Genomic DNA, 132,462 nt, shown 5'->3' on the forward strand with positions numbered 1-132,462 from the left:
AAAATACCAGTGCGTAGACCCACAGATAGCGGCATGCATGGCAGAAGTTAGGAGGCTGGAGCGGCACTTCGACGGCCTGGAGCTGCGGCATATACCTCACAGCGACAACACCGTGGCCGATGACCTCTCCCGCCTGGCCTCCGCCCGGGCGCTCATCCCAGCTGGAACCTTTGAAGAAAGGCTCACACGGCCATCCGTCTTATCTACCGACCAGGATGAAGGGGAACCCTCGAGCTCAGTCAGGGGGACCCAGGCCGCACCTTCAGTGGGAGGTCCCATCAAGGTGCCATCACCCGGCGAGCGTGTTGCGCTTGCCGGTAGTCCTCAAGAATCCTTATGGATTGACGAGATCAAAGGGTACTTAAAAGAAAACATCCTTCCCGAGGACGATGCCTTTGCAGAGAGGATTGCACGGCAGTCCAAACGCTATGCCATTGTGGATGGGGATCTCTACCGGCGCGGCACGGACGGTGTCCTCCAGAAATGCATCACCCGGGAAGAAGGCAGTGAGCTCCTCAATTAGATTCACGAGGGCGAGTACGGTGGCCATGCATCGTTCCGCACGCTAGTCAGGAAGGCCTTCCGACAAGGTTTCTACTGGCCAACAGCCCTCCAGGACGCTTCAGAGCTGGTTCGGCACTGCAAGGCGTGCCAGTTCCACGCAAAGCAGATTCACCAACCAGCTCAGGCTCTTCATACCATCCCCCTGTCTTGGCCCTTCGTGGTCTGGGGGCTGGACATCTTGGGTCCATTCCCCCAAGCAGTCGGGGGCTATGAGTACCTGTACGTCACCATCGATAAGTTCACCAAGTGGCCGAAGGCGGTCCCAGTGATCAAGGCCACCAAGAACACGGCGGTCCAATTCATCCGCGGCATCACAAGTCGCTTTGGTGTCCCGAACAGGATCATCACCGACAATGGCACCTAGTTCACAAGTGCCCTGTTCGGAGAATATTGCGAGGACCTCGGGATCAAGCTTTGCTTTGCCTCTGTTGCTCATCCCCGTAGCAACGGGCAAGTTGAGTGTGCAAATGCCGAGATACTAAAGGAGCTCAAAAGCCGGACCTACGACGTGCTCGCAAAGCATGGGAAAGGGTGGATCGATGAGCTCCCCGCTGTGTTATGGGCCAACCGGACCACGCTAAGCCGGGCCACTGGGGAGACGCCTTTCTTCCTCGTCTACAGCACCGAGGCTGTCCTCCCCTCTAAGCTTACGCTCGGCTCGCCTCGGGTGAATGCATACTCAGAGGGTGAACAAGAACAGCGAAGACGCGACGACGTAGAGTACTTGGACGAGCGTCAGCGATGAGCCGCCGTTTGAGCTGCCAGATATCAGCAGAGCCTGAGGCGCTACCATCAGCATCGTGTCCAGGCCTGGTCACTCAAGGTTGGGGATTTGGTTCTCCGATGTGCTCAGACGCGCGAAGGAAAGAACAAGCTCTCCCCCATGTGGGAAGGCCCCTTCATCGTGACCGGTGCTCAGCGGCAAGGCTCATTTCGATTGGCCACAGAGGACGCGCAGCCTCTCCCGAATGCTTGGAACATCGAGCACCTTCATAAATTTTATCCATAGGTAAGCGTGTTTGTGCTCGGGCCAACCAGGCCAGGGGCCTTCCCCCTGCACAAATTGGCTAGGGGCTGATACCAACCACGTAAGCTAGCACTTGCTATTTATTTTCGTCACTTCTGTATGAATCATTAATATATGCCTATGTTGCTCTTATTCCGAGTTTTCCTCTAGAATCCATATGTTAATCTACTTGGTGAGATGCTCGACTTGTGCGCGAATAATACACTCTCTCTCATTTTCCTGCTGATAAAAACGGATGCTGGTCGGTATGCAGCACAGGCAGCGATCGCTGATCTAAGTCTGTTGTGGTAGGCTGTGGTGCCCGGCTGCTGTGACAATACCCCAAGCACTACCGAGCCTCTGGGGTTCTCGGGTAATCCTACCACTCGAACATGAGTGGTCGGGACCGCTTAGTCCCTGGGGGCGGGCTGTCGGTGCCCGTCCTGGTTAGTCCCGGCCCGAGCACCACCGAACCATGGGACCTCTTGGTCGTATATCTATCTGTACAACTTGCCGGTCCGGGCATTCGAGAGGTCGCAGGTCAAAAACGAGAGCAAGCTATAATGAGTACCACACCGACAGAGCGCACCAAGCAAAGAAACCTTGCCTATTTTAAGCTTACAGATAAATGCTCGAGAACCAAGCAACCCGAGCACAAGGGCATCAGTGCCAAGGGCGCTGCCGAGCCTCTAGGGTCCTCGGGTAATCCTACCGCTCGGACATGAGTGGTCGGGACCGTCTAGCCCCTAGCTCCATTGCCGGGTTTGCAGTGCTCGGGTGCTAAAAGGACGACCTGGGGGCTAAAGCGCTCTGCACAAGGGAATCCATGTTCCCAAGCGCCCCGAGCACTGGGGCATCTACCTTTTCCTGGCCTGGTCAGCCGGAAGGCTGACACCGACTCGGTGAGTCACTGAAGTCATGTGAATTTCCGTTCTTACATGCGTAATAAACTATTATTCCCGAGTTATCCTAAGGACCCTCTTGTTCTAATCTGTTTGGCAAGGCAATCCCCTCGTGCGCAAAACCCTGCTCTCGCATTTGCTTTTTCGGAACGACAAAAACAAACGGTAGTCGGTGTACCACATAGGCAGCGATCGCTGAACTAAGTCCTTTATGGTGGGCTGTGGTGCCTGGCTAGCATGGCAGTACCCCGAGCGCTACTGAGACTCTGGGGTTCTCGGGTAGTCCTACCACTCGAGCATGAGTGGTCGGGACCACCTAGTCCCCGGAGTCGGGCTGTCGGTGCTCAACCTGGTCAGTCCTACCCCAGGCACCACCGAACTGTGGGGACTCTTGGTTGTATTTCCTCCTGCGCGTGTCTCCGGTCTATTTGTTTGAGAGGTTGTGAGACGAAAGGCGTTCATGAGTCATGGTGGGTACCGTGCTAGGTGGACTTGCTTCCCGAGCAAAAGAGTTTTTGTGTCTATCTGTGTCTATTTGACTCAGCAGCCGCGTACTCACAAGCGCCCGGGGGCTGCGCGCCCCGAGCACGAGATCCTACGCGCGGGCTCGAGGGCTGGATTCTCGGGTGGTCCAACTGCTCGAGCGCGAGTGGTTGGGGCAGCTTTGTTCTCGGGGGTAAACTGTCGGTGCTCGGCCTGGTTAGTGCCTCTCGGGACATCAGTACAAACAAATTCAAGGAAGAAGAAGTACAAAACGGAGTTCCATTCCAAGGACAACTTCTAATACACTGAAAGGAGCCAATCAGCACGGAATCACTCCCATAATTACAACTTTCAAAAAGAAGAGAAAACTCCTAACTTATTACAGGCTAAGGAGGAGGTCACGCATCATCGCCACTATCACTACCCGGGCTCGGCTCCCGCACAAAAAATTCCGCCACATTGGTGGCGACGTCGCGGACGGCTGCCCGGGCGGCAGCCTCCTCTGCCTAAACCATGCCCTGCCGGGCTAGCTCTAGCCAAAAGGCGGGGTCTCGGCTGCAATAGCAGGCGGGAACGTGCTCGGCCACACCCTGGGCCAACGCACGCCCCTCCCGGGTCATCAACTCCTAGACAGCGGCAGGGAGAGCCTCGAGGCGTCGGGCAATCTTCGAGAACCCAAGGGCGAGAGGGCCTAGCGTTTCAAGCCCCTGGGAACCCATAGACACGGACCCGAGGCCAGCCGCATCCACAGAGGAACGCGCCTGCCGAAGGACGTCCTGTATCATCGCCTTAACATTCGTCCACTCTTCGTGGACGGCATCAAGATCCTCCACTACTTTCTTCAGCCGAGCTTCAAGACTTTTGCTGCTGGCGGTGCTGGTAGGGACGTCCTTCGTGGCCCGTGCTTCTTGGAGTTGGGCGGCCACCTAGGTGCGGGCCTCCTCCAGTTGCTCGGCCCGGGCCTCGAAGGCCTGCCCTCGGGCAATTAAGCTTGCCTCCTAGTTGGCAACGTTCTCCTCCCGGACAGCAAGTGCTGACAACGCCAGATCGGCATCCATCTCATGCAGTGCAACCTGCTCCTCCCGGCGGAGAACGTCGGCGTGGCCACGCTCGAGATCATTGGCTTGGCGGCAGACCGCAACATTTCCTCCCCCTTGCCGACCGCCTCCTCCCGTGAGGCAACCTCCTGCTCCCGCAGGGCAAGCCGCTCCTCGTGAGTGGCCAGCTCCCCGGTGCACTTCCTCGATGCTTGGTCGCGCTCCGCCGCAAGCCACCCCAGGCGATCGGCCTCCTCAAGTGCCTCCCGCTCCACAGCCAGCTCCTGCATGGACCTTTCGTAGGCCATGCGAGCTGTGGCCACGCGCGTCTCCAGGAGTTTGCGGGCCTCCTCCAGCCGCCCCTTCCAACAACGAGGGCGGCGCGCTCCATTTCGAGCTCAGCCCTCTCCACCGCAATGGCCGCCTAGAGCCACCCGATGACCTCCCGGGCGCTCCCTAGCACCTCGGGGAGAGGTTCCAGGGCCTGGCCAGGGGATGGCCGAGAGCTGGGTCCCCTCCGAGCCCTTTCATCAGAGGTGCTTAGGGACCTCGACGGTGGCTGCGCCAGCGCCACCCTTGACATGACAGCCTCCCCCGAAGCCGGTTGCTCCTCCCCAGTTGGAGGGCTCGGGGCAGAGCCAGCCTGGGCTCTCGACTCAGGGACAGGGGGAGGCCTCGGTTGCACAGGAGACGTTCGACCTCCTGCAGAGTACTTGGGTGGCCTGGAACGGAAACAGGTTAATCCCCAGCCAAGACACGGGCAAAACGAGCTCGAGGAAGAAAAGGGAGCTTACATGGTTTTTGGCCCACGGTACCGCCATCGGGGCTGCGGGATCAGGAATTCCGGGGCCTACGGCATGGGCTCCAGCCTTCTCCTCTTCGGGGGTGGGCTCTGGACCCCGAGCCATTGTGAGCTGGTCCCAGCATCTGCCCCGGAACCTACTCCCGAGGCCTGGCCAATTCGGCCGCAGGCTGTCGTGCCGCCAGCCATCGGCTGGGGTTCTCAGCGCGAGGATGGCAGAGGTGACGGTGACGAAGAGAATGAGGACGGTTGGGGGATAAACACCCAAGGGTGCATCCACTTGTCGCCCCGGCTCGGTGGTCTGCCATCGTCAGCGGCAGCACCCCGCCCTCTGTTGTCGTCCACCCCAGGAATGTGCAGTGTCCTGGGGTCTCGGCGCCCCGTGCGGTCAATCGACCCCTGGGCGTCAAAGGCCAGCATCGACTCTTGCAGAGCCACCCAGCCCGGGTCTAAGCAAAGCGCCAGGTCTTCGTGTGGCAGAACCGCACGGGCAAGGTCTTCGACGCCGGTCACCACCTTGAGCAGCGCCGCTAGGGCCCCCTCGTTGAGGTTCCTGTCCTCACTTACGCATGTCCTTGTCACATCACGAGGCCCGGTGTACATCCAGGTGGGGCGGGCGCGTTGCCTCAGGGGGGCCAACTGGCAGCGCAGGAAGTCGGCGACCACCATGAGCGAGGTAAGCCCTGCCCGGCGCAGGTCTTCGATGCGATTCAGTACCGGGCGCAGGCAGGCATCCTACACGAGGGTGGACTCCCAGACCCATTTGTTGGGCTCCATCGGCGATCGGGGTAGTGAAAGGCGGTCGTGGGGGCTGACATCGACGTAGACCCAGTCCCGGCACTAGTCGTCCCACTTGCCGCGCAACACCTGTGGGATGTAGGCGTCGCTGAATCCCTCTCGCAGGTGAAAATTGCAGCAGCCCACGACCTCCACATCGTCCGACCCCTTCTTCCCGGCCGCTCGGAGGATGAAGAAATGCCGGAAGAGCGCCACCGATGGTGGCACCCTATGAACATCTTGCAAAGGTGGGCGAAGACCGCCAGGATCACCACCGAATTCGGGCTTAGGTGGGCTAGCTGGATGCCGTAAGTGTCCAGCACTTGCATGAAGAACGCCAAAAACGGCAACACCAAACTGGCAGCGACGAAGGAGGCAAAGATTACGATTTGCCAGGGCCCACGCAGGGCGAGCGGATGGGTGGCCGACATCACCACTGATGCTCCCCACTGGCCAGCGGGGACCATAAGCTTCCGCACCTTCTCCGTGCCCTCCTCGTTCAGGAGGCGAGATTTCAGCAGAATGCCGCCGATGTTCGACGCTTCCCGACGGCTGCCTCCTGCCCTTGGCATTTTCAGAGGTGGGATGTGCGCTGGAGGTGGCTGGAGTCAGGGTGCACTGAGGGCTGAAGAGAAGGCTCCCAGTGCTCAAGAATGACAAAGGCAAGAAATGGCAACTGCAAGAATTGCGATTGAGGAAGGTAACGATCTGTTGCCCCTCACCTTTTCTATCACTGGGAGTTCGAACGCCTTATTCCTCGGTGCAATAAGTGCGGCATGTCTGCCTTGATCCACGCGGAAGCCTAGGGCATCTCCCGCCTCATCATCACCTTCCTCGAAAGTCGGAAGGGCACGTGCCTTTTCGGCTCCTCCTTGGATTATACCAAAAGCTTGGGCCTAAAAATTGCAAGGCCTGTAAAGACTTTTGCACCGGGTGACAGAAAGCCACATGGAACTAGTGCTGTGATCAGCCTCGATGAAATCGGGCCCCACCCGCAGTCTCTAGACCATCGCCTGCCGATGGGCCCGGGGGCTGCTGTCGGTAATATGGGATCCGGGAGTTCCCGAGTCCCAAGACTAGGACAACGCAGTGCCACATGGCACCTTCCCTCGGGGACCACCTCCCCGAGGGCCCAAGGGAAGACAAGTTCGGGAGGGGCTGCTCGGGGCCAAGAATAGTTGGTCCCCGAGTACCCAGAGTTCCCCGAGGACCCGAGAAGAGTCAGGTCCAGGAGGGGGCTCTCGGGGCCAAGAACAGTTGGTCCCAGAGTACCCAAAGTTCCCCGAGGACCCGAGAAGAGCCAGATCCGGGAGGAGGTGCTCGGGGCTAAGAACAGTTGGTTCTCGAGTACCCAGAGTTCCCCGAAGACCCGAGAAGAACCAAGTTCGGGAGTGGGCGCTCGGGGCCAAGAGCAGTTGGTCCTCGAGTACCCAGAGTGCCCCGAGGACCCGAGAAGAGCCAGACCTGGGGTAGGCGCTCGGAGCCAAGAGCAGTTGGTCCCCGAGTACCCAGAGTTCCCCAAGGACCCGAGGAGCCCCATGCCGATGGACCCCGCAGGGACTCCACGATGAGCTATCGATCGGTGAGAGGCCCGATGCTACATTTAAGGAGGAGCGTGGACAGTCACATCCAACCACTCTCCCACACACCTATCGTACTGAATACGTCAGCCCCTACCACCGCCTGGCAGGAAGGCATGGGCACAATTAATGCGGAGGGTCCCATCGCATGTCCCCTCGCGGGGCCCAGAAAGAAAGACGGTTTGATGATATCTTCGATGGGCTTGAGGCTTATCGCCTATCGCCCTTTTGCATCATACCGTGTCAGACCTACTCTGACCAGACGGGCATGAGAGAGTACTCAGAGACTGACCGGTGGGCACCCCTACGCCTGCTAAAGTTGGGACGTGAAGACCGATGGGACCATTCGAGGGGCGCATTTTCAACCCTCTGTAACATCAACTGTAGACCCATGATGGTTGCTTTTCATTTATTATTTACGGGAAATTGTGCCCTCGTTCTGGGCACTCCCTGGAGGGCCTCCCCCCGGCAGATAAAAGAGGGGGAGCTCTTCGTAGAAGGGGACGAAAAAAAGGAAGCTCAAGACTTCACACAGCCAATAGAACAGCAACACCTTGTAACATAGAGAAAAACGAGAGTGCTAGAGATCCAGAGAAAGGCATTCGGAGAGCATTCATAATATACTAGACACACAGGAATATGGTATTACGCCTCCGTACGGCCTGAACTGTCTAAATCCTTGGAGCATTCATTACTACTAGCTAACGACGATTCATCCCGCCTAAGTCCTACATGCATTAACCCCATATACGAGGTAGATCCAGGACCAGCCTCCGGCCGAATCTCAAAGTGGGTCCCTCAGGATCTCCGCTTACGGTGTTCATCCACCAACAGTCACTTATCTGACATAACTACCAACCAAAAAAGAAAACCTAACATTACTGTGATGACACATAAAATATTACATAAAACTACATCTACAATTTTGCAAAATTCTTTTAAACATGGTCCAACATGTAATCTATAATACAATAAAATATCCACAGGTCGCTACATCAAACATCTCTGAATCCTACATCTACTACCTCAGTTATACAAACACTATGTCTAAATCCTACATCTAATACGTAACATATGTCTAAATATTACATCTAATTACTAAAGTATATGTAGAAATATGATCTAATTACTAAACTATGTCTAACCCTAATTCTAAACCTAGATTGATATTCTAACATAAGTCTAATGACTATCCTACTGGGTTTGTAAAAACTAAAATTAAAAAACATAAATATGTCCTCTAACAGGGCTTCGCCTCTAATTTCTCCAACCTCCCCTCCCTCTCCTCCTCTCCTCCCTCTCATCCCCCCTCTCTCTCGGCTAGATTGGAATGGCGCGTTGTCTCACCCGAACAATAGGCGACACCTTTTGGGTTGGCCGCTCCGTGGAACATCTCACCTATTCAGCAGTCGAGAGTAAAATTTCACTCATTAAACAAATGAGACCTTATATCACGAGACCTACAAAATGTCACCCGTTTAGGCCAAGTCAGCAGACCGCCAATCTTAGACAGGAGCTACCGAGTATTGAGCTCTTCTTGGTGACTGGGCAAAGTTAGGATTTTACGATTTGGGACGTCGGGTGTCCGATGTCGGGCGTTCGGCTTGTAGCCTTGAGCTGTCGGATGTCGGGCTTGGATGCTAGGCGGTTGGGCCAGCAGAGAACATGAAATATAGTTAATTTTTTTGCAAAAAAAATGAGTGTACATCTATACAGTCATGACCTCATATGGGCCCGCACTGGGCTGGAGAACAGAACTTCCCTACTGTGTCAGTTTGTACGCACACATAGACTCCTATGTATAGGTAGGCATTCTCTAAGTTTTTTATTTTTATATTTTTTCTATTAAATATTTAAATAAATAGACTCCAGATGATAAAATTTATAGAAATAGATGTCTACCGAAGGATACCACGGTGCCACTGCCACCCCTTACCGCCCTCCCAAAGGGCGAGTAGGGCCTCCACCACCTTAACCGCCCTCTCAGAGGGTGGGCAGGCTTACCACCCTATGACAGGGCGGGTAGCCCCTGCTTAGCTTTGGTGAAATTTGTTTTTTTTAGTTTAACGTTTATATAGCTCAATTTGAAAAATAATACACATTTATTCGGTGAAAAATATTTAAAATTGATATGTTGGAAATTTTAGATTGAAACGGTCAAAAAGTGGCCAATACAACATCATGGAGTAGTGATATTTGGAAATTGTGGATCGTTGTAAATTTGTCGATATTTGTTTATGTATTTGATGTAAAATTATATCAATAATTTATTAGTGAGGTTTTGTTGGGAGGATACAAAATCTAATTTTGTGAACAATTAAATATGTGAAGCACTCGTAGCATATTACCCGACACGGAGGATACAAACGGCGACAAACATTACATAGGACATACGGTGACAAACATTACATGGGACCCTAACTATGAAGACACGACGAGTGGTGGCATGTACAGTACGCCTAAAAACCTAACTAATAGCATGCCGTTGCTAATCCTAACATGCCTTAGGGAGTGAAAATATGCTGGGTTACATTAGATGCTCTCTACTGAGTGCACCTAGGATATTTGCCCTTTCTCAGGGCATCGGGGCCAGCCGCCATAGCGCCACGGGCCCTCTCCCACTTCTTGCCCTCTCAGCTTCGCGGGCTTGAGCTGCGGTATGGTGTTGCCTTCATCATGCGCTCCTCTTCCTGCCACTTCAGTCGAAGTTCCTCCTGTTGTTGCTCGTAGTCTCGTCGTGCATACGCTTCCCTCCTCCACCACATGCTCATATCGACCCACCGCTTCTGATATTCATTTTGCTCAATATCGAGCTATTCAATAAAGTCACAGATAGGTGGAGGAAACTGGACAAATAAAATAAGTTGTGAGATTAGTAAAACAGTGCGTGAAATCGGGAACAAAATGTGGAAAGTGCCACATGAATGATCTATGTCGCTATACTGGTGGGTACTCATAGGATCCATGTTGAGGCTTGTCGTATTGGTAGTTGGCATATATGAAGAAGCGTAGGCCATAGGTGTAGGAGATGTCCTTGGACTCGCGAAGCCTACAAAGGTCGTCATAGAAGCATATCGGTGGTTCGACCCCCTGGAGGATGAAAATCCCCTTATGTTTCTTGGGTGGCTTTGGTGCAGCTGAGGAAGACATTGCAGTTGAGAGAGCTGAGAAATGAGTGGTGTATCTATGAATGAAGGTGGTGTTATTTATGGTGGCTGAGAGCAAGTGCAAGGACTGATTGTATGGGCTTGGCGGGGTCTAGAGCATTGGATTCCCAGTTCAAGAATGGAAAATTTGTGGCATTGATGCTGGGCAGAGATTCCATGTGTCAAGATACATGTGTTGTCATTTAATTTATGGTTAAAGCTCTCCCGTATGGTCACTTCTTGTCTACAGCCTGTCTCGGGACAGAGGTGTTGTCATTTCATGGTTAAAGTTGAGTCGTTTGGTCACTTCTTATCTACAGATTACATCAGGACAGAGGTGTTGTCATTTCATGGTTAAAGCTGAATCGTGTGGTCACTTCGTGTCTAAAGCTAGACTCCCGACAGAGGTGTTGAGTGGTCACTTTGTGTATAAGTAGCTTAGTAAGAAATGCTTTTCTAGCTCTATCATGAATGGTTCATACAAAGCCAAGGACGATAGAAAGTAGTGTGTGGTCACGTTGGATTAAGAAATGCAACTAACGTGCAGTCATATTGTAATAAGAAATGCAGTTATGACATGGTAAGTAAACCATAGAGAGTAGACACGTCCGAATATGTAAGAATAGTTCGCTAATCGAAGCTGCATCATGAAACAGACATGTAAGTTACAAAAGCAAAGGCACAATCCTACCGCTGTCTCCCCCGCTGTCGTCGGCTGGTCTCACCATCATGGTCCCGGAGCCGATGCCGCTGGTTCACCCTCACGTGGCCCCTAGAGTAGGTCAGGGCGTAGGATGGACCAACCTGCCTAGTAGGCCTAGTAGGGATCAAAGGTGTCGTGGTCTCCTCCTGTGTGTGTTGTGTTCGAAGTGGAGCATTGGATAGCTGGGACTGCAAGACGACGTCGTAGTCCGATGTGGCCCTGAAGAAGTCCTTCATGAGGTCGAACGAGGGGTCTGGCCCAGGCTCATCCTCCTGACTCGGGTATGACAACTGCAAAGGTTCCACCATCATCCATGTGTACTGGCTTGAGGGACCTACGAACAGCTGAATTTATTAGATACGGAAAATGTGCAAATGAAAGTATTTGTATAAAATGCAATATTATACATGTATGGTATACAGGTGCAGCAATAGATGGCCAGGCGTGCATGCCGTAGTAGGGGCGAACGTTAGAGGTGCAATCGGTCGAGGTGAAGCTAAAGACAGCCCAGCTTCATCACCGTAGTAACCTGCGAATATATTAGATATACTATTGAATATATTGAATACGACAATATAGTGTCACTCATTACCTGAGAGGCCTGCAAGCACTGAGGGCCTTGGCACTAGGCTTGGTCTAGGTGGCAGCGTCGAGACGTGTGTAGGTGCACCTAATATTTGTTTGAAATTAATACATCAGTAACAAAAGAATATTTCTAACCATCGTGCGTATGAAATATCCATACCTATTGTGTTTAGGCATGTAGGGCGTGGTCCAGGAGGCCGTGTGGGTGCCGGTCCCGGTGGACGGCATTGCACAGCAGACCTCCTAGATGACTCTGCGTGGACCCCACTCGACCCAGCAGGAGCACCAACGACGTCTGCGGTGGGTTGGCAAGAGGTAAGCTTCAGGGCCCTCGCGGTCTTGTTGAAAACCCGCTTGGCAAATCTCGCTACATCCACCACAGTTAGTTGCACCCCTTGCCTGAGGCGGTCCATGGTTCCAACCGCGTCCCTTTGGATATCATAAATGATATTGGCCTGTTGAAACAAACAAGAAATGAGAATTTTAGTTTATAGTTATTCTAATGGGATTATATGATAAATAAATAAGATGTTAATTACACATACCGCTAATGCAGCATCCTCGTCCCAATGGCCTGGATAGGCCTCCGTAGTCAACGCGAAGTGGTGCCAGACAGTCTCTGGGGTGTAGGTGACCTGTGTACATGTACGCAGGACGTACCACCGTTGGTACTCCTTGAAGCTCAGCTCGTCGAAAGGAAGAGCCTCCTCCACGACATCCTCAAGGGCATGGGACCACGCTGAGATGTACGGCGCCAAGCGATCTTCCCAGAGGTTGCCACCCGGCTATCCCTTTCGTGTATACCTGCAAGTCAACCACATTAAATAGACTGTTAATGAGATGAATGCTATGGATTATTTACTTAATTTTAGTTACCTGTGGACGTGGCCTGGAACCGTGCGAACGTTGACGAGGGGGAAAGCCAGGAAGCTTCCGAACTGCCTCATGATGTGGTGGGGTGAGTACTCCTCGACGTAGATGTCAAAGACAAGTGGCTTCTTCATAAGCTAGTACTCCTCATCGCGGCTACACAACGGAGACAGACTGAAAGGCGCACGGGCTTGGATGAACAAGTAGTTGTAGGGGGTCCAGACCACGTCGTCTAGACGAAGACGGTCGAACTGCGACCTAAAAAGCTCGTACGTGCTATGGGCCTGCTCATGCGCCCAATGCGGATGTGGAGAAACATAGTAAGAATCCAAAACTAAAACATGTGATAAGTAAAGCATTAATATATTTCGTACGTACTCGGCGTCGACACCACAGCGAGGCCATGGTGGGCCCGTCCTCCTCGGGCTCGTCGTACCATTCCTCAGGGTATAGGGACTGGTCCATAATAGACCGACCTATCGCAAACCGCTCGTAAGACCACAGCTACAGTAGTGGTGGGCACCCAACAAATGTGGCTAGTGGATCCTTCTTCATGCACGCGTCGCACAAGGCCCGATATGTCGCAGCAAGGACAGCAGAGGCCCAGCTCAACTATGGGACACCATCAGGCTCCACATCTGCGATCCACCTCGCATACGGAACAAGGGTCCCTGACACCAGATGACCTTGGCCACTGGTGAACATAACCTAGCCAAACAACCAAAGCATATGCCTCCAAGTTCCTCGAGATCGAGTACAAGCCGGCCTCCGGGTGCATGTATGTAGGCTATAAGTAATGCAAATGATGATGAGTAAAATATCTTAAAAATTGTAAAGTAATTGGGAAGATAAATTGGAAGGTACCTAAAACTGTAGGATCCACTACTTCATGGGCCCTCACCAGTCTACTAAACAGGGGTGAACCGCTGATGCATGACATTCATCCAGTCTGCATCCATGTCGATGACTCCAACAACAGCTCTGGCACAAGATAAGCCTAACAGGTAGGCTACGTCCTACAACGTAAGAGTTATCTCGCTGCAGGGGAGGTGGAAAGTATGAGTCTCAGGCCTCCATCGGTTAACCAGTGCAGCGATCAGCAAGCGGCCGAAATAGAATCATCTCGCCGCTACCTCAGGGTTCTCTATCGCTCAGGCCTCCACCAAACGACACAGCGGTAGGAATTCAGATGCTGCCAACCTGCACCATTAGGAATATAAAGTGAATGTGGGGCATGTAATAAATAAATAAATTGGCACATACATAGTTAATTAGTGACATACCGGTGCTTTCAATGATCATCGATCGTAAGTAGCTTCCCAGGGTCACGTGGTCGAAAAACCCTAGCTCCGTCTGGTGAACGGCAGACAAGAAGCTGCGGTACTTCTTGTCCACTGCAAGGTCAAGAAGCTCGAGGGTCGATGGGTGCATCATATCTGCATTGAGACCAAATATACAAGAATATATTACAACATGTAGACAAGAATAATATATATTGAAACCAAATATACATTGCAACTAAATATACATGAATAATATAAATAGTCTGTTACATGAATATATACACATAGTTACGTGAATAGCATATACTTCCTCCGATTGCAAATGTAGGTCATTTTAAACTTATGCACAAAGATTAAGAAAGTAGATCAAATGACCTTGTTTCCCCTTATTTATTCTGCATTGGAAAAGATAACTCATTCATTTGTAAGAGTGATAACATTTACTAAACAAGGGCAAGAAGAGAACAAAAGAGAAAAAAGTGCATAGAAGTTTGAGAATGACTTATATTTAGAGAATAGTTGAGGAGGCTAAAACGACCTACATTTGCAATCAGAGGGAGTAACATACACGTACACAAAGTTACATGAATATATTACAATATGTAGGTACACAATCAGGTACAAATGTAATGTCCAAATGTATCGTAACTAACTAAGGCGAATACCTTACAAATATAACATCGAGATACACTAAATACATTCACACTTAACCGCCATCATGACCCCACCTACACAACAGGTACATTTTTCGGACAGTACTTGTATGTGCGACCTGTTTAATTGCACTTGCTACATCGCTTCACCCTTGGACCCACCTCGAATTCATCCATATCATTTCGAATCTGCCGAGTTTGTCGATGTCCCGGTGTATTCTTCATCCTCTCGAAGTTTGGCATATAGATTCATAAGGGACCTGAATTACTTGTAAATGTATCAACAATGTTGTAGCCATACAGCTCATGGTTCCATATGTTCAGTATCTAATCCTTCATAAAGTACTTAGAAACATATTACCTGGGAAGCATATTGTGCTCCTCATATGCAGCTATGACATGTGTACACGGTCTGTGTAGCAATTGTAGCTTCTGTCATGTACAGATGTATCTTCCAATTCTAAGCACGCACTCTTGCACATGTTGTTCACATCTGCCACCCCTATGACCCTTATCATAGCACAGGGCACTGAACTTGTGCTCCGCAGTTCCCTCCTGATTGGCGCGGTGCATATGTGCATTCTTTGTGGCCTTCTCCATGTACTCACATAGCATCAATCCATACAGAATACAATTATCTTCCATTACCTTCGAAGCAACTGCATAGTGATCAATAAAATATCTATAAGTCTCATGCATAATACCTTCTACAATTCCAACAAGTGGGAGGGATCTCATACCCCGCATGACTCAGTTGTAGACCTCAGCAAAATTAGTTGTCATTATCCCATACCTTGCCTCACCAATGTCATACATCAAAGCCCATTTTTCTTTTGGCTCATTTTGTATCTATTGCGAAAAGTTCCTGATAGCTGACCCCAACCTCCTTACTATCTGAGGATTATTTGTTGGAAGAGGTCCAAGAGCAATCGGTTCATCACTTGTGGCTTCTAGCGCTGCTGTCTGCTTCATGGTTAGTTTGTCTAGTCTTGCCCGTAGGGCATTGAACTTTCTCTGTTGGTTCTAGCTGCATAATTTCTTAAAAAGCTTCATCAAGTCCTTGTTTTTGAATTGTCTATAAAAGTTTGCACCCATATGCCTCATGCACCACCTGCTCTTCAAGTCGGACCACTTTGTTGTAACACACCGTCGGACACTCTTATATTGCATATCCAGTAAAGCCTACAACAACCCGCATATCTATCATGAATCAAACAAACATCTGGCCAGTCCAAAACAATAGCATGCTTCACCCTCTCAAGAAACCAATACCAGCTATCCCCATTCTCACTCTCCACGAAGGCAAACCCCAGTGGCAGGACTTGGTTGTTCCTGTCAAGCCCAACTACAGATAATATTTGTCCTTTATACTTCCCAGCGAGACATCCTGTCCAAGCAAATGATGGGTCAATAGTGCATAAATGCTTTGATGGTTTCCGCAAATGCAAAGAAAGCACGTTGCAATACTCACTTCCCGCTATAGTTCACATCAGTCGAGGGTAATGCTTGATGTCATAGTAACTTCCAGGGTTTCTTGCACATATTGCGGCTAATTAACGCAGTAGATTGTGATATGAATCTTCATATCTCCCAAACCTCATCTCAATAGCCTTTTGTTTCGCCCTCCATGTCTTGGTGTAGTTTATTGTATAGTGGTACCTTTCCTCAATAGCACGGATTATTGATCGTGGCTCATACGTCAGGTTGTCCACAATCTCTGTATACATAACATTGGCAACAAAAGCATATGACAGATTCTTGTGGGAGAACTCTATTTCCTCAATGTGACAATTATGCTCCCTGACTATAGAGCACTCCCGGTAGTCAACCCACTTCCCCCTGAATGTGTGCACCCGCCAAGGACAATCAGGCACCAAACACTTAACGTCGTACTCCCTTTTACTCGACTTCACAACCTTGAACTACCTCCGAAGAGACAGTGACCAGAATTTAACTGCATCAATAACAGCCTCCTTACTAGGGTACATAGCACCCTGGGACACCTCATTCTCATGATATTCCCACGGTGTCCAATGAGGCTCACTGATCACTAGCTTTGAAAATTTCTGATTCCTCCACTCTGCAGGAACAGGAATATTTCCCTCATCATCGGATGAATCCTCATCGGTAATGGGTTCCTCCAGCTCTTGATCCTCCATCTCCATCTCTTCAATTATGCTAGTGATTTGCTCCCCCTCATCGGCTACACCTCTCGGTTGCATCTCACGCACATCCCTAACATCTTGCTTGTCCCCGATATTTACCGAATCTGATTCATCTACCACTATCTCACTTGTTACCGCTACTGCTTCCGCAGAGTTTATCTCTGTTGGATCCTTCTGGTACGGCTCAGCTAACAAAAAGAGGGATACACGGTCACATGATATATCTACATACTACCTCCAAGTAGATGTTGCATTGATCAGGACGAGCTCCTCAAAGTACCCTTGATTAACATGGCTTAGCACAGCTCTCAACTTAAGATCATGTTGCTGGAGATCCAGTTGAAAATGGCGCATTAGCCACTTGCACACGGCCACTATGGTCCTCTCATTGGCTCTACTAAGTCCCTTAATGACATGCTGAAACCTAGAGAGATCTACACCGCTAGGATCATAACTAATTTGACCATCACCATAATATATCTGAAAATATAATTTATCTGATATCCCTAGAAACATCCGAGAATATATCCAATGTTAATACCGGAAAACTATATTTCTGATTATCAAAACTCTAACAAAATTAACAACACCGATGATCGCATAACAATAGGTTTATTTAATATTGCCCCTAAGCTAACTAACCAAATTAAACTAATTAACCCTCCATATATTTAATAAAATTTCTAATTAGCTATAATTATTACTTACATCATTATTCTATAAAATCTAGATATTTGAAACTATCATACTCTAAATACTACTATGTATCTGATGGCTATCCTATCATGTCGTAATTAATATTTACAATATACTACAAAATACAGTATATTCTACATTTCTAAACCCTAGGTCGTATCTAATATAGCTATTGCTATACCGCTAAACCCTAGATCTAGTGGTACTTTAAATACTAATAGAAACATAAGTATAAAAAAATTACCGGAAAGCGAGATCCAAAATCCGCAAATCAAAAAAAAATAGGGCTTCGCCGCGCCTCCCTTTCCTCTCCTCTCCTCTCCTCTCCTCTCCTCTTACTTTCTTTTTTCCAGATTAAAATAAGTATTTTCCATCAATTTTACCGTTTATGTAGGGGTGGAGAGGAGAGGAGGGGGCGGTAAGGATGGCGGACACGGGGGAGGTCCCTACCCCTCCCCCCCCTCTGAGAGGGCGGTAAGGGGTGACAGTGCTGCCGTGGCATCCTTACCGCCCTCTGAAAGGGCTGCAGGGCGGTAGACACCTATTTATGTAAATCTTGCCATCAAGAGTCTATTTATTTAAATATTTAATAGAAAAAATATAAAAAAAACACGGCATTCTCGCATGGAGTTAAAAGCCAAACCCCTCCTATCACAAGTCATCCAGGCAGAGGTAGCTACCACAGCAGTGTCACCAGAGCCAGGCAGCGCCGCAGCTAGCAGCCATTGATTTGTAGGCATCTTTCCCTCCCTAGAGAGTAGAGACGCGGTGGATCTGAATGCATGGTAGTCCAAACTAAAAATAAAAGAAAAAAATGCTGAAGTCATCAAAAGAAGAAGAAACTTCGTCTATCATCGTAGCTAATGGTTGAACCTTAACCATCTCTCCCTCCTCATCATGCATCTCCCTTCGGTGTTTGCAAGGCACCCCACAATCCTAGATTGTAAAGCCATCCGCGGTCTCCTTATCGATCCGATAATTCAAGATTATTGTCACTTGTTAATTATGGACCAGAACTACGTGATCTATGTACCCATGTCCAATATGAAGGTTCAATGAAACTAAGTAGAGACCCGAACTGGCTGGTGTTGAAGATGAGAACACAAGGTGAGAATTGTCTTGTGTTGATGATGATGAATGATTGATGGTAATATTGATTTGGAGTTTTTAGTTTGCATAGTATGTTTCAAATGTGCTTGATTATGTTTTTGGCTAACCGGAGGTGGTGATAAAGAGGTAATTGAGGATGACAGAGAAACATGTTTCTTAACTCATGATGTGTAGGTATACAAATACGACATGGCGGACAACAGCAAGATGGTGAAGGGCAAGCAGGCTTAGTGCTGATGGACCATGTATGGTGAAGGGAAAGCTGAGTCTTGGTGCCGACGGACCATGTGAGGCCGAGTGAAGCCATGGACTATCTGCATCGCTCACATGGAGGACGCAAGAAGACATGATGTGAAGAGAAGCTGATCAAATCTTCAAGCCATATATCCATGATTCTTGCTAGATCTTAATTCAATTCCTCAGTTGTTTAGCAAATTCGTGGTGCTTTTATCTCCCTCCTAATCTCTTGTTCTTAAAGTTTTGGTGAATTTATCATTTTTCTCTTTTGGCTACGATTTCAGGTGAATTTTTTGGGACAAAAGGTTTCTAGGATTTGTGTGAGAACATCTAGGGTAATTTCAAATCAATTCCCTCACACGAGCACCTTGAATTTGATTTTTCTCAAAAATTTCCCTTTTGTGTTCTTGGTCAAATCTACGAAATCGAGGGTGAAATCTTGATCTTTTTGAAGAGATCTTTTGGGAAAACATTCACCATGTACATGTGAAGCTATGGCTAAAATTTTGTTAGATTTGGACCATGTTTGATTGGATTTCAAGTTTGGATTCCAGGTTCTCGAAGTGCAGTTTCCTTCTAGAAATTTGCACACATTGGAACATCCGATCTTCTAATCGTAACTTCCAGTGAATACTTTTTCCCAGCGATGTTCTTTCGATTCTAAAAATTTGAACTCATCGGAACTTCTGATCAGAAAATCAGAACTTCCGATTAATTCAGCATTTCCATCCCGAGGCTTCAAGTTTCGTGATTTTTAGATATTCCGATTGATCAGAACTTCCGGTGTTGAAATCAAAACTTCCGATTAAATCAATGGCTATTTCCCGAGGCTTCGAGTTTCGTGATTTTCGGATATTCCGATCGACCGGAACTTCCGATAAATAGTAACATCAGAACTTTTGATGAACAGTCTCAGAACTTTTGATAAACAGTCTCAGAACTTTTGATGAACAGTGTTTTTAGCAATGAATTCCTCCTCCCCATCGGAACTTTCGGTGATCAGTGTGAACATAGTTTTATGGTTTTTCTGTTGTACTTTGTGTTGCGCTTTGTTATAATTTGTTGTTGAGATACCTTAGGTGCCAATTGGACATAGGCATTCTTCTTATTGAAGAATTTTAAGTATTCCTATTCACCCCTCTTATTGTCATTCCGGTCCTTAACTTTTTCCCAGCATTTCAAACCGGCGCTTAGGCAAAAAAATCTGAAGGATGCACCTGCTGATAAGGTTTTGAATGCTGACTGGCCTAGAGCAGTAAGTAGCTTAGGCTCCAGGCCCAGAGAAAACAGAGGTCCCATTGCTTTTGGTGCACGCTTGGTTGGTGTTGCAGGTTTTTATTGCAACCCATAAATAAGTACTCTCTCTCCATTTAAAAATAGTAGACGAATTTTATTTTAAAGAAGTCAAATTTGTATATTTTGACTAATAGTTAATCAAATTATAAGAATATTTCATGTATAAAAATTATATAATTAGATTCATAATTCAAAATAATTTCACACTATATATGTTTTCTAGTTATAAATGATATATTTGAAGAGAAAAATTTAAGCAAAATCCAACTTAAAAAACTGCGAAGAAAATACCCATACTAATGGAGGGGGTAGCACCTAACTTTGCATGGGAACTCCAACACTTTGACCGTCACATTGTTTTTCTTTTTTTTTTCTTTTCTTTTTTTGAAGTGGCACATGTATGTTTTAAAAAAGCGAAACCAGTATCAGCACTCAGCACCACAGAGATCCCTCACTGAGAAAACACCTCAGCCAGTGAAAGAAGTGAAGTCTCACGCTCCCACTTCAAAGGGAGAGGACAGGAAGAAGCACACAAAGGGAGGCCAGCGAGCAAGGCACCAGGGAGGAAGAAGACAAGCTGTGTGTGCGCACTATTACTATTGCTTTCCCAGTCGCGTCACGCGTGTGTGCGCGCGGCTAGAAGCAGACAAGCTGCGGGAGGGAGCAAAAGGAGCATGGCTTCTTGCAGCAGCTTCTACTTTGTTCCCTTTCTCCTCTTGATGTTCTTGCTCTCTTCTCCACCTGTTAATGTTTCTGCTGCTGCATTGGCGTCCAACTCCGAGCCAAGCAGCAGGAGTGGTGCTGCCGGTAATGCCACTGCAAGGTTGAGGCCAGGGAAGGAGGTGCTCAAGTACAAGAGGATCAGGGCTCTCCTCAAGAAGCTCAACAAGCCCTCTGTCAAGACCATTCGGGTCACTTGCTGATAACCTGAAACTGGTTTCATTTCCTTTTCGATCTCCCTTTGTAGCTCTTGATTTAATTTGCTTGTTTGTTTCTTTTTGCAGAGCCCGGATGGCGATTTCATAGACTGTGTTCCTTCTCACCTCCAGCCAGCGTTTGACCACCCAAAGCTCAAGGACCAAAAGCCTCTGGTAGCACTATTGTTCTTTCTTCTCCCATTTGCTTGATTATTTTTGCATGTTATGTTAACCCGATTTCGATGTTCGATCATCCAGGATCCACCGGAGAGGCCCAAGAACTACAACTTCACCATTGCCGAAGGCGGCGGCGGCACAGTTGGAGAGGTGGTGGTCCAGGCATGGCATGCCACCGGCGAGGCGTGCCCGGAAGGAACGGTGGCCATGCGACGGACGACGGAGGAGGATATGCTCAGGGCCAGCTCCCTCAGAAGGTACGGCAGGAAGCCGGCGCGCCGGGGTGTTCGCCATGATTCCACCAGCAGCGGCCATGAGGTTTGTTGGTCCTACAAAACCACCGATTCTCTGTTATCACAGCAAAGTGTTTTTTACAGACCGTATATATGCCATTGTAAAGAAAATAATTACTGACATCCTCACAAAAAAGAACAAATCACTGACATAGCACTAAGAAAAGAGTACATGTCTTACGTTTTACAATGGCACGTATATTTTTCAATACTGTAAAATATGCATAAATTGGATTGCTCAAGGAAGAGGAGAGGAGGCATACATGGGAGCAAACATCAATAATGTTTAACACAATTCGGAATCCTCATCTTATCAAATTGCTCCATAAAAAAATTGGAACGAAAGAAAATAGAAGTTTCTACTGCAGGGATTAATTAGTAACCTGAAGTGCCAAAATACGAAAAATTACAAAAGGGAAGCCCGAGCCCGTGCACTTGGAATAAGATAGCACAGCAGTTGCTGCTTGCATGAATCTACAGAAGCTTCAGTTGAGAAAAATCCAGATGAGAAATTTTATTTTGCTACTAGGATCAATAGCTGATTTTGTTCTTTTCTGTAGGCCAAACTTTTTAAAGATCCACTGGCATCTTACAAGTTTTTAGGTGTCCTCTTCATGACTACACAACCTGGCCAGTGAAATATATATAAATTTCAGTCAGTCGTCAGGACAGTTGTTAGACTCCTGTCTACTGGTAGTACAGTTTTAAGTGGTAGCATGTGCAAGCTCATCTCGGTTTCAGAGTTGTTTATTTGCTGAATCACGAACACAGTTTCCATATTGATTGGCGGTGATTTAAGTAAGATCTCTGCATCTTAGGTTTCGATGCTTGCTGCAAAATCAATGACAGAGTTCTCGAACATGTAGCGGTAATTAAACAGATAGGCCAAATGGTTCCAAAGAACCATGCGTTTGCATGACATTAAGTACTCGATTCTCTGTGCAGCTAGTGAAGCTTCGATTTGGCCTCTTTAGGGCAAGAGGGCTAGCTATATATTTGACTTTGTTGCTTTCTGTAGATAAGATCCTAAACTTTGATGGGTGTGCCAAGACCAAATTTGCTCTGCTTTTTTCTTTTTGTCTCGCTTTAGAGAACATCCTATTATGCAAATTTTGTAAGCAAAATGTTCATGTTCATCTATGCCAGGGATTGCTATTGTTTCTGTTTCGTTTGATATTCCTTATAACATATTCTCTTTGCGACATTTCGACAATACTATCCGATTTACACTACTAGGAAGATTTTGGCCCTCGCATCGTCTCGCAGAAGCGGCATGGGGTGACTCCACCGCCCGCCAGCAACACCACGTCGCCAGCCTTAGCTGGCCGCCATCACGATGGTGGTGACGGCCTCACCCTCCTCCTCCCCTTCCCCCTGCCACTTCCCTCTCCTTCCTCCCTATCTCTTCTTCCCCTTCCCTCCTCTCCCTAGATCTGGATCGGTGAGGGCGCCTCCATCGGTGTGGTGTCGGGGGTGGCGTGGCGTGACTAAGGCACCCACGCACAATCAGCCGAGGGCGGCACGGCGGCGTGCCTGTGCATGCCGACAAGGAGCATCAGAGCCTGGTGAGGCCCACATGTATTGGTCACCGATGGTGGCATTCGACGAGGTCCACGCATGTCGGCAACAGGTGGCGGCAACCCATGACGGGGCTTGCAAGTGTCGGCATGGGGCGGCACCGGCGCGCGTCATCCAATGGTGCGACGTCGCGGGATCTAGGCTCTACGTCATGCGGCGGTGTGGTTGCACGACATCTGTGCCTGGTGGCAATGGTTGCAGGGTTGTTACGGACCTACCACCGAGGGCCTCTCCATCGTCCAGCTACTGTTGTCATGTGTGTTGCTGTTGCCGCTGCCTGATGCCTCCTGCCATGTCACTCCTTGTTGTTGCTGCTCTTGGTGGGGTGTGTTGCTAGGCCAATGGCTACTTTGGTTGTGGCCTGATGCTCTTGTGGCAGATGTTGAGCTCGTGTGGTTGTTGTGCCGATGCTGAGTTCTGTGGTTGTCGATGCCGTCTTATTGCTTGTGCTGTTGGTGACGGTTGTTGCTGCTTGCTGCCAATGTCTACGGGTGTTTGCCGTCGTGCTTCTATTGGTGTCCAATGTTGCTTGGTTGCCATTTGCCCCGTTGTTGTCCCGATGTTGTTATTGTGGCAGCCATTTGGCCAATGGCTCCTCCCTTTTGTTGATCTATCTTCTTCCCCTAGTTTTGGTGCGTGGAGAGCTCTATGGCTGGTGGTGGCCCAGCGGGCAACACGCGTGTGGCAACGAGGCGATGCTCGTTCGTGCTGTGTGTTGGGTTTTAGGGCTCCGGGCGAAAACCTAACCTGACTTTCTGCCAGTGCTAACGATGGCGACGCATTTGGCGCCACTTTCCTCTCTTGAGCCGTCGTCATGGTGCATCCCCCTACCTAGAGGATTTTCTAGGTGAAAACCCAGGTTCAGAATTCTGGGTGGGCGACAGCGGCGTCTTCGATGTCGCATCCTCCTTGGAGGCGTTGTCTTGGAGATCCTTCCGCATGTTTGGGCAGTCGACGGCTTAGGTCTGGCGTTTGGTCATTTCTCTCAGATGGTCGGCTGACGCGCTTGGAAGGGGCGTACTGAGTGGAGTCTAAGCTGCTGCGTTGATGGGTCTGATGGAGCTCGGCAACGATTACACGAGGCATGGCCTTTCCTAGTTGCGTCAATGGTTGTTGTGAGTGCCAGCGTGACGAAGGCGAGGCAGCGATTGTGGTTCATTGTGGGAAGTCAGAGCTGCTACGTTGAGAGCGAGTTTGGCAACGATGACCTACGATGGGCTTTTCTTGAGTTGTGGTTGTATGGTGGGCGAGCCATTTAGTTGTCTTCGTCGTCTTGTTGTTAAGCGGTTTTGTTACGGTTCTCCCTTCTTTTAACTGCGCAGTTGTTTGTTTTTTGGATCTGACTTCCCTCGTAAATTAGGTTGATTCTCTTCTTTTAATATAAAATTGGCAGAGCTTATACCGTCATTTAAAAAAAAACATATTCTCTTTGCTGGAAGTTACCATTACATAACGAATTTAGTTGAAAAATAGTGCAACTCCAGAGTTGTAAAAGATTCCCATCTTAAAAATCGGGTTGGAAGTACATCGATTGAATTCACCAAGGAGCCTAATCTCCGGCTAAGAGATGCCTAAAGGACACACTACAACAGCAAACCCCCATGTGGCTTGGGAATAAGCACACAAAAATAATTTTACATCTGCAGAAGCTTCATTAAACTAATCCAGATGAGCGAATTAGCGCTTCTTGAAGCATGAGCTGTTTGACTTGACCATTAGATTAAATTGGTTGCTTTGTTTTATATCTCGTACGTAGCTTTAATTGGCCACGAGTACTCTTCTTAAGCAGAAGACTGTACTGCCAACTAAACTAGTCAAATAATCTAACTGGAACTCTGGCTGGATACAAGTTGATATGTTTTTTACTTGGTTGCAGCATGCAGTTGGGTATGTAAACTCTGAGCAGTACTATGGGGCCAAAGCCAGTGTAAATGTGTGGTCACCAAGGATTGGAGACCCATCCGAGTTCAGCCTGTCACAGATCTGGGTCATCTCTGGCTCTTTCGGCAATGATCTCAACACCATCGAAGCTGGATGGCAGGTACATTTTTTTGGCAAATAAAAAGAGAGTTATATTAGTTACTTAAAGGTGAGGTACAATTCTAAGCTACCTAGAGCTCGACACAGGCAAGGACACGTTCCCGCCAAACAGCACTATGACGCAAATGTTTCGCTAGCTGGGCGAGCTCGTGCACCACATTGTTCTACTCTCTCCTTATATGATGAAACACCACCTCACGTATCTTCTTCGCTGCCTCCAGTCCCTCTTGAATCGTGAAGTTAGATCGTTGTATTTTTGGCTTGGACAGATAATGAACAATCGTCATGCTATCTGACTCCAGGATTACTCTTGTCGGAGTCCACTTCGCTGCTAAGGTGTGCCCATCATAGTAGGCCATGGCCTCAACCTCCTCCACACTGTTGGCGTCAAAGAAGGCCCACCAAGATGATAATAGTGTCTTTCCTGTATGGTCTCTGATTATGACGTCAGTGCCTCCTTCTCTAGACGATTCCATGAAAGTGCCATCAACAGAAATCTTATCCATCCCTCTTCTGGTGCTTGCCAGGGATCCTTCGTTTGGTGTACATCATTCAGCTGAGTTGAAGAACCACCACACACCACCAGTTTGCCTTTACAGTCTACATGGCCCTTATGCCTGGTTGCGCACAAGGACTCCCAAAAAGCCTCTAGGAACTTGACAGAACCAGTGATAGAAATTCGCCTATTTGAGTGCACGATCTCATTTCGAACAAACCAGACACACCATAGCAATAGCAGGAGCCGAGCCCCTGAGTCCTCATCACATGAACTGATCACATTGAGGAGCCATTGAGGGACAGTGTAGGCTAGCATATCCTCGGCAGGAATATCCTAGATAGCTCGAACCACCCCTCTTAGGTTGGCTGCGTGATCACACTTCATAATTGCATGGTAGTCATTCTCCTCTTCTGTACCACATATGTCACAAGTACTGATAGTCTCCAAATTCCTCCATTTCTTGTTCGCTTTGGAAGCTAAGCCCCCATGGATCAGCTTCCAAGCAAAAGGTTTAACTTTTGGCGGTACCAGGAGCGTCTACAACTTCTTCCAGATAGGGCGTGACCCATCTGGCCGGCTGCTAGACGCAATACCTCCTTTGTCGAGATCTTGCAGCTCAATACCAAACCGATAGGCGCTGCGAACAGAGAAGCAACCTGACCTTTCATAGTTCATACCATGAAGTCATCACAAGGGTGCCGAGACACTCGAATCTTCAAAATTTTAGCCACATCATGTTAATGGAAGAAACAGTTCAGTACCTCCTCATTCCACGACTTTGAATCCTCATCTAGTAATTGGGAAACCCATTTCAACCTAGGCTTCGTGGGTTTAAGATGAACCGGCCTAGGAATCCATACATGTCTCCATATCTTTACCTTCTTTCCATCCCTAATACGCCAAATGGTGCCCTTTTTCATCAGCTCTAGGCAGAACGTAATAGCTCGCCACATTGGAGATACTTGTGCTGGGAAAGCCGTATCAAGGAGGTCCCCATTTGGGAAGTACTTTGCCTTCAACAGACGAGTGCCCAAACTGTTTGGGAACTCGATTAGCCTTCATGCTTGTCGAGCGAGCAAGCCTTGATTGAACACATGGAAATCTCAAAAACCTAGACCACCACAATCTTTACTCCTTGTGAATTCCTGCCAGGCAATCCAGTGAGTCTTGCGCACTCCACTCGCTGCTCCCCACGAGAAGTTACGAACGCCTCGTGCTAACTCTTCGCATAGGGATTGGGAGAGCTGAAAAATGCTCATAATATACATTGGTATGGCTTACGCGTCTGACTTAATCAGCACTTCCTTTGCTGCAGTAGACAGGGACCTCTCCGAAAAAGCTGACATTCTTGCCAAAACGCTTCCGCAGTGGCTGAAAACTCTCCTTTTTCTGCCTTCCCTCCGGTGTAGGTAAACCCAAATATTTGGGTTCAAACTCCGCGTTCTCCACCCCAAGAATAACCCTTATCTGTTCCTGCCGATCATGATCAAGCTCCTCCCTAGTAAGTAAGGAGCATCTGACCGGGCTCAGTAGCTGACCCGTTCCTTTCTCAAAACATTGTAAAACCTGCTTAATTCGGCTGGCTTGTTCAATATTGGCTCTGAAAAACAGCAATGCATCGTCTGCAAAAGGAAGGTGAGAGACACCTGGAGAATTCCTAGTTATTTTCAGCTCTTGTATGTTCTCGTTCTGTATCTCCTTCTGCTAGATTGCATGTATGCACTCAAAGGCGATGAGAGCATTGTCTGTGATCATCCTCCCTGGAATGAATGCACTTTGGTTCGGTGAGATCAGATCATGTAGTAGAGGGCGAAGGCTCTTTTTTCTTTGGAATGAGAACCACCGCCATGTCATTGATTCCATCAGGCATCACACCTTCCCGGAAAAATTCTTTTACCCCTTGGATCACATCCTCCCGCATGATACCTCAGTTACGCTGAAAAAAGCGAGCCGGAAAACCGTCCAGTCCGGGAGCCTTGAGGGGACCAATCTGAAACAGCGCATCACTAATTTCTTCATCTGAAAACTCCCTGTATAACTGAAGATTCATGTCCTCCGTAACCTTCCCGGGTATACAGCTACTTGAAAAAACCCGTGCGAGGTCAGCTAACTTCTTTTGATCATCGCACCAATGTCCGTCATCGTCTCGTAACTTTGTAATTTTATTCTTATTTGCTCTCAAAAAAAAGCACATAATTTTTTTTTCTGATTTTCTAGATAAGCCCTGAGCTGTATGGAGATAGTAACCCAAGATTCTTCACCTATTGGACAGTAAGTGTGCTTACAAACAAACAAAAAAGTACAGCATTGACTTTCCTTTTCGCTATGGGATCCTAATTAATTGTACATTGTGTAGACTGACGCTTATCAAGAGACCGGGTGTTACAACCACAACTGCCGCGGATTCGTGCAGACGACTAACAAGATCGCGATCGGGGCGGCTATCACCCCAGAATCGGTGTACAACGGCAGGCAGTTCGATATTACTCTGATGATATGGAAGGTAATAAATCAATTCACATTTCAAAGCTACACTGGTCTAAATATTCATAATGTAAACAACTAAACATGTCATCAATCAGTGAGTCATCAAATTGTTCATGAATTGTGAAATAAAGTTGAAACATACAGGGATGAAAACCACCACTTTTTATCAGTGTCCATGGCTCCATGCTGCTATTCCCTGACAGCAATTATACATGGTTTCCAGGATCCGAAGCACGGGCACTGGTGGCTGGAGCTGGGCCAGGGCCTGGTCGTCGGCTACTGGCCGTCCTACCTGTTCACCCACCTGGCGCGCCACTCGAACATGGTGCAGTTTGGCGGCGAGGTCGTTAACACCCAGCCGTCGGGGTCGCACACGGCGACGCAGATGGGCAGCGGCCACTTCCCTAGCGAGGGTTTCGACCGCGCCGCCTACTTCCGCAACCTCCAGGTGGTAGACTGGGACAACAACCTCATCCCGGCGGCCAACCTGAAAATCCTCGCCGACCACACCGGGTGTTACGACATCCAGGGAGGGTCCAACGCCGAATGGGGCAGCTACTTCTACTATGGAGGGCCAGGGAGGAATGTGAAATGCCCCTGAGATGAATTTGGATCTAGTTTTGCTTTTGCTGTTTTTCTTTTTGTTTGTTTGTTTGCTGTTCATTTCTGTTCAGTGTTTTCTGATATTGGTTGGTTTTAGAGTTTAGCGAAGAAGGCATCGGAACGGTTGAGACTTGAGAGGAATTTATTTGAGAAGTGCCTTCTGTTAGAGCAAGAGATTATTTTATCCAGCAAGTACATCAAGAGTTTTTTATAAGAAAGAGATTTAAGTTTGGAGATAAAGTTCGAGAGAAAGGAACACTATAAATATATTAATAGTAAAAATATAGACTGGACTAGGGGAGTATCACAGGAAGACCTATGATTGTATTCTTTCGTGATGTGTTGAGTGTACCCCTTTACGACCTTCTTTTTCTAGGTGATCATAACTCCTTATTTATAAAGTAGTACGTAGCTTAGTATACAAGTTATCATGATATATAAATATATAGAACATAACCGAATTATTAGACCTTATCCTGAAAAACTATCTTTTATCATACATAGAAGATAAATATCTACCGTGGTAATTATTTTGATGCTTGCCCCTGAGGGGTGAACCGGTTGCCAATCACGGCCCGGCACCGCTCTGCTGGGGGTGTCAAGACGACTTGCATCGTGTTGGGGGTGTCAGGATAAGCGCCACTTGCACCGGCATTTATCGCCCGTCACCTCGTGTCAAGTAGGCAGCAAATGGGGGTGTCATTTCTTCTCTGATATTATTTCCAGAGGTCGATCACGTCTTTAGGCTTCAAAAGGCCGCATAGGCACCGGAGGGGCGGCCCGAAAGGGTCCACAGCCTCCGGGGATAAGGCCTCTTGTTGAGTTCAGAGGTTGAAGGCTCTGGGGGTACTTGCTGTAGCTTCGAGTCTTCAGAAGGCCACGTACGAGCCAGAGAGGTAGCCCAAAGGGGTTCGCAGCCCCCAGGGATAAGGCCTCCTGCCGAGTCCAAAGGCCGAACGGTCTAGAGGGACCTTTGATAGTGATCGCCAACCATTATCCTCAGGCTGTTCTATTTTCCCCCCACACCTGCCGTTTTATGCATCCAATTTACATGATGCCCATTCCATTCTTTAAGTACATGTCATTTTACCTTCCATATTTTTGGTCCCGGACAAATGTTATTGTATGATTTCGAGCTGTCGATTAACAATTATTCTTTCTTATACTGTTATACATCATTCGATATGGTATCTAAAGTATTATTTTTCTAGGGAAACGTATAGTATTACTTGAAAGGGAGTCGTCAAAATATTTAAATGTCTTTTCTGATAGCAAGTATATTGGTTTAGTCCAAAGGAGTCACCAATGTAGGTTTCAATCTCATTCATTCCAAGCTTTTCCGTTGGTTATCAAACAAATTGTCTAGAAAGGTATAATAAGATGTATTCATAGTGAAGGGGTTCAAGACATGGAGAAAAGTTAATGATAGAAAGAACTGTGCATACTAAACTCACGGAGGAAAGGATTGTAAAGTTGCTCAAAATTATTACTTCATTAGATGTTAAAATAATTTAAAGAATCGGTCATTTCATATTAAACATGTGGTGGAAAGCAATCAAAGGAAGAAACCTAGCCAAATAGGCTACGGTTCAAAACATTAATTGATGCAATCCATTGGTTAGCATTCAAATCTTGCCTCTTCCACAAAATATCTTCTTTAGGTCATGGTACATCTTTTTCTCGCCAAGGTGTACCATGTATGGTGTGCGATATGCCTCTCGAAGTATATCCTCTTTGACCTGGGATTTTTGTGGCACACAATCGTGACCATGAAATCGTACCGCTTCGAAAACATCCAATGTGAAATTTCCCGCTTTCCCTTCTCCAATACATGTTTTCACCTCTTGTGACAACTGATTATGTTGTTGTGCTTGCAACATATGCTCCAGTATGGCGAACTCAACAATGAAATGTGTCTCTGCTCTTATCACTCTAGCATAGCAATAGGAAATACCCTTCCATTCAAATTCCGTTATCAAACAACTTAAGATAGGGGGGAACATTCTTGCGGCTCAAAGCATCAGCCACCACATTAGTCTTGCCTGGCGTGCATTGGATATTGAGGTCATAGTCTTTGATCAACTCTAACCATCTTCTCTGCCTTAAATTGAGATTCTTCTGAGTGAAGATGTACTTCAAACTCTTATGGTTGGTGAAGATGTCGCTAGACTCTCCGTTCAGGTAATATCTCTATATTTTCAAAGCAAACACTATGGCAGCAAGTTCTAGGTCATGTATAGGGTAGTTCTCTTCGTGTTTCTTCAATTGTTTCGATGCATAGGCAATTACCTTTCCATCCTGCATAAGGACGCATCCAAGTCCTACTCAGAAAGCACCAGAATAAACAGTGAAATGTCTACCAGGCTCTGGAAGGGTAAGGATGGGAGCGGTCGCTAATCTCTCCTTCAATACTTGAAACTACATTCACATCTCTCAGTCCACTTAAACTTCACATTCTTTTTAGTGAGTGTCGTCATAGGCTAAGCAATGATTGACAAATCCTTTGCAAAACGTCGGTAATAACCTGCCATGCCCAGGAAACTACTCACCTCCTTGATATTAGTCGGCCTTTCCCATTGTACCAATGTAGAAACTTTGCTTGGATTGACTGAGATACCTTGCTAATTGATAACATGTCCTAAAAAACTGACCTCTGAAAGCCAGATCTCACACTTCTTTAGCTTAGCAAAGAATTTATCGTCTCACAAGGTCTTGAGCATTTTCCTCATGTGTTGCTCATGCTCTTCTTCAGTCTTGGAGAAAACGAGGATGTCATCAATGAACACTACCACAAAATCCTTAAATTGCTATAGCATGTTGTTCATTGTCTCCATGAAATAAGCATGCACATTAGTGAGTCCGAAGGATATAACTCTAAACTCATAGTGTCCATACATCATGGCAAACGTTGTTTTCTCAATATCCTCTTCCCGCACTGGAATCTGGTTATACCCTGATTGTAAATGAATCTTAGAAAACACCTTGGCTCCTTTCCACCGGTCAAACAACTAATCAATGCAGGGCAAAGAGTATTTGTTCTTGATGGTTACCGTGTTCAAGCCATGGTAGTCCACACACATGCGCCAGCTTTTATCCTTTTTCTTGGTAACAAAACAGGCGCTCACCAAGGCGACACACTACACTGAATCAGCTTCTTAGCCCACAGATCATCCAGTTGTTTCCTTAACTCATCTTGAAAAGGACGAGCCAACTGGTATGGTGCTATTGAATAGGGTGAGTACTAGGTATAAGATCAATACGGAACATCACTTCGCGCTTGGACGGCATTCTTGGTAGCTCAGCAAGGAACACATCAGGATAGTCTCAGACCACAGATATCTCTCCAATCTCTAAGGCTAGGTCTGGCTTCTTAGTTAAAACCCAAAGAAATCCAGACTTCATGTAACGCTGACCCAGAAATAGGCTCGACAATACAGATAAGGAATCTGATGGGTTCTTGCCTAAAAGATTATCATCTCTCTTGATGGTGCTTCTAAGATAACAGTCTTCCAGAAACAAGATATCACGGCCTGGTATAGTTGTAACCTATCCATGCCAAGAATGACATCAAACACTGGTAAGGGAATTACCACTAGGTTAACTATAAAGTCATCACCTTCTATGGATATCACACAACCCGGACATACCACCGATCTACAGACGAGACCTCTCAGAGAGCTAACTTGAATATACTAAGGAATTTTTCAACCAGATATATTAGCTCTTCTAATAAAGTCAAGTGAAACGAACGAAAAGGTAGCTCCATAATCGAACAAAACTAATGCATCATGTGAATCAACAGTAATGACACCTGAGACCACATCTAGACGACCAAGAGAAGAGATGGTAGGCATGGTGTAGATTATGGTGGGAATCAAAGAAGTAGCACCTTCTCCAATATGTTGTGGTTGTGGAGCAGTAGAGGGCGCAGACAACTGGAGCGGGGCAAGTGGTGCAGGAAGCTACGGCATATGCCAATAGTAGGCTGGAGGTAGAGGCGGGTACTGATGAGGGGGTTGTGGATATGGTATTGGGGAAGCGGCCATCATCTGGACTGACCCTCGAGCATTAGTAGAAGGAATTGAGCTTTGAAGAGAATTGGCAATAGAAGATCCCACCGAGGAAGAGCTAGATCGTTGCCACTTGATGATAGAATTTGGGTTCCTCTTGCACACTACTCTAATGTGTCCCTCCCTGCCGGATAAACGACACGTCCCGGAAAACCACACTCTAAGGAATAATAGGGTTTTCCACACTTGAAGCAAATCAGACCCTGTCTTAGACCCGGACGCATATACGAGGTTCCTGAAGGACATGGTGCCGAGAAAGACTAGGTTCCTAACTACTTGGACCTGGATGATTGAGATTGTTAGGATTGTTGATTTGGCATCAACTTCTTGAAAAGAGGTCGCTGAGGAGACTCTCCTCCCTCCTGGGGACCCCTCTTGTAGTCGCCCGTTGGGGCACTCATACTCCCAGTATGTCTCTGTTGCTCTGCAGTAAGCTGAATCTCCAACTCCAGTCCTCTAGCCTCCTCAATTGTAGTCAAATAAGTACTGGGTGGATTTCTCCCCATCACTTCTCGATAGCAGGCATTAAGTCCTCTAAAGAACTTCCTTGCCTTCTCATGCTCATCACATGCCACAATAGGCATGACATGAACAATATTGCTAAACTCCCGCTCATATTCATCCATTGTCTTGCTCCCTTATTGGATGTGGTTCATTCCATCCTATTTTTTGAATGATAATGGATAGTATTTTGCCATAAATTGCTGTAGAAAGACCTCCCAAGTGATGTCACCCCGAGTAGGTGTCCATGTTGTAAGTACTCCATCCTACCAGATGTCTACCAGACCAGACAGCTGGTGTGGTATGAACTCAACCTTCTCCTCAGGCGTCATCTGATAACCATTCACAACCTTCTCCATCTTGCACAGCCAATCCGTAGCGTCTGTCAGTGTTTTCGACCCATTGAAGGTGTCCAATCGCATGGAGATCCATCTTTGGTACGTCATCCTCTGAATTGCTGGGACCAATAGGCCAGTGCCAGCGACTGTAACTCCAGCAACAGAGTGATCCGCAAGCACCTCCCTTTCCTGATTTTATCCCACCACCTATTTCGATTCCCTATCTTAGCCAGTACGATGACTAGCATTGCGGCCACCATTGCGACCCCCCACGGGCATCATGGGCACTTCCACGAGCCCTTCTCCTCGGACGCATAGCTCTAATCAACCTAACGTTAACAAGAGCACGATCAACATAAAGTTATCATATCGAGTAAAATACAAGAGAAACAAAATTATGATCAGAAACGTAAATGCAATGCATGCTCATGTAAACATATCTTACTGTGTATAGTGTGTCGAGTTTTAATTTGTTCAGCCTATGTCAAGTTTTAGTAACAATTAGCCTAAGTTAACCATTCACTACTTCTCAACCTATTATTGACTCTGATACCAACTGAACATCCTGGATTTCTACAAACCTGGATGCTACCAACTCTCGTCTAAAAACCTAATCAGTTCAAAAAATATTAGAAATTTTGGTAGAGTTTCCTCTGCAACTGTCGTTTCCTTGCACTGGCAAAAATAAACATACACTATAGACATAATATTCATAAGCGGAAAGTAAGCATAACAGTCTAAAACTAGAACCCGATATAACTCATAGACTCGATACAACTTGTGGACCCGATACATTTGACCAAAACAACCACAAGCTGCATAATTGACCTAGTTAACCAAGTATGGCGCTTAAGTGTTATGGAGACAACTATCAAGTGTTTTGTTTCAAGTGTGATCGTTGCCACTATGTGATGATGTTTCCCCTTTCCGGACATGCCACGATCAAAGGGTACCTAAAAACTAAATGAAACATAATAGTGAGTAAAAAATACTCAGCAAGTATAGTGTGAAACCAGAAAAACAGACACATCAATAGTGTCGATGAAGAATGATAAATAGTGAGGATTTTCCTTGTCTTTGAATACAACAATGAACCAAAAGTTTCCGTTTGAAACGGACAATCTTGAATACATCATTGGCGTTTACCGGTAAAACCGAGCAAGTGGAGCCAGCACGTACTCACAAGAACAGATCGAATATAAGAATCAAATTGCACATCCGATTTCCTCGGAACATAAATGGAACTTAAAGAAAATAATTGAAACTTGATCACAATCGTGAACTTGAATCATATGAACACAAGAAATATGAATGCTATCGAGAGAATCAATAAAACATCTGTCGAGCACAATCATGGTATAAAACAGGTTCATCATGCACTTACCTTAATCGTGGCGATAATCCGATATCACACCAATGGCACAAGAACTCTCCAAACCTAAAGAATAAAACAACACTCAAAAGCTATTCCAGTACAATAGCGAGACTACTAGATGAATACCGCTGCTAATTCCTTGACCCAAAGTCTGTAGAAACATCTAAAACCCTGTTCTGCACTGTTTTGGACATATCTTTTAAACCACTACACCAAACATGGCAAATAAATACATCGAAGTATCTAGAACTTTAATCTTGTGTGAAAACTCTAATTCTATCTCTATCGCGCCCAGAATTAAAAAGACGATTTGTTGCCCAGGTTTTTGGATCCAAATAACGGTATTGTTTCAGTGATAACTTTCAAACCGCTTATCCAAATTGAACGAGACCAGCGCCAAAAGAAAGATATCAACAAGGCGTACAACTTTCTTTTAGACCACATTAGTTGATTCTCTATGGATTAATACCAGATTTCAAAATAGTATCTCAGCCTATGGTTGAAAAGATTAAATTCGAACCGCCTGCGACTGAACTCGATTTCTATTTGAAAATTGACAAATATATGGACTAATTAGAGGTTAACCTTGCAGTGTGAACCACGAATTTGAAATGAATCTGACGAATTTGGTGAATCCACCAAAAAATCCCTTCCTTCTTCCTTTTCTCACTTCCTTCCATTTTTTCCTTTTCTTGCCTTGCCTCTTCTCTACTTCTTGCTGCTGCCCTCTTCCTGTCGCACGGCAGCAGAAGCAACCGCTCACGCGATGCATGATATCATGCGGTATAGGTGTTGGAGAACGGGTAGGCTAAGTTAGCCTAAAACAAAAAAATTCTACCACAATCACCTAGGAAACTATGCTAGTAGAAGATCATAGATCATTACCACTCGATACGTAGTGCAGCAGAAGAAGAGTTGAAGTAGGTCGATCTAACGTTGTGCATATCAAACTACTTGAACAGCTACTCAATCAAATCTGTGACTAGCCCCCACGCAGGTAGTCACGCTCGATCAACTCCGAGCAAGTAGTCGTGCTCCTTGACCAGTTCCCGATCAGGTCTATCGAGACCTCGACCAGTTATGAGTGGTCGTGTCGTGCTATCCAACCAGATCTGAGTGCTCGCGTTGTGCTCTACGACTAGATAAACAGGTCATCATAGGTTATTGCTAGACGATTATTGATATAGTACAAACGAGCATCTTGAAATTCCGGTAACATCGACCATGGAACTCCATCTCGAAAACATCCATCTTCTGTTACAGCACTACTTAGATACATGTAAAGACCAAGAATGCAACATCACATACAGAAAAAGATAGAGGTATAAGTGTAAACCAACCTGACATCGTTACATCAACTTCAATTCCTTTGTATTTATTCACCAATAAGTTAGGTTGAATCAGAACTAAAGTTACAACATCATCCATACAGGTACACAACCTGATCTACTATAGAACTCCACGTTTTGTCACAGAACTACATACAGGAAAGGAAAAGACCGAGGGGTAAACCAACCTGAAATCAACTTCAGTTCCTTTGAATTTATTCATCAAGTTATATTGAATCAGAGCTAAAATTACAAACATCATCAATATATATCTCATCTCAGTTCACTCTACAACCTGACTGTCACTGACCGACGATGGCGTTGATGCGCGTGGGCGTGGATCATGACCTTGGCGGCTTCTCGAGCAACGCGGAGAGGTAGACCTCGTCCTTGGACTTGAAGGAGACGACCCACCGGTGCTTCTTGTACCTGAATTGCAGGAACATGTACATGTAATCGTCGAGGTCCTTGCGAGCGCAGGCGAACTTGTCCACCCAGAGCAGGCCGCCGGGGCGGAGCACGCGGTCCCAGTCGAAGAGCACGAAGTCCAGCAGCTGCAGGTCCACCCACCCCTCGAAGAATCCCGCCGTGTGCAGCAAGTCCATCGTGTTGTCAAACAGCGGCAGCCGCTGGCTCATCGTCGCATACAGCGGCACCAGACCCCGCAGCGCGATCGTCTCCGCGAACGGCGCGCCCAGGTTCAGCCCCGTGGATACGATGGTCACGTTGTGCTCCCGCATGCGCGCCGCGAAGCTGCCCGTGCCCACGCTCACATCCAGGCCGATGCGCATCTCGCCGGGCTTCACCGTCAGCACGTCGTCGATCCGGAAGTCGGCGAGCGCTGCGCTGCCGTTGGACGCCGCGACTACCCACCGCTGCTTCTCCCGGTCCATGTCGAAGCACCCCACGCACCGGTCGTAGCCGCGGCGCTGGTTCCTGGCAGACAGGCACTTGTAGCCGCGGCAGTGGTAGCGGGTCCACCGCACGTTGCCGTCGTCCGGCAGCCTCCATAGGGACTCGTTGATGGGAAGCGGGCGGTGGAAGAGCTTGGAGGCTGGGGCGAGGCAGCGGCGCCGCGGCAGCGGGTCGCATCCGCCGAGCATCAGGCGCTGACCGAGGTCCCAGTCGTCGGGGCAGTGGGCGCCGACGTCGTAGCTCATGTACTCGTCCAGCTCCCGGCGCATCAGCACGCAGGCGTGCCCAATGGTGCCGTACGTCCGGTTGGTCCCGTACACGCTCGGCTGGCCGCCGCGGTTGCCCTTGGCTGTCACGTACTTGCGGGTCTCCTCGGCCGTGAAGAAGTTGACGAGCGGGTCGACGGCCGGAGCGGCGTCGTTACCCTCGCCGCCGTCGGGGTCCGGGCGTGGGAGGCGGATCAGCCGGAGCGCGATGTGCGCGCTGTATAGCGGGTGGATGACCTCGTCCTCCAGGAAGCGCCTGAACTCCGGCATGGTTATGTTCTCCTGCTTGTGTCCGGCCTTACGCTTCTTGGTCTTCTTGCTGATCTTTAGCGCCGTGGCCTCGAGCTTGTCTTGGAGCTCGGCGAGCTGGACGAGCACGTCGTCGACGCGGTCCGCCAGTGCGTGGATGTCGAAGCCGGCGTACCCATCGGCGCCTGCGACGGTGTGGAACTTGGCGCAGTGGGCGGGGTCGTCGAGCCCCGGGAGGAGGTTGTTGGTGGTGTAGAAGCGGTGGAGGCTCGCCATGCTGATGAAGATCACGAACACGCCCATAACCAACTGCATCGCCACCATGAGTCGCGTGAACCGGCACCGCGCGAAGCAGAACCCCTCCATTGGTCAGCAGATAGATGAACGATGGGTGCGAAGCCAGGACAGAGCACAATGTGAATGCCGCCTCAATCAATGGTACCTTGACAGTTGCTTTGGTTTCTAGCCTTGGATTGATGGGTGGCAACTGGCAAGTGATCAGTGCTTAGGGCGCACTCCACTCGGCGGGGCTCGGATCTCCGTGCTTGCTCATTTGTTTATCAGGCTACGGAATGTTGAAGAAAAGGAGTTAGGAAAACGAAGCAGAGGCGAAAGTTGGTCGGAGTTGACGAATAAAAAGTGATTTGGTCGGAGTGTACTCAACCACATCAAGGAAGCAAACTACGCGGCAAGGAAGCCAGTAGATTTGTCATGGAGAGTTCCCTTCGTCTTTTTCATGCGCAAGGTTGATTAAAATTTCTAAACACTCAGCTCGGACCGGGAACTTTGAATTTGGTTATGGGAACTTGAAGCATACCTGAAGAGAACTTTCAAAGAAATTTGAAGAACTTTAACAACTAATTAAAGAGCTTTCAACAGAATTTAACTTTTCTTTCAAATGTTCTTCAAATGGTGATGCGGCAGGTCCTGACTATATTCTAATTTGTCTTCAGTCTTGACTCAACAAATCTAACAAATAAGGATTTCTTTTCTAGTGCTCTTTATAAGACTCTTAGGATACACTACAAATCCATGTTTAAGATAAATGTACTAACAAGGTGGATCGAACAGCCTTATCACAAAGAACGGACCGGACCGTGTGTGCACAGCTTCATGAGGTCTCCAAACCAGACCATGTGTGCTACCTTTGGAAAAAAGACCCCTACGGGATCTTCATGATGCGGACATCTCAACCAATCATGTAAACTAAGATGTTTCACCCTTAGTCTAAGAGCCGATTACACGAAACCGTGCCAAAACGATACAACTAGATGTGAACTCGCTTCTTATTGAGTTAAACTTTAATAATAATGAGAATTTTATACTATCTAAATGTTGTATATTTGTTTTGCTAAGGTTTACACCTGAAGAGGAGGACATTGCTCTGGATACAAAGACCTACCAGCAACGCCATGTAATCCTCGACCAGCTCCGAGCAGCGTTGCATACTCCTCGACCAATTCTGAGTAGCGTCGAGTGCTCTTTGACCAACTTTGAGTAGCACCGTGAGATTGTCGACCACCAAGAGGGGGCCTCGACCATCGATCTCATTGACCACCTCGTCGACAACAAAGAGGGGGGCTCAACCGCCTCCACAACCTTCAACACTCTTAGTCTTGTGACAACTGCTTCAACTTCCTCGAGTCATACGACCAATCCTGTGATGATTCGGCATGCATAATGCACATGGTTGGATAGATAATCAAGTCTACTTTAACACCCAATAAACTGTTCGTCATTTTGACTTTCCAATAAGGAGTAATGGCCAATTTACTAAAGACTGTCAGAAGCTAAACAGGTCACGCGAGACTCTTCGACTTTAGATCTTTCAGCTAGCCTATCTTCAAGGTAACTCCACCAACCTTTCACACCTAGCTAGGAGTATTGTTCCTAGTATAAATACCCTCTTGTATCACTATTATAGGCACACTTTTGATAATCAAAATACAAACCCCTTTGTTCAGCTGTGTGCTAACAAATTCAGAGAGTGATCTCTACCCCTTTGTTCTTGTGGTTTCCTCGCGGGATTACAGAAGCGGTTGCATCATCAGCTCCCAATTGGTGCTCATGGTCCGTTGATTTCAGGTTGTGTTGGTTGGTTCTTTGAGAGTGTGGTTGGGTGAATCCTCAATTTAGGTTACCGAATAAAGACGGTGGTTGGCTTCAAGTTTTATTTACTATGTTGCACTGTTATCCAGCTGCTTGCAGCTAGTTATCCGGCTTCTTTGAAGCTAGTTATCTTGTTCGTGGTCCTACGTCGTGAAGATCGGGACACCATCCATATCATCTAATATCATAGCCTTTGTTGCCACAGTAGGATCGTTTATCCCTATCTATATATATTTTGTGTTCGTCCTATCTATTAAAAAGCCTCAAAAAATAAAATAATAGCCTTTTGTTTTTGCATCTGTTATTTTGGTGAGTTTAGTTAAGTTTCTATCCATTAGTCTTTGTTTTAGTTGCTCATCATCCACCCTTCATGTGTCTCTTGTGTTGTTCTATATTTTTGTGTCATTTCATATCTATAAGTAAAAAGTTAGAGACCAAGTTCATCCTTTTCGAAAACTTTGGTCCCATCAAGTTCTAGCTGCTGGTTGTGTTGGATTTTATCTTCTAATTTGTGCTAGTCATATATCTGGTCTTGTGGCATTAAATATCAAAAAAAAAGTTGCTAAAAAGGGGAAAAATAGCAAAAGAAGTGTGAAAGATTCGTTTGTACAAGTACGTAAAACATCGAATCGAGTTGTGCAAACAGTTGTAATCCTTTTTGTCAAAGGTGCAGAGTGAAAATAGTCCCTCAAGTGCTCGACCAGTTTGCTATCTTTTCTTTAGTGCAAAATTTTGCTTGGGTTTGATTGCAACACTTGCATCCCGAGCATACTCCTTGTTTGCATCAAATCTGAATTTTCTTTGTGCGTGAGTTGATCCATATATTTCATTCATATCTTGTGATCGGCAATAAGCATTAGATCTCTAGTTTGGATTGTTACTTAGCTTTACAATAACTAGAATTCAGATTGCTCCTTGTGCATCAACTCCCCACCAAGCTCCACAAACAAGCCACTGTAAAAAGAAATCTGGTTGTGTATTCTCTTAACCATCACTTATACCACCGCACATTTACTTCTGTAATCTGCAGGGAAAACGTAAGAGTTTGGGTTGGTAAGAGACGGTGAGGTTGTGCGATTCCACATATTATCATATTCCACACATTTTTTCTACTCGAGTATCACTAACCGTGCAGGAAAGATGGCGATTAATCCGGAGGAATGTGTGTTTCTTGCTCAATTCAATGAGTTGAAGCAAAGCTTGGAGGAGAAACTAGAGAGGAGGTCACAAGACATTCAAGCCCTCATGAATCTTGTTCATGCTCATCAACGAGCCTTTGATGGTGAGAGTAATCAATCTGAGGAAGTTGATGAAACTGATGCAAAAGCTGATGCCCGGTGTGCAAGACAACAACAAAAACGTGATGCTTTCCATGGTCATCGACCACCACATCCAGAGCATGGAAATAATGATGTGCATGGTAGGGGAAGAGGTTGTGGTCGAGTGAATAATGATCATGAAGAAGAAGAAGAGGTCGAGTATGAACCATTACAAAATAAAGGCCGTCGACGTCAAGGCAATCAAGCACGTAATCAGCCCCAAGAAGAGAAGATTGGTAAACTGAAATTTACCATGCCTAAATTTGATGGAGGATCTGATCTTGAAGCTTATCTCACATGGGAGCTAAAAGTTGAGAAGATATTTTGCATGCTTAACTATTCGGAAGAAAAGAAGTTGGCAATGGTTTCTCTCGAGTTCGATGATTATGCTCTAATCTAGTGGGAACAAGTTATTCATGATCGAGAGGATGTGGGACAGCCTGCTATTGTCTCATGGACTGAAATGAAAAGAGAAATGAGAGGTCGATTTGTGCCGAGGCATTATCGGCGTGATCTTTTTGACAAGCTTTGAAGCAAGGTCATCTCTCCGTTGAAGATGATTACAAAGAAATGGAGAAGGCCATTATCAGGGCTAATATAAATGAGCATGAAGAACAATCTATGGCACGGTTTATGTCGGGTTTACACTGTAATATTCAACGCATTGTTGAATTTCAGCCATATCAAAATTTGGTTGAACTAGTGCATCAATCAAGCTATGTGCTAACAAATTCAGAGAGTGATCTCTACCCCTTTGCTCTTGTGGTTTCCTCGTGGGATTACAGAAGTGGCTGCATCATCGGCTCCCAATTGGTGCTCCTGGTCCATTGATTCCAGGTTGTGTTGGTTGGTTCTTTGAGAGTGTGGTTGGGCGAATCCTCGATTCAGATTATCGGTTAAAGACGGTGGTTGGCTTCGAGTTTTATTTGCTAGGTTGCACTGTTATCCGGCTACTTACAGCTAGTTATCCTGCTTATTTGAAGGTAGTTATCTTGTTCGTGGTCCTACGTCATGAAGATCGGGACACCATCCATATCACTCCATCTGTGACATACACTTTGGATCCAATGGCTCGCGCGCGTACATGCAGGCGTGATGGAAGACACGTGTTACACAGAGGTAGGGGTCTATTTATGAGACCCGGTCTCACATAATTTGCTTCCCCTGAATAATCATTCAAGTGGCAGGTAGACCACCGCTTTTTCGAATCAAAGGGCTAACAAATGTTCGGTTGTTGATGATGTTTTAAAATTTGTTGCACAATTTCTTGCCCTTATTCATCATATTTGTTGTGACATGTTTTCTTGGATATTAAGATCAATATTTTTTATTTGTTGCAATATCTATTTTTGTTTAATTAGTAATCCTTTGAGAAATATATATATTTATATATGTTGCAATATAAATATTTGTTTTGGGATTTCCTTATTACTGGTTCTGAAATTTATCACTTCAAAAAAAAATTATTTCCTTGTTGTCATGGAGCTATCTCGCCGAAAATGTGGGCCCAAAACATTTCCAGTGGAGAAAAGGAAAAAAACCAACCAAGTGGTAAAAAGAAAATGTTGGCGCAAGAGGATGTCTTGTGCAAACAGAGTATGGAGAGAGTCTCTTCCAACGAGGAGGCTCATGCTTAGGGACTGCGGTGAGCCGAGAGGAGGGAGCGAGAGAAGGGGTCTGTCTATGATGGACCTAAGAACACAAGAGATTTTACCAGGTTCGGGCCTCCTGGTCGGATGACAGCCCTACGTCCTATGTTTTTGCTTATGGTGTGCATCAACTGGTTATAAGAGGAGCTTCTACATCTGACTAGAGGAGAAAAATCCTTCCCCGGGGGTCTCCTTCCCCTTTCACCTCCCCTGTGGGGCTTCTTTTATAGGGAGAAGGAGCAGGGGATATTACCACCCTACCCCTAGGATATTATCCTACAACCACGTGGACAGGAAGGGTTCTGGATCCTTCATCCCTGTACACACCACGTGGTAGCGGAGAAATTATGGTTCCTATAGTAATGCTACAGTGCACCGTATAAATATCTCAGGCTAGGGCGTTTCCCCCCAACACCCACTCATCCGCTAGTTCCGAGGTTCTGAGGGGCGAGCGGATGCATGATGAATTAGCTCCAGCCTCTTTGAAGTCTGGATGCCCCGAACGGCCTCCCGTCCTCAAAAAAACCTCTCAGCGATAATCGCATGCGGTGGCAGCGAGGTTCGACGAAGGAGAGGCCTGACAGAGCGTCGCGGTGAAGCCGAAGGCAGAGTTGTCGGTGAAGCTGAGAGGCGCGTCGGAGGCAGAGTCGTCCAGAGCCTGCGGTGATAGAGCCAGAGATGGGGTCGACGATAGGGTCGATGACAAGGCCGAGGTGGCGAAGTCGACGACGAGGATGCAGGAGGCTGCCCGTTACCCCCTCAGCGGTAGATGCGGAAGCGAAGTCATTAGCGAAGCTGAGGGGCACAACGGAGGTGGAGCTGATAACAAGGCTGCAGGAGGCAGCCCGTTACCCCCTCAGGGGTAGATACCGGAAGCGGAGTCATTGGCGAAGCTGAGGAGCATGACGAAGGTGGATCTGTCCAGAGCCCCCAGCGGTGAAGAGCCAAAGGCAAAGTCGACGACGGGGCTGTGGGAGGCGGCCTGTTACCCCCTCAGAGGTAGATGCCAGAAGTAAAGTCATTGGCTAAGCTGAGGGGCGTAAAGGAGGCAACCTGTTTGGAACCGTCCGGAGCCCCCGATGGCGGAGAGATAGAGGCGAAGTCAACGACGGGGCTGCGGGAGGCGGCCCGTTACCCCCTCAGTGGTGGATGCTAGAAGCGTAGTCGACGGTGAGGCTGAGGGACGTAACGAAGGCGAAGTCGTCTGGAACGCACGACGATGGAAGCTGGAGGCGAAGTCGACGATGGGGTTACGGGAAGTAGCCCATTACCCCCTCAGCGGTGGATGCCGGAAGCATAGTCGATGGTGAGGCTGAGGGATGTAACGAAGGTGAAATCGTCCAGTGCCCACGACGATGGAAGCTGAAGGCGAAGTGGACGATGGGGCTATGGGAAGCAGCCCGTTACCCCTTTAGCGATGGATGCTGGAAGCATAGTCAACGGCGAGGCTGAGGGACGTAACGAAGGTGAAGTCGTCCGGAGCCCACGACGATGGAAGCTGGAGGCGAAGTCGACGATGGGGCTACAGGAAGCAGCCCGTTACCCCCTCAGCGATTGATGTCGGAAGTGTAGTCGACAGCGAGGCTGAGGGACGTAACGAAGGCGAAGTCGTCTGGAGCCTGCGTACTCTGAGTCCCACTCAACTTTTTGGAATCTCTGCTCCTACATTGTGCCTGTAACTGTCTAGAGAATAATTACCCCTCGGGCACGGAGGTTTTTGTCTTCAAGATGCCGGAGGGTTTTCTACCTCTCCGGCATGGAACCTATTGCCTTTAAGATGATAGAGGGTTTTGAACATAATGTGTTCCAACAAGAAACGTTGAAATTCTGCAACCTGTGCAGGATCGACTGAGCCCTCTAGCTCCCTGACCATCTGTAAGCATATGTATATGTACGTAAGTATGTATGTATGTATGATGTAGGAGTGTATGTATGTATGGTGTATGACTGTATGTATGTATGTTGTGTGCATATGTATGAATAAAATTGTACTGTTGAGTTTGGTCGCGCCAACTCTTCGTTTTCCTCCCTTTTTCCGGCCTCCTCGCACTCTGCGGCCGCTAGCGGCTAGGGGTTGCGATCTTTTACAGGTGTTTAGTTGCGTTGAGTGCGAACAAAGCTAATCTCTACGTTGGCTAGCGTAAAGTGGTCCACGTATTTTTTGTGTGTAGAGTGGCCCATGCATTTTTTTGTGCGTAGAGTGTCATACCTCTTTGGCACGAAGGCTATTACCTTCAAGATGCCTGAGGATTTCTTTACCTTTCCGCCACGGAGGGTTGCTAGGCCTTCATATGGTGGAGGATTTATGCCTGACCAGAACGGAGGCTATGCCTTCAAGATGCCGAAGCAGTCTTTGCCTATCCGCCACGTATGTTAGCTAGACCTTAAAGATGGTGGACGGAATATGCCTGTCTAGCACGGAGGCTTACGCCTTCACTATGCCGGAGCAGTCTTTGCCTATCCACCACGTAGGATAGCTAGACCTTAAAGATAGTGGATGGAATTACTTCTCCGGCATGAAGGCACTGCCTTCAAGATGCTGGAGGTATTGTACGATAGGTCTTTAAGACCTCTCCATCACCGAGGCTATGCCATCGGTGAGGAGGTTTTTAAGATATCTCCGTTTTGCGAAGGTTTTTCGAACATTTCCGTGTGCGAAGGTTTTTAGAACATCTTCGTGTGCGGAGGTTTTTCTCTTAAGACATCTCCGCATGCTGAGGTTTTTTAAGGCATCTCTGATTTAGGGAGGTTTTTGAAAAGACTCTCCGTTTTTGCGGAGGTTTTTGGAAGACTCTCCGTATTTGCGGAGGTTTTTGGGAAGACTCTCTGTTTTTTGCAGAGGTTTTTTGAAAGACTCTCCCATCTTGCGGAGGTTTTTGAAACATCTGTTTGTAAAACATCTTCACACCGAGGCAAGGCCTTCAGGTGCAGAGGTTTTGGAAACATCTCCGCGTGTGGAGGTTTTTAGAACATCGGTAGAGTCAAGGAACTCCACCGGTTTGTAGGGAAGGGCTTAGCATGTGGGTTCTTACCTTCGCATGTGGCCCGTGATTGCCCCAAAGAGCTACGGACGCGCGGAGCGACATGGCGCAGCACCGAACTCACTGAGGGCGGCCTCCGGCATGGAGTTGGGCTGGAGCTCGGCCTCTAGGCACGGCCCCCAGCATGAGGTGACGCAGATGTGGCCTCCGGCGAGGATACAGGCGTGGTGGACCAGAGTGCGGGCGTAGGTGTATGCGAACATGGGAATGCTTGCGGTCTTGTATGCACTCATGAAGCAGTAGTGCTCCATAGAACGTGCATGGTTGCATGCAAGCATGTTTGGCCACCAGCAACCATACGTCCATGTTGCTAGCTTCTCCACAATAGTTGAGTTCTTGAGTGTTAGCCTCTTTCTTTCTTGTGCATGTGCTGTGCTCACGTGAGTCTGCGTGTGTAGGACTGATCCAACATTTGGAGCAGCTAAAGCTGGAAGGGTCCTTCGTGAAGTCGAGGAGAGACCGGAGCCAGAGTAGCCAAGGCCGGAGGGGTTTTGTGACACCGGAGGGAGGCCACAGGAGTTGTAGTAGCTGAGGCCGGAGGGGCCTTCGGAATATCGGAGGGAGCCCATTGGAGTTGGAGTAGCTGAGGCCGAAGAAGTTCGTGTTGTCGAAGATAGTCTCTGGCGAGGTCTCCAGAGTGGCAGCGAGCCGGAGAGGCCTCCGAAATGGCAGCGAGCCGGAGAGGACCTCCGGAGTGACTACGAGAAGAAGGTGCCTTCGAAGCGGTTGTGAGCAGCGGAGTGGATGGAGGGGCCTTCAGCATGGAGAAGAACCGGAGGGGCCTTCGGAGCGAGGGTGGCCCGAGCACTAGGTGAGTCGGAGGCTTCGGAGAGTAGACTCTAGCGCGGCGACAAGACGGAGGTGCCTTCGAAGAGGTTGTGCTCCGGGCGGAGGGAGCCTTCAGAGCGGCTAGGAGTGGCTCCAGCAGCGGACTTCCTCTCAATTTGCATCCATGGCTGTACGTGTACATGCATAATGCCTAGTCCCGTAGCAGATGACTTGTTCGTGCTCCCGTAGAGCCTTTTAAGCATATGGCTGTAATATCTCAATGGAGTGCAGTGAGATTTTGTCAGCGAAGGATCCTCTAGCGTCGAGCGCGCGGGCTTCGATAGCGGAGGGGCTTCCAGAGTCAGGGGGTGCTCCGATGCGAGGTGGCCCTCCGGCGGGTGCGGCTTTGGAGCAAGGTGGACCTCCGGCGGAATCTTGCAAAGCATGTCCAGCTCGGAGGCCTAGGAGCTGTGAGGCAAGAGAAGAAGTAAGCAGCAGAATCTTCATGGCTGCAAGAGCTCGAGCTCTCTAGACCTACGTGCGAGAGAGAGGTAGAGAGCACCACTTGTGAGTGGAGGTTTGCACAGATTTTATCTTTTGCCTTTGCCCTCACATGGTTTAGTCTTTGCTCGAGGCTGGATGGGCATGGGGAGCCACACTTGTACGTGCGTTGCCTTCGGACAGCCTCGGAAGCGGCTCACAGCACGCCATGGCTACCGTTCGCGTGCGCCCGGGCTGATGCAATTGCGGTTTCTTCACCCGCAAGATGCTAATGACTGCTGAAGGACAGAGGGAGGCTCCGGCAGCCTCCGGACACATTGCGCATAGAGCTGTGTTCAGAGGTGTCGTCCTGGCCTACAGACCCGAGGACATGTTTTGCTCTTTTGATGTCTTCCCAACCTCTTTCCTCTTATGGATTTTTCTATCTGCATCCCCACAGACGGTGCGCTGTTGGCGCAAGAGGATGTCTTGCGCGAACAGAGTACGGTGAGAGTCTCTTCCAATAAGGAGACTCAAGCTTAGGAACTACAGTGAGCTGAGAGGAGAGAGCGAGAGAAGGGGTGCGTCTGTGATGGACCTAAGAACACAAGAGATTTTACCAAGTTCGGACCTTCTGGTCGGATAACAGCCCTATATTCTGTGCTTTTGCTTATGATGTGTATCAACTGGTTACAAGAGGAGTTTTTACATCTGATCAGAGGAGAAAAATCCTTCCCCGGGAGTCTCCTTCCCCCTTTCACCTCCCATGTGGGGTTTCTTTTATAGGGAGAAGGAGCAGGGGATATTACCACCCTGCCCCTATGATATTATCCAACAACCACGTGGATAGGAGGGGTTCTGGATCCTTCATCCCTGTACACACCACGTGGTAGTGGGGATATTATGATTCCTACAGTAATGCTATAGTGCACCGTATAAATATCTCAGGTTGGAGTGTTTCCCCCAGCAGAAAATAAACCCTTTTACTTGTTGTAGTAGTTATTCATACTTTGTGTGCAACAGCTATGAAAAGCGGCTAGATAGGTCCTTTTTCGTTTTCTTTATTTGAGTGTTTTTCCTTTTTTATTTACTTATAACTTATTCATTTTAGTTAATATTATAAATCTTTTTACCTCTTATATAACCTCGGCAATTAAATGACTTTATGCAACAATTTGTGAAAGGATGTCCAACATTTTACATGTGATTTGTTGAGTCTTGTGAAAATCACATAAGAAGTAAAAATATATTCAATATCCATTAATTGTGAAGAACATATTGGTTCAAACTGTTTATACATAGATGGTGTGTTACATTTAGCTTCCATATAGCGCAGCCCATCAGCCCAATACGAGGCCCACCAACCAAAAGGACCAAGGCCTGAGAGCGTCGGGTATTTTTTTTCTTCTTTATCCTTTTTGTTTTTCACTGATATATATATGATTTTATCTTTTTATATACATTCAATATTTTAAAAGACTTGATTTGAAATTTTACAAAACATAGTTCCGCAGCTTGAAAAACCTAGTTGAATATTTTGCTTGGAAAATGTTAAAATAGTATATTTTAAAATGTTGAACTAGTATATTCAAATTTTATTTTTTAAAAAATAAAAATAATAAAAATATTTGTATATTGGATCTTTATTTCTGTTGCATTAATTTTAAGCAGAATCATGGTTCAAACAGATTAAAAACGGACCAATGATTTGAGAGATAATTTTGTTTAAGTCCCAAATCCAAATTAAATTTCACCACGTGTCCCTTCTCACTATGCAGGGCTAGTCAGTCTGTGCAAATCAAAGCTATCCGTCCTTCCCTGCCTGCGAATCTTAGGACTCGTTTAGTTTTATAAGCTTCATCTTAGATGTAGAGTTTATTAGTTAAAATAGTTTAAGTATCTATTTTTAATCTGAATTAAAAATAAAATAGCTTATTTAAATATCTCACACTCTAAACTTCACCTCCATGAATTTTTTGAAATTTGGAGCTAGAGTTTTAGCGAACAGCCTTGACAACAGCCTTGACTTATAGGTAGTACCTGGCCCCATCGGCCCAGGCCTGTTTGCTCGAATCGCGTGGGCTGTGCGTTTTTCGGCGCACAGGGGCGTGCGCTATCGAGAATGCCGCACTTCCATTTCTTTCGGCCTTAATCTCGAGATGCGTCGTCCCCAGCCCAAAAGTCCTCTCCTAAGCTCTGGACCGTAATTGAAGCAAATACCCACCCCCCCTCCCCTCCGCCGCCGTCCTCAAGGCTGAGGCACCGCCGCCCAGCCTCCACCACCTGATTGCTTCCCGAACCTTCAAGCTCTCCACCACCCTCCGCGCCCGCCGGCCGAACACACGTCGATACAGATGAACGCTGATCCAGGTATCCTTGGGCCTCCTGCGTGGTGGACTTAGTATCGGTTTAGGGTTTATCTCCCGCAATTCTTGGGGCAAGTCCGCCGCTGGCATTCGCTTCTGAGGATCCATCCCATGCCACTTGGTTTTCTTATGGTGCCTGTTTCGGCTGCTTCTATCTGCAGGCGAGAAGAGACCGTTCGGCGATCTGGACGACGATGACGATGACGTCTTCGCTTCCAAAAAGGTTAAGCGATTGTTGTTACTGTTCCCTTTTTGTTAGAATCTAGTGTAAACTCTTTCGTTTCTATTTGTATCTGGCCGCTGGAAACAATTCACAGCGAATATTAGGCATAAGACGGAGTACATGTTGTGGAAACTACTGTCACATTTTTTGTTGCAACAATTAGGAAGGTGAATGCGAGTATGGAGGAGGGAATTTGTGGTGGGTGGGATTGGGTGTGGAAAATTGCTTTTTTGTTCAAATGCCTTGTGTAGCAAAAAGGGGTGGGAAATTCTAGGAAATTGATTTGTAGTCCATGAATGGTGAAGGCATTCATCTTCCCTTTAAAATCTGCCCCCTTCCAATTATCTTCCCCCTCCACATTGGTCTAAAGCGATGGGACTTGGACCCTCAAATTCCCATTTCCCGTCCCACCAAAATTCCAATGCCCATGTCTACTAACCAAGCAATAGATTTTATATCTTCAGCAAAAATTACCTCTGCCAAACAGGCTGTATTTTGGAACAGTGTTATGTGAAAAATGCTTAGCATGTTAGGTCATGTTTGTTTTGTTAGCCTTGCCTTGCGAAGCTAGGGGGTGGCTGTAATTAAATCTGTGCTCACCTTTCCCAAAAGGAAAGGCTAAGCAAGAAACAAAAAAACACGCATCCTTGCCTACTAGCAATGGTAGGGACTGAAACTGTGTCCATTGAATGAGATGCTATGTCCATTTCCTTATCTTATATGGACTACGAAGCCGAATAGTTTCTAGGATAATGGAAAGATGGCACATTCCTAGGTATGGGTTTGAAGTTGAATCATGTAGTAGTATTATATTTGTTCCAAGTGATGCAGTAATCAAGAAAATAGTGCCTGTTTTTAGCCCTTTATTGAACTTGTTGCCTGACTGCTTTATAAGACAAGACTTTGTGTGATTTGGGCCAAAAGATGCTGCATTAAGACTATAATTTGTGGTGTAGGCAAAGACAAAGGTTGAGGAAAGTGCACCAGGAGCTGCAACAGGAATGATTCTATCACTTCGTGAAAGGTACGTCACATTTCATGTTTGACCTTTTGAGCTCTGATTCTCTGTTAGCAAAAAAATGCAGTTATATTGTTAATTGTAAACATTGGACTGAGTTTCTCTCACTTCTGAAGTTTGCAGGAGTGTAAACATAGCCTTGCATCCTGCCAGGTTTGTCACTATTCACCTTTCGGGCTGTTCTCATTTACTAGTGCATTATGATACTGTTATCTGTATATATTATATGTTATGTGTTCTACTACTCAGTTATTATTCCATAATTTTGGTATAAGATGCTAGCTGTAAATTATCATTCACTTGGTAATCAGTTTTTCTGCAAGTGGAAAGAAAATATTTGCATGTAACTGTTAGCTGTACAAGAGAAGAACCAAAAGGCAAAAATGTAAAGATATGTTGCTGGCGCTGCTAGTTTCTTGTGCTTCTTATGGAATAGAAATCACATTGATTTTTTCATATACAAAGAAACAGAAGTCCTCACTATATCGTTTTGTTGTTTTTTGAAATATGATTAATTTCCAGAAACTTCTATGTCGTTTGCTCACTGTGATGATTTACTGTCATGTTAGTTTTCGACCCAAATAAAGTTTTTAATTGAGGAAAAGTATGATCTATATGTATTCGGCTAGGCAGCACCGATACGAATACGGAGATATATCATTTCCCAGAAAACCCAATACGCGGATACGTTTTACTTTTTTTTAAATAAGAACAAGTTTGCAGTGCATGTTTATTATTATCTGAAGCACCTAGAGGCTACTATTGCCAACATGTCCTATCAAACCAATGCATATGCCTAGATTTAACTCATCAGTAATTTGCATATGAGATGACAAAAGGTAGTTCAAAGTATGCAATATCAACAATAATTTGCTTTGTCATCTTCACAACATGCAAAATTGTTTCCACTCCCTATGAATCATAACCACCAGCCAATTTTGTTAACCAATTAACCTGAAAAAGGGGTGAGCTAGAGAGGAACTCACCGCCGCTGCAGCTAGGAGGGCGTCGCGAGCGGTGACTGGCGTGCGGGCGGTGGGAGGGCGGCTAGGGCGTGCCAGCTGGGAGGGCATGCTGGTATGCGGGCGACTCTATGAGAAGGAGGCATGTGGGACTGTGGGCAGCGGCTGGCATGCGAGACTGCATGCGACTTGTTAGGTCATGCGGGTGCAAATGTGCTGGGCCGTATCCCCAAAGTATCAAAGAAGTATCCAATTGCGTATCTGAAATTTACATAGTTATTTTTTCGGATACTCGTCGGATACCGGATACGCATCCGGCGCGTATCGGTATTGGATACGGTATCTGATACGGATACAATGCCTTCTTGAAGTATCAGTGTTTCAGAGGTATCCGGTGTAGCCTTACATTTTCAATTTCTTATGAAATCTGATTCTTACAAATATATCCATCACTTTTGCCCCTGGTAATAATCTTTGATTGTTTCAGAATAGCTATTCGACCTTTTCGTAATGTTCAGTCCAAGATTAATTCTGATTGCTTAATCATACAACGAGGGCCTTGTATACGATATAAAAGGCAATGTATCAGGTGGAAAATCCTTCAAACGCCAGCCATAGCCGCACGATTGCAACTGAACAGTGCTGATCAAATCCCTCCAATCTACTTGATGCTATATTTGAGCATGAAACAACCCCTCCCTGCATATGTCTATCCTCTTTTGCTCCATCTCAGATTCCTCTCAGATTTCCACAACATTGTAGTATTGCGCGATGGCATTACTGCATGGGCACACAAGACACAACAGTTGGGTGACAACATCAGATTTGCCTCTCTGCACCCATGGCATTAAACATCTAGGCCAATCAAGCCTTTGGTGGTGAATAGTAGCCCTCTCTGCTACCATGTGCTGCAGACCTCATTGCTATCATATGCCATTGTGTCACCTTGAAATCCCAGTCACTCAACCTTCTCTATCTTTGTCAAAGCTCTGTGGTGTCTAGTTGTCCACCAGCTGATTGGATGCCTTGGCATCTACTAGGCGATAACTAGGTGACACTCTGATAACTGTCCCAGACAAACTGTGATATCTAAGGTGGCTATATGCAGTGATGCATCCAGCAACAGTTATGGTGGTATGCAGTTATGGCGGTGTGATTAGGGAGGTGCGTCGGCATTGTCAACAGTCACCAGTGCTGATAAGAGTACGTGAGGCACAATTTGCGACTGGCTCAATGGGAGGGGATGATGGGATGTTAGTGACAAGAGGGTTCTTTGCTTATTTGCATCCCAGGCGAAGTGTTCCTTTTTTTCTTACCCCTTTTCTAAAGAACGTTTAGCCGGGCGACACAGATTTGTAGTTAGACAGCTAAGGGCAAAAACTTGCAGTATTACATTCTATATGTCATGTGCGGCCTTTTTGGGCTGGCAAACACAGATTGCTGTAGTGCGGTGTACTGTAGCATGTAGCAGCACCCCAATTGTTTGCTTTGTTTATCAGTCGATCCTTAATTTGTTAGTTGGTTTGAATATCAAGTTAAATTAGTTAGAGATAAGATTTGTCAGCCAAGATTGTTAGAGACGGCTCCTATATAGTAGAGGTCAGATCATTTCAGTCAAGCAAGAATAAATCAAGTTGTCCCAAGAACTCTGCATGATCAAGGGACTGCTGAAACAGAAGGCCAATAGCCTATAAATAAAAATGCACTGCTGAAAAGATAAATTCGTTTAAAAGATTGAAGTAGAAAAATGAAATTGGTATAGAGATAAACAGGGGATGAAGTAATATTTATCTGTGCAATTACTCACACAGTTGTTACTTCCGTCCGTTCCAGTAACACTTCTACCCAGTTATTTGGGCGTTGGAAATAATATCTGAAATGCTGTATTTACATGCATAACAGGTGGAACTGGAAGCTACTAAATTGGAAATCCAGAAGTGGCATTCAGCATTGCAGAACATCCCAGCTGTACCTGTTGGAACCAACCCAGGTTTGCGGATTAAATACAGGTCCTTCCAAATATTTTGTAATGATTGACCAAATCACCAAGTATATTGATTTACTTTAAATACAGATCCTGTTTCAGTAGTTTCTTACCTCAATAACCTGAAGTCATCGGAGGAGTCATTGAGGGAGCAGGTTGGTCCTTTTTGTCATGTTTGTATAAAGTGTTCTCGTAGATGGTTGTCTAGCATATCTAGACCAACAACTAGACGCTAGTCGAGGGGTTGGCGTTGAGTTTAGGGGGTAGTTGCACCTCTAGATAGGTAGACCGTCTAGATGGTCAACTTTGGTCAAAGACAGTCTATTTGGCGGCGCTATACGATTCCTGGACGTGACTAGTTAGCCGTCTCGACAATGCAGCATCTTGGCACTGCTGCGCAGGAGGAAAAGTTTCAGCTGTGCCCATCCGCACAAAGGCTTTAGGGTTTGGCCTTTGGGATAAAGAGGCCCCAAACCATTCCCCATCCATCGTTTCTCGGTCTCTCCTCTCACCCACTGTCTCCAATCGCCGCTGGTTGCAGTCGCCCCCGCGCTTGCGCCATCACCCATCGGGTCCATGTCCCCTCCACTCCGTAACTCCTCTTTGCCGTCCGCGGTCTCTCGGATATGTGCTCTGGTCCACTGCTTGCCTCTTCTTCTGTCGTGGACTCCTCCGCAACTCCTCCTTATAGCTATTTGTTTGCATCTCACTTGAAAAATATAGTATGGTACTCTGGAGCATATAGCTATTTGTTTGCATAATTGATGCTATAGTACAAAAATGTCTAGACCGTCTAGTCGTCGTCTAGAGAGACTAGACGATAGTCACGGAGTGACCATCTGTCTACGTCTAGTGTCTAGGTGAACATTTGTATATGAGAACTAGTAAATTAGTTCAGCTTTGCTTAAATTTTATTGATATGTTTTTACATACTCAGCTGGAGAAAGCAAAGAAAAGGGAGGCTGCTTTTATTGTTACATTTGCAAAACGAGAGCAGGAGATTGCAGAACTCAAGGTACCCTCTGGCAGCCTTGTTTTTCTATGAGGAGAAACATGTAAATATAGATAAGTCTGTTGATTTTTTAAAGAAAACTATAATGTACAGTCCAAAATGGCAACAAATTGCAAACTTACTAGAAAGATTTAACTTATTTGATAGGACCATGGGCTTAATTTTTTCACTATTCCTGCTGCTATTTTATTCATTTTGTGGTTCCTCATTCTCTTGCTGATTGTCGAATTTTTTTTTCTTGTCTGTACATTTTTGCAGTCTGCAGTTAGAGATTTAAAAACTCAATTAAGGCCACCGTCGATGCAGGTAAACATGATGCTTCTTAAGTTTTTCATACGAATTGTATCATGTACCTAAATGACCTATTGTTTATTACATGTTGGGGGGTAATGACAATTTAGAACCCCCCCCCTCCCACACACGCCCGCACACGCAGGGTGAAAAAAAAGGTCTCACAGAAGGCCATTTGGCCATACAAGTTTGAAAAAATAATTTAAAAATGGGCAGGAAGCCCCTCATGAGCATCCAAATACAGTGCTAACTCATCTCTGGAGAAAATACTTCACCATGCCGAGGCCTTGATCCCTGCCCAGCGGTCTCTCTCCCATCAAATGAACTGTAAGAGCCCTCATCATGGCATCATAGAAGGAATTGGACAGATGAGGAGGGAAGGGATCAATGTTGTAAGAGTATTTTTCCATGCCTCATTTGGCAGTATGCCAAATGCATGGTTGTTATGGCGGCGTGACGAGGTGTGGTGACCCACCATCTTCACAACTTTACAGCGCCATGACGCATGGCCTAGCGACACCATACACACATGGCGAATACACACATTATAGTCTAGGATATTAGCAAATGGCGACGTAAATGTAGCTCAACAGTTATAGTCTAGGATATTATTATATGTAAATGCAGCACAAAAGATAAATAGCAATGTAAATGTAGCACAAAAACATAGAACTCAATGTCACTGTTGACGCAATACACAATAAAGATACTTCAATGTCGTAGATATGTAATAGATGTAAATGCAGAAATACACAATATTTTTTGCAATTATTAATACCATGAGGGGCTTAAATACAAAAATTTGTAATATAATTGAGGTTATATTGAATCAGCATGTAATATATTAGAAAACTAAGGGGGTTATGCAAAATTTGCACCGCCCACCGGGCCTTTTGGCCCATGCCAATCCGGCCCACCCATCCGACATATATAAGGCTGGGGTGGGGGTAAGGTTAGGGATTTCATCCCCCCGCCCACATCCAACTCTAGCGGCGGCGGCACCCCGTGCTTCTCCAGATTGCTTCGCCCCGCATCTCTCGCGCCGCTCCCGCTCCAAGCGGACGCCATATACTCCAGTGCCGCAGCGAGGAGCAAAACACCGCCATATTGTCAATATGGCGACGCCATGATAACTATGTACAAACCCTGATTCCTATCATACTCCGTTCGGGTTCATTAATTGAATTTGGGTTACTCAATTGGATAGTAATCGTATTCCAATAGAATTTGAATTTGATTAATTGAAAATGTTGTTTCCAAGAAAAAAAACTAAGGCAAGAACTTCTGATCTCTATTTCATGGAGCCTAATCAAGCAATCATCAACACTGATGCATACCAACATCGACAGAGTGTGCTTTGGGGCCACTGCCATGCTTGCACTCATCATCAGCAAGCCCATTGATTCCCCAAGGGGTTGCCACTGCAATGAGCCACCTGCTGTCTTTTCTGTCAACGAGGGTGGGTAAATCTTTCAGCAATGGGTTCGAGCACTTTATATTGGTCACAAGCATTGTGGAGCAGAGGTGGCCGGGAAGGGAGAGGTGGTGGGGAGTGGTGAAGTAGTTAACTTATGAGTCCTGCTGTTGAGTGGTGGAGGTGAAGCAGCGTGAGGGAGTCGAAGTGTCAATCTATCAGGATCAAGTTGATCATGATGCTGTGAGGACAGAAGTGGTTAGGCTTCGGATTGACATTATTGACAGGGGTGGGGTAAAGAATTGCTTCTTGTTGTATCCCATCTCTTGGAAATTAGTTTTACAATTGTTTTATTGGTTCTTGCAACTGCCAAATTGCCCTATTCATGGAATTAGATTTCAGTTCCATGATACCATGATTTAGTTTGTTCTTGGCATCAGTACTGTACCAATTATTTACTCTCTCCGTTTCACAATACTTGGCGCTTTTGACCAAGCTGCCCGTGGTAGTCAAACAGTACAACAAGAGGTGGAGCTGTGGTATTGTAGTGCTGTCTATGGTTAATACAGAGCATGCAACATTACAGGAGAAGTGTCCAGAACATTTCAAAGCTTGTGTGCTTGCACGTATAACGAGAAGGGAAGAAAATGACCCCTCAGTTGGCACTAGTAGCTCTGTTAGAGACTGCTGCAGTTTTTTTTTTTTTTGTCCAAACGTACTCAAAAGTTGATTGCCTAAATATGCATGCATTGGTCCAAAGTGCCAAGTGTTGTGAAATGGAGGGAGTAGCTTATTTCAGCCTGCAAACACTAGATGTGAACCATTATCATTTGGGAATACTGATGACCTACATATTTTGTTGGAAAACTAATGTGAAACGGCTGTTTGTGTTACTTTCTTTGACGCAAGGATAAAGTCCAATGTGATCTACGCTAGTTGACCTGTGATCTAGAACTAGGTGCCTGCATATTGTTGTGAAATAACCTACACAATCAGCCGCAGAATAGCATTGCTATCTTTCATTGAATGGCATGGCCCTCTTGATTTTTTCTTGTTCTTTAGGGGCTTTATTGTAGATAAGGGGTTGTGAGTTGGTTAAGGACTATTTCTTTCTGCATTGATCTTTTTCATCTGTTTTTGTTGGGGGTAGGATAAGGGTGGAAGAAAGAAAAATGTGCAGCCAGCTGCATTTTTTAAGTTGTAAAGATGAAGATAATATAGAATGAAACTAAGATAACCATATTCAAGGAGAGAGGTTACAACAAAGCACACTGTAGTGTTTTTATCATGTGTAGTGGATTCCTACTGCACAGGTGAAGTAAACCTAGGTCTGTTTTAGTATTAATATTTCTTTTTATCTTCTACCAAATGGAAATTTGTTCTTTTTATGATATACAAAAAAATCGACCAACCTAGGAGGAACTAGGTGGCATTGTTAATAAGAAGAAATAGGCACCCAAAATCGCATAGAAGAGGGCTCAAACCTGGGAGGTCTGGGTGTACATCCACACCCTTAGTCAACTGTGCTAGGCTTAGTTCTATTTTGTGATAATCACCTTTTTGAGATATTGAGAGTTTTTGCCTTTCTATATTGCATTTGGTCTAAAAAAGAGATGTGTTGTGATGATAAATTTATGTGTTGCACCCTCTCCGTCCTGAAACTTAGTTCATGATCAGGTTAGCACAGTAAAGTAGATACCAGAATAGGGAGAAATAGACTGTAGATTATGGGTAAGGCACTTGATTGGTGAAAGACTACTTATCTCTGGTTTGATTGCTCACGTTACAATATATAGCCTTTTATATGGTTGCTTTGAGTTGCCCATAAAGATTGATACCAACTTTAAAAAGTCAACTACTATTCTTTTAGAGGTAATGTCCTGAATAGTTGTCATAATAATGCTTTGCCCCATGTTGACATTCTGGTTAGCTTAATTCAATGTATTCTTCTGCATGCTTAATTCTTCTGCATGCTTAACAGACAAGGAGATTATTGCTTGATCCAGCAATTCATGAGGAATTTACACGCTTAAAGGTTAGTTGCATTTCCTGATTCAGGCAGTTCTTGTTTTGTTAAATTATCTTTTACCTGTATGTTTGGAACATGCAAAGCATTTTGCTGTATTGTCTAAAAAAGCCACAATAGGAGGTTATGATATCTTTTTGCGCTAGTTTTTGTATTATTGGTGAAATATTGGTATCAGAAAAAGCATGCAGGTGGCTGTAATCCTATTGAACCACATACGACGGCCACAAACATTATTTCATCATATTGTGTACAGATATCACATGAATGTCTTTTTACGTTTCCATGTAAAAAGATGCATTAAGTAATAAATTGTCAAGAGCAATTAATATGTTTTCTGGGGAGAAAAAAGGATTAGTAATTTAGCCATATTATCTATTGGTTTAGTTAGCATACTGAATTATTGATGGCACCTTATTTTGAGGAATATGAAATTATAATATGAATAATTTTTTTTGAAATTTGTGCTCTATTTAGTGGCCTCGGAAAGCTGAAACTATAATATCATGAGACTCACTGGCTAATGAGTTATTTTGTTCAGTTTCATCATAATGGTTCCTGACTTGCAAACATACCATCACAAAGAAGAGGCTGAGAAATGCCGTCGCAAAGGGACAAAAATCTTGGAAATGACATCGCTGTCACATTTCCTGCTAAGATAGTCTGAAATGACCAATCTACTGTCAGTCTTTTTTCTTTCCCTTTTCCCCTGTTATTTAAACCAATCTGCCGCATCGGCACTCTGAGTGCCACCACTCCCTGGTAGTGGCATCCAACATGTGCATGCATGTGAATTTGTGCCCCACCATCAGTTGTCTCCTTGCACCGCCACCGCGTGGTACCTTCCGGTCTCCTTTGCTGCAGAACGTTGTAAGAAGAGGCAGCAGTGCAGCTCTACAAGAACTATGCAAACCCATCGCTCTGCACCTCTCGCCCCCACCAATTCTCCCCCATGGCCTGGTCATGAGAATTCACAAAAAATCGAAGTGATACTCACTGGTCAGTAGAATCAAGGGCCGCAGCGGGCTTCTCAATCCTCCTTCCTGTTCTAACCATGCGTCAGCCAAATGGCTAGCATTGGTGTGCTAACGTGTTGTCCCTCTGGTTTTTAGTTGAAATCCTCCTGATAGCTTCCCTCCTTCCAGTTTGTGAAAGCGAGCGACTGGAGAAGAACATCAACGTGGGGATATTTGCATTTCTAAGACTTTCTCCCTCCAAAAAGCACTCTTAACAGCTGTTTTGGATAGAAAACATGACAGCGAGCGATGGTATTTTCAAGTTTTTTATGCGTTTGCCATGGTATGTTTCAGTCAACCACTTTTGTGATGGTATTTTGCAAGTCATGGTCGGATTGTGATGGTATTCAACGGAATATTCCAGGCTAATAGTAAACATTTGTACATACATACTAACTCTTAACTGCCTACTTTCGTATCAGAATCTTGTGGAGGAGAAAGAGAAAAAGATAAAGGAGCTACAGGACAATGTTGCTGCTGTCAATTTTACTCCATCCAGCAAACTTGGGAAAATGCTAATGGCCAAATGTAGAACATTGCAAGAGGAAAACGAAGAGATTGGTGCGATGGCTTCCGAAGGAAAAGTAAGCGCTCTTACAGACTTCCACCTTTCTTTGCGGACACATAAAATTATGCATATATGCTTTCTGATTGTTTTTTACATTTTTGTAAGAGGAAAAGAGTCCTTGGTCATTTTCTTTGAACAAGCAAACATATGAATCCTTGGTCATATAAAAGCTTCTTACCCAACTACTTGTAACAATGCTTCGTAACAAATAGTGCTGCTCATATGTCCACGTGTGCGTATAAAAGCTTCTTACCCAACTACTTGTAACAATGCTTCGTAACAATGTATCCTTGGTACAGATCCATGAACTTGGAATGGAAATTGCGGTTTTGAAGTCCCAGAACAATGAGTCCTTGGTCATTTTCTTTGAACAAGCAAACATATTGTGCAAATAGTGCTGCTCACATGTCCACGTGCGTATAAAAGCTTCTTACCCAACTACTTGTAACAATGCTTCGTAACAATGTATCCTTGGTACAGATCCATGAACTTGGAATGAAAATTGCGGTTTTGAAGTCCCAGAACAATGAGTCCTTGGTCATTTTCTTTGAACAAGCAAACATATTGTGCAAATAGTGCTGCTCACATGTCCACGTGTGCGTATAAAAGCTTCTTACCCAACTACTTGTAACAATGCTTCGTAACAATATATCCTTGGTACAGATCCATGAACTTGGAATGAAAATTGCGGTTTTGAAGTCCCAGAACAATGAGTTCAGGAATCAATTCGATGGTTAGTGATTTTGTCTCTCATCCATATATTCCTTTTTTTGTAATCCTTTATTCCCTTTTATGCTTCTCACTGATTAGTGCTTGGAATACTACCAAGACTATCCTTATCTACACTTCCCATTCTAGAATATTTGAGTTTCCTGTTTTTTAACATTTATGTCACTATTTTTACACGATTAAATAAGAGGTACTTGGGAGGTTCATGATAACATTGAACACATTGCTGGGAAAGCAAATGAATCACAGCTGACAGCTTTATTATCTTCCCGTAGACCTAAAATAGTGACTTTTTACATTGATATTTCACATGCAGAGCAGATGTTTGATCCATGTATCTTTAAATTGAAGAGGACGAATCCGCTTCCTATTTTTTATGTTCTGTGTGGTCTGTTGAATTCCTAAAAGGATTTATCTCCTTATCTGGTGCTATTGGTGTATTCATAGCTTATAGTGGTCTTGTTGTAGTGTCAAAGGGTAATTTAGTGTTCCTTCCTGGACATTTACATGTTTTTGTAGGCATAAGTTAAAAGTGAAGGGGTGTTGAAAACTAATAATGGATACACTGCATCCACTATAAAAGAAGTGCCCTTTATGCAGTACGCAGCCCTCTGATTCTCAGCTAAGACTTCCTGGTGATTTCGAAATATCTACTGTACGGAACTACTGATAGGCAATCATCCCTTAAATATCATTACAAAGCAAATATGCAGTATGTAATCTTTTTACACCAAATTACCCCTTGACTCTATCTAGGTGCTATTGGTGTATTCATATATAGTGTTCCTATTGTCCGTGCATGTGTGCACTGACGATGTTATTAGACATATCTAGGTGCAGTCGTGCAATCATCACTACACCAATGACCCTTCTGCACGGACATTAGGACCACTATAAGCTATGAATACACTGATATCATTAAACTGATGTCTAGACATATCTAGGTGCAGTCATACAATCTTTTTACATAGAATGTTCAACAAGTAATTGGTAGATCGGACTTGAGACTCTTGTGGGGAGGGGGACGTGGCAGTCACATGATGGATAACTTTTCCTCATGGGTTGAAAATCATTTAAGGGCTCAACCCGAAATCTGGTATATCCATTTTTTGTTCACTTTATTGGTCCATGTTTGGAGTTCAGTTGATTGTTTTTGGATATAATATTGCACCAGATACGGCCATGTGTTGCAATTATGGTTCAGAAAATTTCGCAAGTTCGTATTATGTAAATTCTTTCTTCTATTATGGATCTATTTGACCTTTTTCTTTTGTTGTCAGTTTTGTATAAACACATGGATGGTTTAACAAATGACGTTGAGAGATCCAACGAAATGGTAAGCTTTATCATTCTTACTGCGATTAGTTAATTGCCTTTCCGAACACTAATGATCTTGAACTGGCAACTTTTGCAGGTGTACATTCTGCAAGAGGAGTTAGAAGCTAAGGATTTAGAGCTGAGAAGGTTGAAGGAGATGCTTTCCCAGAAAGAATCTACTGAAGACACAGCAGTTGAAGAAAGGAACGAAGCTGGAAATGACTTGAATACATCTTCAGATCCAGAGCCAATAAAAGTGGAAACTTAATGGTACGGCAGTTTCCCGTAGAGCTACTTGGGTTGTGTTGAAAAATCCATCTGTATTGTGTAGGCTAAATGTAACTGTATTTCTTGGGACTGTGATGTATCAAAAGTACTAAATTATGCAGTTTATCTAACATATTCTATTTATGTCTGAGCCTGGCTGCATGTTTAATTTTTATATTTGGTACAGTTTGTAAAGTTTGAATAGAACTCGCACATAATTTACTATCCTTGCCATCTGAAGGGTAAATAAAAATAGCTGTCCTGGCGCGGGGGCAATGCAATCTCTGCAGATCTGAACACCATGGTGCTCCTGCCCTGGCGGTAAAATGCTGTATCCTCGTGGATCAGTTGTTTCCATTGGTCAGCGGTTCGCTAGGATTTACATTTTGATCAGTTGCGATTCGATGATGAACAATGGGACACTGGGTGTTGGTTAATGCCGCTAAATAATGTCATTCAGCTTGGAGTTTTCTAATTCATCGGCACTGGGGTTGCAGACCCGCAAGTGTCAGCGGTCGTTTCCTCTTTAATAAATTAATATGAATTCTACTTCCTTTGGCCCGCACCTCTACAGATAGTTTTGTTTGTAGGCCACCCAGCTGGGTTCCCCCCTATTGTCCTCGGCCTTCGTTGCAAGCCGCTGTAACATGCCATGGACACATACAGGTTTTGCTTCAATGCGGGCTAAAAAGAGTAAAAGCTATGGACACACGCACCTTTTTTGCAGTAAGCGAAATGAGGAAGAGGTGCGAGATTTAGTTAGTTGTAGATCCCAACTTACTATGACGATGACATGCTAACCATTGGAGAGGGACGAGAAAACAAATGTAGTTTTTCTTTCTTCTATTTTTCCTTGCTGCGGATGAGATGCTACCGCGGCAGCAAGCGTGGACCTTCTAGCTTCGTCTACATGGTGCATAAAAGGCAAAAAAAGAAGCAACACACTACCTCAATTTGAAACATCAATCACTAGTGCACATTGAGGTAGTTGAAGTGGTTATATAAAAAAAGTGATGTTATTAGATTAATCATTAAAAGTATTAACATATCATTATCTCCCCTCAGCAAGAAATGATACTTTAATAAGCATAGCGTCGTATTGGAAAACAAAAAAGACAATTTTGATGTCCTAGAACCTATCCATATTTTCAAAATTTCTAACGAATGAAACAAAATATGCTTGTGCACAATCAAGATACAGTAGCAAATCATCAAAGTACTTTTTTCAGGTCAGAAAAGCTTTCAATTATGATAAATTGAATGTGCAGTTCAGTTATCGGAATAACATGGCGAACATCCATGCAAACTTGTTCGTTAATGAATGGTCCATATGTCAGCTCGCACTTAGTATGGCAATGCAAATCTATAGGTATAGACTATACCCCATATATGTAAGTACATGACAGACATTCCTTAAACCAGGTAAGACACCAGTAGAGCCTTACGGTATTTCAACTCCGAATAACTAAATCCTCCATGCTGTTAAACTCCCTAGGACTTCTCTCAATGCATATTCTTGGTGACAGACCTACTTTGTTTCAACATAATTAAATCTGTGCTTCTTGAAATATTCTTGAAATCCATACACGCTCTGGTCATAGTTGAACTGCAGAGGAGGAAATGTATCACGTCAGCTCAAGAAGAAAACCTGAATCCATCTATAAAGAATTGAACTGACAGGTAGAATCTCATTCGCAAAAAAATTCAGGTGACTCACAGGTAGAACTTTTACAGAATATTTAGTGATGTTGGGATCCAGACTCTTTCCTTGGCTAGCAGCCTGAGAAAATACAGAACAAGTCATTACCAACACAAAAGAAAGTAAATTGTATTGATGTGCCACTGACATTATGCTTAAGAGAAAAATATCTGCAACTCTATAACTAAATAACATGTTATTCCTGAGCGTGAAAGGATGAAACCGCATTTCAGTATGTACACGGCTGAGCAAGAAATGATTTAAGGATTCAGATACCATTTAAGATCAACAAACAAACAAATTCAGGTTAATAATCTAGCGTAGAGGGTTCTTTCTCAAAGTGAAAATAGTGTCCCTGAATTAGGCCGTGCTAAACTTCAAAGATCCGTGAAGTGGACTGAATCAGAGGGCACATAATGCAGGAAAGTTGGTGTATATCTACAATAACAGACAGTCTTTTTTCTTGAACTTTCCTCAAACAAGAGCATATGACTTCCAGCTTGTTGAGCATCTCATGCAGAAATAGTTTCTTCCTTCTTGTATCATCAAACCATTACATTAACAAGAATGCAGCACTTTATCATTGTTGGGGGAATTGTACCGTGTGAGCCCCTGTTCCCCTGTTCGTTAACTTCAACCATAATGGTCAAATCCCAAAAACCAAAATAACAAGGCTAACGTCAAGGTAGGGATAATTCCCTCTATGCTTTGCTGGAGTTAGGCTCGAGAAGGCATAGTGAAACCCAAGGAACGAAGCTTGGAGGCGAAGCCCAAAGGGGTGCGACGAAGCCAGCAAGCGAAGCCCTGAGGCTGAAGGAGGGCGGCGTGAGGACCTTCGGTGACAAAGCGAAGGCTCGCCTAAAAAGGAACCCGCAAGTTAGTTGAAACCCGATGAAGAAATGGCTGAAGGGAGATCGCTAGTAACCCTGACGGAGGGTCCCCCAGGACATGTGTCGGGATTTTGGTTGCTTAAGGCAATATGGGTAGACAATGATCGTAATACCCTTGGGATATTCTAGAATATTTCCTGGTGTTAAAAGGAATATTCCTATAAATAAAGGGTAGAAATGTAATGACGTCAAGAGTGGTTGAGCTGTGACTATAAATACCGCTACTCACCTAAGGTAATACCTCAGAAACACGGATACTCCACTCCGGTGCCGTATCCGCACCGGATGCGGTATCGGATACTGATACGCGGCCGATACGTATCCGTGGAATATCCGCGCGAAAATAATTAGAGAAAATATGGATACGTGGGCCGATACGTATTTCTTCTGTTGCGGATACGGCCCAGCCCATGAAGCCTAACCTAACCACGGGCGGGCGGAGTCACGCACGGGCGGTTGGCTTGCGGGCACGAAGGCGGCGGCTACTCCACGCCAGACGCACTCACGCACGAGCAGGCGCGCGGGAGAGAGCAGCGGCCGGCGCGGGAGAGCAGCGCGCGGCGCACGGCGGGCAGGCGCACGCGCAGCCGGGGGGGCGCTGCAGCGGCCGACGCGGGAGAGCAGGGCAGCAGGCGCACGACGCACGGGCGGGCAGGCGCTTCAGCTTCATTGGTTTGTTCTCCTCTTTCTTCCCCTCCCATTTTGCCTCTCCCAATTGCATTAGGTGCCTACTGCCTAGCACTTAGCACTTAGCATTTAGCAGTGTTATTACCGATTCATCGTGATGGCGACCGAAGGTTCAAGTAGTGATGCTGCTGGTGGTGTTTCTGCAACATCGACAGATGTTAGAGCTCCATTGTGGGATCATGTCCACATTTTAGACAGACCTAGAGCAGGGGGGGGCAATACTAGATGGAAGTGCAAGTATTGTTCATATGAAGGATTCAGTAGCTACACTCGAGTTGAAGCTCATTTGCTGCAGAAGAAGGGAAAGGGAGTGGGTATATGTCCGAAGGTGTCTATTGATTTGCTTAGCCAAATGAGAAGAGATGTTCTAAGGTGCAAAGAATTAGTAGAAAGGTTAAGACAGAGAACTGTGTCTTTGCCTACTACAGGTTCTTCATATGGTGGCAGCACGAACAAGAGAGGACCTGCAAGTGCATTGGAGAAATCTTGGGCAATGGAGGACCGTAAGCATTTGGATACTCTAATTGCTAGATCATTCTATTATGGAGGTATTCATTTTCATTGCAATACACTAATTTGCAATTTTAATTTTTCTTTACTTGTGCAGTTGTGCTAATTCTGTTTTTTAATTGAATTACAGGGATATCTTTCAATTTTGCAAGAAATCCATATTTTCAACAAGCAATTTCCTTTGCTTGTAACTGCAACTTGGCGGGTTATAAAATGCCTGGGTACAACAAGCTTAGAACTTCGCTTCTGAAGCAAGAAAGAGGTCACATTGAGATGCTATTGCAGAGTTCAAAGAGCACATGGCAGGAGAAGGAAGTGACAATTTGCGCTGATGGATGGTCAGATCCGCAGAGGCGACCACTCATCAACTTTGTTGCTGTTTCTGAGAAGGCACCTATGTTCTTGAGGGCTGATAATTGTGAAGGGCAAGTGAAGACAAAAGAATACATTGCTGAGAAGCTTAAGTCTGTTATTAAAGAAGTGGGTCGTCAAAATGTGGTACAAATCATCACAGACAATGCTGCAAATTGCAAAGGTGCGTGTCTTCTTATTGAAGCTGAATATGAGAATATATTCTGGACACCATGTGTTGTGCATACTCTCAATCTTGCTTTGAAAAGTATTTGTGAGCCAAAACTCCCAAAGAATGAAGAGGAGGAATTTGTTTGGAAACAACTTGAATTTATACATGTTATTAAAAGTGAAGCCCAAATCATCAAGAATTTTATAATGAACCATGGCATGTGGCTTTCTATGTTCAATGAGTTTAGCCATTTGAAGCTACTAGCTATTGCTGAAACACGATTTGCATCAGTTGTGTGTATGTTGAAACGGATGGTGGAGGTAAAAATACCTCTTAAGCAAATGGTAATTAGTGAAGCATGGGACTTTTACAAAGATGATGCTCAAACAGCAGCTTTAGTCCATGACAAGGTATTGAGTGAGGTTTGGTGGAGGAATGTGGAGTACATACTTAAGATTACTACTCCTATCTATGAGATGATACATGTGACGGACACTAACACACCATGTCTTCACTTGATTTATGAGATGTGGGATTCTATGATTGAGAAAGTGAAGAAAGAGATATATCAATGGGAAGGAAAGCAACCAGATGAGGAGTCGGACTTATACTTGGTTATTCATAAGATATTAGTTGATAGGTGGACAAAAGGCAATAATCCACTTCATTGTATGGCTCATTCACTCAACCCAAGGTAATAATCAATACTTGCTATCTTGCTTATGTTTATAGCTCGATTGCTAATTCACTTGCCTATGTTTATATTGTCGATATTATAGCCAAGAGTGGCTACATGGAGGTGTTGGTCGTGTACCTCCACACAAGGACAAAGAGGTATCGAAAATGAGGATGACATGCTTCAAGAAGTACTTCTGCATACCAACAGAATTGTCTCAAGTGAAAGAAGAATACGCAAGGTTCTCTAGTTGTTCCGAAGAATTCAATGATCCTGACTCCCTCCATGATAGATGGTTTGTTTCTCCCATGACTTGGTGGACAAATCATGGACAATCTGTTCCTTTATTGATGAATTTGGCCATCAAATTAGTTAGCCAACCAGCCTCATCTTCATGTTGTGAGAGAAATTGGAGTACATATAGCTTCATTCATAGTGTCAAAAGAAATGCTCTAACTCCAGAGCGTGCTGAAGATTTGATCTATGTGCACTCAAATTTGAGACATCTCTCAAGAAGGACTGATGATTACAAGAAAGGGGAATCAAAGATGTGGGATGTGGGAGGAGATTCTTTTGAATCTCTAAGTGGTTTAGGAATTCTTGAAGTGGCTAACCTTTCTCTTGATGAGCCTGAATTGCAAGTCGTGTCTTTTGGAGATGTGGAGGCTGATATTTGGGAAAATGAAGATGAAGCAAATCCTGAACAAACCTAGTTGCATACTTGGATGAACTTGCAAGCTACTATCCTACCTATTATGTTATGTAATAGAACTTAAGTAGAACTTGCTATCTGCTATGTTGAACTTCTATGTTTCATTGTGTGAGCTACTATCTACTAAACTTTCTAATTTGCTATTTGTGAGATTGTGTTTCTTATATGTTCGTATGTGTGATGACCCAAATGGCAGCTACTTATTTTTAATAAAATATTATTGAAACGTATCCGCGTATCGGGATTTCCGGAAAAAAGACGTATCCGCGTATCGGTATCGGTCCGATACCGATACACGTATCCCGTATCCGTGTAACTTAGGGTAATACTCCCTCCGTTTCGCAATGTTTGTACACGCCTACCATTACGTACAAACCAAATAATACTGAAATCGAGTGAAAAAATGTAATGAGATGACCATGCTACCCCTAATCAATGTAAGGATGAGAGCAAGTAACTCACCAGTGTTGGGGTAAATGCATGCATGCACTCAGAGGCATAGCAGGAAAATGGATCATAAAACATCCTTGGTTACCGCAATGGACAAACAATTTGAGACAGATACTCCCGAGGCTATGGACAAACATTGTGAAACGGAGGGAATAACAAGAAAGATATGGTTATTACACCGACAGTTACGATACTATCACTGTGTTGCTATCACGATCACTAACATTTGACAACATCCGTGGGGATCGAACCCACGACCACGTAATGGTCTCATGCCACCGAAGACTAGGAAAGAAAAGACACAAGCGTCTGCGGACAGCGAGGGGGACTCAGAGATCCCTTTGTAGCAAGGAATAATGGCGATTGAGGGTGCCAAGGCTTTGGTCAAGGCCCCCAGAGTCGAAATACCAAGAGTCGACATGGTTGTCCCGAGCAGAACAGGGGGGTCTGGGGCAGTCGCTCAGGGCATCCACGAAGGTCAAACAACCACACCGAACGCAGCGGAGCATCATCGGGTTCCCCCACACGTCCTAGGGGACCATGGAGCAGGGGATCACAATAGTAACGACGCACGATACAGGAGCCAAGTGGAGGAAGCTAACAAACAAATCCAAGAGCTATGCGAGGAACTCATGTCCCTCCACTAGTCCCTTTCATCTCAGCAAGGGCCCTTGGGAGACCTCAGCGGCAACGGAGACCCAAAGCTACTTCATCAATGAGGGTCAGAGGAACCCCATCGACTACGAGAGGTAGATCAAGCCTCCCTGTTGGCTACTAGTTTGCAGATACGATCGTGGCCTCCGGGTTCAAAATGCCTCGGCTGCACCTATACAACGGCGATGACCGACCTAAAAGAATTTATGATGAGCTTCAAGGCTGGGATAGAGTCCGCCGAGGGAGACAAAGCCACCATGGCTAAGGCCTCCATCCTAGCCATCAAGGGAATCGCGCTCTCATGATATACCTCTCTTCCAACGAGAATGATATTCTCCTGGGAGTAGCTTCGGGAAACGCTTTTCTCACACTTCCAGGGCAATTATGCAGCTTCGGTCACTGTAGATCTGTTTGCAGTCAAGTAGCAGGAGGGCGAGAGCTTGAAGGAATTCACCTGCCACTTCGTACAAGTGAAGCGACAGGCAAAGGGTCTCAATGACGACACACAGTGATTGATGCTGCAAGGCAAGGCCTTCGTCCGAGAGCCCTAGCCTTGTGCCTGGCACGTAAACCAGTCAAGGACTCTCGAGTGCCGAGGATGAGCTTCGAAGATGCGCAGATAGGCCGACCTCCGAGGCAAAGAGCAGTAGGGCAGACGAAGGAAAAACACCTCAAGGAAGGGAGAAGGAAGAACGTTCAAGGGAAGCCCATAAATCTTCGAATAGGCACAGAACCAACCGTCATCATTTTCACCAGCCAAGGAGCCATAAGCAAGGGGTGCACAATATCGATGAGAGCTCAGATAAGAGTAGGTAGAGAGGTGGAGGCTTGACGAGGGATCGGGGTTACAGCTCCAGGCGGCCCTGTCCGCTTTACTGTGCGGTGCACGGCGAAGACGCATGTCTCACAACCAAGCTGTGTCCTCAGTTAGTGGCCCTGAAGAAAGGGCTAAACCGACAGTCATCTGGAGCTTCGGGCTCGGGGTCTTCACATGATCCTCAAACAGTGCACCATGTGGAGATGCAAGGTGGCCCAGCTTTTGTCGAATCCCTATGTACACCCACCCACCCTACTACCCAAGTGTTACAAACGCTTAGTACCTCGGAATGCACATAAGAACATGGAATTATGCCATGGTTGCCAACCAATTGCCAACGCATTATTTAACAGAAAATGTTACAACATCACAAAGAGGCTAGGGGGGCTGGTAGAAGATCCCAAAGGATCACAGGAGAATCTCCTTATACCTGCGACTACGCATCGACTGGAAGGCGAGGTCGTGCCTTGCATCAAATGGAGCCTTCGAATCCATTTCCTGATCAAATGGGCCCCCAGAACAAAAGGATTCCAACGACGAAGTCACAATAAAGGCTTCAACCATCGCAAACTCACCTTCTTCAGTAGGTTCCTCCTTTGGTGTGAGGAGCTCTGCTGCCGATTCACCATGTCATACAACGCATGTAAAGACCTCCACACTCCATCGCCAGAGGCATTTCATCTAATACGGTCCTCTTCGGGTCGAGGCCCGATGATAGCGTCTTCTCCCGCCTGTAAATGGGATGAGGACCGTGTCCGATAGTGCGTTTGAAACGTTGAAAAATGCGAAGAGAAAGATTAAGAAATAAAGCCAACGCAGGGTGGTTCCATTACCAAAAATTTGCCTTACAAGAGACCGATAAAGACCTATCTTATGATCTAATGAAACATATTGGCAGGGCCAGGGTTACAAAATCACACTTGGGCTCCGCCAATATTGACTCATTCGCCTTGGCTTCCCTCTGCTGCGTCCCCGCCGCATGACCCATCGGGTCCAGTCGCCGCTGAGGCCGAGGCGCTGGTACCAACGTCCCGGGCTCTAGCAAGGGCTTAAGCTTGGCCATAGGTACGCCAATACTTGTAGAACAAAGCACGAGCGGCCGTTTTCACCTTGTGACCACAGACTTCAAGACGGCTCTCGTAGGGAGCTCATAGTCTGATGTGCTGAGGGTCTCAAAATGGGAACAATCAGTAGCCCTCAAAGTAGCTAGGGTTGCCTTCATGGACACCCCAGCACAGAAGTCACTAAAGTTGTATGCGCCAGTCTGCAAGAAAGATGTAACCAGACCAATATACTCGAGAGCACCTCGAAGGTCGATCAGGCTATGAAGGGGGGGGGGGGGTGTTAACCAATCTCAGCTCGCCGAACAACTTAAACACTGCTTCAAAAATGATGCAGGCATTCTTTGTATGGTCGGCCAACTCGTCTTCTAGAGCTACCTTCTTATGCTCGAGCACCACCTTCTCCTACTTGAAGGTGGCGGTGAGCTCTTCTCGCATCACCTTCTCGCGTTCAAGGGTTGCAGCAGATCAAACACCTGTCATCACTCCTATTCGAGGGCGGCCTCAAGGTCAACCCTTCTCCGCATCGCCTCTCCTCTTCCTGAGCAGAATACAAAGCACACCGCCGTTCCTTCTCCCCTTTGAGGGCATCATCAGAAGTGCGCCGCCTTTTCTTCTCCTCCTCGAGGGCACCCTCTGAGGCAAGCCACACCTAACGCTCTTCGAGTTTAGCTCAGAGGTCCTTAACCTCCTCCTCGGCGCGGTAACGCTTGGACTTAGCTTCATCAAGCTGGACTCCCATGTGGTCGATAACCGTCAAGCGCCTCGCACCAGAACCAAACCTTGTCGTAAATTCATACGTAGGTAAGCATCAGAGAAACAGCACTAAAACGCAAAAACATGTGAAGCCACACCTTCGTTTGCACCATAAAATGTGGTCGATCAGGTCACCAAGGGCATACTGTTTTGCCATCTTCTCGGCCGGGGTTTTGTCCAGCGACTCGTTGAGCGCGATGAGAGCATGCTGAGTAGATGGCCTCGCAAAGAGGTCGTTGCAATTAAAACCTTCGGAGGCGGAGGTGTTGCCGCTCGGCTGAGGGATCCTTAGTCCCCATCAATGACTTACCCTTCCCCAAGCCTAACTTCAGCGGAGAGGTACGACGTGGAGAGGCACTCTTTAATGAACAACAGAATCTAATATAAGATATAATACACAAATCAAATAAATATGTAAGGAAGGTACCCGAAGTATTTTCTTCACTCGCGTTCAAGCGGGCATCGTCTCAATGATCAAAAGAGCCTTGGGGGGCCATAGCAAGGGTTGAGTTCACGATAGCTTCCTCCCTGATATCATCTTCATCATCGCCCCACAAATCCTCTTCAAAAACCTTCTTCTACTCATCGTAAATCACACGGGAACCCCTGCGCGAAAGGGGAGCCATAGAAGTAAGAGGCACCGCGGCGATAGGAGACTAGTTGCGAGCTCTGGGAGCGGACGAGGTTGACGTCACATCCTCGTCACCGATCAACTTTGAGGGCAGACCACCACGGTTATCACCATGTCCTTCGACGACCGGCACAACCCGCCTCTTCTTCGTTCCTAGCTCATTACATGATCCGGAGCCTCAACAGGGGGCCTTCGTGGCAGTAATAGAAGCATATACATCGTCAGCAATTGTGTCTGCTACTTTTCGCCTTCACGTGATCTCAGGAGGTGGAGTGCGAGGCCCGTAGGGCAAGGGAATGCTGCCCATGACGTGGTTGATCCGTCTACCTTTCACCCTCGTGATTAGCTCTTCATGCTCAGGCCGTGTATACAGACAAGCAGGGCCTCCGCTTTCACCTCGACGTCCTCAACGCTCTCTGCAACGAAAGATAAGTAACCACAACATTTCGCCAAAAAAAGGGGGATGTCGAACGCATGTGGACACCTACCCGGTGCCCCTTCGAGACGGATTTTAAAAGCTTGAAGCTCGTCTGAAGATTCCACAGGCAGCACTTCGGACTTCCAGCCGAAGGAGAGCAGGCTAACCTCGGCTGCACAATACTCCTCAACAAGGCCACGGAAACCAAGATGCTTCACGACCAGTGTGATGGTCTTGAGCTTCGCGTTAACATCATCTATCATGTCCACGAGTGGCCCCCTTATACAAAGCCATCTTCAAACCACAAGGAACATTATAATAGAACTAGAAATCGGTCCAGCCATTAAACCACCAATTCCATTGAGCCTTCGCAGGCACCAGTAACCCTGCGAAAGGGCAAAAAACGACATTGTCGTATGACGCCACATACTCCTCTCTGTTCAGCACCAACTTTTTTGGCTGGCAGTGCGTGTAGTGCAAGAACGCAAAAGCCAAAGCGCTAGGCTTCTTGCCCTGCGAGCACCAAATCCACACGAACATCGAGAGCCAAACGATAGCATTTGGCATCAGCTGCTGGATCTGCAGCTCGTACCGATTCAGGATACCAGTCAGCATGGAGATGTAAGGGAAGAGGAGGTCGGTGGAGAAAAACTCGAGGAAAAGAACATCACCTTCACGTGGCTGCAGCCAGGCGAAGGCAACCAGGCATCGCCCACGTCGCGAATCCAACGCTTCTCCGCCAGAGACTTAATATGCCCTTCGGTGCACCGGCTAACTCCAAAGTATGGTGTTGATGGAGCCGTAGCACTAGCGTGTTGAAGCTTGGATTTTGTCATCTCCCAAAGGGGACAAGAATCGAAATATCAGAAGAGACGATGCACACCTCACCCGAAGGATGTGCACAGCAACAAGGAGAGAGCTAACAGACGAACAAGAACACAATAGGGTGTAAATTACCACAAGTGGGGAGGGGTAACTCATATATATACACCCCGCACCCAAGGCACGTCCCCGGAAAATCCGGGGCACGCCTCCACACGTACGACGTACCAGAGTGCGACGCGTGTCATGACACACAGGGCATGTAACGTCCACATCACATCTGCACATGAGAAGTACACGGGACATGTGAGCGACACGTGGCAGCAAGAAGTGGGACCACGTAGCGCCTCGAAATTAACCGCCATGCTGCACGACACCATAATGGTGTACGACACAAGCACTGAGACGCCCGAGTTTCCATGGAGAATTGCAACAGTCACCACTTAACTACAAGCAACATGCGACGGTTCACCTTCTAAAACCAGCCTAATCCACTGCATACAAATACGGAACTCACCGCTATGAACCTCACATAACATTCACACTCTATCAGCATTCCCGTCCACCATCTAGCCAGCAACGTCAAAAGCCAGCGAAGTCACGAAAAAGCTAGTCATGGAGTGGGCAGAACTGTCATGGCCAGCCCTTCGCGCCATCATCGACTGCTTCAACGAGCCAAAGGACTTCGTATCCTTCAAGGCGGTTTTCTTCTGGTGGCGCAACAACGTCCGTCGCGAAGAGCATTCGCAATTCGTCCCTTGGATCCTCCGAACTGATGAGGTCCATGAGTCAGGCGAAGTGTCCTATTGATGGAGGAGCGAATCCTCACCGTGCACATCCTGTCGTTCGGGGGGCACAGGACAAGCCAGTACCTTCGATGGGAACTACCTGATAGGATTTGATTGCAACGACAGCTCCGTGAGAGTCGCAAACCCGCTAACCAGAGAAGCATTCGTGCTGCCCTAGCTCCCGAAATAGGCCCTCTATCAAAACCCGAAGGGCTTCTTTACACGCCCAAAGCTGGGGGCCGAAGTAGGAAAAATCATTATCATCCATGCGTACCGCAACTGCTATCTCATGACTGGAGAACGCCTCGAGGAAGCATCGTGGTGGCAAGTCGGTAGCGTGGATGGTTGGATATCAGAGCCAACGAAGGAGCTATGGGCACGTATATGGCTCAAAGGGGGAGAATATGCGCGAATCATTCAAGAAGGAGGCCACGTGCTCCTCCTCTGAAGTGACACGTTGTGGGTTCCACCACCAGACAACATCCGGTGGACTTTGCCCCCGCAAGCGCCACATAGCTTCGAAGACTAGAATGTGCTCAACATTAGTGGGCGCCAGGCACTTGATTCGTGCCAAGCCTGGAGTAAGGTGCCTTGCGAAAGAAGAAGCATTTATCTTTCGAGCAATGCATAGATATTTTGTATAGATCGCGCAGGGGTTATATTTTGAACACTATTAGCAAGTAATCGAAGGGCTGATGCCATCGTGCGAAGAATGTGTTTTGTTTGTTTTCATGGCATGATAGCGGAGGGCTACGCCCTTATTTAATATATACACATTTCATGCCCTTTGCTCTGTAACATAGGTTAACTTTGCCATTTTTGGGAATTGACTTAAGCCAACCGAAGGGGGACCGAGACAAGGATACCACCCCACTGATTCTCAGCTTCGGCCCCCCAAAGTTAGGACCAAGACTGCGAAGGGGCCACTGTTGGGGGAATGGTACTGTGTGAGCCCCCGTTTGTTGACTACGGCCAAAATGGTCAAATCCCAAAATCCAAAATAGTGAGGCTAACGTCAAGATAGGGATAATTTCCTCTATGCTCTGCAGGAGTTAGGCTCGAGGAGGCGTAGTGAAATCCAAGGAACGAAGCTCGGAGGTGAAGCCCGAAGGCCAAAGGGGCGTAAAGAAGCCTGAAAGCGAAGCCCGAAGGCTGAAGGAGCACGACGAAACCAGCGAAGCCCTGAGGCCAAAGGAAAGCAGCGCGAGGACCTTCGATGACAGAGCGGAAGCTCACCTAAAAAGGAACCCGCAAGTTAGTTGGAACCCGATAAGGAAATGGCTGAAAGGAAATCGTCAGTAGCCCTGATGGAGGGTCCAATGCGGGTCTCACAGGACACGTGTCGGGATTTTGGTTGCTTAGGGCAATGTGGGTAGACAGTGACCGTAATACCCCTGGGATATTCTAGGATATTCCCTGGTGTTAGAAGGAATATTCATGTGGATAAATGGTAAAAATTTAATGATGATAGGAGTGGTTGAGGTATGCCTATAAATACCTCTACTCACCTAAGGAAATAACAAGAAATGAACTATTATTACACCGACAGTTATGGCACTGTTCACTATGCTGCAATCACGATCACAACAATCATCCTCTAGCCATGAAGACTAATCACAAAACATTAAGACTGTTGACAAAAATTGTAATTTACAAAAGAATGATAAAGTAATTTAACAAGCACCAAGGTCACCAATGAATTGCAACATAATCCATTATTCAGTTACATGTTATCCAGAGGGCACAAATTACGCAAAATAGCAGAAGTGAATGAAATGGGTAACCAGAGTATGAATGAAAATTGCATAAAAGTTCCAAAGAAAGAAACTGAAACATGTAAACCAATAGACATGAAGTAAAGAACGATCACCTGTTCTGGGTTGTAAAATACTTCAATAAATGGATATTCATTCCTTTGCCTTGTGAGACAAAACCCTGGACACTTTGGGCACTCGACCTAACAGCAGAGAAGAATGTTCAATGTCTACTTCCTTCAGATTAAGGGCAAAACATATTACAACAGGCACCTAAATGTACATGAGAAATAGCAAGACCAAACATTGTCAGCACAATGTCATCCATACCAAAAGTATCCAACATATAGAGGAAACCAAAAATCGCTAATTTGATAAGGCAGCCTTATGAAAAAAAAAAACTCAACCACGAGGAGAAGACATCCCCCTGGCTTTGTAATAAGAGAGGAGTATCGAACCCTTTGCAGAGGTACTCACATGACCTATGATGTTATGGGCAAGATATCAAGGCTTGCCATTTAATTAAGAGATAAGTTTGGTAGAAGTTAGATTTGATTTGGATTATAAGATAGAGTTTGATTAGTTTCCAATTCAGCTAAAGATAAATTAGGTAAGTTAGGGTTTAGAGTTGGATTCGGATTGTAATTCCGCCCTATATAAAGGGGCAACCGCACATCATTTAATCAAGCAAAAGAAAAATTAATCTAGTCTCCCCAATATTCTGAGTAACCCCAATCTATAGTCTAAGCCCCTCCTCTAACAGAGGAAGCCGTCTGGCTATCCTCCCAGTGGATGTTTATCCTCATAATGATCCTAGGATCATAATATCTGGTATCAGAGACAGACCTTCCTGGGACGCCACCATGCCAAGTTCGGTCGACTAGGCCTGGATATCATCTTGCAGAAGCTGACGAAGTTGGACGCCAAGGAAGCCATGTTGCACGAAATCGTCAATCAGCAATGGGCGTACCACATCACTGTCATGAGATTCAAGGACTCCTCTTCAACGTCGAGCTTGGTGTCACCTATACAACGACCATCAGCAATCATGCGACCAATACAACAGTCACTACGTTGCCTCAACCCATGGTAGTGGTGGCACAGGCGTGCGTGGCACGACAGCATCATTGCTACTGCTGCACCCTTTGTCCGACACGGACAACGTTGCTTCTTCAAGCGATTCTGGCATGGCAGTTTTGATGATCGACGTCATGTTACGGTGGCGTTGTTGCGTGGAGAAGTAAACACGTCTACTCTACTTGTGGTGGTTGTCATGTCGCACCGAGTGGTAACATCCATGAAGGGTTGTAGGCAGGTTGGGATGGTGTGCTCTTCCCTGAACCTTGCCACAGTGGCATCTTGAAAGGAGGCGTGCAGGTTGGCGCCTATCGGGAGATGCGATGACAGTGACATGAGTGCGGTACAGCAGCAACCGACTTCTTGAGGCGAGGCAGTGTCGTTCGGGATCCTCTTTGGTGTGGATCGCAGAGCGGTGCAGCTCGCCAGCGCATCCACTTGTTCGTTCAGTCGCAGGTGCGGATTGAGTCAGCACGTGACGAAGTTCGACTGTCGTGCGCGCGTGCAGAGAGGAGTGGAAGCCACTCGTTGCCATCTAGGCGCTAGGCTACACACAATCGACGGGGCTGCCAAAGGATGCCACCATGGACGCCACCACAACTCGAGGACGAGCTATCTAGCAAGGAGGGAGGAGATGTTATGGGCAGGATATCAAGGCTTGCCATTTAATTAAGAGATGAGTTTGGTAGAAGTTGGATTTGATTTGGATTAGAAGATAAAGAGTTTGATTAGTTTCCAATTCAGCTAGACATAAATTAGTTAAGATTTGGAGTTGGATTTGGATTGTAATTCCCCCTCTAAATAAAGGGGAAGACGTGCACCATTGCAATCAAGCAAAAGAAAAATTAATCTAGTCTCCCCAATATTCTGAGTCACCCCAGTCTATAGTCTAAGCCCCTCCTCTAGCAGCCGACGCCACCCGGTTGTCCTCCCGGTAGATGTTTATCCTCCTAAGATCCTAGGATCATAACATGCGAGCACTCAGGTCCGAGCCTTATGAAACTATAACTGAATACTAATTTCTAGTAGTTATGTGGTATCTCTTGACTAATCTAGCATATCTTTCTGAATCCTAATACCGACAAGTAACAAAAAGAACCAAGCTAATTTTTTAAAACAGAAACTACAGAAATATGCAAAAATAGAATATGTTGAACTTTCACAAGTCAAGCTGAATAGAATACTAGAATTCCTGAGTTTGTTATGCATGTAGTCATGGAATGATCGATAGAGATCACATCAGATTATGTTGCTCAGTAAAATTTGAATCAGGCAATTTGGATAAACTTTATGGTTTTATCTTCAGCAAATAATGGATACAGTTTAGACATGATACACTACAACATTTGGTGTTAATTTAAGCATTGAGAAGTTGTTGAAGCTCATATGTTTGCAATCTTTTCCAAATAGTTCATCCAATTAGAAGTGATCTGACAAGACTGTCATGACACATAATTCTATAAAAACAAAGTGAATACTAGCTTACTCGAACAAATTTTATATGCGGATAAAATGTGGCAGCAGCTTCTTCCAGTACTTTGTCAAGATGCTGTGTATAAGTGCACCTACAAAGGCAATTTTGAGGGTTGGAGTGAGTGAAACCTTTCATATATGAGGACTTACTTCTTGCTAGTGTTTCTGAACAAAAAACAGGAAAGGTCATATACTTAATAGTAAAGGCAACAACTACAGGCCGTCCTTCATTCAGTAGCTGCACAAATTGACGCTCTGATGTGAATGGTATAATTCTTGATGGCCCTAGGTCCTTGGGATATCCAGTGTAGTACCTGTAATTTTCAAGATTAAGAGAACATTAAGAAATAATGTAACATAAGAAAACAAAAAATGCGAATGAGTTTAGTTCCAAGAACGAGTATATATACAAGCCAGCTCCTGAGTGTTGACAATTGCTTAAGATTTAGATCTACCAACGACTTCTTGTGCAGGGAAACTGGTTTGTATACTCGACGGCCTATTTCAAATTCATCCATGGTGCAGATCAACACAAAATTTGATTTAGAGAGGAGATGACAGGTTCACATTACAAATAGACCAATGTGTACAGTAAAGATATTACATCCTTTCTATATCTTAGTGAAAGGATAGATGCCAACCACTCTTAATAATAATGAAATGTGATACGATAAGCCAAGAGCGTATCTGTAGACTATGAATGAGTTCAGAATCTATGTCCTTATCTAATTGAAGGGGCTGAACCATCATCAAGGAGGGCATGTTCAAATTTCTCTCTAACATATAACTAAGAACATTAACTACAAGGTCAGCTGTTAGTTATACGTTCTTTTACACTCCATTTATGGTCTGTTAATCTGTTATACCCTAATAATTGGCATAATAGCAGTATGATAAATAAATAAATAAAGCAGTGGGAGCTGCCTGTTCTACTGAAAAAGTACAAACAAATAATGAACTGGAACACATAAGGACAGTGCATGCTTTCCTTACTTGCATGTTGACCGAAGTTGGGAAATCATCCTATCAAGAAATGACTGGTCTGCCATCTCCGAGGACCCAATGCAGTCCGGAGACCCAATGCAGTCCAGATGCAACTTAAGTCCTATGGTAATGAACATATTACATTAGTTATGCCAAAAGAATAATAGAAAGAAAGGACCTGATGGAATCTTGCATGAATATTTAGTTGCTATAAGGGGAAAATGAAGTCCAGCAACGGCATAGCTTATAAAAAATGGTGGCAGCAAAAAAACACTGGCGGAGGTTTTTCTAAAATGACCTTCCTCAAGCACAAGCATAAGTCTGTAACAACTGAACATATATCACATTCCCACTCCCATGAGCACTGCTGTATGTGGGATTAAAATAGTGCAGCAGCCAACCTAACAGGACTGATGTGAGTTTGCAGAGCTTGTAAGTGCAAACCAATAGCTTACCTCACTACACCAGCATGGTCAACTGGCCAAACACAATCAAAACACAAAATATCACAATCCTAATGATAACTCCAACCTAAATGCTTCATTGATATCAACAAGCAAACAAGCTAAGTGAAACAGTGAGTTCTGCAGCATAACCGACATTTCATAAGGCAGTTTTAGTCAATATGAGCCAATTATGGCACAAAGCAAATAATATATATCAAGTATTACCCTCGCACTTATTGACCATAGTAAAATCTGTAAAATTGAGACAAGAACCCAAGCAGCAGCAGGCAATTAACGATTGTTTTTGCTACAGTACTATTGCTCTGATGTTGCCGTAATACGAGACATGATGCCTCATTCATTCATTCACTAAAAATATCACACATTACAGTGCCACAGGAGAATCCAGAAAAAGAACAAAAAGAATAGCCAAGAAAGACTCAACCCCACTCGGAGATGATGGCTTTCAAATTCACTATGCCAAGTCTGCAGGCTACAGCGCCTACACTCGGCCTGTCATGCTGCCACTGGCCTAATATGCTCACCTTCGCTCGCCTGCAGTGCTCAACCAGTGGTACAACCAGGATTGCACCATGTGGCTGTCCAAATTCGAATCGAGTAAGACCTGCGTAAAAGCTATTCCACACCAAAGGCATAAAAAACAGGTACAATGCAAATGCATACCATACATAATAGATATGAAATTTGAGCCCATGTGCTTAACGATGGTTTAGAATAGCTAGACCGGGGAGGGGGGGGTGCGAGCACAGTGTTACAGCAAATTCACCGAATCATAAAGAATAATCTCAATAAATTAAGTTCGAGACTAGGCTAGTTAGAATACATTTTATTCAGATCAAGATATTGTATGAACAGAAGACCACTTCGTTCCAGATCGGCACTCCCAAATGATTCTGTTTTCTTCACTCTAGTCCTCTAATTGGAGAGGCAAAAGTCCCCAAATTCCAGAAATGGATCATCAAATTCGGGGAGAGGAAGAAGAGGGCAATACCAGGCCGCCGGCCACCGCAGGCCCTCTCTTCTCGGGTGCCGCCGCTCCCTTCCTGCTGCCGGCGATACGCCCCCGCGGCTCCGTCGGTGCCGTCTCCAGGTTTGCTAGGGTATTAGCGCTGTGAGTGGTGAGTGGGGGCGCACGCACGGGCATACGGACGGAGTGACGAGGTGTCTTCTGGGCGGGTCATTTAATTAATTTTTTTCATTCTACCATCCAAGAGAGCAGTAAATTTGTTATTAGATTTATTATTATAGATTTAGAAGAATTTATTTATCATTTTTAATGAGAAATTATTATTTTAATAGAGTAGTAAAAAGTTAAATATTTGTCAGAACGAGCACAGCAGCAGTGTGACAGGTGGACTGAGGCGTTGAGCCGGTGCTGCTGGAGACCATGTAATTATTACAAGTGGCGTCCGCAACTTGCCAGAATAGGTTTTGCAGTTCAGATATGCTGGTTCTGATGCGCGTGAGAACATGCAAATGTCACAAATGATGTAAGTTCGCAGACATTGCGTCGGACTTTTGTTGATGGGATTACTTTCCATCGAAAAGGAACTTGCAAATGTCTGAGTCGATTTTTGTAGCTGTTCGATCTCAATCTGGCAACCAGGATTCCTCTGTAAGTGGCATAGCTTTGTGGTGTTTCGTTATTGGGCCCACCTTTGCATACGGACGGGGCGACGAGGTGTCTTCTTTGTGGTGGCTGTTTGTTATTGGGCCTGGTTGGATTTTGTGGTGTTTGTACACGATTTGTTAACGGGTTTGGCCGTCCAGGACCCATTTGATGTCTATTGATTATTGCGATTCCTTTCTCAATTGTTTCTTCCTCTTCTAATTAACAGTTGGAGTCGATCACAAGGACGACAAAATGTCCGGCGATCTTGGGCACTCGAGATTGCTCGCATCCCCTTTGCTTTTTATGGTTTTTTGTTGGTTGTGAGTTCCATTTTTTCCGTGATACTTTTCTCTTCTCCGGCGATATTCAGCACTCGAGATAGCTCACAAAAACTTGGGTTACATGTGATAGAGGCGGTAACCGTTTTGTGGTCATGGTGGATTTTGATGTCGAACTGATTAGAGGAGGTAGGGGTAACGGTAGAGTTGTGTGTTTAGGGTTTGATATTTGTGTTTTTTTATTATAAGATGACGCACATGGCACACTATACTCACACAGCAGTGAGTGTGCTCCTATCACATATCTATAAATCATGTTCTAAACCATATATGTGTTTTAACAGAATTTGTTCACTTCCCACAGTGTTTAGCAGGGTTTAGAACCATGGATTAGTCTTTGTGACCTTCTGTTTTGCTCGTTTTTAGCTTGTGTATGTATCAGAATGTTTTCCCAAGTTTCTGTCTCTCTCAAACAAAGAACTTTTTCCCAAGTGATTTGGATTGTATCTAATCTGGAAATTTTGCTATAGCTGGGCAAACTTTTGTGAATATTAGTGTTTGGTTAGATTTGGATTGTATCTGATCCAGAAATTCTGCTATATGTAGCTGAACATGCTTTTGTGAATATTAGTGTCTGGTTACTTTGTCTTGTGTAACTGATGTTTGTGGGGTAGTGAAGAGTACAGTTCTGTTGCTGACCATTTCAAGTACAATGTAATCGTGTAGTCTGTTTTATATAATTTTTTGTGAGTATAAGTACAGTCAAGAACTGTAGGACGATCCAATTGTTGCTAGATCACTTCACGATGTGGTCTTATTCAGGGCTGCGAAGAATTTTGTCGGCGAGCCATTGACGACAGTGACAGATGCTTGTTCTTTTTTCTTAAGGTGGCTGCTTCCACTTATCCAATTTATTGTTGCTGCAGATGCGTTGCATACTTGATTTATCCTTTTTTGGCCAGATTCTTGATGGTCTAGTCTAGGGTGGCCGTCTGGATGATATAAAGACATTTTTTCCCATGGATTCACTTATACTTTGCAATTTGCCAGTACGATGCTGGTCTGTACCCAGTAGTATAGTGTGTTCATCCTACTTCGCAGTGACATTGTTATCTTGCCTTGACAATTTGATTCATATAGTATAGAGCTGTATCTATTTATAGTCTAAAAACATTTATCCTTGTGGTGTCAATTTCATTGAAAATATATTTATTCCAAGACTACGAAATTTTTATGCTTGTGGTGTCAATTTGTTCTTGTAGGGTTCATAGATTATTGAAATGTGTCTATATCCAGTCTAAAAAGATTTTTATTTTTTTGGTGTCAATTTATTCGTGTAGGGTTCGCCAAATTTAATTATTTTTTGTAGGTTAGAAAATATTTTTTGATACTTTGTGTGTAAGGTTTAGCTAAATTAAATTTATGTTTTCTAATGTTAGAAATTTAATTTCGCTTTCCCGTTTGTAGGCTTCGTCAATTGACGGTTACCTATTTTCTAACTCTTTTTTTTATTGTGCTTCTTCCGGTAGGCTGTGAAGTCCTATATATAGGAATTCCAAGATAGCCAGTATTGTTGTTCATTCTTGTTTTTCCTACCTCAAAGCCCATATGACCCTCTAGCAGGTACCTAAAGCTTCCAATTGGAACCTGCAGACATAAATTTCACAAGGTAGATGCATAGTTACACTCACGTGTAACTAAGGGCGTATTTGTTGGGATCTAGATTTTTTTAGAAATATTTTAAATTCAGATTTTTTTGAAACGTTAAAATTATTTGGCTAGCTATCTAGATTTAGATTCTTAAAAAGGACATCAAAATTAAGTTGTTTTCTTGAAAAATTCACAGAGATAGATATGGTTCATAAAAAATATCAAAACTTTTTGAATGAAAAACAATTCAAATGCGACCCATTTTAACTGGTGGCACTTGAAAATAATTAAATATAAAAAAAATTGGCCATTTATAGATTAGAGGAGAGGCAAGAAAGGAAGAAACAGAATCACTAGAAACTACCTGACAGGGTCGTGTAATTCCTTTGTAAGTAGGCAGCAACTAGTCAGATATTGCATGTCAAATTTGGTTGTTGGTGTTGAATATAGTGCGAACAAATGAGCATATAAACCAATATTTCATAGAGGAAAGAGCTAGAGTACAGTAACAAGACTCTAATATACATGATATCACAAAATAGTGACTGCAATATAACAGATAAGCAAGCGCTATTCATGTGTACTTAAGCAATTGAAACTGAACAGGGAGGACAGGAATGAAATAAAACAGTGTTCTCAGATTACTTTTGCAACAATTGGCTCCAGGTCTTATAGAACCTGCTCCCTAAACATTGCAAAATTGCATATCACCAATTGAGTTAAGTTTAAGTCTCAACTAGCTTCAGAACCTATATAAAAGTCTGGACAGAAAACAGAAATAGACAGTACTACTGTTCTTTTCAAAATCAGACCCTCAGAAGTGAAACAATCAGATCATACCATCTACAGAACAGTACCACCTTCATCAGTATACTGAACAAACATATCAGAGGGACCATGGACCAGCTATAGCAATGAGAATGATCTGAACAAACATATCAGAGACCATGGACCAGCTATAGCAATGAGAATGATCTGAACAAACAGCAGCACTGAACTAGGAATTCATATATAGGTCCGAAGCTACTTTACTTAGACTACACCACAATTTCAATGCATATAATCATCACTGAACTGGAATTCCAAGCCTCTGATCAGATCAAAGAAGAAGTAAAGATACTCATAGAGAGATGCAATCAAAAGCCTGAATGACAGAGGCTAGGCACGGCGCAACGGTGAAAGTGCATCTAGGCCCCCTAAGTGGGTTTTGGCTTATTGATGACAAAACGATTAAAGAACTAACATGCTTTGTGAGTATTGAACAGGTATGAGCATTAGTTGTGAAGGTAAATGACGTTTGACGCCCGTCGAAACAATTGAAGAATCAACGAAGGATATAAGATAGGGCTTAAATTCTTTTTCTTTTGAAATTGAGTCTAGGATAGATTTTTTTTTAGATGGATGAATTCATTTGCTTGATTAGTATCTCAATGCTCAAGAGATCCTTTAGAATCACCCAATTGAGAGACACATTCACTCACGGACACGAAACTCTTTCTGAAAATCTTCTGAGTCCGGAGTCTCCGGTGTTCACCGGATACTCCGGTACTCAGCGTTCAGCCGGAGTCTCCGAGCTAGCCTCCGGCAGAGAGTCTTAGTTACGGGTTAATCTTTTCAAGAAAAAGACCGGAGTCTCCGGTGTTCACCGGATACTCCGGTAAAATCTTTTGTGTGCAGTCGGAGTCTCCGAGGTAGAGTCCGGCAGAAGGCTCTCGGTTAGCCTTTAATCTTTTTGATAAAAAATAGTAAAGACCGGAGTCTCCGGTGTTCACCGGATACTCCGGTACCTGGAGATACCGGAGGATCCGGCTAGTTTCCGGACTTAGTCTGTTTTGGAAAATCTGTCAGGACCGGAGACTCCGGTGTTCACCGGAGACTCCGATAATGAAACAGAACTGTAACGGCTAGTTCTGACACGTTCGTGACCGTTCTGACGCCGTTTTTGGAATTAGGACCGGAGACTCCGGTGTTCATCGGATACTCCGGTAAGCTCTGACAAAAACTGTAACGGCTAGTCTGTGAGAGAGGGCTATAAATGCCTCCTCTCTCCATATCATTTAAAGCTTGCTGTGGCTGGTTTCCTTGAGAACTCTTGAGCACTTAAAGAGCATTCAAAGCCCCTCCAATCATCTCTAGAGCAAAACTTGTACAAATTTGAGAGTGTGTGTTTGGAGAGGGTTCAAGCCACTTGAGCATTGATTTCTTCATCGAGCATTTACTGCGATCATCTCCTTTGAAGCTTTGGGTTTCTAGAAGGAAAGGAGTCGCCCGAAGAGCACCCAAAACTTGTGGTGTGCCTCGGGAAGTTTGTAAGCATCTTCATATTGAGTAAGAATTTCTAGCTTGATCTTTGTGGTCGCTAGAAGAGGATAGGGTTGGAGAAGACCCGGCTCTTTGTGAGCTCCTCAACGGAGACGTAGGCACTTCTTTGTGAGGTGGCCGAACTCCGGGATATATTCTTGTGTTCTTACTTGTTAAACTTACTTGATCGTGTGCATTTGGTAATTTGTCATTTAATTTGCTATAGTATCAATCTTGCTAGTTTTTAACTGTTATTCTAGCTTAGTAATATCTACTTGACCTAGTGCACTTCTTAGAATCCAGCTGTAGCCTTTAGTTCAAAGTTATTCTGAAATTTCCTGTCAGGCCGGATACTCCGGACTAGACCGGATACTCCGGACCATACCGGAGTATCCGGACTTCACCGGAATATCCGGCAGTTTAATCCGCTGTTTTTAGTTTTAAATTTCAGAAAAGCCTATTCACCCCCCCTCTAGGCACTTTCAAACGGCCGCTGTCCCAGAAAACCTATCACCCTCCGTTGCCTGCAGTGAGAGGAGATCGGAGATACAAAGCCCTATCACACTGCGACGGCACGTGTGGGTGAACCTCGGCTCTACAACTCAGAATACCACCGGTTTTCACTTCCCAGCTCCAACCGCACCGGTCACAACCCGACAACAGCTCGAGCCCCAATCCACCAGTGCACAGCCAAGAAGTAAACAAGAAAGATGGAAGGGAAAACAAAAGATGTGAGTCAATCTCCTGATCTGCTTGCCCATTAGAGAGAGGGGGAGATAGATATAGGGGTTCAGAGGAACACTAATATCCCAGGGACGAATCCCCTTCCGATCCATCCGCCCTCACCTCCAGCCGAGCGATATCCTTCGGATCCGGCAGCCAGCCCACGCCCCTGGACCCACGACGCCCGCAGGACTCGGAGCGGTGGTTGCCGCCGCCGCCGCCCATCACCAGCAGCTGCCCCTTATCTCTTCTCATTTTTCTCTTTTTTTTCCCTTTTTCTTTTTCCCCTACGCACACAACCCTAGCAGCCAACACTTATACAGAGAGCTGGCAGGCTTGGGCCGAGAGGGAAAGAGGGCTGGGCCAAGCAGCAAAAATCGAGGCCCAAAAATAAGATTTCTCACACATTAAACTTTCCATAAAATACAACAGTTGGTACTTTCATGATACTAATGTAGCTGCTCCCCCCCCCCCCCACTCTTCAGATAAAATTATTTGTTTAAATCTGAAATAATAGCTTAGTATTTGAGATAAAGTGATCAATATCATTGAAATTTAATTTGTAAATTGTGAATCTCACGTCAATGTTATCTTCTTAAGCTTCGTGTCAAGTGGGTATTGTTTTCAGTATTTGGACCCTTCGTGAATGAATCCTATGGAGCCATTCTGAAGGACATATTTGCTATCATGTCGCATGAATCTATCAGTTTGATATGTCATTCGGATCTAGTTATTTCTAGTCTTCAAAGAATTATCCTTTGTATCTTGTTGAAGGTTTCTTGTTCCAGGACTGCTCTCTATATCTCACGTATCTGATGATACGTATATTGTAATCTATATTTGATACTTAGTTAAAATCTTGTTTGAGTATTTAGTCGAGGTTCTTTGGGTTGATCAAAATCCTACTTGAGTGTCTAATCGATGCTCTTTGGGGTTAGTCGTTATGCTTGAGTATCTAATCGAGACTCGTTAAAGCTAGCTGAACCCTACTTGAGTAATAATCGAATCTAGTCGAGACTTATCGAAACTAGTTAAAACCTAATCGATATTAGTTATCTGCATCTGTTTTTTTCATAGTATATTAAAAATTAAATTAAATTAAATCTGAAAATACTATTTTTCTAACCGTTATATGCTCAATCACGTGAACTCAACAAGCCCTGTCTAAATTGTGTATACTGAACTACAGTTGATAGTCGTCAGCTAGGTGATTCTTACCTAATACAAATATTGCATTACGTTTTACTAATCATCGATAATAGATTTTCCTTTTGTCAAAATTTTCCATACCTGACGCATGTCTCCTTCATCACAATTTTTATGGCGCGGCATAATCTGTTTAATCTAATCGTGGCATAGTTACATGACCCTCTTCTCTACAGGTGTGCCGCGCTACGCTCCATCCAGTTTTGTCCAATCTAATGATGGCATACTTACTTTGTTTTTTTCCTATTCACTTTACATTTTACAGTGCTGGCTACTTAAGTTCAGCCGTGCGCGCGCTCTCTCTCAAGACGTGCATAGTGAGAGATGTCATATTGATGATATAAAGAGGAGAGAAGGAGGAGAGAGAAATATTATCTTTAACAGACGGTCTATTAAATAATTTGTTACTGTTTAAACCATTAAATAAAAAGTTATTAGTATCTATAACATTATATATGAGTCTTACGGATAACTTTTATATATAATATATTATATGAGTTATTTTTATTACTGGTTAGAAATGATATAAATGGATCTTATAAAAACCGCTGTATGAAGTGTACTTGCCCTCCTAGTTCACCGATAAACTCTTTCCAAGCAGTCGGCACTTGCGGGCGCGACTAGCTTCGTTAATCCCTGTTGGAAGGTAGAAGTGACAACCGAAAGAAAAAGCAAACATGGCTTCCATGACAAATAAAGCAAGGTCAAACACAAGATAATATAGTATCATTAGGAAATGCACCATTTTAGCTGCGCGGTCCTAATCATTCAAATTGACAATAATGCACGGGTCAAACACAAGATAATGAAGTATTACTTAGGAATGCAATATGTTACCTCGACACTGTCCTAATCACTAGGAGCGACCTCGAGCCGCTGGGACACACGTCCGGAATTTCCCACAAAGAAATACCTGGGGACAGACCGGTAAACTCCTCAATAATTAAGAGAGGACACCGCCGCTCAGCTATACTCCATTAAACAAGCAGCGTTAGTGACGGATCAGAATAAAAATAACTAGATATCTTATTTATTGGATTACAGGTCTGATTGTCCTACTTAATAAACTCTAAAATATCATATAGGTCTGATACATATACACAGGACATATGACTATTATCTCACAGGATGTCTGAACCTATATAAATCTTACAGTTCTTGAGTCTAGGTTGATACACGCATATAGGAAACATGATGGCGCGCCAGGTAGGGACGTGTTTTTGCGTTTATGCAGGTATTGATACTATGGTTGGGCTACCGGTGACTGGATCCCCGACTGCTATGGAGTCTCATTTCGAGGACTACGGTCGTCCGAGGTTTTCATCATAGGATACAACCCAAACAAGTCTGGTGTGCTTCAAGTATGGGATACCGAATCGGAGTCCGAGGACTCGAGCCCGAGCAGGAGGTTTGCATGGTGCCCATGCAGCAGGGGGCAACAGCGACGCTCGTGTCGCGGGAACGGGAGGCAAGCCCCATGTCGTAGGCCACGAGGGAAACCCGCCCGATGCCAGGCATGGGGGATGTCCTACCTTGCCCCAGCAATAGCAACACCACCCGGATGAGTGCCCTCGTGAAGAGGAGACCGTGATGGCATCGGCGTCAAGGCCATCATGCCGCACGAGAAACACGAACGCCGGGAGCTCCCCCCTCATGATGTCTCACCACTCCACGGTCAGCAGCTCAACTACAAGGCTATGACCCTCGCGTAAAATCTGCAGATTGCGCGGGTACTTCTCAGCCACCCACCGGTGACGATATTGAATGGTTCGTCGGTGGCACTGTGGCTGCCCGATATCGCCCTCTTAGTAGAGACCGCTTGGTGCTAGACCATGGCAGAGGCCACCCCATCCTTCGTAAGGAACAATCGGGATGGTGGCTCGGCGAGGTCATAGTGGGCTCTACGATAGGAGGAAACCCATGCCCCCTTGGTGGCCAGGAGTACGAGGCAACCCCCATCACTTCGGGGCAGTTCGTCTACTGACCTGTACGACTCGCTTTTCCACCGCGACCTCCGCCACATAATCCGGGCCCAGAGGGCCACCCGAAATAGGAAAAGCATGCCCGACGAGAAGAGAAAATGGGCAAGCAGCCCTGTCACTCACCTTCCTCTTGTAGGGAAGCGTCGGACTCCTCCATCCCCTCACTAGGGCCACGAGACTATTGCCTCTCTCCCCGATCACGTGCTGCCTAACGATGAGTGGCTCCTCGTTAAGGGATGGGGTGCAATGCTTTCTCAGCCCGACTATGAGATGTGCACTAGCCGAACAAGTTTCAGCCGGTCTTAACCGAAAAGTATAACGGCTCAACCAACTCAGAGGATTTCCTACAGATCTACAACACCATGGTGCAGGTCGCGGGAGGTGACGGAAAGGTCATGGCAAACTATTTCCTAACTACCCTGACCAGTTCAGCACAATCCTGGTTGATGAATCTCCCCCACGGGTCGGTTTGGTCCAAGGAAGACTTGTGCGACCACTTCGTCACCAACTTCTAGAGGACATACGCCCAGCCAGGGGTAGAGGATGACATGTATCAGTTCAGGCAATGGTATGGTGAGCCGCTAATAGACTACATTTGGTGTATCACCGAATGCCGAAATACCATTTCAAATATTACGGGTGAGTCCGTAGTCATAGCTTTTTCGAGGGGGGGGGGTCAGAGACTAAAAAATGGTTGAAAAGCTGGCCACTAAGGAGGTCAGGAGCACCACCGAGTTCTTTGAGCTCGCAAACAAATGCGCTCAAGCCGCTAAGGCTCAAGAGCGCCAGATCGGCGTGAAGCCGCAGAAAACCTCCGACCAGTCTGCTTCTTCTAAAAGAGTCGGCCGGTTGAGAAAATGGCTGGGAGAGGTGGGACACTTTATTAGACCATCTCCAACCATATTCCCTTCATTTCGTTCCCTTCCCGATTCCCTTCCCCGTTCTCATTCCCTTTATTTCCTCTTATCTCCAACAGCTTCCCCTCGAGGGGAATCGCGAAGGGAAAGGAGAGAGAATCCCGTCCTGAAGGGAATGACCCTGGAAATCCCGTCGTGATGGGAACCGTGAAGGGAAACCATTGGAACGCTGAAGGGAACGAAAATCCCGTCGTGAAGGGATTCTGGCCCCTGAAGGGAAACCGTTGGAGATGGTCTTACAGATGGCTCCAAGCACACTTGATTATCAGGGGCTTCATACCGGACTACACATGTTGGACCAAACATGATGAAGAGCAGAATGTGTTACATGAAGACATTGGTATCATCGAAGAACCCGAAGTCGAAGTAAGAAGAGAAGTTGACGAGAAATTTGGTGCAGATGGTGATGACTATGGTGCTATAGGCGATGATGATAGGTTCTATTAGATGTTGTGCGATGCAGACGTGAACTTGAGTACTCAGAAAGACTTTAACAAATTCATGTGCTTGATTCGAGGACTCGGAGAAGCCGTTGTTCCCTGGATGCAAACCAGAATACACAAAGTTGTCATCCGTGCTTGAACTGCTTAAACTGAAAGCAAGCGATGGTTGGTCGGACAAGAGTTTTACTAGCTATTAGAACTCTTATCAAACATGCTTCTAGATGGAAACGAGCTGCCCAAAAACACATACCAAGCAAATCAGGTTCTTTGTCTATTGGGGATGGATGTAGAAAGGATACATGCATGTCTGAACGATTGTATCTTCGACTATAAAGATCTATCAGACTTGCATTCATGTCCAGTGTGCAAAGCATCTCGATACAAGTGTACGAGTCAATCAGATGACGCCGAGGTGAAGAAAGGAATTCCTGCTAAGGTGTTGTGGTATCTGCCTATAATTCCGCGTTTTAAGCGATTGTTTGCGAATCGAAAAGAGGCCAAATTGTTGTGTTGGCACTCGGAGGGCCGCAAGCAAGATGAAAAGCTAAGGCACCCTGCCAATTCTCTCTAGTGGAGAAACATCGATATGATCTTCGATGACTTTGGTGCAGAACCGAGGAATATAAGGTTTTCTTTAAGCACGGACAGGATGAATCCTTCTGAGAACATGAGCAATAGGCACAACACTTGGCCAATTATTCTCAGTATTTACAACCTACCTCCTTGGCTGTGTATGAAGCAGAAGTAGTTGATGATGTCGCTACTTATCCAAGGCTCGAGACAACCTAGGAACGATATTTATGTATACCTAAGACCATTGGTGGAAGATCTAAAAACAATGTAGAACGAAGGGGCGCAAGTATGGGATGCGTACAAAAGAGAGAATTTTACGCTACGCGTCCTGCTGTTCTGCATGATCAATGATTTGCCTGCACTACGTAATCTTTTAGGCCAGAGTAAACAAGTAGACACGACATTCCCTCATTGCTTAGATGGTACCGCGAGTATGTGGCTGCCCTACTTGCACAAAACAGTGTTCATGAGCCACCGTAGGTTCCTTAACAGGTATCACCCGTACCGCAACATGAAGAAACAATTCGACAGAACAAGGGAGGAAGATTTATGTCCAAGGCACTACAGTGATCAAGAGGTGCGCAATATGGTTAAAGATCTCGATATTGTGTTTGGAAAGGGGAGTAAAAATCTAAGGATATCGATGGCATGTGTAAGAAGAGATTGATATTGTGGGAGCTAGCGTATTGGAAGCACCTTGAAGTTCGCCACTGCATTGATGTCATGCATGTAGAGAAGAACGTGCGTAAAAGCTTGGTTGGTCTTTTACTTAATATTCCAGGGAAGACGAAGGACAGTCTCAACGCAAGGCTTGACCTGGTTGATTTGAAGATCAGGCTCGAGTTGGCACATGAGCCCTTCGAAAAAGGTAGAACGATGCTCCCTCCTGCCTGCTATAATCTGAAAAGGGTCGAGAGAACCGAACTGTGCTGGTACTTGCATGGTGTGAAAGTTCCATCCGGTTAGTCCACCAACATCTCGAAACTTGTTTCGATGCAAGATTTGAAATTAGTTGGCATGAAGTCCAATGATTGCCATGTGTTGATGACACATGTGCTTAATGTTGCAATCCGAAATATCCAGCCGACCTATCTCTGAGATACAATCACCAAGCTATGTTACTTATTTAACACAATTTCTTAGAAGGTCATCGATCCGAAGTACTTGATGTTTTACAGGTCAATGTGGTGAAGATACTATGTTATCTTGAGATGTACTTTCCTCTGTCATTTTTTGATATCATGGTATATGTTATTGTTCACCTCGTGAGAGAGATAAAGATATGTGACCCAGTATTCATACGTCAGATATACCCGTTTGAGAGGTACATGGGAATTTTCAAGAAGTATGTTCCCATGTCTCACCATGAGGGGAGGTTGGATGGGAAGGGGGTCATAGGTAGAAAATCAATCATTGCTGACTTTGCCATATTATTTAAAGCCTATTTCACGGTCTTGCAACATATGACTGAAGTATCCCCGTATATCTACACGCATAAGGACGTGCTATGCAAAGAGAATCCATGTCGTACGGAGGCTTGGATCACAAAACAACATAACCGCAGCTTCAACAACTGGTTGGCAGCGTGGGTCAGTAATAAAAGTTCAACAAAGGACAATATTGGCTGGTTGGCAAGATGGTCAAGTCACACAGTCGTGACATTTGAAGCATACGATATAAATGGGTACACCTTTTATACCAGAGCACGGGATAGTAAGAGCACGATACAGAACTGCGGTGTGCGCATAGATGCTTTCCAGGATAAACATGGGGTCTGTGCATACTATGTGTACATAGAGGAGATTCAAGAACTTGAATATATATGTTTCAAGATCCTCCTCTTTCGGTGTCATTGGGTCGCACTCTCAAGTGTTAAGGTAGACAAGTACGGAATGACTACTGTTAACCTCGAACGTGCCGAATACAAAGACGAACTATTTGTACTCGCTAAGCAAGTTGTCCATGTCTTTTATGTGCAAGACCCGGCAAATCAAAAGTTTCACGTAGTCCTACAGGGAAAAAAAAGGATTGTCAGAGTTGAGAATGTTATGGACGAAGAAGAGTACAATCAATTCCATGAGTACCCTCTTGGAGATGGCATCGCCCTTAACGAAGAACAACTTCCGACCGTGGGCGCTTGCTATCTACGCATCGATCATCAAGAAGGATTGATTATTAAAGTTATATGATGTTACTCGATTATTATGTACCTATGTATTACAATGTAATATGTTAAAATGAATTAGTTATGAATTTACTTAAAAAATTTGATATCATTAATTTAGAGTTTGTATGAATTAGTTATGAATTTTGCTATTTTTAGTTCAATTTAATATTTAGGTTTAATGATACCCACACCATGTGATAGTACAGATTTAATCATAAATTCACATACAGATTTCTTCTCTTTTGGAGTTTGTATGGATTATTTATGAAATTTGCAAGTTTAATGTTTTGCTAAAAAATCAATAATACAGACGGTTATTTACTAAAAATCGTTTGTACTATTTGTACAGACGGCTTTTACTAAAAATTCATCGGTACTAATGGTATCGGTACAAATGACTCGGAGTTATAAGCCGTATGTAATATGTGTACATACACTTTTACTAAAAAGTCGTCTGTATTAATAATATTAGTACAGCGACTAGCTATTATTACCCGTCTGTACTAATGCTCTATAAATACTGTTTCGTCCATCTCGCGCCGCACCAAGTGCTAACCCTAGTCGCCTCGTCTCCCTCACGACCCCAGCGACCTCCATTCAAGTTGGCTCCTCCATCAACGACCCCGACGACTCCACCCCAGCAGCCCCACTCCCAGCGACCTTCATTCACGACGGCTCCTCCATCCCCGGCCTTGGGGTCATGCTGCGTGGCCCTACGCTGGTTTGCCATTTGCTGCATGTAGGTGCTAGCAATCCTGATGTTGCTTGATGGTGAAGCTGGTCCATGTGTTACTAGGGTTGATGATGCCGTTTGAGGTTGAGTCGCTATTGATTTGGCCCCTATATCGAGTCCTGACCGAGCAGTTTGACCTCTCTTTTGTTCTGAACAGTATGATTTATTGTGCCTTAATGCTCAATGATGATGAAATGCACTGAAATTGGTCATGTTATCTGAGTACAATGGACATGAACCTGTATAGTTCTCTGATTCTTGATTGATATAGGCAGTGACTGAGGTTTTGTTTTGGAACTCTCTGATTAGTCCTTGTCTACCGAGTTTTGGAACTCTATTGTTGTCAGTTCATTACCTATAAGTATTGATCCTTGGATGTGGTGATGCTGTAATGTTTGATTTAGGTTAATCCTATTTTAATTAACATGTGAAGGGGCAGTAGATTTTTGATGGTTTAGTCAACACTTGTCCTGTTGGTTTGCTGCTCTGTTGGTTTCGGTTTCTATAGAAATTGGTGTTTTCAGTGATTGAAAATATGTGCAGCAGTCCTGTCCAAGAAGACTTATTAAACTCAGAGAACTTTTCTCATATTCTCATCTAGTTGTGATCTTAGTTTCATGTCCAGTTTTTTATGTGCCCAAAGATCAGTTAGGGAGCAAAACATTTGTAGTTCTGGGCCCAACTATTTTGTATTATCTGAGTGCAAATTTTGTTTAAATTTCCTATTATTCAGCAAGCTTTGTTTCAATTTTGTTTCACTTCCTCTATCCTTACTACTAGTCTGATGCTGACATGGCTGCTAAGCTACTTTGCTTGTTTCTCTGCTACGAATTGTCGCCGAGGGGCTGCCTAATGCCACATGTTTGGCTCTGTTTTTGTTTTATCAAAAAATAAAGTGAACGTGTTCCCCTTCCTGTGACAGCATATATGCTCTCTCTGTGAGAATTTCCCTTCTTGTGATCTGGACAGCAGGTATTCATACATGTTGCTCGATGATGTGCTCTAAATCTGAAATTGGGCGTGTTCACTAAGTACAATAGCATATACCTGTAGATTCTTATGTTGTTTGGTTGAATCTTGATGATTCTGGAGGCTAGTCAGTGTGTTTTGGTTGAATCAGATTGTGATCCTCTTGTGCAGCACAATATTATTGTTTTAATTAGCATCTAGAACTTGAGAATCAAGTACAGGTTATTTTGCTAGTTGAGATGTTAGAAACATTGCCCAATTTATGATATTCTTACTAGGACAATTAGGGAGCAGGACCATGGAAGTCCTTGAGCCAATTGTTATACTAATTCTAAGAGCACATTTATTCATTTTGTATACATGTTGTCCTGCATTTGGAATATATATGATGTTAAATGCTGATGGTCTTGCATTATTATTGTTTCCTTCAAAGATCATGTATATTTGGATTTGGGTATTATGCTCTTGTTTTTATATATATATAATAATATCAATGATCATGTATATTTCTATCACTAGATGGATTGACACGGAATCTCTGCTAAGATGATTCTTTTATCTTCTTTGAATAGCAAAAATAAGATGACTTTACATCAAAGTTAGCTTTAACTAGTGCAAAATCTAATACACATGTTAAATTTAATTGAAGTTTAAAACACATATTTTGATTCCTTTTCTTTTCTCTATTTTCGTGAATAATCTTCTACCATTTTCCTATTTTGAAGATGGCGATTGGAGATGAACTTGAACTGCCCCCGGACTCTTCCCCTCAACAACAAGAGGGGGTCACTGCTCAACAAGATGCGAAGGCCACTTCTCAGGAGCAAATAGAAGAAACTTAGTCGCTGAAGCGAAAGCGAGGTGGCCGAGGCAAAAATCAAATACCCATGAGTCACTACACCATAACTCACGTCAATGAGGCAGACATGCCAACACAGCCTCAGCAAGCTCATGCGGCATTCCGTAGAGCATGCGCCTCACTTGGATGGACAAGGGTCAGGATAACCTATTCAAATTGGAAGGTCATGCTACAGAGCGAGAAAAGCTTCCTGTGGGAAACAATGAAAGCCCAATTTGACTTCCCTGAAGGATGCTTCTTGGAGGACGTGTAAAGACAGGCAATAGACAAGATGGGTAAGGCATGGAAGACCTTCAAGAGCGAGTTATATAATACATATGTGAAGCAGGATCTCATCCCTGATAATATTGCTTATGGGTACTTGGTGGATCAATGGGTAGCGTTTGTGGCGAGGTGCCAGTCTGGGGAATTTTAGTAGCAAAGTCAGGATAATAAGGCGCTCCAGTCACGCAACACACACCCCTATAGGCTAGATATTGGTGGGTACACGTGCAAGGAGTTGGACTGGGATAAGGAGGATGAGCAGGCAGCTCAGAAAAACCGTTCCACACCATTTTCCCAGATCCTAGAGAGGTGGGCCTGAAACTGGTCCCGAGGAAGGGCCGTACGCTCGACCGATGGTTCCGTTACATTCAGGAAGCCAGAAACTGAGGAAGTGGCTCAAAGGATCTTGCAACTTTTGGAAGAATTCACTTTGGGATTATTCTAGCTCGCGGGAAAAAGATATACTAACCTCGGCTCTGGGGAACAAAGAGCACCTGGGTCGCATATGTGGCATAGGTGTTTCCGTTCCATGGAAGTTGGGATTCCCTAACGACGTCGATTCATATAGGAGCCGAAGGAGAAACAAAGTTGAGCATGAAGTAGCCAAGCGTGAACGGATGAGAATGGAGATTGTCGCTAAGGTCGAAGCAAGGATGGAAGAACAGATGGATATGCTTGCAGAAAGGATGGAATAACTAGTCGAGGAGTGAGTACGGGCTATGATACAACAGGATGCAGCCACGACACTTGAATCTCCACTGGCTCGACACCGAAGAAGCTGCGCATCTGCACCAGATAACATATTTGATCAACATGACTTCCCTATCGGCGGATTTGAAGGTGATCCCCCCCCCCCCCCCCCGTCGACGACATTCAGAAAGAGGTCCTTAGCGAGAGATACCCCATTGATGACATAGAGGTGGCCACCAAGTGCAAGCTCCTACTGCCCACCACTGTTTGCTTCGATAACATCATTGAGGTTGGCACAAGCTTGGCGTTCCCATGTGGCGGGGAACAAACGACTCACGGACTCCTGCTATAGCCTGGTTACGCTAGGGTGTCAGCGGACTTGGTGTACATGAATTGCACGTCCCTCCCACTTCCCATTCCCCTTGTTTCAGCCAAGTACCAGCGGCAATATTTCCTGCAACCAGCTGGAACCTTTCTCGTGACCTTCGAGGATTTATTCCTCCTCTACCATCTTGACAAGCTGGACGTCGGTCTACTGAGGTGTTGGACACTATAAGTTTTATTAATCACGGTCTATGCTTAATGAACCACCTAACTCACTGATACGCTCATTCATCTACATTACTCTTATGTGTAGACTTATGATTCAAGAAGCCAAAAGAGAGAATCCGAGAATTGGATTCCTCGACCCATAGGTCGTTTGTGGGTCAACAATCACTTGGTCTCCGAGAGAGGTCGAGAAATAAGTCGCGGAGGCCATGGTCGCTCTATGTGGATCAAAAGACCTTATTCTTCTACCGTACAACTACCGAGACCATTGGATGCTTGTTTGTATCTATACACACAATCAACATTGCATATACCTCGACTCGATGTACTACGACCTAGAGAGGTATTCAGATATGACAGACTTGTTGACAAGTGCGTTCGCAAAGTATATTTCGATGGACGGGATTGTACAGAGAGATAAACCCTCAACGACCCACCAATATCAGTTTCCAGTAATAATTCCTCCGTCGCACATCAATTTACCACTATAATATTCATTCCATAGAACTAAATGCACCGTGCACAAATTTCTGCAGTGTCACAAGCAGCTGCAGGGCACCAACCTCTATGGGTTCTATGTTGCCCAGTATATGCTGCAAATCGTTGGCTCTAGTCCACGAGTATATCCATCGGTTAGTGTAATTATAGTATATTAAAAATGCATTTTCATCGTTGTACCTAACTACTTAAATTTTCTTCTACAAACGTATAAATTTCCTACAAGTAATCTCGTAAAGGACAGTCTAATGTATATTAAAAAATGGCTCATCCATTTCAAACTTGCGGAGATCATAAAAGAGACCGGTGAATTTTATGATACCGAAAACTTTATGAGCCAAGGTTTGTAATCTCAACAGAAGCTGGTCATTTCAATATATTAAAAATGCTTGCATCTTGCAATCTATTGTTGTATTATACATTTATGGCTAATGATATAGAAAATGAAGCAAATGAACTCATTACTTCCTTTTAATCTAGTGTGCTAAAGCTAATTTGTTGATTTATATATTGTCAGGCACGGGGTTGACTCAAGAATGAAGAATGAAGAATGCTTTGCAAATGTTCTGAGCATTTGTAAATATTAATATTTTACTTCTGTTTATGTGTGACTTTGTGACTTTGTAATATTACGAGGCTTTGTAATATTGACTTTATGATATTGAATGAAGATGTTTGATTTACAAAGTGTATGAAGTTTGAATGCAAATGATCTGCTATGTGCATGACATACTGATGTGTGAAATTTGTTGTTGATATGTTAGTTACATTTAGTAATATATGGATTCTGTACTGTATATATGACAGTACAGACGATTTTAGAAATACAACCATCTATATAAATGCATTTACAACGGCCTTTGTTATATAGTACAGACGGCTCGAAATTGGAATCGTTTGTACTATCCCATAGTGCAGACGGCTCCAATAACGAGCCTTATGTACTGTTACTATATCACAGACGACTTAAAACTTCAAGCGTCTATGATATTACATAGTACAAATAGCTCTTGTTTGGAGCCGTCTGTGATATTCCATAGTACAGACGGCGAGTGATTGGAGCCATCTGTACAAAAGTTTTGTACATACGGTTCAAAACTTGTATATACAAATCTGATTTGTACATACTTTTTTCCACAAACGGTTCGAAAAACTATCTCACACGTGGTTTCTGAACCATCTGTAAAAATGATTTTTCCAGTGGTGTGGGTCGCAACCTGAGAACGCAGGGCCAATCGGTCACCTTGAAAATGTCCATGTCACCACTAGTTCCACCGATCGGCTTGAGACAGTATACCTAAGTGACGCCGACCCAACCAGGATGGTCTAAATAGGGGCCAGTCTGAATCCTAAATAGGAACTCGTGTTTATCACTTTTCTCTGGGCCAAAGCGCATGTCTTTTCCTGGAGTCCGTCTGATATGCGTGAAGTCCTTAGGGATGTGATTGAGCACAAGTTGTCAGTGCGACCGGAGGCGCAACCGGTAAAGCAGAAAGCACGTTGGTTCATTCCCGACCGGAAAGAAGCACTTCGTGAGGAGATCCACGAGCCACTAAATGCAGGCTTCGTACGAGAGGTGCAATACCTGGAGTGGCTAGCCAACAATATGAAAACCCAATGGTAAGTGAAGGATGTGTGTCGACTTCACCGACCTCAATAAGACATGCACGAAAGATCTGTTCCCCCTACCTCAGATTGACCAGCTCATTGACTCGACTACCGGTAGCCATGTGCTAAGTTTTTTTTATACTCGTTCAGGGTACCATCAGATTAGCATGTATAGGGTAGATGAGGCGAAAATCGCTTTTTTAACACCCTTTGGGGTCTTTTATTATGTAAAGATACATTTTTTTTTCTTAAAAAGTGCCAGTTCCACTTACCAACCATGTATCAAGCACATCCTTCGACCATAGATCGGTAGGAATGTCGAGATGTACATCGATGATGTGGTTGTGAAAAACTGAGCCAAGGATGACCTGGTCGCAGACTTTGAGGAAACGTTCAACTACATTCGAAAGTACCACACGAGGCCGAATCTAGAGAAGTGCTCAGGTTTCTCGTGTCTAGTTGAGGTATAGAAGAAAACCCTAACAAGATTAGAGCCATCAGTCAAATGGGATCCCCAACCTGGTTAAAGGAGGTTCAAAAACTAACTGGGTGTATGGCTGCGTTGAGCAGGTTCATCTCAAGGATGGGAGAGAGGAGGTTGCCACTTTTCACGCTTCTGAAGAAGAGCGACCACTTCCTATGGATGACAGAAGCGGAGGTAGCCTTCCAAGATCTCAAAAGGTACCTCTCCTCCTCTCTAGTACTAACCACTCCTTAACCAGACGAGGAGCTCTGCTCTATGTCGCAGCCACCCCACAGGTCGTGAGTGTGGTCCTAGTCGTCGAATGAGGAGGTATTCAGTGACCAGTATACTATGTCAGTGAAGTCCTATATGACGCAAATGCTCGGTACCCATAGGCACAAAAGCTACTATATGCCATCCTAATGGTCTCTCGCCACACACTACTTCTAGACCCACAAAATCAAGGTAATATTCTCGCTCCCGATTAGGAAAATCCTTCACAGCAGTGATGCAGCAGGGAGAACAGCAAAGTAGGCAGTAGAGCTTGGGGAGTTTGATATTCAGTTTGTTCCCTGAACAGCTATCAAGTCCCAAGCGCTGGTCGATTTCATGGCTGAGTGGTCGTCCTTTCAGCCCGAGCATGAACAACGACCAGAGGTAGATGAACACTGGACCTTGCACTTCAACGGGTCGTTCACGCTAAAGGGAACGGGGGTTGGAGTGGTCTTGACATCACCAACCGGCGATACCCTCAGGTACGTCGTTCAATTATGTTTTCAGGCCACTAATAATGTTGCAGATTACGAGGTTCTCTTGTTAGGAATGCGAACAGCCTCGTCACTTGGCATAAAATGCCTGCTAGCAAAAGGGGACTTGCTACTGGTCGTAAATCAAGTGCAAAAGGAGTTTCAATGCTATGACCCGACAATGGCGGCATAGCTCGCTGATGCGAGAAAGTTAGAGCGACGCTTTATTGATTTTGAGGTTAAGCATGTCCTCCTCAGGTACAACTTCCTCGCCAATGAGCTGGCATGTCTAGCTTTTTCTTGTGAACCTGTCCCAGTTGGAGTCTTTAAAGAAAGTCTCACATGACCATCCACCATAGTCTTGGGCCAATGTGAATGGGATACTCTGCTTGGAAATGGAGCACCTGAGGTAACACCTTTGGAGGCAGCGCCTCCCTTGGTGCAGTCCTCGAGCGGGCATCATGTGGTCGTCTAGCTTGATTTGGGTACGATCTGAATGGATCAGATCTTGGCATAACTTCAGAATCGAGCGATCCCTAACGATGACGCAACAGTAGAAAGGGTCATGCAACAAGCTCGCAGATACTCCTTAGTAGAGTGACGCCTTTACCACTAGAGGAGAAACGACCTTTTACTAAAATGCATCACTTAGGAAGAGGGGTGTATGGATCAATGACGCCCTAAGAGGGGGTGAATTAGGATACTTAGAAACTAATGGCTTCAAAAACTTCACAAGATAAATCCATCTCAATTTCTATCTAAATATGCTTTACATTTATCTAGTGTGTCTACTCTACCACTCAAGAGGACTACAACCTACTCTAGCACGGTAAATTGTAAGTATGTAAATGCGAAAGTGTAAATAATGTAGAGAGATAAACTCGGCACAAAGAATTTTTATCCCGTGATATTGGTGGCACACAAGCCACCCCTAGTCTACGTTAGAGCTCTATAAAGGATATGCTCCTAATTGTCAAGTCTCTTCTAGTCATAACTCTTGAGATACCAAATCACCAAGACAAGATCTCAAGCACAAAGAGCCACCAAGCCACTAAGACGAGGTCTCACCACTAACCTCTCTTCCGGTCACTTGTACGATGTCTTTATTTCAGAACTTTAGTCACAAAGACAAGGGCCTCTACGTCCCCGCACAATCTTCTTGTCGTCGCTCCACACAGTTTACTGGTGAGTCAGAGGGTCAACAAGTTACTGGCGAGTCACTAAGACTCCAAGTCGTCGGTGTATCTCTCAGTACATAGTTAGATCACTATTTGATCCATTCTCTAGGTTGCAGCACCCCGCAACACTTCTCTCTAGGTATATAAGCATTAATTACTCTCTAATGGTGTGCTTAATCATCTTGGATGAAAACACTTTAAGCACTTTGGGGTTTGGATGTCTTCTCATGTGTGTATGAGATTCTCTGGACTCCAGCAGCTTCAAATGACTGAGTGGAGAAGTATTTATAACCTCAACCCCATGGACTAGTCGTTGCTCTAAGGACTCAACTTTACTGTGAATACCAGATGATCCGATAACAACAGTAATACAATCACCGAATCATCCAGTAAGTACATCATTTGCAACTATTTGTTTGAACCCCACTCAAATACATTATGAACACCGGATTGTCCAGTGTATCATTCACTTCCATCATCGGACTATCTGGTATGTTGTCTTGCGCCAAGCCGAGCCACTTCTTCTCTGTGCAATTAGTCTGGTGTGTGAATCCTCTAATCATTGGACCTTTCAGTGTGTGTCATCTTCATCTGCTTTGACATCTTCCCAAAAGACACTTTGGTGTGTTGGCTTCTTCATCACCAGATCATCCGGTGTGTTGAAATCTTTCATTCACTTATTTGCACAGCTTCTATTAAATGCTCTGGTGTAGGTATTCGGTGTGTAGTACTCTGATCACCGGACCATCCGGTGGAGTCTTCATTTTCCTCTTCTGAGTGAAAACACTTTGGTGTGTATGGCCTTCTGAGCATCGGACCAGTGAATATAACACACCCAAGAGGAATAATCCGGTGTGCACAAAGTCCTAGGCACCGGACCATCCTGTGTAGTCATTTTTCTTTAAACTTGTCTAATTCTGTCCAAACTTGTCCCAGCTTTGATAGCTTCTTCATGTATTGCATTCATGAGACTTACTAACATATGTTCTTAACAAACATGTTAGTCCCAATGATTATATTGTCATTAATCATCAAAATCACAATCATAGTCTAATAAGGCCATTTTTGCTACTAGAAGAGCACGTTGCTCTCTGATATCTACTGAGGTATATGTGGTAGCCATGCTTCATATCGCACTCTGGTCGAAAAAGCGTTCTGGCAAGAATTATATTGGTCCACGGCCCTCCAGGATGCTTGCGAGCTGGTGAAACGGAGCGAGCCATGTCAGTACCATAGCTAATAGACCAACCTACCAGCCCAAGCACTGCAAACGATACTACTCTCTTAGCCTTTCGCCATCTGGGGGCTCGACATTGTGTGACCTTTCCCCAAGGCTCATGGTGGTTTTGAATTCTTGTTTGTGGCAGTTGACAAGTTCACTAAGTAGATCGAAGCCGAGCCTATCAAGAAAATCATTGTCGTAGTGGTGATTAAGTTCATACAAGGGTTGGTAGTGCGGTTTAGCAGTCCAAACTGCATAATTACAGACAACAGGATTCAATTCGCCAGTAGTGCTTTCAAAGACTACTGCGAAGAGATCAGGACCAAAGTTTGCTATGTGTCGGTTGCACACCCCCAAAGCAACAGACATGTCGAATGGGATGATACTGCAAGGGGTCAAATCCAGAGTCTTTGATTGGCTTAAGAGCTACTCGAGACGCTGGGTGAACAAACTCCCCACAGTACTCTAGTCACTGCGAATGATCCTAGTAGGGCTACGACCAAGACTCCCTTCTTCCTGGATTTCAGCGCTGAGGCAATGCTCCTGTCGGTGACATGGGAACCAGGGGTCCCTGAGTCCCGAGGTCAGGACAGCAGAATGCCACGTGGCGCCATCCCTCGGGGACTATCTCTCCGAGGTCTGAGAAGACCCAGTTCTGGGAGAGGGCGCTCGGGGCTATAAACAGTGGTCCCCGAGTACCCGAGTTCCTCGAGTACCCGAGAAGGCAGTTCCGGGAGAGGGCGCTCGGGGCCATGAATAGTAGTCCCCGAGTACTCGAGTTCACTGAGGACCCAAGAAGACCCAGATTCGGGAGAGGGCACTCGGGTCTTTGAACAGTAATCCCCGAGTACCCGAGTTCCCCGAGGACCCGAGAAGACACAGTTCTGGGAGAGGGCGCTCGGGGCTATGAACAGTGGTCCCCGAGCATCCGAGTACCTCGAGGATCCGAGAAGTCATATCCGGGAGAGGGCGCTCGGGGCTATGAACAGTAGTCCACGAGCACCCAGAGTTCCCCGAGGACCTGAGAGGCCCCTTGTCGGTGGACCCCACAAGGGCTCAGCGATGAGGTGTTAATTGGTGAGAGGCTTGATACTGCATTTAAGAGGGAGCGTGGCCTATCACTTCCAACCACTCCCCCCACGCCTGCTGTCAGTCCCTGTCACCGCCTGACAGGGAGGCGTGGGGACATTTAATGCGACGGGTCCCATCGCGCGTCATCCGGCGTGGCTTGGAGATATCATCGCTAGGCTCGAGGCATATCGCCTGCCACCCTGCTGTGTCAGGCTTGCTCTGACCGGGCGGGCATGCGGGGTGCTCGGTGGCTGCCCGGTGAGCCCCCCTGCTGCACCCGCTAAAAAGTGGCATGATGACAACAGGACCGGTCGGGGACGCATTTTCAAGCCCCCGTAACATCAAGCTGCAGCCCATGATGGTTGCTTTCCATTTATGGCTCATAGGGACTCGTGCCCTCCTTTCTGGGCATGCCAGGCCTCCCAATGGTATAAGAAAGGGGTGGGCACCCGGGAGAACAACATGTGAGGTGATGTTCGAAGGACGGAGATAGACTCAGAGAAGCTCGACAAACAAGCTAGCGAAGTCAGGACACACGAAGCTTTCTAGACTTAGACAAAAATCTTTGTAACACAAGAGATCTACAGAGAGGTATTCTCAAAGTATTTATAGCATACACACAGGAATAGGGTATTACGCTCCATGCGGCCCGTACCTGTCTAAAAATCCCTCGAGCATTTACTCTCGCTAGCATTCAATCATCCGTCCCGCCTGCATCTCCCATATACTCGCATTTAATTCACGTACGAGGTAGATTCAGAACCATCCCCCGGCCAAATCTCAAAGGGGGTCCCTCCGGATCCCCGCTTGAGGAGTTCATCCTCCGACAGCTCCCCTCCGAGATCGCCCTCCAATCTGCTTGAATGACCAACTACTCGGACAACGACAATATGAGGCGACGGAAGGATGATATAAACCTGATCAAAGAGTTCCACGATCATGCTCTAATATGAGCAACCCGATACCAACAGAGCCTCAGGCACTACCACGACCACAAGGTGCGGGAGCAAATTCTAGTCGTAGGAGACCTCATCCTTAGACAGATTCAGAATAAGGCAGGCTGAAACAAACTCTCCCTCCAAGTGGGAGGTGCCCTACAAGATGGTCGAGGTTACTCGACCTGGTGCGGTCAAGTAGCCATGGAGGATGGTCGGGAATTTTACAACTTCTAAAACATACCCCAGTTGCACAAGTTCTATGTGTAAGGCTGTTCGAAAATGAGCCATTTCTTCTATTTTGCATGATCTTCTTAATGAGCGTGGAGTATGACTTGTAAGTTTTTCTGATTCGAAGATAAAATTCTTTGTTTTGCAAGATCTCCCAGACAAGAACGTTCTTCCGTCGATGTGTAAATTTTTTAATTCAAGGGTCAGACCGCCTAGTTGGTAGCCTTCTTGCCGACCAGACGGTCGGGGGTGAGAGCGGTTTAGGTTTTCCTTGTTGTTTTCCTTGTTTAAGGTTCCTTTTATGTTGTCTCATCGTTTTTTTTTTGTTTTGGCTGATCACTCACGCCTGAGCGCCAAATAAGGAATGAAGTTGTCACTCGCTTAGTGTCAAGGGTATGAGCGTTTGATGGATACCGACTATGAGGCCACAAGTCCGAACTCGGGTCGAGCGCTGGTCGCCACCGAAATGCTTGTAGAGCTAAGGGCTGTCCTAGTCACCACAAACCTAGCTAGCGAGCAGCACGAAAAGTCAGGATCCTCCTGGATGTAAAGAGCACCGCACGAGCACGAATTTTTTTATATGAAAACAAGTCCCTGAGTACAAAAAGACTGCTCAGATAGTGCCCTGGGGCTGGTTCTAATGATTTTATTTAGTGTCCATAAGATCCAAAGATGCCCCTCAGTGGGTCGAACTGGATAGTCCAAAGAGTGAGAAAGCTGCATACATAAATGAGTCTGCGCGGTCGTCGAGCTCCGCCGTGGTTCGCTGAACACCGTCAAAACCTGCAGAGGTACTGGAGTGAGATCGTGGTCATGATAGTGATAATTGATGCAGGCAAGGGCAAGACAAGCGCCGGAGACTCCGACCTCAAAGAGGTGGTCGCCGATGGTCTCATGAAGCCTTTGCTCATGGTCACCTACCTCCTCGGAGGCCACCAGAAACCAGTAGATATGACTGGTCACGGTATCCCCAAGGGTCAGACGGACATGAACGCCGGCGGTCCGGAGCAGCGAGTCAAAGGGGTGAACGCCCGACTTAGGCAGTCAAAGAAGTACACCCACCGCTAGTCGTTCTCCCTTGACGTCCGCTCCAAGTCCCTTTTCACCATGAGTAGTTTCTCCTAGCAAACTGGTCGGAAACAAGTCGTAGAGCACGCAAGGGTCAGCTGGTCGGGTATTACTCAGCTAGTCTATGACTACGCGTGGCTTAGCCTGTGGCAAGACCGGTGCACCTAGAAGATCACTCTAAAGGATCTCTCGCTCAACCGTAAATCAAAGTTTGCACTCGGCCACCGCCTCCCTACTGCGCTAGTCGGTGATGTCATCTACGGTAGGCTTGAAAATGGAGCGGATATTTTCCACCCCGTATCCAGAAAAACTGATACAGATGGTTTTAATCCGAATACGGATATTACTGGATCGGATATGGATACGGATATTCCTTATCTAGATAAGGATACAGAAACGTAAACACTTTTTGGGCCAGATACGGATATCAGTCAGATTCAAAATGGATAATATCAGTTCAGTTTTTCAGATTCAGAACTTAGAGATAACAATATTCAAATGACTATATTTTCCAAACTATAAGTCTGATTTACAATCTAACTGTACCATTATTATCCTTGTAATTAAATCCACCATTATTATCCTTGTAATTAAATCCACAAAACAGGCCCTACTTGGCTATATTTTGATAGGAAAAATTTCTACGACAAGTGGGCTCCACATGTCTTACTCTCAATTGCCTCAAATTTTGGTATGGTTGCAATCCAAATTTATGCATACTTTATGGGGTCTTTATCATTTGGTAGATATCCGGATCCGTATTTGTATTTGATTCGTATTCACACCATATTTGTTTTTGATACTATCCGTATTTGTTTCCATATTTGGGATTTTCGTATTCGTTTCTAATTAAAAATAAGGATAAGGATATGGAATGACCATTATCCATCCGTATCCGATTCGTTTTCACCCCTAGTCTATGGTTGTGGCCGGGGGCTCGGAGCAAGCAGATGATTCGGTTATGTCTGAGACTCTACGACCACAACAGGGACACAGGCCCGTCAAGGAAATGCATAAGGTCGATCAAGTATCATATAAACTTAAGATACAACCTGGTGTTTACTCTTCCTTGGTCTCCACCTATAAGAGAGACCCTATGAACTCTAGTGGCCCTTGGCACTCCGTCTCTAGCTTCACCTCGGTTTCAGGGCTGTTGGTTACGATCCTGTCCCGGATGATCTCAAGATTGAAGCTGGGGTCGCGACAGTGGTAGCACCGAAGAACATACCCTGCCGCGGTCTTAGCCGCCTTCGCCACATCCTCTACCGTCCTCGCCGCCAGGATGCACAAGAGCTGGGCGAACTTCTCCGCCAAGACATTGATGGAGTAGGCCTAGCCCTGTGTGGACTCTTCATTCGACTCGTTGGCTTCTAACCTGATGCTCCTCAGCGGCCCCGCATTGCCATAAAGGCAGTTCGAAGAAAGTCGTGAGTCGTTTGCTCATCCTCCATTAGCTTAGAGTGTTGAGCGATGAGCGCACCCCTCTCCGCTTGAAATGTGTTCTTCTCCTATTGAAGTGAGGCGTTCTCCCATTGAAGCGCACACCTTCCCTCCTTTTCCTAGGCCACCAGCCTCTCTAACTCGGCACATCTGCGGACTGCCTCCTCCTTCTCAACCATCAGGAGTGGGCATTGGAGGAGTCACGGGGGTCACGGTGAGCACTTCAGGCGGTGTTGGGACCGTAGTTAGCTCAGGGGTTGGAATGTCCAGCTGAGACACCAGAGGAGGAGTTTCTACCAAAGTCATTGACGGGGTGGAGGACCTGCAGTGACAAGAAGTTATGGGGTCAAGAAAAGAACTCAAAATGTCTACAACTAACTGAGGGACTTACCGTGTGGTCAAAGGGGTGATGAGCACAACTATCAACCTCGTGAAACCACTGAGTTGACCCAACGGGGAGGCCACATCCGCCATTGTGCTGTGGGCAGATGACATCCCATGGGCGCGTTTGAACGCTTCCATGGAAGTTGAATCCTCTACTAGCCTTTTTTCCCCTTGAATGAGGACTCGACGAATATACTGGTCAGACCCAGCTGGCTCAGGGAGTGACTGACCACTCCCCTAGTGACTGGCACCACTCGCTGTACCTCCACCTATGGTTGAATTTTGATTGCGAGCAGCCTAGTCCCTAGCTAGCTCAGGGCGAGGCTAGTCACTCCTTTGTTGACTAGCGTTTTGCGCAAGATCTTCACCTGTGGTCGACATCTGACCTGGAGCAGTCTAGCTACCTTCGTGACCAAGTGTGTCAGAGGCATGACCAGATCGATTAGGAGGAGGCATGGATACGCCCTGTTGGACGCCTGTTTGGAGATCATGATGAACTCCACTCCCTGGAGCAGGTGCAGTACGTCGACTTCAAGAAGACCCTACAAATAGCATCAACTATGAAAATCCAGGCCATAAGAAGGCTCGGAGGCTGGAATTGTGGAAATGCCGAACTTACCCTCCTGTGTTGTGCTCTCTTTGGAGGGGTGAGATCACATAACGGAAGGGCGCCGACCAGAGGACCATCCTTCCTCGGGAGCCTGGCATTAGGATTTGAACCCGCGAGTCAACGATGTCATCGGTAAGATCGAATAACAAAAGGGATGTGAGAGGTCACACAATTTTTGGAAGAAAGGGCATTACTAGGAATTCGATAGAAGGGTAACCTGTGAAGCTCGACCATGTCTCGTCATTCCGGAGTACATGAATGATAGGTGTGCTCGCCTCCACAGGGGACACATCTGGCGCTTCATGTAGTCACAGATGACGTCCAACCCTATCATCCTAGCTTTTTGAAGGTGGACAACTCATTTCACCAGGGCCAGTAGCTTGAGGGTCGCCACGGGTAAATTCCCCCAGTTCTATGTGACCTATGCCGGCGTGCTCGACAAGCAAAGGTTGTCCAAGGAATCATCAGTCGTGAGGTAGAACCAATCTCCCCCTAGACTGACCACAACGACTTGAGGCCCACCTCGATGTAGGAGTCCACGACGCCATCGCAGAGGCGGAACCACAGCTCCCGGTGGCCGGGTCAGTGACCGAGTTGTGTAGGAGAACCGGATGAGGTCGATGCACGGCTCGACCCTAACAAAGTTCTCACAAAAGTGAGTGAAAATTCTTAGCATGAGAATGAAGTTGGGGTTGAGATGGAGGTGACAGATGTCGTAGAAAGAGATAACAGCGGTGAAGAATTCGGAGAAGGGCGGCACAAGGCCCACCAAGAAGAACGAGACGGACAACATGATCTCCCCTTGGCGGGGGCGGGCATGCTCTCCTCAATGCGGTACCCTATGGAAAGGCGATGGGCAAGTAGGTTGTCCTCGTGCAGCGCCTTCAGCCTCGTTGTGTCGCATTCGGATATGGGAAAGGTAGAATCACTGCTGGTGCGCGCCATCGGATTACGGTGGAAGATGCTGTGAGAGCAAGGATAGGGACAAAGATGGCAGAGGAGATGAAGAGCTCTGAGTGTAGAAAGGCATGGGGATGATGGAAGATGGTGAAAGGATTCGTGGGGAGCTATGGGTGCACCAGTTTAAAGGGTCGCCGCCATGTCTCAACCGTCACGGGTTAGGTTTGCGCAAAATTCAAAAGGACGCGCGTGGGGAACCGAAATTCCCTCGATCCTGACAGCAATTAATGTTTCTCTCTCCTATGTCTTCTCTCTCTCCCCCACATTTTTTCTTGCTCTCTCTCCCACGTTTTTCTCCCCTCCGAATGTTTAACCTCCCTTGGGATACAATTTTCTGATTCAGTCATTAATATGGGCTGCGTCGACGACCACTCCCTAGGCAAATTTACGGTCACCTGGGGCCCAGGTGGTGGGACTGAACTCCTCCATGACCACGTAGTGTGCAACTACCACGGACCCCCTCAACGAACCACTCAGTCCACCATATCCATAAGGGAGCTTAGGGCTACTATTGGTGTAATAGGTAAGAGATGCCCCACGTGGCGGGTCTTGTGTCGCTAAGTGTGAGCATATAGCAGGTATTGTCAAGACTACGACCGCACCGTGCGACCAGTGCGAAGCTAGCATGTAAGAGAGGAGAGCAACACCAAAGGTAAATGTGGTGGTGTGGCTCTATAGATCGGCCCAGTATTTTTGGCCTAGCGGAGGTATCAATTTTTAAACTTAAGTCGTCTTGAAGAGATAATGACTAGGCATTTTTCATGAAGTGGAGAAAGGAGAAACAACAGAGATAAATGTCATCTATCAATTATTAGACTGTTTGTAGCATGAGAGAAATATTGATATAGATAGCATTTTTCATTATATGGATGTTGTATGTTATTTATGATCTTAATTTTCTACGCGTTATTTAATAATTAGATATTATATAAACTATTTACATATAACTCTGATAATAACTTCTCTATTATATTATGTACGGATAATATCGAATGTAATATAGATGGCAGCCGGATTGACCACTGTACATGCCTCTTATGTCTTATCGCGATCTGATCGTGCTTAAAATCCTGATGACGTCGATGGCCCGTTTTGAGGTAAAAACTTCTACCTTAATTAAAACCACTACATGCCCCTTACACCTGATCGCAATCTGACAGTGCTTAAAATCTGGATGATGTCGATGGCCTGTTTTGAGATAAAAATTTTTACCTTAAGTTTTATTTGGCACAATTGAAATTTATGGGTTTTTATTGAAAAATGACTTTAGCTGAAAGCTACCTATAACTTATGCCAAAAGCTATTAGTTTTTAGAGGATTTTTTAAATTCCTAGCTCATAGCTTTTTCAAAAAAATCACTCTCAATTAATTTATCAACTTTTAATTTATTTTATAAAAAATCAGCTTTTCAACTTTTAAAAACAAATAATAAACCAACCCTTTTATTCCAGTTTATAACTTTTAAAAAAACTAACAATAAATCTTAATTAGATCATCTCTAACCATATTTCTTTTATTTCGTTTCTTTTCCGATTCCCTTCTCCGTTCTTATTTTCTTTATTTTCTCTCATCTCCAATAGCTTTCTTTCGAGGGGAATCGCGAAGGAAAAGTAGAGAGAATTCCATCATAGAAGGAATGATCCTGGGAATTTCTTTGTAACAGGAATCGTAAAGGAAAATTGTTGGAGTACTAAAGGGAACGAAAATCCTATCGTGAAGGGATTCTGAACCCTGAACAGAAACCGTTAGAGATAGTCTTACACGCTTGGGTAGGGGTGGCAATTTCCCCCGTCGGGTCGGGTCCCCGCGGGTTTCAAACCCGACGGGGCGGGTTCGGGTGAAAAAAAACCCGTGAAACTATCGGGTCGGGTCCTTAACTCAGGTCGGGTTCAGGTTCGGATATGTTTTTTCACCCGTGGGTGCCATCCGAAACCCCGCCCCACCCGCCCGCACGCTCCGCCCTGCCCCGAACCGCCCGCCCTAACCCGCCCCGCCGCCGTTACACTGTCGGGTTTTGGGTTGCCCGTCGGGTTTCGGGTCCCTGTCGGGGCCGGGGGCGGAGGTGATTTTGCGCTCGATATGGATTTCGGGTTCGGGTCGGGTTTCGGATTCGGGTCCGTTCCAGCAAAAACCCGACGGGGCAGACCCGTTGCCACCCTTACGCTTGGGCCGCGTTGCACCGCGCTCCGCTCCGTGCCGTTCCGACCGATCGAGCAACCGAAGCTCCTCCCTCCCTCGCCGCCCAACTCCTCCCCGGCGCCACCGGCCCGCTCCTCCGCCTCCTCTTGCCGTACCCGTGCCAGGCCTCTTCGTCCTCCTCCGCTGTCTGCCCTCAACGCTCCGTCGCGTCGCCCTTGCTACCCGGCCACCGCTGCCTCCGTCAAACCCTCCTCGGCTTCTCTGCAGGCCTCGATCTCCACTGGAGCCGTAGGTTGGGGGGCTCGGGGCTGCCTCAGCCCTCCTCCTTCTCTCCTCTCTACGGGAGGTCCCCATCTGGCCATCCCGGCTAGTATTTCTCGGTTCTTGGTAAGCCCAAATCTTTGCCGAGTTCATTTCCCCTGATTTGCGCCGTGGGGTAGCTAATTGTCGTCCATTGTTTTTTCGCTAATTCTGGTCCATTGTTGGATTGGTTTCTTTGCCAGACAGATACATGTTCTGAGTTGCAGTCGGGGTACTGCAACCCGGCACCAGGGCTTCTTCCCCTGGCCGTGAGCGCGCCCCGATGGCGGGGCTGGAAGAGCTGAAGAAGAAGCTGCAACCCTTGCTTTTCGACGATCCGGACAGAGATGGCGTTAGCACCAGGGTGCACATCCCAGAGGATACCTGCGATTCCTATGTGGTAAGCACGCCCTGTTGAAATTCTTGGTTATTCCTCATTTGCACTTGTACTTGTCTATTACACTATGTCTCTTGTATTAACCACTAGAGGTCGTCTGAGGTTGGGGGCCTGAGGAGTAAATTTAGTTGATCTAGTTCCATTGAATATATGGGCTCCCTTGTTTATATTTGAAGTTGGGAATTCCACTTCCTTGTAAGCAGTTGATGAATACAGCTAACTTGGTTCAGTGTTTCTTTAGCTTCCCTGAAATTTTTCTGATTGGGTACCCATCTATGTAAAGATGACCAGCTGATCCTTGCACCGTGCACTTAATCCATCGCGAGTCATGATTCTTGAATAAAACATTGTTTGTGCCTTTGTTGTGTGAAATGTTTTGATCTGAAATTTCTTTCTAACTATTATGATCCAAATCCTTTTGGAGTGCCTACATCCTGTTATGTGAAATCGTTAAATTTCTAGAGTAGGCTTGTACTCTGGCAAGCTAAATCTAGCTTTGTTTTAAGTTAATTTTACAGTTACTTTTTGTCTTAATTATGTAAAAGTTTGGGAAGCACTATCGCTTAAAGTTTAAACTTGTCAGATAGCACACTAAAAGTTCATTATTTGCTTCAGATGCTAGCACTCAATTGGGCACACATTATGCTCCCTCCCATGTTGCTCAACGTTTCATGTCAACCAGGTCTAAGTGAGTCTAGCTGAGCTGCATGAAAGCATAAGGATAATTGGACTTTTAGGACACAAGGTGCAAAACTAATTTCCATGTTTTTATATATTTTCTTATGACTTCCGTGTGATTCTTGGCAGATGATATTACTATATTAGTTGTTAGTGGTTACATGTGCATGAATATGAACCTATGATTTTTATGATTTCCACGTCCCTATGTATGTCAATGGCAATGAAACAAGCATACCAACAAGAGTAATTGGTATATGTTATTACTTATTAGTTATTAGTGTGTAAGTTATAATGGGGGTTTCATATTACCATTAACTTGTCCTTCACTAAATGCATTCAAACTGGAACAGTCATGAACGCACTCTGTAGTGCCCCTCAACTGTGGCCTCGGTTAATTTTTCAACGTGTAAAAATTGTATAATACACAACTCTGAACTCTTGAAACCAGTGCAAAACACTGTCTTAAGCCAAAACCATCTAACAATATGTAAAAGTGTTCTGGTTCTTCTCCTACCAATATGAATAGAACGTACTCAACAGGATCTTCATGGAAACCTTCCAAGAGCAAAAGTGGGGCGATTTTCCTAATGTATCTGACTATCTTCTTCCTGTTTCTCCAAGGAGTCTTTGGAGACAATAGAACTAGGAAGGTCGTATATGTGAATAATGGTCTGCACATGTTATCTAACAAGCAAAAAATTAAGGAACAAGCGCTTGGATATGCAGAAAATAAAAGAATGCATTCAGAATGATTACATTATTGTCATTTGTCATGTGCAGAATTTAGCAGAAGTGTAATTTCGCGGTTGCTGTAACTCATGTAAGGTTGGTAGTTAGGACTAAATCAGGGATTCAGATTATTTGTTACTATATTATTTTGGTTTGCTTCATACATGGGAGCAAGATGTGTTACACACCTCCAGCTCCAAGAATTCCTAGAGCTAGGGATACCCAGCTCAAAAAAATCTTGGAGCTGGACCCCTCCCAAACTGGCCCATAAGAGATAGGTATCTTAAGGGTCATGTCAAGTCACCCTTGTAGAAAAAGGGTAGCGTAAGCATTTTTTTCTGAGGATCCAGCAAGAAGAATGAATTAGTCTCTCTACCCCAAAAAGTTCTTTTACCCCACTTTATGATCTTCTGTTTCTCTTAAGATCCCTCCCCTTCAGTTATGTCGTCCCAGCCCTCTGTACGGTACTTATCCCTGTACTGATATAATGAGTGCCACAATTTTATCGCATCAGCTTCCTTGGAGTTGTGAAAAATATAGGGGAATCAGCGAAGGAGAAATAAAAAAAAGAAAATTTAGAACTACTGTTGTCCCCAGTTACCAAAAGTCCAGTGAAGAATGTTCAGATTCTACCACGGTGAGAGATTAGGCGGTAACTGCTAAGATGCAAGATCATCAGCAGGTTATGTTACCTGATAAAAATCTTTGTTCAACCATGGCCATTTCCATGGAAGTTTACACCAAATTTTTGGATGTCCCTTAAGAATTTCCCGTTCGCACCAAAGGGGACCCAAAATTGCTTCTGTTATTCATGTGTCTCCTGTAAATTTGAGTATTATTTGGTTCTATGTTTTTTTCTGATAGTCTGTTGATTCTATTTTTCCAGTTTGTTGACTTGAATACTTGATCTTATTCTTTTTCCTGTTCAAGTTCTGTAGTGTCTAAATGATGCTCGCATGATATCAAGATAGTGTCTAAACCTCAAATTGCTTCTTGGCATAAACAACATAATCCTAATCTGTTGCCTCAGGGTACACCCTAAAGTCACATAATGTATGAACTATTCTAAACAGGGCTGTTCCATTTTCCCACTGCCTGCTATATCTTTAATGCCGCATTGAATTTGAAAATGAAAATAGGAAAGAGTATTGAACATGGATGGTTGGGTACGTCTAACAACACAGTTTTATTCAAACTTGTGTACACGAAACTTTTAATTTCTGCTTATATTCTTAAGCTCATGAACTTAGCATGATTTAATGCATAATAATGTCGTTTTCGATATTCTTTATGTAGGTTTCTGATGGCGGAACTGTTAATTTACTCAGTAGATCTTTGGGTCAGTATAACATCAATGAGCATGGCTTTCATAAACTAAGTGCTGGGCCAGACGAGTCAGATTCTGATGAGAAGGCGTACCGCTGTGCCTCTCACGAGATGCACATTTTTGGTGCCATTGGTAATGGTGCAAGCAGTGTTGTGGAGAGAGCTATATTTATTCCAGTACATCGAATTTTGGCATTGAAGAAGATAAACATATTTGAGAAGGTTCATATCTTTATTCCTTATAAGCGAAGATAAACATATTTGAGAAGGTTCATATCTTTATTCCTTATAAGCGAAAATGCAACTAGTTACCATGTTGCTATGTAGTTCTTTTTTTCTGTAAATCAGAAGCCTTTTCCTTTTCAACCCCTTAATCATAGTTCACAGTATTGCCTTAAAGTGAATCCATACATTTTTTTTGAGGGAAAACTGTAGGGGAAACCTCCACAGTGTTATTGATTTAATAAGGGGGAAACTGGACCTAAATAGAGAAACATAAGCCCTGCATTCATCCATCCCTGTAGTTGCATATGGAGCATTCTTTCTAGTCCATAGGACACATTTCTTTTTTCCCTTTTCCACCCTTTAACGCGACCAAATGTAGTGACAGTAGAGTTTATCTGAACACATCCAACCAAGACTTGTATTTTCCTTGCATCGAAGGAATTCAGAAGGATTCTGGTGTAGTTGTGGTGACAGTAGAGTAGTAGACTCGGTTCCATTTACAGCATGAAAGCAGATATGTCAAAGAATATGAATACTCTCTTTGATTCTGCATTCAAGTTGTATGCTCTTGTAGCGAGACATGATTGTTATTGCATATAGTAATTCTGATACGTTTTGTTGTATCTATCTCATTCATATTCATTCCTTTTGTTTCAGTTGGTAATATTAAAGTCGCCAAGTAATTCTTTTTGCAATTTTTATGTTCCTTGATATCTGTGCAGGAGAAGAGGCAACAAATTCTGAATGAGATGAGAGCATTATGTGAAGCCTGTTGTTTTCCTGGTTTAGTTGAATTCCAGGGTGCATTTTACATGCCTGATTCCGGACAAATAAGCATTGCTCTTGAATACATGGATGGTGGTTCCTTAGCTGATGTTATAAAAGTCAAGAAGTCTATACCAGAACCAGTTCTTTCACATATGCTACAGAAAGTATTGCTTGTATGTCTATTTTCCTTTCTATGATAGCGCTGGTAAAAATCAGGTTGTGACATTTTGCACTTCGTGAGTTATATATTCTTCTTTGTACAATTCTAAAGGGTCTGCGGTACTTGCATGAAGTAAGGCATCTAGTGCACAGAGATATAAAGCCAGCAAATGTGCTGGTAAATCTCAAGGGTGAGGCAAAGATTACAGACTTTGGTGTTAGTGCTGGTTTGGACAATACACTGGCAATGGTATGCTACTTTGGTGACAATCATCACCAATATTCTTCTAATGTTGCTTATCCTTATATGTATGATATTTCTTTAAGAATAGTATCATATGGATTGAATCAGCAATATATTTTTCTGCTAAATAAATATCTTCCAGTGTGCTACCTTTGTAGGCACGGTCACATATATGTCGCCCGAGAGAATTCGTAATGAGAACTACTCTTATGCTGCTGATATTTGGAGTCTTGGATTAACAGTATTGGAGTGTGCCACTGGAAAATTTCCATATGACGTAAATGATGGGCTAGCTAATCTCATGCTGCAGGTGAGGTGGTTGTTGATTGGCTACTAATTTTGTTCGATTTCTTATTTGTAGAACTAGAATTATTCGTCATTGATGTTTGGATGTAATATCATCCCTTCTATTCATTGACTTCAAATGTGACTACTGTTTGAGCTATTTGGGTGGTAGGTTTCTTGTTTAAATATGCAAGTACAATTATTCTTCATTGATGTTGTGGTCATTTTCTTTATCACGTTAGTATATTTATTTGCACTATACTCTTTGATTTCCAAATTTAATCTTATATTTCAGATACTGGATGATCCATCACCAACACCACCAGAAGATGCTTTTTCATCAGAATTCTGCTCGTTCATCAATGATTGCTTGCAGAAAGACGCTGATGCAAGGCCCACATGTGAGCAGGTAAAGAAACTTCATATATGATGATTTCCATGTAATCTGAGTTCTGTAGATTAGGATTTTTCATAAGTCTCGTGGTCCTTTCCAGTCTTATTAGTGTTTATAAGAAGAATATAAGCAGTGATTAGGCATCAATTTTGATCTAATCATAGAATATTAACTGTTTTTCTGCCAATTACTTTTCATTTAAGTGAACTCAAGTAGATTATACTGGAATCTGTTATTTCATTTCTTATTGATTATTATGTTTAACATTTTGTAGCTTTTGTCACACCCATACCTCAAGAGGTATGCAAATAATGATGTTGACTTAGAAGCATACGTCAGAAGTGTTGTTAATCCAAGAGAAAGATTAAAGCAAATAGCAGAGGTGAATCCTTGACTCCTTGTTACTTATTTCAGCTTTATTCTTTTCCACTGTAGTTTATTTTGAATTTCTTAATACCTAGAGCTGAAGCAGCCGGACGTTATCTAATTTGAGGCATCACTTCTTATGGTAACATATGAAAAAAAGAAGACCCAATAAGTGCCCCTAGTTGACTGCTGAATTTTGTATGTGACCTCAGATTATCCATGAATCCAGCAACCCAGAAATCACATGCACCCATAACAATTTCTGTGGGTACTATTGCAGCTATTTTGTTACATTCTTTAGTCTAAAATAGACAGTTTGTTATGTGCATGGATCCATTGGAGAGGAATAGGGAACATAGAGGAGGGAGAGAGGCAGCTGCCAGGGAGGCCGGCGCCCAGAGCCTGGAGGCTGGGAAGATTAGGGTTTTACCCCTTTAAATCTGCTTCTCCTTTATTGATAGTTGCCTGCCTCTCTTTATATAGAGAGGGCAACTTGACCCATAAGTAATCTATTACAATCTGGAATATTCTGGAAGCTCCTAATCTACAGCTCCACGGACCAAGTATGAACGGCACAACTAGTTTAAACCAAAGTAAATAATTGTAGCATGCAAGTTTGTTTCACGCCAGCAGTTAGGGTTGCTATTCAGACTTGGATTGAGACAATTTTTTCAGTTTTTCTTGTGTTAGTCTAGGGTTTTCTCATTTGAGCTTGGAGCTCACCTTGTAATTATTCCGCCTTTTTTACCTTTATTTATAAAAGAGTGCAGTAGGACGCCTGGACAGTATAAACATGCTCCACAAAACAGATTTAAGGAATAAGAGAAACAAATACAGTACTAGTTTCATCCATTTGATAGAACACACTGGCAGTTTCCTTAATAGGGTGAAAAAGGGAAATTGGGTATTGTGCAAAGTCATTAGTCTAATGATGGCACCAGCACCATCAATTAAATGTTTGTAATTAGGAACTGGGCCTAGCTCAGTTGGTGGGAGGTGTGGGTGTGCACCCCCAGCACTTAGGTTTGAGTCCTCTTCAACTTGAATTTGGGTGCCTATTTTTCTTATATACAATGCCATCTAGTTTCTCCTAGGTCGGTTGAATTTGTTAAATGTTTATAATTGGACAGACTGAACAAAATTTCCAAAATTCTGGAGTTTCAAATTTGTCTGAATGTTACCCCTAAAAAATAATCTCTTGATACACAATTTAATCATCTCTTGTTGAATATACCTTTCTGCTAAAAATCCCACAAAGAATGAACAAGAAGCAAGTCTTGATAAGTAAAGAACTGACTGGGACTGAACCAGTGGATCATACTAGTAATCCAACTGGGAGGGTGTCATTCCAATGGCAATGTCTAATTTGGAAATGTGGTGTTTTCTTAACAATTGCAACTTATAAACTGGCAAAAGATCCAAATATTCAGCTTCCCATGGCAAAGTAACCAGTTACCCTGTAAATTCTGTCACCTCAATGATTATTTCTATTTTTATGTATGATAGATGATTTACATTCCTACCCCTGGCTAGAAGTAATGTTCAATATGTGATGAAACAAATATGTGAAGATGGGTAGGTCCGCACTATCTCTACTAAGCATAAAATGTAATGATTTTTTTTTCTTAATCCCAGATGCTTGCTGTACATTACTACCTCCTGTTTAATGGCTCTGATGTGATCTGGCATCATATGAAGACATTCTACATGGAGGAATCAACTTTCAGGTACCGTAGTCAGTGTACAATTGTAACCATGATGATTAAATGATTATTCAGAATAGCTGTACCACTAAGCATAGCATCTGGTTCCTGGTTAGGTGTTTAACCTGTTTTGTAGAATGTGACTCCAATATACCAGTTGCATTGTTCGTGAAACCAATTTTGCTAGAAAAGACTAGGATATTGGTAGGTTTTCCAGCTGGCTTCAGTATTGGCCCACCTTCCAGGAACCATAGTCTACTCGTATGCAAACTGGCTTGGGTCAGACTGCTTTTGACACAGTTTCTGTGGAGAAAGAACAATGTTGGCTAGCTATGATTCTTGTTTTATTTTTGCAAATAATATTTCAATTTACTTTGCGAATGGATAATGTGAGAAATGGATGAAATGGTGTGAGTTGCTGAAAATAAAGAACTAGGTGCATTTTCAATCCCAGTTTACATGATATGTGCTTATCTGTGAGGTGGTAACTGGCTGATAAACTGGTTACTACCAATTTTCAACTTTATCGTGTAGGTGGTGTTGCTTCTCTTATTGTAGTATTATTCTTTAAATGATATTTGGGGGAAAATCCGGCTTCTACTCAGCTTATACATGATGTGTTCTGTCTTACCCATCGTGTTCTGGCAGTTTCTCAGGGAATGTGTATGTTGGCCAAAATGACATATTTGATACTTTATCAAATATAAGAAAGAAGTTAAAAGGCGATAGACCTCGAGAGAAAATTGTTCATGTCGTTGAGAAGCTACATTGTCGTGCTAATGGTGAAGTTGGAGTTGCAATTCGTGTGTCTGGATCATTCATTGTGGGAAACCAATTTCTTGTATGCGGCGACTCATTAAAAGCTGAAGGGATGCCCAGCTTGGACGAACTCTCTATTGACATTCCAAGCAAACGTGTAGGACAGTTCAGAGAGCAGTTTACCATGGAACCAGGGAATTTAATGTCATGCTATTATATATCAAAGCAAGATCTCTACATCATCCAAGCCTGACAAAATAGTAAGATCACTCTTCTAAGCTCATATACTATGGTTTTGGGAAATTTTCCTTTCAACACAGGCCTGGAGATTTTTTAAAAATAATATTGAAATAATGGAAAATTGCAAAAATACTATCTATTTTTGGGAAGTTGCAGAATTAGTACCCTGTTGTCGAGCGAAATGCCGATAGGGCACCTATCGGCAGGCGAGATGTTGATATAACCCTTGTTGGCATTTGCCTTGCCGATAATAAATCCTATTAGCATAGTTTCCTGTTGATAGGACTTGTTGGCAAGGGGAATGCTGACAGGAGGCCTTCCCAGTGACAAAAGGATTCCTGTCAGCGGCTCACACGCTGATTGAGCACTTAATTTTTGTTTTTACAAAAAATATTTGAGTTAAACGATTGTTGTGTGCACCGACAAATGAAAGAGTAGCGCGCAAATAACATAAAAGTAGTATAGAGTAGAAGTTCCAGACGGAGTCATCAGCTGTAGCGATACAAATAACATAAGTTCTAAACAGAGTCATCAACTGTAGTGGTACAAATAACATAAAAATGGTACATCAAGGGGCACGTCCTCCTTCGGCCCTCCTCTAGCACGACGACAGATCTGATTTGTCGAATACGACAAGGGGTCTGGTGGCTGTCTAGGGCAAGGTGCAACTGCTGGGGTGGATGCATCCTCCTGTGTAAGCTGCGGGGCTTCAGGCATTTGAGAGAAGCCCTGAGTGACGGGAGGCTCCGTGGACCAGTCATTCGGACTGTGGCCGCAGGTTCTCAACGAAGTAGCAGGTACGAAGGCTCGAGACTGCCATTGTGAACCTGCCATTATGAACGATTTTTTAATAGCTGTAAACGCGAATAGAAGAAAACAAATTGTGTTAAAACAAAATAACGTACTTGGTAAGGGTCCCATCGACCCTGGTGTGGACACAAAAATGAGCCTAGGTTGTGGCACCTAGGACGACGTGCCCTCTTGCCTTGGCGAGGGGATTGGCTCAGTATGTGGTGGTGGAGACCTCCTAGACGTCTTAGCCATGTCGTCACGTCTAGAGCGGCAAGAATCACAATGTATGGCATCGTGACAGCGCCGTGCAAGGCGACATAGACCGTTGACAAGCTCTGGCCGGTCCACTCTCGACGGATCTCAGTTCACCTAGTTTGCGAGGGCAAGGAGGTTGTCACCCACCTTCTCACAGATGTCCGTCTGTAGCCAAGTTAAATTTCAAAGTTATGAAATATTTTGCAATTGATGAACGTACTAACCAGCTTGTTGTATGCGGTAGGAGGAAGCATGGCGAACGTATCGCTGATGTTGGCCTGGTGGGGAAGCCCACTCTGCTGCTCCGGGATGCACCTCCATCGAGTGGCCTCATGGAACCAACAGAAGTAGGCCTGGTATGTGCAGTGGTCGTAAGGCCCTGTAGGCTCGAAGACGTATGTGGCAGCACCCACCTAATCGTCCACCCATTGCTGCAGCTACGTGACAACACGACGTCGTGACCAAGATTGTGCCCCTTCCTCGAAAGCCTGAAAACATAAATATTGTTTAGCCATATTTAAGTAAATGAATACTAATTGAAATGTACTATAAAATACAACTTACCTGTGAATGGACTCTGGCATACGGTGCCCCCTCAGCAGAGGGAACTCTTAGGAGATCCTGAACCACTAGAGAACATAGTTGGGGTTGTAAGGCTTAATGTGGATGTCAAAGACGAGGTTCCTCCACGTCAACTAGAATGCACTGTCTGTGCTACAAAGCGAGCTGAGGTCAAACGAGGCACGAGTCCTGACATCGGCGACTGTGTACGGTGTCCAACACATGTGATCCTCTGTCAGCTGGTCGAGGCACGCGACAAAGTGCGGGTAGACACCGTGTGCTGTACAAGTAGTCCATCGCGGCTGCAAAAAAAGTGTAAGCATAATTAATTAAAAGTATCATAATAATATTGAAAAACACACATCTGCATATACTTACATCGCGTTGGCACCAAAGCGAACCCATCGTTAGACTGTCCACTATGTCAGACACGTTGTACTTCGCGAAAGTGTACAAGTCCAGTGTGTTCGCCTCATACGATGATAGGGTGGGTCCATCGATGTTGAACTGCTTGAATGACCACAGCATCAGGAGCATTGGGCACCCCGTGATGGAATCCACAGTTGTGGTGCTACGAACGCATCACAGAGTCTGGAGTACATCGAAGCTAGAACTGCAAAACCCCAGGTGTAATGTGGAACCTCCTTCAAAGTGTTGTTCGCTATTTGCTTGGCGTAGTGGACCAAGTGCTTGTCGATGGTGTCGCCGTGGGTACCGGTGAACATCACCCATCGAAAAAGCCAGAGTAAATAGGCCTCCAGATGCATCTGAACTCTCTAGTCCTTTGAGTCTGGGTCGAGCGCGAGGTGTGAAACTGCTCGATCCAAGCCTTATTGGGACCATGCTTCCCAGCAAAGGCCAACTGCTGTCCCTTAGGGTGCTTTGGGTCCTGCGGCAAGACCCCCTCGAACAGCTCTAGTAACTCTGTTCTCCACCCCTCCTAAACCACGACTAGTGCCGACGGTTGCCCCTAAGAGACAAACCAAGGAGCATCGAGACGTCACGTAGCGTCGGGGCCATCTCACCAACTGGCATGTGAAATGTGTTCGTCTTGGGCCTCTAGCTTTCGATCCACGTGTTGAGCAGTATGGAGTCAAGTGGGAATCAGGGAGAATCATCCCAAGCTGGTGCCACTAGTCTGGCGAACGGTAGCAACCTAGTAGCCTGCAACCTGTGTTGCAAGAAACATAGTAAGTACTACTTACATCAATAACTGTGATATGAGACACATATAAGTATTATTTACCTAGGTATCTAGCGCACGTCTATGGGCCAGTAGTTGTCCGGTGTTCGGAATAGAGGAGTGGGAAACATGGCACTGTCTGTGAGATGCATCGAGTGGATCAAGCAACTCTAGGTCTGTCATACTTGCAATGAAAGATTCAGACAAAGTAGTAAGAGATATTTCGAAATGCAACAATACAAGATGATTTTGAAAAGCATATATATAGACCAACAAATATCATTACAGTCTGACACATAAAACATATATAGACCAACAAATTTCAATACAGTCTGACACATAATAACATACATAGTCCAACACATATCATGACATTCCAACACATAAAAACAGATATAGACCAACAAATATATACAGACCGACACATAACAACGTACATAGTCCAACACATATTATTACAGTCGACACATTAAAACGTGCTACATTTCGACATAAAAACATACATGGTCCAGATTGTACAGATCAAGAGCTCGGGCCTGTTTCCTTGTCCTTCTCGCTTGCGCATTGGAACATGACGCAGAGTCTCCACCTTCTTGCACTGTGTAAAGCTTGCAATCTTTCCTCGAATGCTCTTTGCTGCACAACAGACATTTCTTCTTTCGACCTCTTGCCTCCGATTCGTCCATGGTGTTTTTGATTTGCCTAGTCTTACGCTGTCCCTTGTCGTCGACTTTACTGTCCAGGTCTGGCGTCTAGAGCGGCGCAAACTCCGGAGGCTTAGTGAAGTTAGCGACTACTCACCAACCACGTAGTTCACCTTGCCATGTTGTTGCAACATCTCCTTCATGTAGTAAGGAGAAACAAAACGGACGGGCTTGATCCCTCCTCAGGAGTGCCCACTTCTTCATTGGCTCATGCTCGATCCAATCTGAAAGCTGTCACCCTCCTACTACTCTTTCTCCTCTTCATGGTGCTTGGCTCGTAAGGAATGGTTCAAGCCCTTGTGGCTCCTCCTCCCTTGGCATTGCAGGCTTCTTTAGCACTTATTACATGTGGCTGCTAGTGAGCCGTTCAAGCTCCTCCCATATAACTAGAATAAATTTTCTAAATCTATTTTTACATCGCGCTAAATTCTACAACTAGACTAAATTTTCTAAACTAAAATTTTCTACACTATTTTCTAAGTCTGTTTCATAAACTAGTTTTTTGTACACTATATTTTCTACACTATACAAAAATTGCATCTAAAATGTCTAATCTAGTTCTATGAACAAGAAAAACAAGAAAAGATTTTTTAGCTCCTCTTTCCTACTCGTCTCCTCTCCTCTCCTACCTCCTTCTCTGCCCCCTCATTCTCATCCTCCTCATCTCCTTTCCCTCCTTTCTTCCTCCCCTCTTCTTTAGAACCGAAGTGAAACAATGGGGGCGTCTGCCCTCGCGGGCGGTGCCGCGCATCTTAATGGAAACTCCTGCGGCATGTGGTTTGCCGACAGCAACCTATCGGCAAACCACGTGCCGACAGCAATAATATTCAAAAGAAAACCTATCACAGTAATAACCGCAGTAAATGCGGTGGCCCACACCTATCGGTAGGCGAAATGCCGATACGCCACTGTTGGCATCTCGCCTGCCGATAGGTACCCTGTCGGCATCTCGCTTGCCGACAGGGTACTACTTCTGCAATTTTTCAAAAACAGATATTATTTTTGCAATTTCCATTATTTTAATATTATTAAAAAAATTCTAGGCTTAGAATCTCATTTCCTTTTTGCCACTGAAATGTGGGGCCAAAGCTTATCCAGTGGAAATTATAAATTAAGTTCAAACCTCATATTATTTTCCCAATTAAAACAATTTATCTTTGGTCATATTATCAGGGTCAATGCAGGATATGACTGTCAACTCAGTGGCAATTCAGGATTTGTGCTCAAATATCTCACTACCCCATATATCATTGAGACATACTGAATTGAGTGGCATATCTTGAATGATTCCATATTACAATGTTCTGATAATTCTTGTAATATCACGAATTCAATCTGACGAATTGCTTAAACTGATCATGTGTTCTAGGTTGCCTCTTGTGCTGCCACAGGCGAGACCTAGTTCCGCACTAAGGGACTGTTGAATCTGGTTGAATGGAAGCTCAAGGATGGCATCCACCCCTCAAGACACTTAATTTTCTCAGGCTTTAGATTATCTTGCAGTTCTGTGGCTGTATTATTTTATTTTCATGGTGCGAGCAAATTTGTAATGTGTAACATCTCCGATTGTTGTGTTTAAAGAAAATAAAACAATTCTTGTGATTATCCTATATAGTCTGATCCATGCAAGTAGGTCCCAGTCCTCGAAACACTCCAGTCATTAACAGTATCATTGCCAACAATGCCTGGTCTTTCTACGCCCTGAGGTTTGACCCAACATTTCACAACCTGAGTTAGGGGGCTACTAGGAGGGAGCTGTTTTTGACGAAGTTTTGGACGGATTTTTGCTTTGTTACTTGATCAATTTGGTATTGACATCTTGTCCTCTCTTGGCTCTATGTCAGCATGTCGTCTCGAAGTTTTGGAGTCTTCTATATTTCCAGTATTGTTGCAGAGAAAATTGCCAAAATACCACTGGCGAAAAACTAGGTTTCCAAAATAATTTCAGGCTATGTCAATGACAAGAGACACCTGGTCCAATATGCCATTTACTCAGTTAGGGGTAGTTTCGCAGTGTTATTTTGCTGGTAGTATAATAGCAATTAGCCTTTTGTTGTACGTCAGGTGATGCTGCATGCTTCAAGTGTTCTGGGAGTGTTTTGTTGTATCTTTTGTGATTCTACCGACTTGATTTGATATGGACTAATGAACCCTTAGGCCTATCCATTAACAGCTGTACAATTATTCTTTTCCCCGTTTTCGAAAGCTCTACACTTAATTCCAAGAGTCATATTTTGATATAGCATATGAAGAACTTGGTGGATGATACTTTAACATCACCAGGTTTTCTAGCCTTGCATAAGAGTATAGATGGATCAGTCATGACAAGGGAGTACGAGTTGATAGATGAAATAAGTTATGCTTTATGACAGACATCAGAGCTGTAGCTATCGCGTGGCATGTTATATTGTCATGAAGGTTTCATTTACTGGTTTGATTTTTTTTTTCACTGGGGGCTGGTGACCCTACTAGTAACAACTGGAATTTATTTGCTGAAATTTTCAAAACAAAATTTTACTCGAAAATGGTACTCGTGGCATTTTTTTTTGTTCAGAACCTTTTTGGTCAGTTTGTTTTATAAAACTGGTTACTTTCGGCGAAATTTGGAGCCATGTACAGCACACATTCCCGTCCTCTGCTGTTGTTTTTGACGGTGGTGCCACTCTATGTCTATCCCGTTTCCTGAACCAGCCACTTGACATCTATCTTTTTTTTATAAAATTAGGTGGATACTACCGTAAAAATGTCTATATTAAAAAATACTATCAGTTGTGAGGATGATATAGAGACTTAGGACTCACATGTTATCTTCATATCGATGATATTTTTTAACTTTTGCGATTTTTGTGATTGTATCTAGCAAATTGCCCCCTTTTTTTTTTTTTCCTTTGCTTCAACAAATATTTGCGTTTTCAATCATTTTCTATTGGCTCGAGAGACTGCTGGGCCACACTTGCTCGAGAGACTGCTAGGGTTCCTGGAGAAGAAACAAACACTGAAACGGCGTTTGGCATGCACAAATTTGGTGGGCGATGGATCAGATGTTGTCTTGACAATATGTCCCAGGTTTTGAACTTTGAAGCGCACTCATGAACATGGATTCGAAGGGCATGTACAAATTAGAATTCTTCATTTTCAGGTCCCTTCACGCTGAAGACTAGTGTGAGAGTTTGAGGGAAGACCAGGTCGAATGCCTTCCGATCCGAGCAGGCGTGTGAGCCGTTGAGGAGATCGTGAAGCGAGGGACTCAGCCATGTAGCTGTCGGTAGAGCATTACATGACGGCTCCGACCACCGCTGAGCAACGCCCACCATGGATGCATAGTAAAATGTCCCATTCGATAGGATCACATATATGTTCCAATCACTTTCCTCGACGCCATTCATTCCAAAGAGATCTATGCATTTTCCGATCCAAAAGAAAAAAGGTGAAGAGATGATCTGTGTGTTCTCCACATCCATGTATCAAGGTTCCACCACTAAGGTCTAGCATGTTAACTAAAGAGATCATATATGTGTGTTCCAGCGAGAAAAAGAGTGTCAGATAGAACTCTCTACAAAAAAGATCACGCGTTGGGAACGAGATGTAGGCACTAACGCACCTGAGTCTACTTGCTCTGTAACCACTAGTTAGTAACCAGAAAATGATAAGGTGAAAGCTGATAGCCAGAGAAGTGGCGGGCGAACGTGTATATATCGAAAGAACAATGCTGAATGCACAGTTATGGAACGAGTAGGTGCCTCATGAGTTACGAGCGCCACACGATATGGTTCTTTATGTATGTATTGTTGTTCTTTTGCATAGTGACACAAAATCAAAAACATAAATTGACGGCTAATTTTTGTTGTGTAAAATTATAATAAATATTGTAATACTAATTGTTGGGGGAACGATACATCATCCCCGTACGGCCAAGATTCAATGAAGTTTGCACAAGACATAGAGCCACATGAGACAAAGCATAGAGTTCGGAGACATAGCGAAGGGTAAAGCCTTCGGAACGAAGTAGTGTTTCGTATCGTAAGGCGACACCAGCTCGAAGGATCGATCTGGGCTTCCGAAGACCGTACGAAGGAATTAATGAAGAAGCCAATGACATTAAAAGTTCCTTGTGTCCCGAAGGATGCCCATGGTGTCCACCTGAAGTCTCGATCGAAGGCCCTCCTCCAAAGACAAGTTAGGTATTCAGAGAGGGGTCCAACACTAATCAGGCCCTACTCGTCAGAGTGCATAATTGTAGGACCCGAACTGTGGGTCCCACAACTTAGTAACCCTATCAATAGCTGTTAGGGTTAGGTAGATGAATGACCATACTAGCCTTGGAATATGTTGTTGTATGAGGGCATTATGGTAAAGATCCAGGGAGTAGGTGGGTATAGACTATAAACACTCACTACCATAATAATGTGGAATTCAATTCTCAGGTGTTAGATGCCTAATAAAATACCTATTGTGTCTTGTTCAATTCGCTCTAGCCTTCAGAACTCGACATCGAATTCCAAGGCCCCCACTTCACTTGTTTGAATAATCCGTATCCACAGTATATGGCGCTGTTTGTGGGGATCGAACACGAAGTCACGAAAGATGCCTCCGAAGAAGAAAGTGCCTCTCAATTCGAAGGCAAAAGTTGATGACGTGCCATATGCAAAGACCTCAATCGAGACTTCGCATATGGAGAAGGTTTCCCACACCAAAATTTCTCTAGGCAATGAACATGATGCCCTACACCATGATGGCATGCTTCTTCTAGGAGCTTTGACGGACTTTGAGAGTGTAGAACCAGTGGCTGGGAGCAAAGGCCACACTGGGTTGGAGGAACATGATGTGTCTGCGCAAGTTGCCCATGGGAAGGCTGTTTCAATAGCTGATTAGGTGGTAGAAGCATGGATTGCTTGTGAAAAGGCACAAACTCTAGAGGCGGAAGCGCAAGTGTTTGAACTGTGAAACATGTTTGAACAAGAGCAGCTAGTGGTGGAGGCAAGAGTGGCCCACAAAAGCAAGGAAGTCAAGATAAAGGAGAGAAAGGAGAATCGAAGCCATGCCGAGGAGGCAGCAAAGTAAATAAAGGAACTGTGTACTTAGTTGTGTGTCCTCAAGCAAGCTGGAGTCTCGCATCTAGTCGATCGAGTATGAAATTCGCCATGAGTTTCATAGCCGACATCAAATATGTCGGAAGCGACGATACCACTAAAGCCAAAAGCTTCGTCCTCACTATCGTGGATATTGCGCGCTCATGGTACTCCACTTTACCTCTATGTCGCATATACTCTTGGGAGCAGCAGCAAGTGGCGTTATTCAACAATATCCAAGGAAACTACGCTAAGCTGATTACTTCCGGGACCTTCGCACTTGCAAGCAAGGCCCTAACAAAAAGTCTCAGTGATGATACCATCATCGACGCAACTATGAGGGGTGTCTGGAAAGGCACACTTCAAGCCCACCTGAATTGAAGGCCTCCGAAAGACGTTGATGAGTTACTCCATAAAATGGATCAATATGCGTGGGCAGAGGATAACTAACTTTGAGAAAAATAAGCTGCGTAGGCAAAGTCAAAAACGAAGCCCCAAAAGGAGGAAGACCAAAGCAAGCGAGAGCGAAACACTTCAGAAGAGCATCACTCAGGAGGAAAGGAGAGAAGGTATATCTTGACTCGTCAAAGCCGAAGGAAGCAAATATGAGATTTTTCAACATCGAAGGTGATGACGAACCCTGCTCATCACACAATGAATATTTTGAAGGGAGTCGTGAAGTGGGCCATGAAGGTAGTCATGGAGGAAGCATGAGGAGAAGTCATAGAGGAGGTCGAGAGGGCCGTGACGCTCTACATGACTCGAGTATGATGTATTGCCAAATTCATGGCAAAAGATCTGGACATACAGCAAAGATGTGGCCACACATCATGGCGTACAAAGAAAACATCCAACGCCAAAAGCTTTGAGCTAGGACGAATATTGTTCTATACATGACACTACAGCCCAGCTTCGGCGTGGCACCAAGGAATCCATCCTCCCACCACACCCCCTTCCGCATATCACTAGGCATGACAGCATCACACACTTGCGCTTCCGCCACTGCCCAAAGTTGAACAACCTAACCACGCCTTGGGGTAGAGACAAGACAACTTTCTATCCCCACCGCCAATATACACTCTAGTGGTAATCGAAACAAGCACTGACAGTTTCTGCTCCATCCCACAACATGAATGGAGCTCGTAATCTTGTCATCACCATCACTGATGGATCCATATACGACTTCGTCTTGAAGTGACAATGACATGCATATGTGTGTTGTGTTAACCACATTGCCACCAACCCACCGTTTCGGCACATTGGTCTCATATTCCATCACCTTCTCACAAAAATACATGCGCTTGTTGGACTACCCTCACACCGACACCTTTGTGATCATCGTGAACATCTCCGGATCCGAAGTTCATTGTATCCTCATAGATGGTGGAAGCTCGGTAGATCTCATCTTCATGGAAGTGTTTGACCAGATGGGCATACCTCGACCCATCTCAAATTGACTGAAATACAATTCTTGGGCTTCGGTGGAAAGCTAATACACTCGCTGGGCAAAATCACTCTCCTAGTGACATTTGGGGATTTTGCCAAAGCTCGCATAGAAGAATTTGACTTTGAAGTCATCGATCTTCCATATTAATACGACACAATTTCAGAAGAGGCCTGCTAAATTGATTCGGTGTGATATCACACCATGACTATGTATACATTAAAATGCCAGGACCTGGAGGAATTATCATAGTCTAGGATGACCAAAGCGTGGTTTGGTGCATCGAGCATAGCATGACACATGGGAAAAGATTTGTTCATGCGGTGACCGAAACAACTCTGGAGGAAGACGAAGGGGATGCCCTGTCTCCACCAAAGTGGGTCCCAAAGGTGATTCATGAATGCGACACTATACATGTGGCTTTATGCGCTGACTCCCCCGAAAGGGAAGTGCTCATTGGTGTCTAGTGTTGGTGATATACCTTAGAGGCAATCACTAATTTGGATTGGATCCATACGTGAGCTTTACGGATAATAATCTATGAGGGATTAGAACCCTAATTGGCTTCCAAAATAGGAGCCCATTAGTGGGATCTATATAAATGGAGGCATGGGGGGCTATGGGTAATTCCTCTACCTCAAAACCCTAGCCGTCACCTCTACATGATCTCCCCACGAATCCCTGGCTGGGCGCATGGTGCTAGCACACGAGCACACGATGTTTCACCCCTAGATATGTGGATACCATAGATGTGTTGCTACTATTGCTGCGGTGCTGACCAGTAACACAGATGTGAGGAAACATTCAGTTTGTAATGAGATCAACTACTTCTTCTACACTGACACGCACGACGTTAGACCAGCCTACGACATCTCTTTTTTTGCTGCACTACGCATCTAGTGGTAACGATCCATTATCCCCCTACTCGCATGATTTCCTGGATAAACATGGTAGAACTTTTATTTTGCGCTAGCATAGTGTACTCCATTCTCCAATAGTGGTATCAGAGCCTTCATGTGTAGTTAGTGATATGGATCATATGTGTATAGTGATATATTGTAGTAATAGATTACATCTATTGGTGTTCATATTGATGGATCAGTTTGTGCATAGGTCGATTAGATTAATAGGTCATAGGGGTCGGAATAGGTATGAATTGATAGTGTCGCAAGACCATAAGATTAGTTTGTGCTCCTTTTCAGACACATCACGACTTGACCCTACTGGCTCAAATCACTATCAGGGCTAATAGCGTGCGCCACCAATAGTTTGGAGCCAACAAAGCAAGGTTGTGTGTCACGGTTTCCTCAAGCAAAAAATATGGTAATCGAGTCAATTCGAATAAGATCGCCGTTGCATAGTATACACACATAGATTGTTATAATGAACATATTCATGTCATGTAGTAGAATCAGTTCTACACTTAACTTGTTTTTGTGGGGAATGATATGAATAGTATGACCCATATTT

The 132,462-nt window shown here is 44.9% G+C and overlaps 5 protein-coding genes across 13 annotated transcripts; 3 read left to right on the plus strand and 2 right to left on the minus strand.

The window, feature by feature from the left end:
- The first annotated feature begins 20,318 nt into the window (after positions 1-20,318).
- LOC133930042 (protein neprosin-like) lies at positions 20,319-28,655 on the plus strand. Its single transcript, XM_062376736.1, has 7 exons — positions 20,319-20,806; positions 20,900-20,986; positions 21,071-21,307; positions 24,737-24,901; positions 27,617-27,670; positions 27,756-27,902; positions 28,110-28,655. Exons 1-7 carry the CDS (start codon positions 20,570-20,572, stop codon positions 28,485-28,487), a joined length of 1,305 nt encoding a protein of 434 aa, XP_062232720.1. The 5' UTR covers positions 20,319-20,569; the 3' UTR covers positions 28,488-28,655.
- A 7,492-nt stretch (positions 28,656-36,147) lies between these two features.
- On the minus strand, positions 36,148-38,067 carry LOC133883257 (probable methyltransferase At1g29790). Its single transcript, XM_062322530.1, has one exon. The coding sequence runs from the start codon at positions 37,895-37,897 to the stop codon at positions 36,443-36,445; it is 1,455 nt and encodes a 484-aa protein (XP_062178514.1). The 5' UTR covers positions 37,898-38,067; the 3' UTR covers positions 36,148-36,442.
- An 11,025-nt stretch (positions 38,068-49,092) lies between these two features.
- On the plus strand, positions 49,093-62,234 carry LOC133930044 (FKBP12-interacting protein of 37 kDa-like). Of its 3 annotated transcripts, XM_062376737.1 has the most exons (13): positions 49,095-49,267; positions 49,425-49,486; positions 50,443-50,510; positions 50,621-50,657; positions 53,369-53,456; positions 53,541-53,605; positions 54,388-54,465; positions 54,721-54,768; positions 58,149-58,202; positions 59,632-59,793; positions 60,441-60,510; positions 61,787-61,842; positions 61,921-62,234. In XM_062376737.1, the coding sequence occupies exons 1-13, from the start codon at positions 49,252-49,254 to the stop codon at positions 62,089-62,091; spliced, it is 975 nt and encodes a 324-aa protein (XP_062232721.1). In that variant the 5' UTR covers positions 49,095-49,251; the 3' UTR covers positions 62,092-62,234. The 3 variants fall into 3 exon arrangements, with proteins under 3 accessions (XP_062232722.1, XP_062232723.1, XP_062232721.1); XM_062376738.1 differs by lacking the exons at positions 61,787-61,842; positions 61,921-62,234 and having other exon boundaries at positions 49,093-49,267; positions 60,258-60,503; XM_062376739.1 differs by lacking the exons at positions 60,441-60,510; positions 61,787-61,842; positions 61,921-62,234 and adding an exon at positions 60,077-60,222 and having other exon boundaries at positions 49,093-49,267.
- A 1,062-nt stretch (positions 62,235-63,296) lies between these two features.
- On the minus strand, positions 63,297-81,103 carry LOC133930045 (uncharacterized). Of its 2 annotated transcripts, XM_062376740.1 has the most exons (7): positions 80,931-81,101; positions 79,482-79,593; positions 78,683-78,802; positions 78,502-78,580; positions 76,055-76,141; positions 63,808-63,870; positions 63,297-63,696 (listed from the first exon to the last, which is right to left on the minus strand). In XM_062376740.1, the coding sequence occupies exons 2-7, from the start codon at positions 79,535-79,537 to the stop codon at positions 63,619-63,621; spliced, it is 483 nt and encodes a 160-aa protein (XP_062232724.1). In that variant the 5' UTR covers positions 79,538-79,593; positions 80,931-81,101; the 3' UTR covers positions 63,297-63,618. The 2 variants fall into 2 exon arrangements, with proteins under 2 accessions (XP_062232724.1, XP_062232725.1); XM_062376741.1 differs by lacking the exon at positions 76,055-76,141 and having other exon boundaries at positions 80,931-81,103.
- Positions 81,104-112,420: 31,317 nt separating this feature from the next.
- On the plus strand, positions 112,421-126,084 carry LOC133930049 (mitogen-activated protein kinase kinase 3-like). 6 transcript variants are annotated; one of them, XM_062376746.1, is made up of 11 exons: positions 112,422-112,795; positions 112,912-113,108; positions 115,812-116,063; positions 116,789-117,007; positions 117,106-117,243; positions 117,380-117,547; positions 117,818-117,931; positions 118,191-118,298; positions 119,918-120,009; positions 120,634-121,004; positions 125,653-125,787. In XM_062376746.1, exons 2-10 carry the CDS (start codon positions 112,992-112,994, stop codon positions 120,995-120,997), a joined length of 1,572 nt encoding a protein of 523 aa, XP_062232730.1. In that variant the 5' UTR covers positions 112,422-112,795; positions 112,912-112,991; the 3' UTR covers positions 120,998-121,004; positions 125,653-125,787. The 6 variants fall into 6 exon arrangements, with proteins under 6 accessions (XP_062232733.1, XP_062232734.1, XP_062232730.1 ...); XM_062376747.1 differs by lacking the exon at positions 125,653-125,787 and adding an exon at positions 122,276-122,602; XM_062376745.1 differs by lacking the exon at positions 125,653-125,787 and adding an exon at positions 125,849-126,084 and having other exon boundaries at positions 112,423-112,795.
- The last annotated feature ends 6,378 nt before the right edge of the window (positions 126,085-132,462 follow it).

Source organism: Phragmites australis, chromosome 10 (genome assembly GCF_958298935.1).
Source record: "Phragmites australis chromosome 10, lpPhrAust1.1, whole genome shotgun sequence".
In the NCBI taxonomy this organism is placed as follows: Eukaryota; Viridiplantae; Streptophyta; class Magnoliopsida; order Poales; family Poaceae; genus Phragmites; species Phragmites australis.

Excerpts from the sequence above, each read along its gene's own strand:
- LOC133930042 (XM_062376736.1), top strand. The coding sequence starts at position 20,570 with ATGGCTTCTTGCAGCAGCTTCTACTTTGTTCCCTTTCTCCTCTTGATG. Across the intron at positions 27,671-27,755 it reads GATTCTTCACCTATTGGACA|ACTGACGCTTATCAAGAGAC; the intron begins GTAAGTGTGCTT and ends TACATTGTGTAG. Across the intron at positions 27,903-28,109 it reads TTACTCTGATGATATGGAAG|GATCCGAAGCACGGGCACTG; the intron begins GTAATAAATCAA and ends CATGGTTTCCAG.
- LOC133883257 (XM_062322530.1), bottom strand. The coding sequence starts at position 37,897 with ATGGAGGGGTTCTGCTTCGCGCGGTGCCGGTTCACGCGACTCATGGTG.
- LOC133930044 (XM_062376737.1), top strand. Across the intron at positions 53,457-53,540 it reads ACCTGTTGGAACCAACCCAG|ATCCTGTTTCAGTAGTTTCT; the intron begins GTTTGCGGATTA and ends CTTTAAATACAG. Across the intron at positions 54,466-54,720 it reads AGGAGATTGCAGAACTCAAG|TCTGCAGTTAGAGATTTAAA; the intron begins GTACCCTCTGGC and ends ACATTTTTGCAG.
- LOC133930045 (XM_062376740.1), bottom strand. The coding sequence starts at position 79,537 with ATGGCAGACCAGTCATTTCTTGATAGGATGATTTCCCAACTTCGGTCA. Across the intron at positions 78,803-79,481 it reads CAACTTCGGTCAACATGCAA|GTACTACACTGGATATCCCA; the intron begins GTAAGGAAAGCA and ends TGAAAATTACAG. Across the intron at positions 78,581-78,682 it reads GTTGTTGCCTTTACTATTAA|GTGCACTTATACACAGCATC; the intron begins GTATATGACCTT and ends TTGCCTTTGTAG.
- LOC133930049 (XM_062376746.1), top strand. The coding sequence starts at position 112,992 with ATGGCGGGGCTGGAAGAGCTGAAGAAGAAGCTGCAACCCTTGCTTTTC. Across the intron at positions 118,299-119,917 it reads GATTAAAGCAAATAGCAGAG|ATGCTTGCTGTACATTACTA; the intron begins GTGAATCCTTGA and ends TCTTAATCCCAG. Across the intron at positions 120,010-120,633 it reads ATGGAGGAATCAACTTTCAG|TTTCTCAGGGAATGTGTATG; the intron begins GTACCGTAGTCA and ends GTGTTCTGGCAG.